Source organism: Oncorhynchus masou, unplaced genomic scaffold (assembly GCF_036934945.1).
Source record: "Oncorhynchus masou masou isolate Uvic2021 unplaced genomic scaffold, UVic_Omas_1.1 unplaced_scaffold_1448, whole genome shotgun sequence".
Lineage (NCBI taxonomy): Eukaryota > Metazoa > Chordata > Actinopteri > Salmoniformes > Salmonidae > Oncorhynchus > Oncorhynchus masou.
This window is the reverse complement of record NW_027004454.1, coordinates 23,131-151,194: the sequence shown is the minus strand read 5'-3', so window position 1 is coordinate 151,194 and position 128,064 is coordinate 23,131. Positions and strand designations below refer to the sequence as shown.

The window sequence follows — 128,064 nt, the reverse complement described above, 5'->3', positions numbered from 1 at the left end:
ACAACACCTATCATACTTGACTGACCCTGTACAACAACACCTATCACACTACTGGGACTGACCCTGTACAACAACACCTATCATACTACTATGACTGACCCTGTACAACAACACCTATCATACTACTGGGACTGACCCTGTAAAACAACACCTATCACACTACTGGGACTGACCCTGTAAAACAACACCTATCACACTACTGGACTGACCCTGACCACCTATCATACTACTGGGACCGACCCTGTAAAACAACACCTATCACACTACTGGGACTGACCCTGTAAAACAACACCCATCACACTACTGGGACTGACCCTGTACAACAACACCAATCACACTACTATGACTGACCCTGTAAAACAAAACCTATCACACTACTGGGACTGACCCTGTAAAACAACACCTATCACACTACCCTGGGACTGACCCTGTAAAACAACACCTATCACACTACTATGACTGACCCTGTACAACAACACCTATCACACTACTGGGACTGACCCTGTAAAACAACACCTATCATACTACTATGACTGACCCTGTACAACAACACCTATCATACTACTGGGACTGACCCTGTAAAACAACACCTATCATACTACTGGACTGACCCTGTAAAACAACACCTATCATGAAACTATGACTGACCCTGTAAAACAACACCTATCACACTACTATGACTGACCCTGTACAACAACACCTATCACACTACTATGACTGACCCTGTAAAACAACACCTATCACACTACTATGACTGACCCTGTAAAACAACACCTATCACACTACTATGACTGACCCTGTAAAACAACACCTATCACACTACTATGACTGACCCTGTACAACAACACCTATCACACTACTGACTGACCCTGTAAAACAACACCTATCACACTACTATGACTGACCCTGTACAACAACACCTATCATACTACTATGACTGACCCTGTAAACAACACCTATCACACTACTGGGACTGACCCTGTAAAACAACACCTATCATACTACTACTGGGACTGACTGACCCTGTAAAACAACACCTATCACACTACTGGGACTGACCCTGTACAAAACACCTATCACTATCACTACTGGGACTGACCCTGTACTATGACTGACCCTGTAAAACAACACCTATCACACTACTATGACTGACCCTGTACAACAACACCTATCACACTACTATGACTGACCCTGTAAAACAACACCTATCACACTACTATGACTGACCCTGTACAACAACACCTATCACACTACTATGACTGACCCTGTAAAACAACACCTATCTACACTACTACTGACCCTGTACAACAACACCTATCACACTACTATGACTGACCCTGTACAACAACACCTATCACACTACTGGGACTGACCCTGTAAACAACACCTATCATACTACTATGACTGACCCTGTACAACAACACCTATCATACTACTATGACTGACCCTGTAAAACAACACCTATCATACTACTATGACTGACCCTGTACAACAACACCTATCACTACTGGGACTGACCCTGTACAACAACACCTATCATACTACTATGACTGACCCTGTAAACAACACCTATCATACTACTATGACTGACCCTGTACAACAACACCTATCACACTACTATGACTGACCCTGTACAACAACACCTATCACACTACTATGACTGACCCTGTACAACACCTACACTACTGGACTGACCCTGTAAAACAACACCTATCATACTACTATGACTGACCCTGTGACCCTGTAAACAACACCTATCATACTACTATGACTGACCCTGTACAACAACACCTATCACACTACTGGGACTGACCCTGTAAAACAACACCTATCACACTACTATGACTGACCCTGTACAACAACACCTATCACACTACTGGGACTGACCCTGTAAAACAACACCTATCACACTACTATGACTGACCCTGTACAACAACACCTATCATACTACTGGGACTGACCCTGTACAACAACACCTATCACACTACTATGACTGACCCTGTACAACAACACCTATCACACTACTATGACTGACCCTGTACAACACCTATCACACTACTGGGACTGACCCTGTAAAACAACACCTATCATACTACTATGACTGACCCTGTACAACAACACCTATCATACTGGGACTGACCCTGTAAAACAACACCTATCATACTACTATGACTGACCCTGTAAAACAACACCTATCACACTACTATGACTGACCCTGTAAAACAACACCTATCACACCTACTGACCCTGTAAAACAACACACCTATCACACTACTATGACTGACCCTGTAAACAACACCTATCACACTACTATGACTGACCCTGTAAAACAACACCTATCACACTACTATGACTGACCCTGTAAAACAACACCTATCACACTACTATGACTGACCCTGTAAAACAACACCTATCACACTACTGGGACTGACCCTGTAAAACAACACCTATCACACTACTGGGACTGACCCTGTAAACAACACCTATCACACTACTATGACTGACCCTGTAAAACAACACCTATCACACTACTGGACTGACCCTGTACAACAACACCTAACACTACTATGACTGACCCTGTACAACAACACCTATCATACTACTATGACTGACCCTGTAAAACAACACCTATCATACTACTATGACTGACCCTGTAAAACAACACCTATCACACTACTGGGACTGACCCTGTAAAACAACACCTATCATACTACTGGGACTGACCCTGTAAAACAACACCTATCACACTACTATGACTGACCCTGTAAAACAACAACTATCACACTACTATGACTGACCCTGTAAAACAACACCTATCACACTACTGGGACTGACCCTGTACAACAACACCTATCACACTACTATGACTGACCCTGTAAAACAACACCTATCACACTACTATGACTGACCCTGTAAAAACACCTATCACCTACTCTGACCCTGTAAAACAACACCTATCACACTACTATGACTGACCCTGTAAAACAACACCTATCACACTACTGGGACTGACCCTGTAAAACAACAACACCTATCACACTACTGGGACTGACCCTGTACAACAACACCTATCATACTACTATGACTGACCCTGTAAAACAACACCTATCATACTGACTGGACTGACCCTGTAAAACAACACCTATCATACTACTATGACTGACCCTGTAAAACAACACCTATCACACTACTATGACTGACCCTGTACAACAACACCTATCACACTACTATGACTGACCCTGTAAAACAACACCTATCACACTACTATGACTGACCCTGTACAACAACACCTATCACACTACTATGACTGACCCTGTAAAACAACACCTATCACACTACTGGGACTGACCCTGTACAACAACACCTATCACACTACTATGACTGACCCTGTAAAACAACACCTATCACACTACTATGACTGACCCTGTACAACAACACCTATCATACTACTATGACTGACCCTGTACAACAACACCTATCATACTACTGGGACTGACCCTGTAAAACAACACCTATCATACTACTGGGACTGACCCTGTAAAACAACACCTATCACACTACTGGGACTGACCCTGTAAAACAACACCAATCACACTACTATGACTGACCCTGTAAAACAACACCTATCACACTACTATGACTGACCCTGTACAACAACACCTATCACTGACTACTATGACTGACCCTGTAAAACAACACCTATCACACTACTATGACTGACCCTGTAAAACAACACCTATCACACTACTGGGACTGACCCTGTAAAACAACACCTATCACACTACTATGACTGACCCTGTACAACAACACCTATCACACTACTGGGACTGACCCTGTACAACAACACCTATCATACTACTATGACTGACCCTGTAAAACAACACCTATCATACTACTATGACTGACCCTGTAAAACAACACCTATCACACTACTATGACTGACCCTGTAAAACAACACCTATCATACTACTGGGACTGACCCTGTAAACAACACCTATCATACTACTATGACTGACCCTGTAAAACAACACCTTTCATACTACTATGACTGACCCTGTAAAACAACACCTATCACACTACTATGACTGACCCTGTAAAACAACACCTATCATACTACTATGACTGACCCTGTAAAACAACACCTATCACACTACTATGACTGACCCTGTAAAACAACACCTATCATACTACTATGACTGACCCTGTAAAACAACACCTATCATACTACTGACTGACCCTGTAAAACAACACCTATCATACTACTATGACTGACCCTGTAAAACACCTACACCTATCATACTATCACACTACTGACTGACCCTGTAAAACAACACCTATCATACTACTATGACTGACCCTGTACAACAACACCTATCATACTACTATGACTGACCCTGTAAAACAACACCTATCATACTACTATGACTGACCCTGTATAACAACACCTATCACACTACTGGGACTGACCCTGTAAAACAACACCTATCATACTACTATGACTGACCCTGTACAACAACACCTATCATACTACTATGACTGACCCTGTAAAACAACACCTATCAACTACTATGACTGACCCTGTAAAACAACACCTATCACACTACTGGGACTGACCCTGTAAAACAACACCTATCACACTACTGGGACTGACCCTGTAAAACAACACCTATCACACTACTGGGACTGACCCTGTACAACAACACCTATCACACTACTGGGACTGACCCTGTAAAACAACACCTATCATACTACTATGACTGACCCTGTACAACAACACCTATCATACTACTGGGACTGACCCTGTAAAACAACACCTATCATACTACTGGGACTGACCCTGTAAAACAAAACCAATCACACTACTATGACTGACCCTGTAAAACAACACCTATCACACTACTATGACTGACCCTGTACAACAACACCTATCACACTACTATGACTGACCCTGTAAAAACAACACCTATCACACTACTATGACTGACCCTGTAAAACAACACCTATCACACTACTATGACTGACCCTGTAAAACAACACCTATCACACTACTATGACTGACCCTGTACAACAACACCTATCACACTACTATGACTGACCCTGTAAAACAACACCTATCACACTACTATGACTGACCCTGTACAACAACACCTATCATACTACTGGGACTGACCCTGTACAACAACACCTATCATACTACTGGGACTGACCCTGTAAAACAACACCTATCATACTACTGGGACTGACCCTGTAAAACAACACCTATCACACTACTGGGACTGACCCTGTAAAACAACACCTATCACACTACTATGACTGACCCTGTAAAACAACACCTATCACACTACTATGACTGACCCTGTACAACAACACCTATCACACTACTATGACTGACCCTGTAAAACAACACCTATCACACTACTATGACTGACCCTGTACAACAACACCTATCACACTACTTGGACTGACCCTGTAAAACAACACCTATCACACTACTATGACTGACCCTGTACAACAACACCTATCACACTACTATGACTGACCCTGTACAACAACACCTATCACACTACTGGGACTGACCCTGTAAAACAACACCTATCATACTACTATGACTGACCCTGTACAACAACACCTATCATACTACTATGACTGACCCTGTAAAACAACACCTATCATACTACTATGACTGACCCTGTAAAACAACACCTATCATACTACTATGACTGACCCTGTACAACAACATCTATCATACTACTATGACTGACCCTGTACAACAACACCTATCACACTACTATGACTGACCCTGTACAACAACACCTATCACACTACTATGACTAACCCTGTACAACAACACCTATCACACTACTATGACTGACCCTGTACAACAACACCTGGGACTGACCCTGTAAAACAATACCTATCATACTACTACTATGACTGACCCTGTACAACAACACCTGGGACTGACCCTGTAAAACAATACCTATCATACTACTAATATGACTGACCCTGTACAACAACACCTATCACACTACTGGGACTGACTCTGTAAAACAACACCTATCACACTACTATGACTGACCCTGTACAACAACACCTATCATACTACTATGACTGACCCTGTAAAACAACACCTATCATACTACTATGACTGACCCTGTACAACAACACCTATCATACTACTATGACTGACCCTGTACAACAACACCTATCACACTACTATGACTGACCCTGTACAACAACACCTATCACACTACTATGACTGACCCTGTACAACAACACCTGGGACTGACCCTGTAAAACAATACCTATCATACTACTATGACTGACCCTGTACAACAACACCTATCATACTACTGGGACTGACCCTGTAAAACAACACCTATCACACTATTATGACTGACCCTGTACAACAACACCTGGGACTGACCCTGTAAAACAACACCTATCATACTACTGGGACTGACCCTGTAAAACAACACCTGGGACTGACCCTGTAAAACAACACCTATCACACTACTATGACTGACCCTGTACAACAACACCTATCACACTACTATGACTGACCCTGTAAAATAACACCTATCACACTACTATGACTGACCCTGTAAAACAACACCTATCACACTACTGGGACTGACCCTGTAAAACAACACCTATCACACTACTGGGACTGACCCTGTAAAACAACACCTATCACACTACTGGGACTGACCCTGTAAAACAACACCTATCACACTACTATGACTGACCCTGTAAAACAACACCTATCACACTACTATGACTGACCCTGTACAACAACACCTATCATACTACTATGACTGACCCTGTAAAACAACACCTATCATACTACTATGACTGACCCTGTAAAACAACACCTATCACACTACTGGGACTGACCCTGTAAAACAACACCTATCACACTACTGGGACTGACCCTGTACAACAACACCTATCACACTACTGGGACTGACCCTGTACAACAACACCTATCACACTACTGGGACTGACCCTGTACAACAACACCTATCACACTACTGGGACTAACCCTGTACAACAACACCTATCACACTACTATGACTGACCCTGTACAACAACACCTATCACACTACTATGACTGACCCTGTAAAAACAACACCTATCACACTACTATGACTGACCCTGTAAAACAACACCTATCACACTACTGGGACTGACCCTGTAAAACAAAACCAATCACACTACTATGACTGACCCTGTACAACAACACCTATCACACTACTGGGACTGACCCTGTACAACAACACCTATCATACTACTATGACTGACCCTGTAAAACAACACCTATCATACTACTGGGACTGACCCTGTAAAACAAAACCAATCACACTACTATGACTGACCCTGTAAAACAACACCTATCACACTACTATGACTGACCCTGTACAACAACACCTATCACACTACTATGACTGACCCTGTAAAAACAACACCTATCACACTACTATGACTGACCCTGTAAAACAACACCTATCACACTACTATGACTGACCCTGTAAAACGACACCTATCACACTACTATGACTGACCCTGTACAACAACACCTATCACACTACTATGACTGACCCTGTAAAACAACACCTATCACACTACTATGACTGACCCTGTACAACAACACCTATCATACTACTATGACTGACCCTGTACAACAACACCTATCATACTACTGGGACTGACCCTGTAAAACAACACCTATCATACTACTGGGACTGACCCTGTAAAACAACACCTATCACACTACTGGGACTGACCATGTAAAACAACGCCAATCACACTACTATGACTGACCCTGTAAAACAACACCTATCACACTACTATGACTGACCCTGTACAACAACACCTATCACACTACTATGACTGACCCTGTAAAACAACACCTATCACACTACTATGACTGACCCTGTACAACAACACCTATCACACTACTTGGACTGACCCTGTAAAACAACACCTATCACACTACTATGACTGACCCTGTACAACAACACCTAACACTACTGGGACTGACCCTGTACAACAACACCTATCATACTACTATGACTGACCCTGTAAAACAACACCTTTCATACTACTATGACTGACCCTGTAAAACAACACCTATCACACTACTATGACTGACCCTGTACAACCACACCTATCATACTACTGGGACTGACCCTGTAAAACAACACCTATCATACTACTATGACTGACCCTGTAAAACAACACCTTTCATACTACTATGACTGACCCTGTAAAACAACACCTATCACACTACTATGACTGACCCTGTACAACCACACCTATCATACTACTATGACTGACCCTGTAAAACAACACCTATCACACTACTATGACTGACCCTGTAAAACAACACCTTTCATACTACTATGACTGACCCTGTAAAACAACACCTATCATACTACTATGACTGACCCTGTAAAACAACACCTATCATACTACTATGACTGACCCTGCAAAACAACACCTATCATACTACTATGACTGACCCTGTAAAACAACACCTATCATACTACTATGACTGACCCTGTACAACAACACCTATCATACTACTATGACTGACCCTGTAAAACAACACCTATCATACTACTATGACTGACCCTGTAAAACAACACCTATCACACTACTGGGACTGACCCTGTAAAACAACACCTATCACACTACTATGACTGACCCTGTACAACAACACCTATCATACTACTATGACTGACCCTGTAAAACAACACCTATCATACTACTGACCCTGTAAAACAACACCTATCACACTACTGGGACTGACCCTGTAAAACAACACCTATCACACTACTGGGATTGACCCTGTAAAACAACACCTATCACACTACTGGGACTGACCCTGTACAACAACACCTATCACACTACTGGGACTGACCCTGTACAACAACACCTATCACACTACTGGGACTGACCCTGTACAACAACACCTATCACACTACTGGGACTGACCCTGTAAAACAACACCAATCAGGTGGATGTGACTATTTTGTCTAGTTTTTCTGGCTCATGTGGTGGACATCTTGGTTACTGGCAGAGTGTTGTGTTGATGTCTGTCTGGTTGATGTCATGTGACCGTTTGTCTCTTGAAAAGAACATCTGTTTTCATCTCAACGAGACCAACCTGGTTGAATGAAGGTTCAATCCAATCAAAAAGCACTGACCTGTTCAGGAAGTTGACCATGGCGCTGCCAGACAGAGATCCGGTGATGCTGGCCCCAGCCAGGGCCATAGTGGAGGCGTTCTCACTCAGGTTGTCTCTCATGGCCCATCCGGTCCACGTGGCTCCCGCTGGCACTCAGACTGCCCGTCATGCCCCCCACGCTACCTTCTCCGATGCTGGGGTTGTTCCTGGTGTCCGCCACAGAGGTCGTGTCTGAGGAGACAGGGGAGAGAGCAGGAGTTCATCAGAGCCACTCTATAAACTAAAAGACTAAGGTCTTTCTCTTGTTGGTTTTCTACGGCCTCGTCTTTTCTAGGTCTGTAAACAAGGTCTTTCTCTTGTTGGTTCTCTACGGCCTCGTCTTTTCTAGAAGGTCTGTAACAAGGTCTTTCTCTTGTTGGTTCTCTACGGCCTCGTCTTTTCTAGAAGGTCTGTAACAAGGTCTTTCTCTTGTTGGTTCTCTACGGCCTCGTCTTTTCTAGAAGGTCTGTAACAAGGTCTTTCTCTCGTTGGTTCTCTACGGCCTCGTCTTTTCTAGAAGGTCTGTAAACAAGGTCTTTCTCTTGTTGGTTCTCTACGGCCTCGTCTTTTCTAGAAGGTCTGTAAACAAGGTCTTTCTCTCGTTGGTTCTCTACGGCCTCGTCTTTTCTAGAAGGTTTGTAAACAAGGTTTTTCTCTCGTTGGTTCTCTACGGCCTCATCTTTTCTAGAAGGTCTGTAAACAAGGTCTTTCTCTTGTTGGTTCTCTACGGCCTCGTCTTTTCTAGAAGCTCTGTAAACAAGGTCTTTCTCTTGTTGGTTCTCTACGGCCTCGTCTTTTCTAGAAGGTCTGTAACAAGGTCTTTCTCTCGTTGGTTCTCTACGGCCTCGTCTTTTCTAGAAGGTCTGTAAACAAGGTCTTTCTCTCGTTGGTTCTCTACGGCCTCGTCTTTTCTAGAAGGTCTGTAAACAAGGTCTTTCTCTTGTTGGTTCTCTACGGCTTCGTCTTTTCTAGAAGCTCTGTAAACAAGGTCTTTCTCTTGTTGGTTCTCTACGGCCTCGTCTTTTCTAGAAGGTCTGTAACAAGGTCTTTCTCTCGTTGGTTCTCTACGGCCTCGTCTTTTCTAGAAGGTCTGTAAACAAGGTCTTTCTCTCGTTGGTTCTCTACGGCCTCGTCTTTTCTAGAAGGTCTGTAAACAAGGTCTTTCTCTTGTTGGTTCTCTACGGCCTCGTCTTTTCTAGAAGGTCTGTAAACAAGGTGTTTCTCTTGTTGGTTCTCTACGGCCTCGTCTTTTCTAGAAGGTCTGTAACAAGGTCTTTCTCTCGTTGGTTCTCTACGGCCTTGTCTTTTCTAGAAGGTCTGTAAACAAGGTCTTTCTCTCGTTGGTTCTCTACGGCCTCGTCTTTTCTAGAAGGTCTGTAACAAGGTCTTTCTCTCGTTGGTTCTCTACGGCCTCGTCTTTTCTAGAAGGTCTGTAAACAAGGTCTTTCTCTCGTTGGTTCTCTACGGCCTCGTCTTTTCTAGAAGGTCTGTAAACAAGGTCTTTCTCTCGTTGGTTCTCTACGGCCTCGTCTTTTCTAGAAGGTCTGTAACAAGGTCTTTCTCTTGTTGGTTCTCTACGGCCTCGTCTTTTCTAGAAGGTCTGTAACAAGGTCTTTCTCTTGTTGGTTCTCTACGGCCTCGTCTTTTCTAGAAGGTCTGTAAACAAGGTCTTTCTCTTGTTGGTTCTCTACGGCCTCGTCTTTTCTAGAAGGTCTGTAACAAGGTCTTTCTCTTGTTGGTTCTCTACGGCCTCGTCTTTTCTAGAAGGTCTGTAACAAGGTCTTTCTCTTGTTGGTTCTCTACGGCCTTGTCTTTTCTAGAAGGTCTGTAGTCAAACCTCACCTCTAACATTCTCCTTCTCTAGGAGGGTCAGAAGTCATCAGAGTCCAGTCACAACGAGTCAGTTAACACAACTCATTCAGACTAAACACCAGGTTACTCACAGTGTGTGTGTGTGTGTGTGTGTGTGTGTGTGTGTGTGAGAGAGAGACGTACCAGTAGCTTGCGCTCCGCTCCCTGCGGTCATCTGGTTCTCGTCATCAAACTCGATGCGGACTCCTTTGCCGTTGCCAGTGGAGACCCCACAGCCCCCGCTGCGACACAGAGAGATGGGCACCACACCGTACACGTACGCCAGCATGATGGGCACGCCGATGCCTGGACACACAGACAGAGGGACAGTTAACCACCTCACACCCTGGGGAGGGACACCAGACAACCAGCTCATGTAATCAACCAGAGACCCCTGTGTCTACCGGACAGAGTACAGTACACTGACCACGGGGGACATGATGACAGACTACAGTACACTGACCACAGGGGACATGATGACAGACAGACTACAGTACACTGACCACGGGGGACATGATGACAGACAGACTACAGTATACTGACCACAGGGGACATGATGACAGACAGACTACAGTACACTGACCACAGGGGACATGATGACAGACAGAGTACAGTACACTGACCACAGGGGACATGATGACAGACAGAGTACAGTACACTGACCACAGGGGACATGATGACAGACAGACTACAGTATACTGACCACAGGGGACATGATGACAGACAGACTACAGTATACTGACCACAGGGGACATGATGACAGTACAGTACACTGACCACAGGGGACATGATGACAGACAGAGTACAGTACACTGACCACAGGGGACATGATGACAGACAGACTACAGTATACTGACCACAGGGGACATGATGACAGACAGAGTACAGTACACTGACCACAGGGGACATGATGACAGACAGAGTACAGTACACTGACCACAGGGGACATGATGACAGACAGAGTACAGTACACTGACAACAGGGGACATGATGACAGACAGACTACAGTACACTGACCACAGGGGACATGATGACAGACAGAGTACAGTACACTGACCACAGGGGACATGATGACAGACAGTACACTGACCACAGGGGACATGATGACAGACAGACTACAGTACACTGACCACAGGGGACATGATGACAGACAGACTACAGTATACTGACCACGGGGGACATGATGACAGACTACAGTACACTGACCACAGGGGACATGATGACAGACAGACTACAGTACACTGACCACGGGGGACATGATGACAGACAGACTACAGTATACTGACCACAGGGGACATGATGACAGACAGACTACAGTACACTGACCACAGGGGACATGATGACAGACAGAGTACAGTACACTGACCACAGGGGACATGATGACAGACAGACTACAGTATACTGACCACAGGGGACATGATGACAGTACAGTACACTGACCACAGGGGACATGATGACAGACAGAGTACAGTACACTGACCACAGGGGACATGATGACAGACAGACTACAGTATACTGACCACAGGGGACATGATGACAGACAGTACACTGACCACAGGGGACATGATGACAGACAGAGTACAGTACACTGACCACGGGGGACATGATGACAGACAGTACACTGACCAACAGGGGACATGATGACAGACAGTACACTGACCACAGGGGACATGATGACAGACAGTACAGTACACTGACCACAGGGGACATGATGACAGACAGTACACTGACCACGGGGGACATGATGACAGACAGTACACTGACCACAGGGGACATGATGACAGACAGAGTACAGTACACTGACCACGGGGAACATGATGACAGACAGTACACTGACCACGGGGGACATGATGACAGACAGTACACTGACCAACAGGGGACATGATGACAGACAGTACACTGACCACAGGGGACATGATGACAGACAGTACACTGACCACAGGGGACATGATGACAGACAGATTACAGTACACTGACCACGGGGGACATGATGACAGACAGTACACTGACCACAGGGGACATGATGACAGACAGTACACTGACCACAGGGGACATGATGACAGACAGTACACTGACCACAGGGGACATGATGACAGACAGTACACTGACCACAGGGGACATGATGACAGACAGACTACAGTACACTGACCACAGGGGACATGATGACAGACAGACTACAGTACACTGACCACAGGGGACATGATGACAGACAGACTACAGTACACTGACCACAGGGGACATGATGACAGACAGACTACAGTACACTGACCACAGGGGACATGATGACAGACAGAGTACAGTACACTGACCACAGGGGACATGATGACAGACAGACTACAGTACACTGACCACAGGGGACATGATGACAGACAGTACACTGACCACAGGGGACATGATGACAGACAGTACACTGACCACAGGGGACATGATGACAGACAGACTACAGTACACTGACCACAGGGGACATGATGACAGACAGACTACAGTACACTGACCACAGGGGACATGATGACAGACAGACTACAGTACACTGACCACAGGGGACATGATGACAGACAGAGTACAGTACACTGACCACAGGGGACATGATGACAGACAGAGTACAGTACACTGACCACAGGGGACATGATGACAGACAGAGTACAGTACACTGACCACAGGGGACATGATGACAGACAGAGTACAGTACACTGACCACATGGGACATGATGACAGACAGACTACAGTACACTGACCACAGGGGACATGATGACAGACAGAGTACAGTACACTGACCACAGGGGACATGATGACAGACAGAGTACAGTACACTGACCACATGGGACATGATGACAGACTACAGTATACTGACCACAGGGGACATGATGACAGACTACAGTACACTGACCACAGGGGACATGATGACAGACAGAGTACAGTACACTGACCACAGGGGCCATGATGACAGACAGAGTACAGTACACTGACCACAGGGGACATGATGACAGACAGACTACAGTACACTGACCACAGGGGACATGATGACAGACAGACTACAGTACACTGACCACAGGGGACATGATGACAGACAGTACACTGACCACAGGGGACATGATGACAGACAGACTACAGTATACTGACCAACAGAGACGGCTGCCACCACAGGAGACATGATGACAGACAGAGTGACTCCTCCTGCTATCACCAGGTTCCTCCGGTGAGGAGAGGTGTCCTTCCCCTCATAGCGGTTATAGATCTAACAGACAGACAGACGGGTTAGAGGTCAGAGGTTATAGATCTAACAGACAGACAGACGGGTTAGAGGTCAGAGGTTATAGATCAGACAGAGTGACTCCTCCTGCTATCACCAGGTTCCTCCGGTGAGGAGAGGTGTCCTTCCCCTCATAGCGGTTATAGATCTAACAGACAGACGGGTTAGAGGTCAGAGGTTATAGATCAGACAGAGTGACTCCTCCTGCTACCACCAGGTTCCTCCGGTGAGGAGAGGTGTCCTTCCCCTCATAGCGGTTATAGATCTAACAGACAGACAGACGGGTTAGAGGTCAGAGGTTATAGATCTAACAGACAGACGGGTTAGAGGTCAGAGGTTAAAGATCAGACAGAGTGACTCCTCCTGCTATCACCAGGTTCCTCCGGTGAGGAGAGGTGTCCTTCCCCTCATAGCGGTTATAGATCTAACAGACAGACAGACGGGTTAGAGGTCAGAGGTTATAGATCAGACAGAGTGACTCCTCCTGCTACCACCAGGTTCCTCCGGTGAGGAGAGGTGTCCTTCCCCTCATAGCGGTTATAGATCTAACAGACAGACAGACGGGTTAGAGGTCAGAGGTTATAGATCAGACAGAGTGACTCCTCCTGCTATCACCAGGTTCCTCCGGTGAGGAGAGGTGTCCTTCCCCTCATAGCGGTTATAGATCTAACAGACAGACAGACGGGTTAGAGGTCAGAGGTTATAGATCAGACAGAGTGACTCCTCCTGCTATCACCAGGTTCCTCCGGTGAGGAGAGGTGTCCTTCCCCTCATAGCGGCTATAGATCTAACAGACAGACAGACGGGTTAGAGGTCAGAGGTTATAGATCAGACAGACAGACAGACAGACGGGTTAGAGGTCAGAGGTTATAGATCAGACAGACAGGGGTTAAAGGTCAGGGGTTATAGATCAGACAGACAGACCAACAGACAGACGGGTTAGAGGTCAGAGGTTATAGATCAAACAGACAGACATACAGGGGTTAAAGGTCAGGGGTTATAGATCAGACAGACCGACATACAGACGGGTTAGGGGTCAGAGGTTATAGTTCAGACAGACATACAGGAGTTAAAGGTCAGGGGTTATAGATCAGACAGACTGGGTTAGAGGTCAGAGGTTATAGATCAGACAGACGGACATACAGGGGTTAAAGGTCAGGGGTTATGGATCTGACAGACATACAGGGGTTATAGATCAGACAGACTGGGTTAAAGGTCAGGGGTCATGGATTTGACAGATGGGGGTTAAAGGTCAGGGGTCATGGATCTGACAGATGGGGGTTACAGGTCAGGGGTCATGGATCTGACAGATGGAGGTTAGAGGTCATGGATCTGACCGGGGTTAAGTCAGGGGTCACCGTACTGTGAGGAGAACCATGACTCTCGACTTACTGAAAACACATCACATGAGTGATGCAGTGGTTCCATCTATTGGCTAACGTTATTATTCTGTCTGTGTTCATATAAAACAACTGTATTATTCTGTCTGTGTTCATATAAAACAACTGTATTATTCTGTCTGTGTTCATATAAAACAACCGTATTATTCTGTCTGTGTTCATATAAAACAACTGTATTATTCTGTGTTCATATAAAACAACTGTATTATTCTGTGTTCATATAAAACTGTATTATTCTGTCTGTGTTCATATAAAACAACTGTATTATTCTGTGTTCATATAAAACAACTGTATTATTCTGTGTTCATATAAAACAACTGTATTATTCTGTCTGTGTTCATATAAAACAACCGTATTATTCTGTGTTCATATAAAACAACTGTATTATTCTGTCTGTGTTCATATAAAACAACTGTATTATTCTGTCTGTGTTCATATAAAACTGTATTATTCTGTGTTCATATAAAACAACTGTATTATTCTGTGTTCATATAAAACAACTGTATTATTCTGTCTGTGTTCAAATAAAACAACTGCATTATTCAGTCTGTTTTCATATAAAACTGTATTATTCTGTCTGTGTTCATATAAAACTGTATTATTCTGTCTGTGTTCATATAAAACAACTGTATTATTCTGTCTGTGTTCATATAAAACAACTGTATTATTCTGTCTGTGTTCATATAAAACTGTATTATTCTGTCTGTGTTCATATAAAACTGTATTATTCTGTGTTCATATAAAACAACTGTATTATTCTGTCTGTGTTCATATAAAACAACTGTATTATTCTGTCTGTGTTCATATAAAACAACTGTATTAGTCTGTGTTCATATAAAACTGTATTATTCTGTGTTCATATAAAACAACTGTATTATTCTGTCTGTGTTCATATAAAACAACTGTATTAGTCTGTGTTCATATAAACTATATTATTCTGTGTTCATATAAAACAACTGTATTATTCTGTGTTCATATAAAACAACTGTATTATTCTGTCTGTGTTCATATAAAACAACTGTATTATTCTGTCTGTGTTCATATAAAACAACTGTATTAGTCTGTGTTCATATAAAACTGTATTATTCTGTGTTCATATAAAACAACTGTATTATTCTGTCTGTGTTCATATAAAACAACTGTATTAGTCTGTGTTCATATAAACTATATTATTCTGTGTTCATATAAAACAACTGTATTATTCTGTGTTCATATAAAACAACTGTATTATTCTGTCTGTGTTCATATAAAACAACTGTATTATTCTGTCTGTGTTCATATAAAACTATATTATTCTGTGTTCATATAAAACAAGCCTGTGTAATCATTGACTCGTACACAGTAGTTGTTGGGAACAACGCTACAGGTTAAGTTCTCCAGTACATTCCTCCATCTTTAGTCCACGAGCTTATTATCATCTTTCTGGATGACCAGACACCCAGACTTCCACCTGATCACCCCGTTTACAGCACAGGCCCATTACTGATGAACGGCGTCTCTGTTGTCTGGTCACGCATCTGTCAACACGACGGCTGACGTCATCTGATGACCTCAGTCTGCCGTGTGTCAGGGTCAAGCTCACCTTCCTCCCCACGTACACAGGGATGCCTATGATCATGGCGGGGACGGCGATGCCAGCGATCAGAGCGATGCCCACCGGAGCGCCCACCAGCGTGCCCAGCTGCCACAGGATCTTCTTCTTCCTGCTCCACGGCTTCCTGCCCCAGAAGGTACATCCTGACGGGCTGGGGGACGGAGAGAGATGATTACAACCCAACCCTGACTGGCTGGGGGACGGAGAGAGATGATTACAACCCAACCCTGACTGGCTGGGGGACGGAGAGAGATGATTACAACCCAACCCTGACGGGCTGGAGAGAGATGATTACAACCCAACCCTGACTGGCTGGGGACGGAGAGATGATTACAACCCAACCCTGACAGGCTGGGGGGGGGCGGAGAGAGATGATTACAACCCAACCCTGACAGGCTGGGGGGGCGGAGAGAGATGATTACAACCCAACCCTGACAGGCTGGGGGGCGGAGAGAGATGATTACAACCCAACCCTGACAGGCTGGGGGCGGAGAGAGATGATTACAACCCAACCCTGACAGGCTGGGGGGGCGGAGAGAGATGATTACAACCCAACCCTGACTGGCTGGGGACGGAGAGAGATGACTACAACCCAACCCTGACGGGCTGGGGGACGGAGAGAGATGATAACAACCCAACCCTGACAGGCTGGGGGACGGAGAGAGATGATTACAACCCAACCCTGACTGGCTGGGGGACGGAGAGAGATGACTACAACCCAACCCTGACTGGCTGGGGGACGGACAGAGATGATTACAACCCAACCCTGACAGGCTGGGGGGGGACGGAGAGAGATGATTACAACCCAACCCTGACGGGCTGGGGGGAGATGACTACAACCCAACCCTGACGGGCTGGGGGAGACGACTACAACCCAACCCTGACAGGCTGGGGGGACGGAGAGAGATGATTACAACCCAACCCTGACGGGCTGGGGGAGATGACTACAACCCAACCCTGACGGGCTGGAGGGAGACGACTACAACCCAACCCTGACAGGCTGGGGGGGGACGGAGAGAGATGATTACAACCCAACCCTGACAGGCTGGGGGACGGAGAGAGATGATTACAACCCAACCCTGACTGGCTGGGGGACGGACAGAGATGATTACAACCCATCCCTGACTGGCTGGGGGATGGAGAGAGATGATTACAACCCAACCCTGACTGGCTGGGGGACGGAGAGAGATGATTACAACCCAACCCTGACTGGCTGGGGGACGGAGAGAGATGACTACAACCCAACCCTGACTGGCTGGGGGATGGAGAGAGATGACTACAACCCAACCCTGACTGGCTGGGGGACGGAGAGAGATGATTACAACCCAACCCTGACAGGCTGGGGGGCGGAGAGAGATGATTACAACCCAACCCTGACTGGCTGACCAGGGGAGAGAGATGATTACAACCCAACCCTGACTGGCTGGGGGACGGAGAGAGATGATTACAACCCAACCCTGACTGGCTGGGGGATGGAGAGAGATGATTACAACCCAACCCTGACTGGCTGGGGGATGGAGAGAGATGATTACAACCCAACCCTGACTGGCTGGGGGATGGAGAGAGATGACTACAACCCAACCCTGACTGGCTGGGGGATGGAGAGAGATGATTACAACCCAACCCTGACTGGCTGGGGGACGGAGAGAGATGATTACAACCCAACCCTGACTGGCTGGACAGAGATGATAACAACCCAACCCTGACAGGCTGGACAGAGATGATAACAACCCAACCCTGACTGGCTGGGGGGAGATGATTACAACCCAACCCTGACTGGCTGGGGGGAGATGATTACAACCCAACCCAGACAGGCTGGACAGAGATGATAACAACCCAACCCTGACTGGCTGGGGGATGGAGAGAGATGACTACAACCCAACCCTGACAGGCTGGGGGACGGAGAGAGATGATTACAACCCAACCCTGACTGGCTGGGGGATGGAGAGAGATGACTACAACCCAACCCTGACAGGCTGGGGGACGGAGAGAGATGATTACAACCCAACCCTGACAGGCTGGACAGAGATGATTACAACCCAACCCTGACTGGCTGGGGGGAGATGATTACAACCCAACCCTGACTGGCTGGGGGACGGAGAGAGATGATTACAACCCAACCCTGACTGGCTGGGGGACGGAGAGAGATGATTACAACCCAACCCTGACAGGCTGGGGGATGGAGAGAGATGATTACAACCCAACCCTGACAGGCTGGGGGATGGAGAGAGATGATTACAACCCAACCCTGACAGGCTGGGGGACGGAGAGAGATGATTACAACCCAACCCTGACAGGCTGACCAGGGGACAGAGATGATTACAACCCAACCCTGACAGGCTGGGGGATGGAGAGAGATGATTACAACCCAACCCTGACTGGCTGGGGGACGGAGAGAGATGATTACAACCCAACCCTGACTGGCTGGGGACGGAGAGAGATGATTACAACCCAACCCTGACTGGCTGGGGGACGGAGAGAGATGATTACAACCCAACCCTGACAGGCTGGGGACGGAGAGAGATGATTACAACCCAACCCTGACTGGCTGGGGGCGGAGAGAGATGATTACAACCCAACCCTGACTGGCTGGGGGACGGAGAGAGATGATTACAACCCAACCCTGACAGGCTGGGGGACGGAGAGAGATGATTACAACCCAACCCTGACTGGCTGGGGGCGGAGAGATGATTACAACCCAACCCTGACTGGCTGGGGGACGGAGAGAGATGATTACAACCCAACCCTGACTGGCTGGGGAGAGATGATTACAACCCAACCCTGACAGGCTGGGGGATGGAGAGAGATGATTACAACCCAACCCTGACTGGCTGGGGGACGGAGAGAGATGACTACAACCCAACCCTGACTGGCTGGGGGACGGAGAGAGATGATTACAACCCAACCCTGACAGGCTGGGGGGCGGAGAGAGATGATTACAACCCAACCCTGACGGGCTGGGGGGGACGGAGAGATGATTACAACCCAACCCTGACAGGCTGGGGGACGGAGAGAGATGATTACAACCCAACCCTGACTGGCTGGGGGACGGAGAGAGATGATTACAACCCAACCCTGACTGGCTGGGGGATGGAGAGAGATGATTACAACCCAACCCTGACTGGCTGGGGGATGGAGAGAGATGATTACAACCCAACCCTGACGGGCTGACCAGGGGACAGAGATGATAACAACCCAACCCTGACAGGCTGGACAGAGATGATAACAACCCAACCCTGACAGGCTGACCAGGGGACAGAGATGATAACAACCCAACCCTGACAGGCTGACCAGGGGACAGAGATGATTACAACCCAACCCTGACAGGCTGACCAGGGGACAGAGATGATAACAACCCAACCCTGACAGGCTGACCAGGGGACAGAGATGATAACAACCCAACCCTGACAGGCTGACCAGGGGACAGAGATGATAACAACCCAACCCTGACAGGCTGACCAGGGGACAGAGATGATAACAACCCAACCCTGACAGGCTGACCAGGGGACAGAGATGATAACAACCCAACCCTGACAGGCTGACCAGGGGACAGAGATGATAACAACCCAACCCTGACAGGCTGACCAGGGGACAGTCTAGGGCATATAGCCTAGCAGAACTCTGGCTATTCAGAGGCATAACACTGTGGTTACTGTATAGATAGTGATGCACGACTCCCTGAGTGTTGACAGACTCCTCACCCCTCGGCCTCTCACCTCAGGTAGTGCAGGTCAGAGATCTCCTTCATGCAGAGCCAGCAGAACTCACAGCCGCACACGGCGCAGGTCATGTGGTTGCAGCTGCCGTCGTTCATCTTGATGATGTAAGCAGCGCAGCGCGGACACGGCTTGATGTCATCGGCTGGGGATGAAGGAATAGAAACGCCGTGTTTGTTGTTAAAACAAAAACAGTGGACCACACCTCCCCTTAAATCCCAGACAGCACATACACCCTCTTGTTCATCGAGAACATTCCCAACCTACCTACCTCCTATTGCCAGAGGCAGTATTCCCGGTTCCCATCTGGCCACACGAGGACCGCGGTGGTAAAGGAGGGAAAAACCGTGTCATCTATTTTAGGACAAGGCCGTAACGTAACAAAATGTGAAAAACGTCAAGGGGTCTGAATACTTTCTGAATGAATGTATCCCAGTTGAAAACCTTTCGTTTGTTCTTCTCTGACATAGAAGAAGGCTCCATAAAACCTAAATATAACAACATAATATAAAACAATCATTTCACCAGCGTCTTATTTCACAGGGCTTCATTCTATGTTTCCTTCCACAGGAGACAGGAGAGATAGAAACGTCCTCTCACTGTCAACTACGTTTATTTTCAGCAAACTTAACATGTGTAAATATTTGTATAGGCCCTTCTCCACAGATTGCTCAGTTTGGCTGGGCGGCCCGCTCTTGTCTTGGTGGTTCCAAACTTCTTCCATTTAAGAATGATGGAGGAAACTGTTCTTGGGGACCTTCAATGCTGCAGAAATGTTTTGGTACCCTTCCCCAGATCTGTGCCTCGAACACAATCCTGTCTCGGAGCTCTACGGACAATTTCTTCGACCTCATGGCTTGGTTTTTGCTCTGACATGCACTGTCAACTGTGGGACCTTAAATAAAGTATTTCTGTTTTTTAATTTTTTAATACATTTGCTAAAATTTCTAAAAACCTGTTTTGCTTTGTCATGAAGTATTGTGTGTAGATTGACGAGGGGAAAAAAAACTAATTTAATCAATTTTAGAGCACTTTTTGCCAGTCCTGTCTGGTCCAGCGACGGTGGGTTTGTGCCCATAGGTGATGTCTGGTGAGGACCTGCCTTTACAACAGGCCTACAAGCCCTCAGTCCAGCCTCTCTCAGCCTATTGAGGACATTCTGAGCACTGATGGAGGGATTGTGCGTTCCTAATGTAACTCGGGCAGTTGTTGTTGCCATCCTGTACCTGTCCCACAGGTGTGATGTTTGGATGTACCGATCCTGTGCAGGTGTTGTTACACGTGGTCTGCCACTGAGAGGACGGTCAGCTGTCCGTCCTGTCTCCCTGAAGCGCTGTCTTTGGCGTCTCACAGTTCAGACATTGCAATTTATTGCCCTGGCCACGTCTGCAGTCCTCATGCCTCCTTGCAGCATGCCTAAGGCACGTTCATGTAGATGAGCAGGGACCCTGGGCATTTTTCTTCTGGTGTTTATCTTAATGTAATGGCATGAAAAAAATGGCTGATTATTATCAATGACAAGTTGTCCAGTACAGGAAATCCTGACTTGTACCCTAGTTTCTAGAAAGACCCAGAGACATCAGTGTCCAGAAGACACCTGCACCAGGTGAGTCCCCTCCCCTTGTAGAACCCTCCCAGTGGTAGATCAGTGTCCAGAAGACACCTGCACCAGGTGAGTCCCCCCTTTTAGAACCCTCCCAGTGGTAGATCAGTGTCCAGAATACACCTGCACCAGGTGAGTCCCCTCCCCTTGTAGAACCCTCCCAGTGGTAGATCGGTGTCCAGAAGACACCTGCACCAGGTGAGACCCCTCCCCTTGTAGAACCCTCCCAGTGGTAGATCAGTGTCCAGAAGACACCTGCACCAGGTGAGACCCCTCCCCTTGTAGAACCCTCCCAGTGGTAGATCAGTGTCCAGAAGACACCTGCACGAGGTGAGTCAGGTCCCCTTGTAGAACCCTCCCAGTGGTAGATCAGTGTCCAGAAGACACCTGCACCAGGTGAGTCCCCTCCCCTTGTAGAACCCTCCCAGTGGTAGATCGGTGTCCAGAATACACCTGCACCAGGTGAGTCCCCTCCCCTTGTAGAACCCTCCCAGTGGTAGATCAGTGTCCAGAAGACACCTGCACCAGGTGAGTCCCTCCCCTTGTAGAACCCTCCCAGTGGTAGATCAGTGTCCAGAAGACACCTGCACCAGGTGAGTCAGGTCCCCTTGTAGAAACCTCCCAGTGGTAGATCAGTGTCCAGAAGACACCTGCACCAGGTGAGTCCCCTCCCCTTGTAGAACCCTCCCAGTGGTAGATCAGTGTCCAGAAGACACCTGTACCAGGTGAGTCCCCTCCCCTTGTAGAACCCTCCCAGTGGTAGATCAGTGTCCAGAAGACACCTGCACCAGGTGAGTCCCCTCCCCTTGTAGAACCCTCCCAGTGGTAGATCAGTGTCCAGAAGACACCTGCACCAGGTGAGTCAGGTCCCCTTGTAAAACCCTCCAGTGGTAGATCAGTGTCCAGAAGACACCTGCACCAGGTGAGTCCCCTCCCCTTGTAAAACCCTCCAGTGGTAGATCAGTGTCCAGAAGACACCTGCACCAGGTGAGTCAGGTCCCCTTGTAGAACCCTCCCAGTGGTAGATCAGTGTCCAGAAGACACCTGCACCAGGTGAGTCAGGTCCCCTTGTAAGACCCTCCAGTGGTAGATCACAAGATAAATTGTTGCAACACATTGTGTTCAAATCTTACACCAATTATTCCATCCATTGACTGGTCCACAATGTTTACTCTATATTGTTCCAATCATTTGTTCCGAACAAGAAATCTGACGCCACCTGAAGCTTTAGGGCCTCTCATATGAACGTTGTGTCCAAACCAAGAATCACCATCCAAGTCAACAGTGGAGTTTCATTCAAATAAATAAGGCCTGGGTTTGCGGCCTGGGTTTGCGGCCTGGGTTTGCGGCCTGGGTTTGCGGCCTGGGTTTGCGGCCTGGGTTTAAGGCCTGGGTTTAAGGCTTGCAGTAGTAATGTTGTTAGTGTACCGTTTGTGGTCGTCCATCCATTAACGTTCCTGTGAATTCAAGAAATTCGTTTAGCACTTACGGACTGACTGGGCAGATGGTTCCCAGCCTGCAGGTCCAGCTCCCCCGGCCCCCTGTGTTCGCCCCTCGGGATCAGGAGATCGTTTAATCATCCTCCCATTCCCCGAAATGTAGACATCTCTCCCAGCCGGGATCTCTGGTAGGAGTGTTCTGAAGTGGCGTTATGACTCAACCTGTGTGGGACTTTGGCCGATCTGATAAACACCCTCTCAAAATGTTTGGCTGCTCTTCAGATGTTGCTTCAGCTGGGAGGACATCCACTTTATCGTCGACCCCCCCCCTGAAATGTAACCTTCACGACTCCTGGGTCCCGGCCTCTCTTCTCTCATCCTTTCGGTGGCCAGAATCCTGGGTCCCGGGCCTCTCTTTTCTCATCCTTTCGGTGGCCAGACTCCTGGGTCCCGGCCTCTCTTCTCTCATCCTTTCGGTGGCTCTGACACCAGCTCTCAGCACAGCCCCTTGGTGAGCAGCTCTGACACCAGCTCACAGCACAGCCCCTTGGTGAGCAGCTCTGACACCAGCTCACAGCACAGCCCCTTGGTGAGCAGCTCTGACACCAGCTCACAGCACAGCCCCTTGGTGAGCAGCTCTGACACCAGCTCACAGCACAGCCCCTTGGTGAGCAGCTCTGACACCAGCTCACAGCCCGTTGGTGAGCAGCTCTGACACCAGCTCACAGCCCGTTGGTGAGCAGCTCTGACACCAGCTCACAGCACAACCCCTTGGTGAGCAGCTCTGACACCAGCTCACAGCACAGCCCCTTGGTGAGCAGGTCTGACAGCAGCTCACAGCACAGTCCCTTGGTGAGCAGCTCTGACAGCAGCTCACAGCACAGCCCCTTGGTGAGCAGGTCTGACAGCAGCTCACAGCACAGCCCCTTGGTGAGCAGCTCTGACAGCAGCTCACAGCCCCTTGGTGAGCAGCTCTGACAGCAGCTCACAGCACAGCCCCTTGGTGAGCAGGTCTGACAGCAGCTCACAGCACAGCCCCTTGGTGAGCAGCTCTGACAGCAGCTCACAGCACAGCCCCTTGGTGAGCAGCTCTGACACCAGCTCACAGCACAGCCCCTTGGTGAGCAGCTCTGACAGCAGCTCACAGCACAGCCCCTTGGTGAGCAGCTCTGACAGCAGCTCACAGCACAGCCCCTTGGTGAGCAGCTCTGACAGCAGCTCACAGCACAGCCCCTTGGTGAGCAGCTCTGACAGCAGCTCACAGCACAGCCCCTTGGTGAGCAGCTCTGACAGCAGCTCACAGCACAGCCCCTTGGTGAGCAGCTCTGACACCAGCTCACAGCACAGCCCCTTGGTGAGCAGCTCTGACACCAGCTCACAGCCCCTTGGTGAGCAGCTCTGACAGCAGCTCACAGCACAGCCCCTTGGTGAGCAGCTCTGACACCAGCTCACAGCCCGTTGGCCAGCAGCTCTGACACCAGCTCACAGCACAGCCCCTTGGTGAGCAGGTCTGACACCAGCTCACAGCCCCTTGGTGAGCAGCTCTGACAGCAGCTCACAGCACAGCCCGTTGGTGAGCAGCTCTGACACCAGCTCACAGCACAGCCCCTTGGTGAGCAGCTCTGACACCAGCTCACAGCACAGCCCCTTGGTGAGCAGCTCTGACACCAGCTCACAGCACAGTCCCTTGGTGAGCAGGTCTGACAGCAGCTCACAGCACAGCCCCTTGGTGAGCAGGTCTGACAGCAGCTCACAGCACAGCCCCTTGGTGAGCAGGTCTGACAGCAGCTCACAGCCCCTTGGTGAGCAGGTCTGACACCAGCTCACAGCACAGCCCCTTGGTGAGCAGGTCTGACAGCAGCTCACAGCCCCTTGGTGAGCAGCTCTGACACCAGCTCACAGCACAGCCCCTTGGTGAGCAGCTCTGACAGCAGCTCACAGCACAGCCCCTTGGTGAGCAGCTCTGACAGCAGCTCACAGCACAGCCCCTTGGTGAGCAGCTCTGACAGCAGCTCACAGCACAGCCCCTTGGTGAGCAGGTCTGACAGCAGCTCACAGCACAGCCCCTTGGTGAGCAGCTCTGACAGCAGCTCACAGCCCCTTGGTGAGCAGGTCTGACAGCAGCTCACAGCCCCTTGGTGAGCAGGTCTGACAGCAGCTCACAGCCCCTTGGTGAGCAGGTCTGACAGCAGCTCACAGCCCCTTGGTGAGCAGGTCTGACAGCAGCTCACAGCCCCTTGGTGAGCAGGTCTGACAGCAGCTCACAGCCCCTTGGTGAGCAGCTCTGACACCAGCTCACAGCACAGCCCCTTGGTGAGCAGGTCTGACAGCAGCTCACAGCCCCTTGGTGAGCAGCTCTGACACCAGCTCACAGCACAGCCCCTTGGTGAGCAGCTCTGACAGCAGCTCACAGCACAGCCCCTTGGTGAGCAGCTCTGACAGCAGCTCACAGCACAGCCCCTTGGTGAGCAGCTCTGACAGCAGCTCACAGCACAGCCCCTTGGTGAGCAGGTCTGACAGCAGCTCACAGCACAGCCCCTTGGTGAGCAGCTCTGACAGCAGCTCACAGCACAGCCCCTGGTGAGCAGCTCTGACACCAGCTCACAGCACAGCCCCTTGGTGAGCAGCTCTGACAGCAGCTCACAGCACAGCCCCTTGGTGAGCAGCTCTGACAGCAGCTCACAGCACAGCCCCTTGGTGAGCAGCTCTGACACCAGCTCACAGCCCCTTGGTGAGCAGCTCTGACAGCAGCTCACAGCCCCTTGGTGAGCAGGTCTGACAGCAGCTCACAGCCCCTTGGTGAGCAGCTCTGACACCAGCTCACAGCACAGCCCCTTGGTGAGCAGCTCTGACAGCAGCTCCCTCATCTTTTCTGCTGTGTCTTCGTTGTCCTCATCAGACAGGACTATTATAGACACTGTACGTCTGGGTACAACCGGTTCGTTGGGTTCTACTTTGGGGTCGTTTTTCCACAATACTATCCATTCTTGGACCCCCCGGGTCAATACCAATCACAGATTTCTTCAGTTTTCTGCTCCAAATCGAGGTTCTATGAGCAGCTTCTCCAGGTAGTCATGGAGACCGCTCACCTTCCTGTTTATTTGCTTGTCCATTGAACAACTTCCTATCGTTCACTATACCAGCGGCGTGGTTTTCACCGAAGAGAGTCTCCGCTTGGTTACTTTCCGTCAGACCTTCAGCAGCAGACTGCTCACGTACGGTTAAACATAGACGACTGGTTTTAAAGTCATTCAACTAACTTTAGGCAGTTTACGTGTTTACCATCTTGCGCGCGCGCGTTTACCATCTTGCGCGCGCGCGTTTACCATCTTGCGCGCGCGCGTTTACCATCTTGCGCGCGCGTTTACCATCTTGCGCGCGCGCGTTTACCATCTTGCGCGCGCGCGTTTACCATCTTGCGCGCGCGCGTTTACCATCTTGCGCGCGCGCGTTTACCATCTTGCGCGCGTGTTTACCATCTTGTGTGTGTGTTACCTGCAGCACCACTCTCCTGGCTGTAGCTCAGAGACGAGGAGCTGAAGGTACGTAGCCTCAGGCTCTGGGCTCTCTGCTGCCGGGCGGCATCACACGTCTGGTTGGGGTGCCACAGCTGCTTACAGTGGTAACAGAACTCCGTGCCACACCCCTCACGTCCACACGTGATCTTAGGACAGCTGGCACAGCCAAAGGCAATGACTGCATACCTACAAAACCAGAGGGAGAAACAGGTCAGGGTTCCATCTTCCAGGACAGAAGGGGACACAACGCTCTCTGTGCTCAATGTCTAGGAGTCTCTGCCTGAGTCGTCAGAACACCCCCTGTTTCTAGCGATGTTCATTCATTCAGCTTCCAAAAAAATCTAGCTTGTACTAATTCAGCCCAGACAGTTGTCCCCTGCCTGTCTCTCTCTCTCTCTCTCTCTCTCTTTCCCTGAGAACCCTCAGACAGAACCCTCAGACAGAACCCTCAGACAGAACCCTCAGACAGAACCCTCAGACAGAACCCTCAGACAGAACCCTCAGACAGGACCCTCAGACAGGACCCTCAGACAGGACCCTCAGACAGGACCCTCAGACAGAACCCTCAGACAGAACCCTCAGACAGAACCCTCAGACAGAACCCTCAGACAGAACCCTCAGACAGAACCCTCAGACAGAACCCTCAGACAGAACCCTCAGACAGAACCCTCAGACAGAACCCTCAGACAGAACCCTCAGACAGAACCCTCAGACAGAACCCTCAGACAGAACCCTCAGACAGAACCCTCAGACAGAACCCTCAGACAGAACCCTCAGACAGAACCCTCAGACAGAACCCTCAGACAGAACCCTCAGACAGTTGTCCCCTGCCTGTCTCTCTCTCTCTCTTTCCCTGAGAACCCTCAGACAGAACCCTCAGACAGAACCCTCAGACAGAACCCTCAGACAGAACCCTCAGACAGAACCCTCAGACAGAACCCTCAGACAGAACCCTCAGACAGAACGCTCAGACAGAACGCTCAGACAGAACGCTCAGACAGAACGCTCAGACAGAACGCTCAGACAGAACCCTCAGACAGAACCCTCAGACAGAACCCTCAGACAGAACCCTCAGACAGAACCCTCAGACAGAACCCTCAGACAGAACCCTCAGACAGAACCCTCAGACAGAACCCTCAGACAGAACCCTCAGACAGAACCCTCAGACAGAACCCTCAGACAGTTGTCCCCTGCCTGTCTCTCCCTCTCTCTCCAGGGTACTGCAGGCTAGCTCAGTGCTGCCCCCCTCTCATTGAATAACTCCGGTTGAAGGCCGACCAGGGTACTGCAGGCTGCCACTAGCTACTAAATTATCCTTAGAACTTCTGTGTGCAATTTTGAAAACAATCAATGCAAGGACATACATCTGGTGTATTAGAAGCAGTTATTGGCACAATGATTGTCTTTGAAATGTGTATTTATTCACACAAAAGATTGACCATGAAGATGGCCATTTTCTTCTTCACTATAATGGGGGGGGATCCTGTTTTCTGCTCACAAAGCCTGCAGTACCACGGTCGACCTTCAACTGGAGTTATTCAATGAGAGGGGGGCAGCACTGAGCTAGCCTGCAGTACCACGGTCAACCTTCAACTGGAGTTATTCAATGAGAGGGAGCAGCACTGAGCTAGCCTGCAGTACCCTGGTCGGCCTTCAACTGGAGTTATTCAATGAGAGGGGGGCAGCACTGAGCTAGCCTGCAGTACCCTGGTCGGCCTTCAACTGGAGTTATTCAATGAGAGGGGGGCAGCACTGAGCTAGCCTGCAGTACCACGGTCGGGCTTCAACTGGAGTTATTCAATGAGAGGGGGGCAGCACTGAGCTAGCCTGCAGTACCACAGTCGACCTTCAACTAGAGTAATTCAATGAGAGGGGGGCAGCACTGAGCTAGCCTGCAGTACCACGGTCAACCTTCAACTGGAGTTATTCAATGAGAGGGGGGCAGCACTGAGCTAGCCTGCAGTACCCTGGTCGGCCTTCAACTGGAGTTATTCAATGAGAGGGGGCAGCACTGAGCTAGCCTGCAGTACCACGGTCGGCCTTGAACTTTGTGGCTTCGATGAGAACGGATCAGTCGTTCTCACCTGGCCAGAAAGACAACAGCCGGTCAGAAAGTCTCCAGGCTGGATCAGAGGCAGGTCATAACGTTTAACACCCGTCAAATACGGGTCAGTTTAGTGACTGGCCGTTAAGACTGTCTGTTTCACCAGCCACGTTTAGCGACTGGCCGTTAAGACTGTCTGTTTCACCAGCCACGTTTAGCTGTTGGCCGTTAAGACTGTCTGTTCCACCAGCCACGTTTAGCTGTTGGCCGTTAAGAGTCTGTTTCACCAGCCACGTTTTGCTGTTGGCCGTTAAGACTCTGTTTCACCAGCCACGTTTAGCTGTTGGCCGTTAAGACTGTCTGTTTCACCAGCCACGTTTAGCTGTTGGCCGTTAAGACTGTCTGTTTCACCAGCCACGTTTAGCGACTGGCCGTTAAGACTGTCTGTTTCACCAGCCACGTTTAGCTGTTGGCCGTTAAGACTGTCTGTTTCACCAGCCACGTTTAGCGACTGGCCGTTAAGACTGTCTGTTTCACCAGCCACGTTTAGCTGTTGGCCGTTAAGACTCTGTTTCACCAGCCACGTTTAGCTGTTGGCCGTTAAGACTGTCTGTTTCACCAGCCACGTTTAGCTGTTGGCCGTTAAGACTGTCTGTTCCACCAGCCACGTTTAGCTGTTGGCCGTTAAGAGTCTGTTTCACCAGCCACGTTTAGCTGTTGGCCGTTAAGACTGTCTGTTTCACCAGCCACGTTTAGCGACTGGCCGTTAAGACTGTCTGTTTCACCAGCCACGTTTAGCTGTTGGCCGTTAAGACTCTGTTTCACCAGCCACGTTTAGCTGTTGGCCGTTAAGACTCTGTTTCACCAGCCATGTTTAGCTGTTGGCCGTTAAGACTCTGTTTCACCAGCCACGTTTAGCTGTTGGCCGTTAAGACTCTGTTTCACCAGCCACGTTTAGCGACTGGCCGTTAAGACTCTGTTTCACCAGCCACGTTGGCAGGGGGTCAATTTTCAAGGCACTGCGAATAAAAACAGTCCAAAAATAATGTATGAACAAACGTGGGTCAGGTCAGAATGCTGTATCTTTCTGCCGTTTTGTTTCATAGATGCTAATTTCACATAGAAATACAGATCCTAGATCCCCACCTCACACAGCAACACTGCCTGACAGGGGAGCTGTGGGCAACGATAGATTCATTTTTGGAGGCGCTGCACACACACACAGGTCTTAAATGTTGGTCTAATTTACTGGAAAGTTTACAAAGTGAGAGACTTGGTCCTCGTATTTCTTGGCTATTTACATTTGTTTTGTACACAAGCTCGGGTTGTTTTTCCACGTTAGTTTGAGTCTGCTGCTTCAACTGATTGTGAACGCGACGCCTCAGTTCCCTAATCTCGCTCTCACACACACACACACACACACGCGTGACATGCCTCGACCTCGAGCGGTCCCGTTACCTCTGGGCAGCTAAACATTGTCTCCAATATTTTTATTAAAAGACAAAGAGAGTAATTAAGTGGAGTAATATACCACATTACTTCTTACTCATACATTTATTGTTTTTTTGTTGTAAAGTTTGTTGTTTTTTGATGTGATTATGGGCGAACAGATATTTAGGCTGGTAAAAAAAAATGTGAGTGGCTGGGAGATTTTGTAAGTAGGATTCAACACTAAGAGCCAGACTGACTGTAACAAACAGCAGTAGGATTCAACACTAAGAGCCAGATGAATGTCTGAGTAGCTCTAACAAACAGCAGTAGGATTCAACACTCAGAGCCAGACGGACTGTAACAAACAGCAGTAGGATTCAACACTAAGAGCCAGGCTGACTGTAACAAACAGCAGTAGGATTCAACACTAAGAGCCAGATGAATGTCTGAGTAGCTCTAACTGCTCTGCTGAGGGAAGGGGAAGTTCCAAAGGAAATGTGGCTGCCAACAACTTAACAGCCAAGCAAGGAGGACTGAACGGCGTGCGACCAAGCACCAGACCAACGGCTTTAGAGACAGAGGAGAGAGACTGGGGGAACTATAGAGACAGAGGAGAGAGACTGGAGGAACTATAGAGACAGAGGAGAGAGACTGGAGGAACTATAGAGACAGGAGAGAGACTGGAGGAACTATAGAGACAGAGGAGAGAGACTGGAGGAACTATAGAGACAGAGGAGAGAGACTGGGGGAACTATAGAGACAGAGGAGAGAGACTGGAGGAACTATAGAGACAGAGGAGAGAGACTGGAGGAACTATAGAGACAGAGGAGAGAGACTGGAGGAACTATAGAGACAGAGGAGAGAGACTGGGGGAACTATAGAGACAGAGGAGAGAGACTGGATGAACTATAGAGACAGAGGAGAGAGACTGGATGAACTATAGAGACAGAGGAGAGAGACTGGATGAACTATAGAGACAGAGGAGAGAGACTGGGGGAACTATAGAGACAGAGGAGAGAGACTGGGGGAACTATAGAGACCAACGGCTATAGAGACAGAGGAGAGAGACTGGATGAACTATAGAGACAGAGGAGAGAGACTGGGGGAACTATAGAGACAGAGGAGAGAGACTGGAGGAACTATAGAGACAGAGGAGAGAGACTGGAGGAACTATAGAGACAGAGGAGAGAGACTGGAGGAACTATAGAGACAGAGGAGAGAGACTGGAGGAACTATAGAGACAGAGGAGAGAGACTGGAGGAACTATAGAGACAGAGGAGAGAGACTGGAGGAACTATAGAGACAGAGGAGAGACTGGGGGAACTATAGAGACAGAGGAGAGAGACTGGAGGAACTATAGAGACAGAGGAGAGAGACTGGATGAACTATAGAGACAGAGGAGAGAGACTGGATGAACTATAGAGACAGAGGAGAGAGACTGGATGAACTATAGAGACAGAGGAGAGAGACTGGGGGAACTATAGAGACAGAGGAGAGAGACTGGATGAACTATAGAGACAGAGGAGAGAGACTGGGGGAACTATAGAGACAGAGGAGAGAGACTGGAGGAACTATAGAGACAGAGGAGAGAGACTGGGGGAACTATAGAGACAGAGGAGAGAGACTGGATGAACTATAGAGACAGAGGAGAGAGACTGGATGAACTATAGAGACAGAGGAGAGAGACTGGGGGAACTATAGAGACAGAGGAGAGAGACTGGATGAACTATAGAGACAGAGGAGAGAGACTGGATGAACTATAGAGACAGAGGAGAGAGACTGGATGAACTATAGAGACAGAGGAGAGAGACTGGGGGAACTATAGAGACAGAGGAGAGAGACTGGAGGAACTATAGAGACAGAGGAGAGAGACTGGATGAACTATAGAGACAGAGGAGAGAGACTGGGGGAACTATAGAGACAGAGGAGAGAGACTGGATGAACTATAGAGACAGAGGAGAGAGACTGGATGAACTATAGAGACAGAGGAGAGAGACTGGATGAACTATAGAGACAGAGGAGAGAGACTGGATGAACTATAGAGACAGAGGAGAGAGACTGGGGGAACTATAGAGACAGAGGAGAGAGACTGGAGGAACTATAGAGACAGAGGAGAGAGACTGGATGAACTATAGAGACAGAGGAGAGAGACTGGAGTAACTATAGAGACAGAGGAGAGAGACTGGGGGAACTATAGAGACAGAGGAGAGAGACTGGGGGAACTATAGAGACAGAGGAGAGAGACTGGAGGAACTATAGAGACAGAGGAGAGAGACTGGGGAACTATAGAGACAGAGGAGAGAGACTGGATGAACTATAGAGGAGAGACTGGAGGAATTATAGAGACAGGGGAGAGAGACTGGAGGAACTATAGAGACAGAGGAGAGAGACTGGAGGAACTATAGAGACAGAGGAGAGAGACTGGATGAACTATAGAGACAGAGGAGAGAGACTGGGGGAACTATAGACAGAGGAGAGAGACTGGAGGAACTATAGAGACAGAGGAGAGAGACTGGGGAACTATAGAGACAGAGGAGAGAGACTGGATGAACTATAGAGACAGAGGAGAGAGACTGGATGAACTATAGAGGAGAGACTGGAGGAATTATAGAGACAGGGGAGAGAGACTGGAGGAACTATAGAGACAGAGGAGAGAGACTGGATGAACTATAGAGACAGAGGAGAGAGACTGGAGGAATTATAGAGACAGAGGAGAGAGACTGGGGAACTATAGAGACAGAGGAGAGAGACTGGATGAACTATAGAGGAGAGACTGGAGGAATTATAGAGACAGGGGAGAGAGACTGGAGGAACTATAGAGACAGAGGAGAGAGACTGGAGTAACTATAGAGACAGAGGAGAGAGACTGGGGGAACTATAGAGACAGAGGAGAGAGACTGGGGGAACTATAGAGACAGAGGAGAGAGACTGGAGGAACTATAGAGACAGAGGAGAGAGACTGGGGAACTATAGAGACAGAGGAGAGAGACTGGATGAACTATAGAGGAGAGACTGGAGGAATTATAGAGACAGGGGAGAGAGACTGGAGGAACTATAGAGACAGAGGAGAGAGACTGGAGGAACTATAGAGACAGAGGAGAGAGACTGGATGAACTATAGAGACAGAGGAGAGAGACTGGGGGAACTATAGACAGAGGAGAGAGACTGGAGGAACTATAGAGACAGAGGAGAGAGACTGGGGAACTATAGAGACAGAGGAGAGAGACTGGATGAACTATAGAGACAGAGGAGAGAGACTGGATGAACTATAGAGGAGAGACTGGAGGAATTATAGAGACAGGGGAGAGAGACTGGAGGAACTATAGAGACAGAGGAGAGAGACTGGAGGAATTATAGAGACAGAGGAGAGAGACTGGGGAACTATAGAGACAGAGGAGAGAGACTGGATGAACTATAGAGGAGAGACTGGAGGAATTATAGAGACAGGGGAGAGAGACTGGAGGAACTATAGAGACAGAGGAGAGAGACTGGATGAACTATAGAGACAGAGGAGAGAGACTGGAGGAATTATAGAGACAGAGGAGAGAGACTGGATGAACTATAGAGACAGAGGAGAGAGACTGGAGGAACTATAGAGACAAACGGCTATAGAGACAGAGGAGAGAGACTGGGGGAACTATAGAGACAGAGGAGAGAGACTGGATGAACTATAGAGACAGAGGAGAGAGACTGGGGGAACTATAGAGACAGAGGAGAGAGACTGGAGGAATTATAGAGACAGAGGAGAGAGACTGGAGGAACTATAGAGACAGAGGAGAGAGACTGGGGGAACTATAGAGACCAACGACTATAAAGACAGAGGAGAGAGACTGGGGGAACTACACTGATGTAATATATAGGAGCCGGGCCAGTCTGCAGCATCACACTGATGTAATATATAGGAGCCGGGCCAGTCTGCAGCATCACACTGATGTAATATATAGGAGCCGGGCCAGTCTGCAGCATCACACTGATGTAATATATAGGAGCCAGGCCAGTCTGCAGCATCACGCTGATGTAATATATAGGAGCCGGGCCAGCCTGCAGCATCACACTGATGTAATATATAGGAGCCGGGCCAGTCTGCAGCATCACGCTGATGTAATATATAGGAGCCAGGCCAGCCTGCAGCATCACACTGATGTAATATATAGGAGCCAGGCCAGCCTGCAGCATCACATTGACAATGATGTAATATATAGGAGCCGGGCCAGCCTGCAGCATCACACTGATGTAATATATAGGAGCCAGGCCAGCCCGCAGCATCACGCTGATGTAATATATAGGAGCCGGGCCAGCCTGCAGCATCACACTGATGTAATATATAGGAGCCGGGCCAGCCTGCAGCATCACACTGATGTAATATATAGGAGCCAGGCCAGCCTGCAGCATCACACTGATGTAATATATAGGAGCCAGGCCAGCATCACACTGATGTAATATATAGGAGCCGGGCCAGCCTGCAGCATCACACTGATGTAATATATAGGAGCCAGGCCAGCCTGCAGCATCACACTGATGTAATATATAGGAGCCGGGGCAGCCTGCAGCATCACACTGATGTAATATATAGGAGCCGGGGCAGCCTGCAGCATCACACTGATGTAATATATAGGAGCCAGGCCAGCCTGCAGCATCACACTGATGTAATATATTGGAGCCAGTCCAGCCTGCAGCATCACGCTGACGATGTAATATATAGGAGCCGGGCCAGCCTGCAGCATCACACTGACGATGTAATATATAGGAGCCAGGCCAGCCTGCAGCATCACACTGATGTAATATATAGGAGCCAGGCCAGCCTGCAGCATCACGCTGATGTAATATATAGGAGCCGGGCCAGCCTGCAGCATCACACTGATGTAATATATAGGAGCCAGGCCAGCCTGCAGCATCACACTAATGTAATATATAGGAGCCGGGCCAGCCTGCAGCATCACACTGATGTAATATATAGGAGCCGGGCCAGCCTGCAGCATCACACTGATGTAATATATAGGAGCCAGGCCAGCCTGCAGCATCACGCTGATGATGTAATATATAGGAGCCGGGCCAGCCTGCAGCATCACACTGATGTAATATATAGGAGCCAGGCCAGCCTGCAGCATCACGTTGACGATGTAATATATAGGAGCCAGGCCAGCCTGCAGCATCACACTGATGTAATATATAGGAGCCAGGCCAGCCTGCAGCATCACACTGATGATGTAATATATAGGAGCCAGGCCAGCCTGCAGCATCACACTGATGTAATATATAGGAGCCGGGCCAGCCTGCAGCATCACACTGATGTAATATATCGGAGCCAGGCCAGCCTGCAGCATCACACTGATGATGTAATAATATAGGACGGTAGGTAGTTTAGTGGATAAGAGCGTTGGGCCAGTAACCAAAAGGTTGCTGGTTCGAATCCACGAGCAGACTAGGTGAACAAAAATGTATTGATGTGCCCTTGAGCAAGGCACCCTAATTACTTCAGTACGTCGCTCTGGATAAGAGCATCTGCTGAATGACAACAAAAAATGTCAAAATGTAAATGTCATGTGATGGATTTAGAGACAGTCGGCTAATGGAAGGACCATCTGCCCTCTCACACCACTGAGTGAGGCCTTGTCTCTCCTTCCTCTCCTCTCCAGCAGGTCAATGACAGAGAGACAGCAGCCACGGCTCCAGCCAAAGTCCATTCTTACTCAGTCAGCAGGTTTAGGGGGGAAATGTGTGTTTAAAAAGGCCTGCCAGAACTGGATGTTAATGTCTCCTCTTAATTATGAAGCTTGTGTGAGACAGGGAGGGTTGAGTGTGGGGGGTTTGGTCCCATAGGGAGACAGGGAGGGTTGAGTGTGGGGGGTTTGGTCCATAGGGAGACAGGGAGGGTGGAGTGTGGGGGGTTTGGTCCATAGGGAGACAGGGAGGGTTGAGTGTGGGGGGGTTTGGTCGACAGGGAGGGTTGAGTGTGGGGGGTTTGGTCCATAGGGAGACAGGGAGACAGGGAGGGTTGAGTGTGGGGGTTTGGTCCATAGGGAGACAGGGAGGGTTGAGTGTGGGGGGTTTGGTCCATAGGGAGACAGGGAGGGTTGAGTGTGGGGGGTTTGGTCCATAGGGAGACAGGGAGGGATGAGTGTGGGGGGTTTGGTCCATAGGAGACAGGGAGACAGGGAGGGTTGAGTGTGGGGGGTTTGGTCCATAGGGAGACAGGGAGGGTTGAGTGTGGGGGGTTTGGTCCATAGGGAGACAGGGAGGGTTGAGTGGGGGGGGGTTTGGTCCATAGGGAGACAGGGAGGGTTGAGTGTGGGGGGTTTGGTCCATAGGGAGACAGGGAGGGATGAGTGTGGGGGGTTTGGTCCATAGGGAGACAGGGAGACAGGGAGGGTTGAGTGTGGGGGGTTTGGTGCATAGGGAGACAGGGAGGGTTGAGTGTGGGGGTTTGGTCCATAGGGAGGGTTGAGTGTGGGAGGTTTGGTCCCATAGGGAGACAGGGAGGGTTGAGTGTGGGGGTTTGGTCCATAGGGAGACAGGGAGGGTTGAGTGTGGGGGGTTTGGTCCCATAGGGAGACATGGAGGCTTGAGTGTGGGGGTTTGGTCCATAGGGAAACAGAGAGGGTTGAGTGTGGGGGGGGTTTGGTCCATAGGGAGACAGGGAGGGTTGAGTGTGGGGGTTTGGTCCATAGGGAGACAGGGAGACAGGGAGGGTTGAGTGTGGGGGTGTTTGGTCCATAGGGAGACAGGGAGGGTTGAGTGTGGGGGGTTTGGTCCATAGGGAGACAGGGAGGGTTGAGTGTGGGGGTTTGGTCCATAGGGAGACAGGGAGGGTTGAGTGTGGGAGGGTTTGGTCCATAGGGAGACAGGGAGGGTTGAGTGTGGGTGGTTTGGTCCATAGGGAGACAGGGAGGGTTGAGTGTGGGGGTTTGGTCCATAGGGAGACAGGGAGGGTTGAGTGTGGGGGTTTGGTCCATAGGGAGACAGGGAGGGTTGAGTGTGGGGGGGTTGGTCCATAAGGAGACAGGGAGGGTTGAGTGTGGGGGGTTTGGTCCATAGGGAGACAGGGAGGGTTGAGTGTGGGGGGTTTGGTCCATAGGGAGACAGGGAGGGTTGAGTGTGGGGGGTTTGGTCCATAGGGAGGGTTGAGTGTGGGGGTTTGGTCCATAGGGAGACAGGGAGGGTTGAGTGTGGGGGGTTTGGTCCATAGGGAGACGGGGAGGGTTGAGTGTGGGGGGGTTTGGTCCATAGGGAGACAGGGAGGGTTGAGTGTTGGGGGGTTTGGTCCATAGGGAGACAGGGAGGGTTGAGTGTGGGGGTTTGGTCCCATAGGGAGACATGGAGGCTTGAGTGTGGGGGGTTTGGTCCATAGGGAAACAGAGAGGGTTGAGTGTGGGGGGTTTGGTCCATAGGGAGACAGGGAGGGTTGAGTGTGGGGGGGTTTGGTCCATAGGGAGACAGGGAGACAGGGAGGGTTGAGTGTGGGGGTGTTTGGTCCATAGGGAGACAGGGAGGGTTGAGTGTGGGGGGTTTGGTCCATAGGGAGACAGGGAGGGTTGAGTGTGGGGGGTTGGTCCATAGGGAGACAGGGAGGGTTGAGTGTGGGAGGGTTTGGTCCATAGGGAGACAGGGAGGGTTGAGTGTGGGGGGTTTGGTCCATAGGGAGACAGAGAGGGTTGAGTGTGGGGGTTTGGTCCATAGGGAGACAGGGAGGGTTGAGTGTGGGGGTTGGTCCATAAGGAGACAGGGAGGGTTGAGTGTGGGGGTTTGGTCCATAGGGAGACAGGGAGGGTTGAGTGTGGGGGGTTTGGTCCATAGGGAGACAGGGAGGGTTGAGTGTGGGGGTTTGGTCCATAGGGAGACAGGGAGGGTTGAGTGGAGGGGGGGATTTGGTCCATAGGGAGACGGAGGGTTGAGTGTGGGGGGGGGTTTGGTCCATAGGGAGACGGGGAGGGTTGAGTGTGGGGGGGGTTTGGTCCATAGGGAGACAGGGAGGGTTGAGTGTGGGGGGGTTTGGTCCATAGGGAGACAGGGAGGTTTGAGTGTGGGGGTGTTTGGTCCATAGGGAGACAGGGAGGGTTGAGTGTGGGGGTTTGGTCCATAAGGAGACAGGGAGGGTTGAGTGTGGGGGTTTGGTCCATAGGGAGACAGAGAGGGTTGAGTGTGGGGGGTTTGGTCCATAGGGAGACAGGGAGGGTTGAGTGTGGGGGTTTGGTCCATAGGGAGACAGGGAGGGTTGAGTGTGGGAGGGTTTGGTCCATAGGGAGACAGGGAGGGTTGAGTGTGGGTGGTTTGGTCCATAGGGAGACAGGGAGGGTTGAGTGTGGGGGTTTGGTCCATAGGGAGACAGAGAGGGTTGAGTGTGGGGGGTTTGGTCCATAGGGAGACAGGGAGGGTTGAGTGTGGGGGGTTGGTCCATAAGGAGACAGGGAGGGTTGAGTGTGGGGGTTTGGTCCATAGGGAGACAGGGAGGGTTGAGTGTGGGGGTTTGGTCCATAGGGAGACAGGGAGGGTTGAGTGTGGGGGGTTTGGTCCATAGGGAGACAGGGAGGGTTGAGTGGAGGGGGGATTTGGTCCATAGGGAGACGGAGGGTTGAGTGTGGGGGGGGGTTTGGTCCATAGGGAGACGGGAGGGTTGAGTGTGGGGGGTTTGGTCCATAGGGAGACAGGGAGGGTTGAGTGTGGGGGGGGGGTTTGGTCCATAGGGAGACAGGGAGGGTTGAGTGTGGGGGTGTTTGGTCCATAGGGAGACAGGGAGGGTTGAGTGTGGGGGGTTTGGTCCATAAGGAGACAGGGAGGGTTGAGTGTGGGGGTTTGGTCCATAGGGAGACAGGGAGGGTTGAGTTGGGGGGTTTGGTCCATAGGGAGACAGGGAGATGTGTGTGTGTGTGTGTGTGTGTGTGTGTGTGTGTGTGTGTGTGTGTGTGTGTGTGTGTGTGGGGGGTTTGGCCCATAGTGAGACAGGGAAGGTTGAGTGTGTGGGTTTGGCCCATAGTGGAGTCAGTCTCTCTCCTGCTCCAGCCCTCTACTCTTGACTCACAGCCCCACCCAGCCCAGCTGGAACCATTGGCCCCCTCCCTCCCAGAGCGGTCTGCTCCAACATGTGTGTGTTCTCCTCTCAGTCAGTCCCTCTCCTCTTGACTCACAGACCCCACCCAGCCCAGCAGGGCTAAAGTTCAGCTGGAACCATTGGCCCCCTCCCTCCCAGAGCTGGCTACTCCAACATGTGTGTGTTCTCCTCTCAGTCCCTCTCCACAGGCTGGACTCTGAACTGACGTTCCCAAATCCCCTCTGACCAGCAGTGCGTTCAACTGCACGGTGTAACAGGACAGTAATACAGAACAGTCTCACTACAGAGCTGTTGTCAGTAGTAGACATTACAGGAAACCTTGTCCAATACTTGAGAAATGTTCAGCGAGTCAGAGGCAGCAGGTTGTCGTGGCAGACACCAAGCAGCCTGAGCCGTGGGGCGCCACCTCATCAACACAAATAATGTCCTAATACTCAGAGAGCAACCTTAATGATCATTATGGCAACAAAACAATGGCGTCAGCCAACTGTGAACATGTTCTCTCTTTATCTGGCATCTGAACACCCCTAAAACTGTCCTTATCGATATGAAGTGTCATAACACCCCTAAAACTATCCTTATTGATATGAAGTGTCATAACACCCCTAACACTATCCTTATTGATATGAAGTGTCATAACCCCTAACACTATCCTTATCGATATGAAGTGTCATAACACCCCTAACACTATCCTTATCGATATGAAGTGTCATAACACCCCTAAAACTATCCTTATCGATATGAAGTGTCATAACACCCCTAAAACTATCCTTATTGATATGAAGTGTCATAACACCCCTAAAACTATCCTTATTGATATGAAGTGTCATAACACCCCTAAAACTATCCTTATCGATATGAAGTGTCATAACACCCCTAAAACTATCCTTATTGATATGAAGTGTCATAACACCCCTAAAACTATCCTTATCGATATGAAGTGTCATAACACCCCTAACACTATCCTTATCGATATGAAGTGTCATAACACCCCTAACACTATCCTTATCGATATGAAGTGTCATAACACCCCTAAAACTATCCTTATCGATATGAAGTGTCATAACACCCCTAAAACTATCCTTATCGATATGAAGTGTCATAACACCCCTAAAACTATCCTTATCGATATGAAGTGTCATAACACCCCTAACACTATCCTTATTGATATGAAGTCTGCCCAGTGTGTGTCTGAGCTGAGGTTCAGTCTGCCCTGTGTGTCTGGGCGGAGGTTCAGTCTGCCCTGTGTGTGTCTGAGCTGAGGTTCAGTCTGCCCTGTGTGTCTGGGCGGAGGTTCAGTCTGCCCTGTGTGTGTCTGAGCTGAGGTTCAGTCTGCCCTGTGTGTCTGGGCTGAGGTTCAGTCTGCCCTGTGTGTGTCTGAGCTGAGGTTCAGTCTGCCCTGTGTGTCTGGGCGGAGGTTCAGTCTGCCCTGTGTGTGTCTGAGCTGAGGTTCAGTCTGCCCTGTGTGTGTCTGAGCTGAGGTTCAGTCTGCCCTGCGTGTGTCTGAGCTGAGGTTCTCAGTCTGCCCTGTGTGTGTCTGAGCTGAGGTTCAGTCTGCCCTGTGTGTGTCTGAGGTTCAGTCTGCCCTGTGTGTGTCTGAAGTTCAGTCTGCCCAGTGTGTGCGGAGGTTCTTACCCACAGTCTGGGGCAGGGCACCAGCGACAGTCAGGGTCGGCCACCAGCCATCGTCTCAACATGAACTCCTCGTACTTCTCCATGAGGGGCTGGTCTCCCAGGATGATGCGGATGTCGTGGGGGTTGAACCGCTCGGAGCACTCTGGACAGCTGATGTTGACGCGCGACTCACTGATCTCTATTCGCAAGTACTGGCGCAGGCAATCCGCACAGGAGCGGTGGTGGCAGGTCATGATGTCCGGGAAACTGTCCCGAGAGTGACGTAGAAGGCACAGAGGGCACTCCAGCAGCTCTCGACCCCGGGAGGAAGAGGAGGAGGAGGCCCCGAGGGAGGAGGTGCAGGCAGCTCCGGCCACTGAGAAGGCAGAGTTCTTATCGTTCAGCATGAGGTCTGAGTGGATGCTGTCTATGCTGGCGATACCATCCACCCCTCCTCCTCCGTGGAGCTCCATGGACTTCCTCTTGGGGTCCCGGCGCCGTCTGAACAGGTTCCCCATGGACAGACGTCTCTTCTTGGGGGCCTTCTTGACGGAGGGCAGGCTGACTGAGGAGGAGGACTGAAGGTCCCGGTCAGAGCCCATGGTTTGGTGCTTCTGGAGGTTCATCATGGCTCCAGTGGGATTCGGGGAGGGGGGGCTGCCCAACCCCTTACATGGACGGGGTTAGGGAGGCCGGGGAGAGACTGGGGTTGGGGACAGGGGAGGGGGGGGGGGGGTCAGGGGTCTAGTGGGAACACAGGGTTTAAGCCATGGTGGTTCTCGTCCTGGGTCTTCGGGATCAGAGGGGCTCCTTGTTCTGTCCGTCTGAGGAGAGAAGGAACAAGCTGTTAACAAGTATTCAAACACAATCTCCCCCCCCCACTACCATCTAGTGTCCCCCCCCACACTACCGTCTAGTGTCCCCCCCCACACTACCGTCTAGTGTACCCCCCCACACTACCATCTGGTGCCCCCCACACTACCATCTAGTGTACCCCCCACACTACCGTCTAGTGTACCCCCCCCACACTACCGTCTAGTGTACCCCCACACTACCGTCTAGTGTCCCCCCCACACTACCGTCTAGTGTTCCCCCCCCCACACTACCGTCTAGTGTCCCCCCCCCCACACTACCGTCTAGTGTTCCCCCCCCACACTACCGTCTAGTGTTCCCCCCCCACACTACCGTCTAGTGTTCCCCCCCCCCACACTACCGTCTAGTGTTCCCCCCCCCCCACACTACCGTCTAGTGTTCCCCCCCCCCACACTACCGTCTAGTGTACCCCCCACACTACCGTCTAGTCCCCCCCCACACTACCGTCTAGTCCCCCCCCACACTACCGTCTAGTGTTCCCCCCCCACACTACCGTCTAGTGTACCCCCCCACACTACCGTCTAGTGTACCCCCCACACTACCGTCTAGTGTCCCCCCACACTACCGTCTAGTGTCCCCCCACACTACCGTCTAGTGTCCCCCCCACACTACCGTCTAGTGTCCCCCCCCACACTACCGTCTAGTGTCCCCCCCCACACTACCGTCTAGTGTCCCCCCCACACTACCGTCTAGTGTCCCCCCCCCCACACTACCGTCTAGTGTCCCCCCCCACACTACCGTCTAGTGTCCCCCCCCCACACTACCGTCTAGTGTCCCCCCCACACTACCGTCTAGTGTCCCCCCCCCCCACACTACCGTCTAGTGTCCCCCCCCACACTACCGTCTAGTGTCCCCCCCCCCACTACCGTCTAGTGTACCCCCACACTACCATCTAGTGTCCCCCCACACTACCGTCTAGTGTCCCCCCCACACTATCGTCTAGTGTCCCCCCCCACACTATCGTCTAGTGTACCCCCCACACTACCGTCTAGTGTACCCCCCCACACTACCGTCTAGTGTACCCCCCCACACTACCGTCTAGTGTCCCCCCCACACTACCGTCTAGTGTCCCCCCACACTACCGTCTAGTGTCCCCCCCCCACACTACCGGCTAGTGTACTCCCCCACACTACCGGCTAGTGTGCCACCCCCACACTACCGTCTAGTGTTCCCCCCACACTACCGTCTAGTGTCCCCCCCACACTACCGTCTAGTGTACCACCCCCACACTACCGTCTGGTGCCACCCCCCACACTACCGTCCCTCTAAACTCCAGTGTAATATACACACACACACTACATACACCTTAGCCAAATACATTTAAACTAAGTTTCACAATTCCTGACATTTAATCCTAGTAAAAATTCCATCTTAGGTCAGTTAGGATCACCACTTTATTTTAAGAATGTGAAATAATAGTAGAGAGAAGGATTTCTTTCATCACATTCTCAGTGGGTCAGAAGTTTACATACACTCAATTAGTATTTGGTAGCATTGCCTTTAAACTGTTTAACTTGGGTCTAACATTTCTGGTAGACTTCCACACGCTTCCCACAATCAGTTGAGTGAATTTTGGCCCATTCCTCCTGACAGAGCTGGTGTAACAGAGTCAGGTTTGTAGGCCTCCTTGCTCTCACACGCTTTTTCAGTTCTGCCCAAAACACTTCTATAGAATTGGAGGTCAGGGCTTTGTGACGGCCACTCCAATACCTTGACTTTGTTGTCCTTAAGCCATTTTGCCACAACTTTGGAAGTATGCTTGGGGTCATTGTCCATTTGGAAGACCCATTTCCGACCAAGCTTAAACGTCCCTGACTGATGTCTTGAGATGTTGCTTCAAAATATCCACAATTTTCCTTCCTCATGAAGCCATCTATTTTATGAAGTGCACCAGTCCCCCAGCAGCAAAGCACCCCTACAACATGATGCTGCCACCCTCATGTTTCACTGTTGGGATGGTGTTCTTGGGCTTGCAAGCCTCCCCCTTTTTCCTCCAAACATAACGATGGTAATTTGTTTCATCAGACCAGAGGACATTTCTTCAAAAAGTATGATCTTTGTCCCCATGTGCAGTTGCATACCGTAGTCTGGCTTTTTTAATGACGGTTTTAGAGCAGTGGCTTCTTCCTTGCTGAGCAGCCTTTCAGGTTATGTTGATATAGGACTTGTTTTACTGTGGATCAAGATACTTTTGTACCCGTTTCCTCCAGCATCTTCACAACCTCCTTTGCTGTTGTTCTGGGATTGATTTGCACTTTTCCCACCAACGTACGTTGATCTCTCGGAGACAGAACGGGTCTCCTTCCTGAGTGGTATGACGGCTGTGTGGTCCCATGGTGTTTATACTTGTGTACTATTGTTTGTACAGATGATCGTGGTACCTTCAGGCGTTTGGAAATTGCTCCCAAGGAACCAGACTTGTGGAGGTCTACAATTGTTTTTCTGAAATCTTGGCTGATTTATTTTGATTTTCTCATGATGTCAAGCAGAGGCACTGAGTTTGAAGGTAGGCCATGAAATACACTTCCAATTGACTGAAACTATATAAATGAGCCTATCAGAAGCTTCTAAAGTCATGACATCATTTTTCTGGAATTTCCCAAGCTGTTTAAAGGCACAGTCAACTTGTGTATGTAAACTTCTGACCCACTGGGATTGTGATAGTGAAAAATGACTTGTGTCCTGTACAGTAGACGTCCTCACCGACTTGCCAAAACTAGAGTTTGTTAACTTCTTCGATATAGGGGGCGCTCTTTTAACTTTTTTGATAAAAAAAAAACGTTCCCGTTTTAAACAAGATATTTTGTCACGAAAAGATGCTTGACTATACATATAATTGACAGCTTTGGAAAGAAAACACTGACGTTTCCAAAACTGCAAAGATATTGTTTGCGAGTGCCACAGAACTAATGCTACAGGGGAAACCAAGATGAAATTTCATACAGGAAATGGCCCAGATTTTGAATGCGCTGTGTTCCAATGTCTCCTTATATGGCTGTGAATGCGCCAGGAATGAGCCTACACTTTCTGTCGTTTCCCCAAGGTGTCTGCAGCATTGTGACGTATTTGTAGGCATATCATTGGAAGATTGACCATAAGAGACTACATTGACCAGGTGTCCGCTTGGTGTCCTCCATCGAAATTATTGCGCAATCTCCAGCTGCGTGCATTTTTCCATTTGGTTCAGAGGAGAAAGGCAACTGCCATGAATGATTTATCATCGAATAGATAGGCGAAAAACACCTTGAGGATTGATTCTAAACAACGTTTGCCATGTTTCTGTCGATATTATGGAGTTAATTTGGAAGAAAGTTCGGCGTTGTAATGACTGAATTTTCGGGTTTTCTTCTTAGCCAAACGTGAACAAAACGGAGCGATTACTCCTACACAAATAATATTTTTGGAAAAACTGAACATTTGCTAGCTTACTGAGAGAGTCTCCTCATTGAAAACATCCGAAGTTCTTCAAAGGTAAATGATTTTATTTGAATGCTTTTCTTGTTTTTGTGAAAATGTTGCCTGCTGAATGCTAGGCTTAATGCTATGCTAGCTGTCAATACTCTTACACAAATGCTTGTTTTGCTATGGTTGAATAGCATATTTTGAAAATCTGAGACGACAGTGTTGTTAACAAAAGGCTAAGCTTGTGAGCCAATATATTTATTTCATTTGCGATTTTCATGAATAATTAACGTTGCGTTATGGTAATGAGCTTGAGGCTATGATTACGCTCCCGGATATGGGATTGCTCGACGCTAGAGGTTAACAAGAAATATGTGGAGTGGTTGAAAAACGAGTTTTAATGACTCCAACTTAAGTGTATGTAAACTTCCTACTTCAACTGTACCAGAACAAGGTAACAGAACCACATCTGAACTACATCGGAACATAGAAAACCATTCACCAGAACCACATCAGAACTACATCGGAACATAGAAAACCATTCACCAGAACCACATCAGAACTACATCGGAACATAGAAAACCATTCACCAGAACCACACCAGAACCACATCGGAACTACATCGGAACATAGAAAACCATTCACCAGAACCACATCAGAACTACATCGGAACATAGAAAACCATTCACCAGAACCACATCAGAACTACATCGGAACATAGAAAACCATTCACCAGAACCACACCAGAACCACATCGGAACATAGAAAACCATTCACCAGAACCACATCGGAACTACATCGGAACATAGAAAACCATTCACCAGAACCACATCGGAACATAGAAAACCATTCATCAGAACATAGTATCAGAACCACGTCAGAATATAGAAAACCATTCACCAGAACCACCGTTTTAAAGACCTGTTAACTAATATCATCACTTCTATTTAGTTGGAGAAATGTCTCTGCCTTCTACAAGTTGAAGAAATATCGCCTCGTGCCTTGAAATCCCGTTACCAAAAACACACATTCCTTTAAAGACAGACTGTACAACAACATCTCATGACAGACTGACCAGGTGAATCCAGGTGAAGGCTGTGATCCGTTATCGACGTCACTTGTTAAATCCACTTTAAAATCAGTGTAGAGGAAGAGGAAGAGACAGGTTAAAGTCAGTGTAGAGGAAGAGACAGGTTAAAGTCAGTGTAGAGGAAGAGACAGGTTAAAGTCAGTGTAGAGGAAGAGGAAGAGACAGGTTAAAATCAGTGTAGAGGAAGAGACAGGTTAAAATCAGTGTAGAGGAAGAGGAAGAGACAGGTTAAAATCAGTGTAGAGGAAGAGACAGGTTAAAGTCAGTGTAGAGGAAGAGACGGGTTAAAGTCAGTGTAGAGGAAGAGACGGGTTAAAGTCAGTGTAGAGGAAGAGGAAGAGACAGGTTAAAGTCAGTGTAGAGGAAGAGGAAGAGACGGGTTAAAGTCAGTGTAGAGGAAGAGACGGGTTAAAGTCAGTGTAGAGGAAGAGACGGGTTAAAGTCAGTGTAGAGGAAGAGACGGGTTAAAATCAGTGTAGAGGAAGAGACGGGTTAAAGTCAGTGTAGAGGAAGAGACGGGTTAAAGTCAGTGTAGAGGAAGAGACGGGTTAAAGTCAGTGTAGAGGAAGAGACGGGTTAAAGTCAGTGTAGAGGAAGAGACGGGTTAAAGTCAGTGTAGAGGAAGAGACGGGTTAAAGTCAGTGTAGAGGAAGAGACGGGTTAAAGTCAGTGTAGAGGAAGAGACGGGTTAAAGTCAGTGTAGAGGAAGAGACGGGTTAAAGTCAGTGTAGAGGAAGAGACGGGTTAAAGTCAGTGTAGAGGAAGAGACGGGTTAAAGTCAGTGTAGAGGAAGAGACGGGTTAAAGTCAGTGTAGAGGAAGAGACGGGTTAAAGTCAGTGTAGAGGAAGAGACGGGTTAAAGTCAGTGTAGAGGAAGAGACGGGTTAAAGTCAGTGTAGAGGAAGAGACGGGTTAACGTCAGTGTAGAGGAAGAGACGGGTTAAAGTCAGTGTAGAGGAAGAGACGGGTTAAAGTCAGTGTAGAGGAAGAGACGGGTTAAAGTCAGTGTAGAGGAAGAGACGGGTTAAAGTCAGTGTAGAGGAAGAGACGGGTTAAAGTCAGTGTAGAGGAAGAGACGGGTTAAAGTCAGTGTAGAGGAAGAGGAAGAGACGGGTTAAAGTCAGTGAAGAGGAAGAGACAGGTTAAAGTCAGTGTAGAGGAAGAGGAAGAGACAGGTTAAAGTCAGTGTAGAGGAAGAGGAAGAGACAGGTTAAAGTCAGTGTAGATGAAGAGGAGACAGGTTAAAGTCAGTGTAGATGAAGAGGAAGAGACAGGTTAAAGTCAGTGTAGATGAAGAGGAAGAGACAGGTTAAAGTCAGTGTAGATGAAGAGACAGGTTAAAGAAGGATTTATAAGCCTCAATGCATTTGGGTTGTGTGTGTGTACCATTCAGAAGGCGACTGGATAAGTTCCAATATGTAAGAGCCTTTGAACAGTAGTGTGGTCCAACCAAAGTTGGTCTTGTTTGGGGGCAGAGCTCCTTAAAGTAACTGCGAGTGTGGAGAACAATACCCAAATATGCAAAGGAGGATATTTAGGATCCATTACCATTTATTTTATTTCAAAAAATGTATCAAGGCAAGTCAGTTAAGAACAAATTCGTATTTACAATGACGGCCTAGGAACAGTGGGTTAACTGGTCTAGGAACAGTGGGTTAACTGGTCTAGGAACAGTGGGTTAACTGGTCTAGGAACAGTGGGTTAACTGGTCTAGGAACAGGGGGTTAACTGCCTGCTCAGGGGCAGAACGACTGACTTTTACCTTGTCAGCTCTGGGATTAGATCTACCAACCACCAGGCTACCTGCCTCGCCCCCTCTAACCACCAGGCTACCTGCCTCGCCCCCTCTAACCACCAGGCTACCTGCCTCGCCCCCTCTAACCACCAGGCTACCTGCCTCCCCCCTCTAACCACCAGGCTACCTGCCTCCCCCCTCTAACCACCAGGCTACCTGCCTCGCCCCCTCTAACCACCAGGCTACCTGCCTCCCCCCTCTAACCACCAGGCTACCTGCCTCCCCCTCTAACCACCAGGCTACCTGCCGTATAAACGTATAGATAATCATTGTACCGTCTAAATTCGCTGTGAAATATATTTTCCATCACCACTGTATTCTCAGCTGGTGTGCAGAGCCGAAAGTAAAAGACGCAAAAAATGTACTTAAGAACAGGAAGTATAGAAATAGCGCACATAGAAGAGATTTACGGCTTCTTAGACTAGCTTTCAATGAGAATGACAGATCTATAAACACAAATGTCTATGTGAATTTGGTTGGGTCGCCCAAAAAGTGACACATTGCAGCTTTAAGTGACACATCTGATCCTCAGAGCGATTCCTTTACTGTGGAATTACCCTGTAGTCCTCTACTGTGGAATTACCCTATAGCCCTTTACTGTGGAATTACCCTATAGTCCTCTACTGTGGAATTACCCTACAGTCCTCTACTGTGGAATTACCCTACAGTCCTCTACTGTGGAATTACCCTACAGCCCTCTACTGTGGAATTACCCTACAGCCCTCTACTGTGGAATTACCCTACAGCCCTCTACTGTGGAATTACCCTATAGCCCTCTACTGTGGAATTACCCTACAGCCCTCTACTGTGGAATTACCCTACAGTCCTCTACTGTGAAATTACCCTACAGTCCTCTACTGTGAAATTACCCTACAGTCCTCTACTGTGAAATTACCCTACAGCCCTCTACTGTGAAATTACCCTATAGCCCTCTACTGTGAAATTACCCTACAGCCCTTTACTGTGGAATTACCCTACAGCCCTTTACTGTGGAATTACCCTACAGTCCTCTACTGTGAAATTACCCTACAGTCCTTTACTGTGGAATTACCCTACAGTCCTTTACTGTGGAATTACCCTACAGCCCTTTACTGTGGAATTACCCTACAGTCCTCTTCGGAACAGCCTTCTGACAAGAAGAGCCCTCAGCTCTTCCTCCAGGATATTACTTCCTATCCCACTTCAAAAGACCATGGTGCACTTCCTCCTTTAGGGCTGCTCTGACCCCTAACTACTAGCACAATGGCACAAGAGGATTGGCACAAGAGGATTCTCTTAAAACGAGGAGTGAGAAGGACAGCGCTTTCCAAAAGGAGGGAGAATAGAGGATATTGCATTTCAGTCAGAATATCCTGACAGCTGTTCTGGTATGTGTTCTTCACCAGGAGCAGATGTAGAGTTGTACTGTGTTATTCTGATGGGGGTTTGGGACAGGTCAACTAGCTCGTCCGTCTCCAGACTGTTTCAGAAGCCTCGCAGAATGAAACACTCAGCTCATCTGGACAAGAACGGAAGTCAGCAGAGAGGAGTTATTCAAACTCCTCACACAGCTTTATTAAGACGATAAACTGGAACCAGCTGGGCACTGGCCTGAGAAAAAGTGCCTGAGAGGTTTAAGGAGGGAGAGAGAGGTCCAACCCATACTGCTCCAGTCTTCTCCCTCAGCTCTAGTTCTGTGGTCCAACCCATACTGCCCCAGTCTTCTCCCTCAGCTCTAGTTCTGTGGTCCAACCCATTCTGCTCTCTCAGCTCTAGTTCTGTGGTCCAACCCAGTCTGCTCTCTCAGCTCTAGTTCTGTGGTCCAACCCAGTCTGCTCTCTCAGCTCTAGTCCTGTGGTCCAACCCATTCTGCTCTCAGCTCTAGTCCTGTGGTCCAACCCATTCTGCTCTCAGCTCTAGATAACACAAACACAAGGTAGGTGACGAGCCTGCTGTGTTAAAGGGTTCCCACTAGATAACACAGCCACAAGGAGGAACCGGGGCCGGCTGTGTTAAAGGGTTCCCACTAGATAACACAGCCACAAGGAGGAACCAGAGCCTGCTGCCTACCTGTTCCTGGTTTACATCACACTTCCTGTAAATGGTAGGACTGTCGCTCACCACCGCCAACACTTGGTCTGGAATGCAAATAGTTAGCCAGCGTGAGCTAGCTACCGAGCTAGCATACAAACTCTGTAGCACAGACGAGATCCTCCATATGACGTTGAGAAAAAAAGTGCATTGTGGGTAGTTTAGAAAACTTCCAGATTATAAATTGATGTAATAACCCGAAAACACAACTATGTTTGTACTTCTAGGTAACCAGATGGCGACTACAACTAACTCCTGCTTCCTGCCGTTACTCTCCAGACGGCTCTGCTGCATGTATGTTCCTGGAATCCAGTCTTAATCTGCCGCTTAAATAAACACAGGAAAATATGGACGCGTGACGCAGGAACAGCAACTAATAATGAAGCCCAGCGTGCCTCGGGAGAATGATGACCATACTACCGCAGGACAATAAGATCTAGCATCAACACCCTTCAACAAGCGGAGAGCTCATCCCGTCCACCTGCCCCCCCAGACCCTCCCGTCCACCTGCCCCCCAGACCCTCCCGTCCACCTGCCCCCAGACCTCCCGTCCACCTGCCCCCCAGACCCTCCCGTCCACCTGCCCCCCAGGCCTCCCGTCCACCTGCCCCCCCAGACCTCCCGTCCACCTGCCCCCCAGACCTCCCGTCCACCTGCCCCCAGACCTCCCGTCCACCTGTCCCCCCAGACCTCCCGTCCACCTGCCCCCCAGACCTCCCGTCCACCCCTCCCCCCAGACCCCAGACCCTCCCGTCCACCTGCCCCCCAGACCTCCCGTCCACCTGCCCCCCAGGCCTCCCGTCCACCTGCCCCCAGACCCTCCCGTCCATCCCCCCAGACCCCCCCCCAGGCCTCCCGTCCCATCATGTGATCTCAAATGCCCTGAGACTCAGACCGTTAAGTTCTCTCCATAGCTCTTAAATTCTCTAGAAGAGCTCTTGATTTCTCTCCATAAACACTTGAGAAGTCAAAAGAGCCTTCCCTGTGAAAGAATGATGTGAGGGACTGGAGTCCTGACAGAGAGAACATGTAGTTCTGAGTAGGAAGTGAATTTGTTGACAGTGGCCCACAGACATTGACTCACATACAAAACCACACAGTGGATTACTGGACATTTAGAACGCCCAGAGAGACATGTCCCAAACCTGTTACTGCTGGATAAATATTTACTGACCGACCGACCGACCCACCCGCCCACCCAACAGGCAGGGTCGTCTCCTGGCCGGCCGACCGACCCAACAGGCAGGGTCGTCTCCTGGCCGGCCGACCGACCCAACAGGCAGGGTCGTCTCCTGGCCGACCGACCGACCCAACAGGCAGGGTCGTCTCCTGGCCGACCGACCGACCCAACAGGCAGGGTCGTCTCCTGGCCGACCGACCGACCCAACAGGCAGGGTCGTCTCCTGGCCGACCGACCGACCCAACAGGCAGGGTCGTCTCCTGGCCGACCGACCGACCCAACAGGCAGGGTCGTCTCCTGGCCGACCGACCGACCCAACAGGCAGGGTCGTCTCCTGGCCGACCGACCGACCCAACAGGGAGGGTCGTCTCCTGGCCGACCGACCGACCCAACAGGGAGGGTCGTCTCCTGGCCGACCGACCGACCCAACAGGGAGGGTCGTCTCCTGGCCGACCGACCGACCCAACAGGGAGGGTCGTCTCCTGGCCGACCGACCGACCCAACAGGGAGGGTCGTCTCCTGACCGACCGACCCAACAGGGAGGGTTGTCTCCTGACCGACCGACCCAATAGGGAGGGTTGTCTCCAGACCGACCGACCCTCAGATACAACAGGGAGGGTTGTCTCCTGACCGACCGACCGACCCTCAGATACAACAGGGAGGGTTGTCTCCTGACCGACCGACTGACCCACCCAACAGGGAGGGTTGTCTCCTGACCGACCAACCCTCAGATACAACAGGGAGGGTTGTCTCCTGCCCGACCGACCCTCAGATAACCCTCCCTGTTGTGTCTCCTGACTGAGCCTCAGATACAGAGATATCACCACCCACAACCAGAACGTCATGCCTATAGCTCAGAGGCAAGTCTCTCTCACTGACCTCTCAGTAATAATGACCATTTAGTCATCTTCTATGGTTTCTGGCAGCGTGAGACGAGGTCCAGGCCGCGACGAACACAGACCTCCTCCACCTTCAGATAAATCCCTTCTAAATGAGGAGCAGAGACACTCCAGCAGCCAGAGACATCGATGGACATCGATGGACTGAAAGGCCCAGTCCAGAACCACAACGATACGGCCAGGGAGACGTAATGAAACCAGACAGACAGGCCCAGTCCAGAACCACAACGATTCGGCCGGTGTCATAATGAAACCAGACTGACAGGCCCAGTCCAGAACCACAACGATACGGGCTAGGAAGACATAATGAAACCAGACTGACAGGCCCAGTCCAGAACGATACGGCCAGGGAGACATAATGAAACCAGACTGACAGGCCCAGTCCAGAACGATACGGCCAGGGAGACATAATGAAACCAGACTGACAGGCCCAGTCCAGAAGCACAACGATACGGCCAGTGAGACATAATGAAACCAGACTGACAGGCCCAGTCCAGAACCACAACGATTCGGCCGGTGTCATAATGAAACCAGACTGACAGGCCCAGTCCAGAACCACAACGATTTGGCCGGGGAGACATAATGAAACCAGACTGACAGGCCCAGTCCAGAACCACAACGATACGGCCAGGGAGACATAATGAAACCAGACTGACAGGCCCAGTCCAGAACCACAACGATACGGCCAGGGAGACATAATGAAACCAGACAGACAGGCCCAGTCCAGAACCACAACGATACGGCCGGGGAGACATAATGAAACCAGACTGACAGGCCCAGTCCAGAACGATACGGCCAGGGAGACATAATGAAACCAGACTGACAGGCCCAGTCCAGAACCACAACGATACGGCCAGGGAGACATGAAACCAGACTGACAGGCCCAGTCCAGAACCACAACGATACGGCCAGGGAGACATAATGAAACCAGACTGACAGGCCCAGTCCAGAACCACAACGATTCGGCCGGTGTCATAATGAAAGTACCAACATATCCCTATCAAACAGGAGAGATTCCAGTGTAAATAGATGTAGTGTCTGTCACGATAGTCCAGGGTTATGGACCAGCAGCCCCAGCCAGGCTCAGCAACACTAAACCCTCAGAACAAACAGCAGACCACAGTCGTAACCTAACTGGAGCGAGCCAAGTGGCCACATTCTTATCATGCTCTGGTCAATTCAGCCCTTCTGCACATTCCTGTGCTGCTGTGGGGAAAGGAGTGGCACGTGGCCAGGGTATTAGTGGGAAGTGGGGGCAGACAGGACAGGGTATTAGTGGGAAGTGGGGGCAGACAGGCCAGGGTATTAGTGGGAAGTGGGGACAGACAGGCCTGGGCATTAGTGGGAAGTGGGGACAGACAGGCCATGGCATTAGGGTTTTAGTGGGGACAGGCAGGCCAGGGTATTAGTGGGAAGTGGGGACAGACAGGACAGGCAGGCCTGGGCATTAGTGGGAAGTGGGGACAGACAGGCCATGGCATTAGGGTTTTAGTGGGGACAGGCAGGCCAGGGTATTAGTGGGAAGTGGGGACAGACAGGACAGGCAGGCCTGGGCATTAGTGGGAAGTGGGGACAGACAGGCCATGGCATTAGGGTTTTAGTGGGGACAGGCAGGCCAGGGTATTAGTGGGAAGTGGGGACAGACAGGCCATGGCATTAGGGTTTTAGTGGGGACAGGCAGGCCATGGAATTAGGGCTTTAGTGGGGGACAGACAGGACAGCCAGGCCTGGGCATTAGGGCTTTAGTGGGGGACAGACAGGACAGCCAGGCCTGGGCATTAGGGTTTTAGTGGGGACAGACAGGACAGCCAGGCCATGGCATTAGGGTTTTAGTGGGGACAGGCAGGACAGGTAGGCCATGGCATTAGGGATTTAGTGGGGGACAGACAGGCCAGGGAATTAGGGTTTTAGTGGGGGACAGACAGGCCAGGGAATTAGGGTTTTAGTGAGGGACAGACAGGCCAGGGAATTAGGGTTTTAGTGAGGGACAGACAGGCCAGGGAATTAGGGTTTTAGTGGGGACAGACAGGCCAGGGAATTAGGGTTTTAGTGGGGGACAGACAGGCCAGGGAATTAGGGTTTTAGTGGGGACAGACAGGACAGGCAGGCCTGGGCATTAGGGTTTTAGTGGGGACAGACAGGACAGGCAGGCCATGGCATTAGGGTTTTAGTGGGGACAGACCGGCCAGGCCATTAGGGCTTTAGTGAGGACAGACCGGCCTGTTTGGGATAGGGGGCAGCATTTTCATGTTCGGATGAAAAGCATGCCCAGAGTAAACTGCCTAAGGCTTCCACTAGATGCCAACAGTCTTTAGAACCTTGTTTGAGGCTTCTACTGTGAGGTGGGGGCGAATGAGAGCTGTTTGACTAAGGGGTCTGGCAGAAGGCCATGAGCTGGCCACGTGCATGGCCGAGAGTGTGACCTGCGTTCCATTGCATTTCTAAAGACAAAGGAATTCTCCCGTTGAAACATTATTGAAGATTTATGATAAAAACATCCTAAAGATTGATTCTATACATCGTTTGACATGTTTCTACGAACTGTAATATAACTTTTTGTACTTTGAACTTTCGCCTTGACTTTGGAGTTTGGATTTGTGAACTAAACGCACTAACAAAAGGAGGTATTTGGACATAAATGATGGACATTATCGAACAAAATAAACATTTGTGGAACTGGGATTCCTGGGAGTGCATTCTGATGAAGATCATCAAAGGTAAGTGAATATTTATAACGCTATTTCTGACTTTTACTGACTCCACAACATGGGGGGAATCTGCATGGCTTGTTTTTGTGTCTGAGCGCCGTACTCAGATTATTGCATGGTGTGCTTTTTCCATAAAGCTTTTTTGAAATCTGACACAGTGGTTGCATTAAGAAGTAGATCTTTAATTCTTTGCATAAACGTATCGTTCATTAACATTTATGATGAGTATTTCTGTAAATTGATGTGGCTCTGAAAATTCGACGGATGTTTTCGAGGCACAACATTACTGAACATAACACGCCAATGTAAACTGAGATTTTTGGATATAAATATGATCTTTATCAAACAAAACACACACGTATTGTGTAACATGAAGTCCTATGAGTGTCATCTGATGAAGATCAAAGGTTAGTGATTAATTCTCTATTTCTGCTTTTTGTGACTCCTCTCTTTGGCTGGAAAATGGCTGTTGTGTTTTTGTGACGAGGCTCTGACCTAACAAATCATATGGTGTGCTTTCGCTGTAAATCCTTTTTCAAAATCAGACACGATGGGTAGATTAACAAGTTAAGATTTAAGTTAAATATTTCAAAAATATATTTTTGAATTTCACGCTCTGCCTTTACAGCGGATGTTGTCGAGCCTAGCCGTAAGATGATAACAGTAGACTGACTGATGTGGTCTAGGGAGGGAGTTGATCAGTCCCTCTCAGCTCCACGACTCACTGACCAAGCGTGGAGCAAGGCCAGCTACCAGGCACTCCGGGTTACCCTAGTTACAGGTACAGCAGGTTAACCATGCACATCTACCTACATGTACATATTACCTCAACTAAACGGTGCCCCCACACATCGACTCTGTACCGGTACCTCCTGTATATAGCCTCCTCATTGACTCTGTACCGGTACCCCCTGTATATAGCCTCCACATTGACTCTGTACCGGTACCCCCTGTATATAGCCTCCTCATTGACTCTGTACCGGTACCCCCTGTATATAGCCTCCTCATTGACTCTGTACCGTAACACTCTGTATATAGCCTCCACATTGACTCTGTACCGGTACCCCCTGTATATAGCCTCCTCATTGACTCTGTACCGTAACACTCTGTATATAGCCTCCACATTGACTCTGTCTGGCTAAGTAAGCATTTCACTGTAAGGTGTAATATTCGGCACATGAGACTAATAAAATGTGATTTGATCTGGGGTCTCAGCAATCAGTAGAAACACTGAAATACAGTGCATTCGGAAAGCAACTTTGGCAGCGATTCCAGAACCCAGTCTTCTTGGGTATGGCGCTACAAGCTCGGCACACCTGTATTTGGGGAGTTTCTCCCATTCTTCTCTGCAGATCCTCAAGCTCTGTCAGGTTGGATGGAGAGCATCGCTGCACAGCTATTTTCAGGTCTCTCCAGAGATATTCGATAGGGTTCAAATCCGGGCTCTGGCTGGGCCACTCAATGACATTCAGAGATTTGTCCCGAAGCCACTCCTGCGTTGTCTTGGCTGTGTGCTTAGGGTCATTGTCCTGTTGGAAGGTGAACCTTCAACCCAGCTGGAGGTCCTGAACGCTCTGGAGCAGGTCTTCATCAAGGATCTCTCTGCTCACAGTCCCTGCCGCTGAAAAACACCCCCACAGCATGATGCTACCACCAGGCTTCACCGTAGGGATGGTGCCAGGTTTCCTCCAGATGTGACGCAAGGCATTCAGGCCAAAGAGTTCAATCTTGGTTTCATCAGACCAGAGAATCTTGTTTCTCATAGTCTCAGAGTCCTTTTGGTGCATTTTGGCAAACTCAAAGCGGGCTGTCATGTGCCTTTTACTGAAGTGGCTTCCGTCTGGCCTCTCTACCTTAAAGACCTGATTGGTGGAGTGCTGGAGAGATGGTTGTCCTTCTGGAAGGTTCTCCCATCTCCATAGAGGAACTCTGGAGCTCTTCTCCCTCTATTGCTTAGTTTGTCCAAGCGGCCAGCTCTAGGAAGTCTTGGTGGTTCCAAACTGATGGAGGCCACTGTGTTCTTGGGGACCTAAAATGCTGCAGAAATGTTTTGGTACCCTTCCCCAGATCTGTGCCTCGACACAATCCTGTCTCGGAGCTCTAAGGACAATTCCTTCGACCTCATGGCTTGGTTTTTGCTCTGACATGCACTGTCAACTGTGGGGCCTTATATAGACAGGTGTGGGCCTTTCCAAATCATGTCCAATCAATTGAATTTACCACAGGTGGACTCCAATCAAGTTGTAGAAACATCTCAAGGATGATCAATGGAAAACGGGATGCATCGGAGCTCAATTGAGTCTCATAGCAAAGGGTCTGAAAACTTATGTAGATAAGGTACTTTGGTTTATGTTTTATACGTCGGCAAAAATGTCTTAACCTGTTTTTGCTTTGTCGTCATGGGGTATTGTGATGTCATCATGGGGTATTGTGATGTCATCATGGGGTATTGTGATGTCATCATGGGGTATTGTGATGTCATCATGGGGTATTGTGATGTCATCATGGGGTATTGTGATGTCATCATGGGGTATTGTGTGTAAATTTATGAGTTGTATTTTATTTAATCCATTTTAGAATAAGGCTGTAACATAACAAAATGTGGAAAAGGGGGAGGGGTCTGAATACTTTCGGAACGGACTGTATTATCAGAATTACTGAAGGACGTGGACACCTGCCAAGTAGTCTATCGCTTGTTACGTACCGTATAACTCAGATATACTGTCTGACTGTCAGTCATGTACAGGGTTAGTGTTCTCTATATGTACAGATATACTGTCAGTCATGTACAGGGTTATAGCGTCAGTATAATGGGCTAATAGCATAGTCTTATTTGGAGTGTCGTGTGATATACACACACACAAATATTACTGCCCAATTCATGTACAATACAAACATATGTGCAGCAAAGACAAATGAAAACATCCACATCCATTGTTCTGTTGTTAAAGCCACTATGACAGACAACAGAAAAGGAATGTTTTCCAACCCCAAAGACAGCAGTCTCACTCCCTCCTCTCCTCACTGGCTGTAAAGGAGAGGAAATGAGGTAAGCACCCAGGCATCCCTGGCCCTGCTCCGCTGGGGAAGAATGGAAGAGGGGGAGAAACAGAGGGTTGAGGAGAGGAACGGAGGAGTGAGAGGTAAACTTGACTGATCCCGCAAAGAAACGCTCCTCCCGCAAAGAACCGCTCCTCCCGCAAAGAACCGCTCCTCCCGCAAAGAAAACGCTCCTTCTGTAAAGTCAGGGACAGCCAGAGAAGCAGGAGAAACACACAGCTAACAGCTACTATAAATTGTGTGGTGCAGATCAGGTCAGTGGGAACCCCCCCTACTCAACCCCACCAAGCTGTTAAAAATATCCCTCAGTAAAAGACAGATAAGTCAATGTGGGAAAAGTAACCTCCCCCCCCAAAAAAAACAAAACACAGACCAGCAGCTCAAATGCCCACACATTGAGAACTCCTATCACAGACAGTAGGCCTCATCTTTACACTGACGCACATTTGAGCAGGCGTGCGTTGACGTGACAAGGCCTTTAGGTTATCCCTTGAAGCTGACACTTGTTCCAGAGAATCTGTAAGGCCGGAGGAAGAGAGCCTTCAGAAGTACCATGAGTTGGACCACAGAGTGAAGGAAAAGCAGCCAACAAGTGCTCAGCATATGTGGAAAAGCATTCCAGGTGAAGCTGGTTGAGAGAATGCCAAGAGTGTGCAAAGCTGTCATCAAGGCAAAGGGTGGCTACTTTGAAGAATATAAAATAAATTTTGATTTGTGTAACACTTTTCTGGTTACTACATGATTCCACGTGTTATTTAATAGGTTTGATGTCTTCATTATTATTCTACAATCTAGAAAATAGTTAAAAAAATTAGAAAACCCCTTGAATGAGTAGGTGTGTCCATAACTATACAAAATAAAAATCTGATTTTTGGCCTAAATCACCCAGCCCTAGATTAGGTTCTGTTTGGCCCAGGCTACATCACCCAGCCCTCTGTTTGGCCCACCATCAGCCCTAGATTAGGTTCTGTTTGGCCCAGGCTACATCACCCAGCCCTAGATTAGGTTCTGTTTGGCCCAGGCTACATCACCCAGCCCTAGATTAGGTTCTGTTTGGCCCAGGCTACATCACCCAGCCCTAGATTAGGTTCTGTTTGGCCCAGGCTACATCACCCAGCCCTAGATTAGGTTCTGTTTGGCCCAGGCTATATCACCCAGCCCTAGATTAGGTTCTGTTTGGCCCAGGCTATATCACCCAGCCCTAGATTAGGTTCTGTTTGGCCCAGGCTACATCACCCAGCCCTAGATTAGGTTCTGTTTGGCCCAGGCTATATCACCCAGCCCTAGATTAGGTTCTGTTTGGCCCAGGCTATATCACCCAGCCCTAGATTAGGTTCTGTTTGGCCCAGGCTATATCACCCAGCCCTAGATTAGGTTCTGTTTGGCCCAGGCTATATCACCCAGCCCTAGATTAGGTTCTGTTTGGCCCAGGCTATATCACCCAGCCCTAGATTAGGTTCTGTTTGGCCCAGGCTATATCACCCAGCCCTAGATTAGGTTCTGTTTGGCCCAGGCTATATCACCCAGCCTGTTTGGCCCAGGCTATATCACCCAGCCCCTAGATTAGGTTCTGTTTGGCCCAGGCTATATCACCCAGCCCTAGATTAGGTTGTGTTTGGCCCAGGCTATATCACCCAGCCCTAGATTAGGTTGTGTTTGGCCCAGGCTATATCACCCAGCCCTAGATTAGGTTGTGTTTGGCCCAGGCTATATCACCCAGCCCTAGATTAGGTTCTGTTTGGCCCAGGCTATATCACCCAGCCCTAGATTAGGTTCTGTTTGCCTGCCCTTTAGGCATAGTCCTGAAAATAGAGACCCTAAACCCTTCCAGAACCATCTTCAACCCTTAGTCTCTCTGCCAGTTGTTAAATAGCTCAAAATAGGCTCAATGTTGTTGCTTCTGTAGTGAGAGAGAGCCACGATATGGAGGTAATATGGTCCTCTGTAAACAGCCGCCTGAATCCCCATCATTACCATATGCCTGTCCAGGAATATCAATTCAATTCAAGGGGCTTTATTGGCATGGGAAACATAAATGTTAACATTGCCAAAGCAAGTAAGGTATATAATATATAAAGTGAAATAAACAATAAAATATCTCTGCCTTCCAGGTCACAACACTTTCAAGGTGGCCCAAAGTCACAGATTTAAAAAGGAGAGCACTTCTCGGGCCAACTTGGACTCTATAATAAGATTTGGTAATATTTCCCAGAAACCACCACTCTCATCCTGCTCTCAGCAGGCCCACAGCTGCACACTGATAGCTGCTTGGATGGCTCACTATACAGTTCAGTGGAACACCCACCTTGAAATCCACTACAAACAATCTGTCAACAATGATACATTAGCCTGGGAAACAGAGCACTGTGAGGTCCACGGTTTAGGTTAGGACAAGACAAGGGCTGGAGTATGTCAATTCGGGAAATAAAAGTCAACAGGAAATTGAATTTCAAATGATTTCCTGAATTGTATTCAAATGAAATGGGACCAGGGTTGAGAAACAGTGGATGAAGCTTGTGTCTCAGAGTAACATTGTGTTCTGCGGGGCAGTAATATAGCGGAATCAGAACATGGAAACCACTAGGTAACACACAGATCTCTGCTCAACATAGCACCACAAGGTTATCGGTCTCTCTGGGAGAACTGAACAGAACAATGTGGCCTACAGAATACAAAGTGGGCAGTGTGTCTTCGCCAAGCAACGTATAAAAAGGATGGTTGAAATGAAAACTGAGATGATTATTTGCATTAAAATATAAATCCAGTAGGCGAGAGGCCTATTTCACAAATCACACTATAACTGATTCCAGAGGTCGACCCAAAACAACGCCGTCGAAAGAGGGTGCCGGGGAAGGAGGGACCTCTACTAGACCTGTTAAAAAACGTCACCGTGCCGGGGAAGGGAGGGACCTCTGTAGACCGCGTCACCGTGCCGGGGAAGGGAGGGACCTCTACTAGACCGCGTCACCGTGCCGGGGAAGGGAGGGACCTCTACTAGACCGCGTCACCGTGCCGGGGAAGGGAGGGACCTCTACTAGACCGCGTCACCGTGCCGGGGAAGGGAGGGACCTCTACTAGACCGCGTCACCGTGCCGGGGAGGGACCTCTACTAGACCGCGTCACCGTGCCGGGGAGGGACCTCTACTAGACCGCGTCACCGTGCCGGGGAGGGACCTCTACTAGACCGCGTCACCGTGCCGGGGAGGGACCTCTACTAGACCGCGTCACCGTGCTGGGGAGGGACCTCTACTACAGAACAGGACCTGGTGCTGAGAGAGTGGACTTAAGCTATACAATATGAGAAAGGTAGTAATATTTGGGTGAATGTCGTGGCTTCAATTCAAATCATTTCATTCTCTTTCCTTCATTTGTTATTTTGACAGGATGCCATCTCTGCCCCTTTAAAAGCTAGGCAACCAGCTTGCCTTTCACAACAACAAACAAATGTTTCATTCTAATTTAGCTCCAGTGCCACCAGCCAGCCAGCCAGTCAGCCAGTCAGCCAGCCAGTCAGTCAGCTGCCAAACTAACACATGGTGGATGTTTTCGTCCACAGCCTAAGTGAAGCAGGCAGGGCGACTCTGAACCACACCGACAGACAGGGGTCGAGGGTCGGGGCAGGCCGCGTTATCACCCGGTACTTCCTGTATACAGCGCGTTATCACCCGGTACTTCCTGTATACAGCCGCGTTATCACCCGGTACTTCCTGTATACAGCCGCGTTATCACCCGGTACTTCCTGTATACAGCCGCGTTATCACCCGGTACTTCCTGTATACAGCCGCGTTATCACCCGGTACTTCCTGTATACAGCCGCGTTATCACCCGGTACTTCCTGTATACAGCGCGTTATCACCCGGTACTTCCTGTATACAGCCGTTATCACCCGGTACTTCCTGTATACAGCGGCGTTATCACCGGTACTTCCTGTATACAGCCGCGTTATCACCGGTACTTCCTGTATACAGCCGCGTTATCACCCGGTACTTCCTGTATACAGCCGGCGTTATCACCGGTACTTCCTGTATACAGCCGCGTTATCACCCGGTACTTCCTGTATACAGACCCGGTACTTCCTGTATACAGCCGCGTTATCACCCGGTACTTCCTGTATACAGCCGCGTTATCACCCGGTACTTCCTGTATACAGTCCAGCGTTATCACCCGGTACTCCCTGTATACAGCCACGTTATCACCCGGTACTCCCTGCATATAGCCACGTTATTACCCGGTACTCCCTGCATATAACCATGTTATTACCTGGTACTTCCTGTATATAGCCATGTTATTACCTGGTACTTCCTGTATATAACCATGTTATTACCTGGTACTCCCTGTATATAACCATGTTATTACCTGGTACTCCCTGTATATAACCATGTTATTACCCGGTACTTCCTGTATATAGCCATGTTATTACCTGGTACTTCCTGTATATAGCCATGTTATTACCTGGTACTCCTGTATATAGCCACGTTATTTTTACTCTTTATTTTTATTTGTTATTCACGGTGTCACTATTTCCATTTTCTCTTGATGGAAATGGACCCTGTAAGCGTTCACTTAATCTTCACCTGTTGTTTACACCTGTTGTTTACACCTGTTGTTTACAGGTGAAGCATGTGAAAAATACAATGGGATTTGATTAGAAATAGCAGCCATGTAACCAGGCAGGCAGTGCTGTGCCTGGACACATTTAGAGCGGTTTAACAACAGACAGATAAACTAGCAGCAGCTTGGCCCCTAGCAGGCCTATATAAAGAACCTGTTTAATCTCAACACATCCCAGGTTGGAGATGGAGGATTTTTACACACTGGGCCTCTGATGTCCTGCCCTGCCCTCTGACGCCCGCGCCCTCTGTGACCTTTAATTGCCTACAGTCTGTAAGCTGTTAGTGTCTTAATGACCATTCCACAGGTGCATGTTCATTCATTGTCTATGGTTCGTTGAACAAGTATGGGAAACCGTGTTTAAACCCTTTACAATGAAGATCTGTGAAGTTTAGATTTTTACGAATTATCTTTGACAGACAGGGTCCTGAAAAAGGGACGTTTCTTTTTTTTTGCCGAGTTTACTTTTTGAAGCTCATCTCCTGAAGAACGTCTCCTTTCCTTCTGTCACCACACTACCGAGGCTGTGGGACAGCCAAGAAATCATCATGTAGTGGAACAGGCTCGAACCCTCAGCCTTCTGGTCCCAAGCCCAGCGAGCCATCAACTGTGACACGAAAAAAAAAAACATTTATAAGAAAGAGAGTGGATATCCACACTTATAAACCTGGGTTGTTACACAACTCCCTCCTTCCGCAACGACAGTTTTACAACGCCTCTTAAGGGCTCTCCACAGTGATGGACAAGGTCACACAAGCTCACAGAAGGGGTCCGCAGAGTGGTAGGCCACACAAGCTCACACAAGCTCACAGAAGGGGACCGCAGAGTGGTAGGCCACACAAGCTCACAGAAGGGGACCGCAGAGCGGTAGGCCACACAAGCTCACAGAAGGGGACCGCAGAGCGGTAGGCCACACAAGCTCACAGAAGGGGACCGCAGAGCGGTAGGCCACACAAGCTCACAGAAGGGGACCGCAGAGCGGTAGGCCACACAAGCTCACAGAAGGGGACCGCAGAGCGGTAGGCCACACAAGCTCACAGAACGGGACCGCAGGGTGGTAGGCCACACAAGCTCACAGAAGGGGACCGCAGAGCGGTGGTAGGCCACACAAGCTCACAGAAGGGGACCGCAGAGCGGTAGGCCACACAAGCTCACAGAAGGGGACCGCAGAGCGGTAGGCCACACAAGCTCACAGAAGGGGACCGCAGAGTGGTAGGCCACACAAGCTCACAGAACGGGACCGCAGGGTGCGGAAGCCTGTAAAGTGTGTCCTCAGTTGCAACATTCCCTACAGAGTTCCAAACCATTTCTGGAAGCAAAGTCGGAACAATAACTATTTGTCGGGAGCTTCAGTAAATGGCTTCCATGGCGAAGCAACTTAAGATCACCATGCGACGCCAAGCGTCGGCTGGATTGGTGTAAAACTCACCGTCATTGGACTCTGGAGAAGTGGAAACGCGTTCTCTGGAGCGATGAATCACGCTTCACCATCTGGCAGTCCGACGAACAAAATCGGGGTTTGACAGATGCCAGTAGAACGCTACCTGCCCCAATGCATAGTGCCAACTGTAAAGTTTGGTGGAGGAGGAATAATGGTCTGGGGCTGTTTTTCATGGTTCAGGCCCCTTAGTTCCAGTGAAGGGAAATCACCACTACAGCAAACAATGACATTCTAGATGATTCTGTGCTTCCAACTTTGTGGCAACAGTTTGGGGAAAGCCCTTCCCGGTTTCAGCATGACAATGCCCCCGTCTTCAAAGCGAGGCCCATACAGAAATGGTTTAACGAGAACAGTGTGGAAGAACTTGACTGGCCTGCACAGAGCCCTGACCTCAACCAACACCTTTGAGATTAATTGTAACGCAGACTGCGAGCCAGGAGGCCTAATCGCCCAACATCAGTGCCCAACCTCACTAATGCTCTTGTGGCTTAATGGAAACAAGACCCTGCAGCACACAGCAATGTTCCAACATCTAGTGGAAAGCAACTCCAAATGAATGCCCATGATTTTGGAATATGATGTTCGACGAGCATGTGTCCACATACTTTTGGCTGTGTAGTTTAGTTAGCCTCTATGAATGGGTTAGATCCCACCCACATGAGGGCTAAAGCGAGCATAGTGGAATAGAAGTACTAGTTAAAACATGCTGTTACAGGGACGCGCTCACCGGCCAAAAAAAACACACGGTAGTTAGTTGATGCAACCGTCCGTTCACGTCCGACACCGAAGTAATGAAACAGGCAGGTTTGTGAGGCTCGAACCCTCAACCTTCTGGTCCTGAGCCCAGCGCGTCATCAACAGTACCACAAAAAAAACATGCTGGCACTTAAAGTCGATACAATTAAAACAACTATTACCTGGGCGCTGGACACAGTTTCTCCCAAATAAAAATTCCAGATAGCACAGCAAAATATTTAGGAGCATATGCCCCCTCAAAATGGTAGCACAGTAGTCATGTCAATAGCTTGTTGGATAACAATTTAAATTCACCGTCTGACCAAACAAACATGGATATAACTAACCCCAATTAAGATACAAATAGGGTATTGATTGTGTTACATATCTGTAAAATGGAAACAGTGTCGCTACAAGAGGCAGACAGAGCAGAATCGGCCAGATAGATGTTTAGCTACCTAGCTAGCTAACAACTGACTGGTCAGAAAGACAGGAAAAATCACCTTCAAGTGTTGTTAAACGTACCGTTTAACAACTGTAATTCCGTCTGTCCTGGTCAAATGTCAACAAAACATTATTTCTCTTCAACATGCCCACCCCCTGGAGAAATCCTTCTTTAATCTCCTTTTCCGTCGCGTCCCACCTTCTTCCGTTCTGAGCTGATCAAAAGACGGGTCGAGTTCTCGTCCAAACAGAAAGTTCACACCTTCTCGCGAGATCTCGACCAAGTCATCGTAAAAGTCTGGAGTTTGGCTCGACATTATGTTTACTTTCATATGAAAAAATTAGTAATACCCTTACATCAATCATGAAAAGTCCTATAGAGAGCAAACTTTGAAATAGTCATGGTCATTTTTAAATACATACAGTGATACTTTAATTTACACAGAACGATCATCAAGAACTACTGTATGTTACTGTTACAGGCCACAAAAGAGTAATTTCATTGCACCTACCATCATGATTTACACTATTCACATGCTTCTCATAATTGTCAAGAGTTGAGAGGGACTTTCGGAAAACTTTCAAGGAATTCAAGGAATTTGGTTGTCCATGTTACAGACATATATCTGACAGGTCTGTCTATCAGAAGGGCCAAAATATCCAGGAGTTAAAACTGGAGAATAGAGAGGGACGCCCCCTGGTGTTAACTTGCAGCACAGTCAGTCTTTATAATAACTGACCTGGAATAAACAGAGTTCTGTTGATGAGTTTTCTAGCTGAAAGTAAAAGTTTAGTATTTTATTAGGATCCACATTCGCTAAAATATCAATACACGCTTTTTATACATTTACGCCTTCATGCGTTCCATGTATCAAGTACTCATTATAACGGCAACACTGCAGCCATTCGTTTCTTCTCATATATTACGACCCTTTGCTCTACTGTTACAATTGCTTTGTCTTAACAGGTCCTGACATCCTGACCTCACAGCACCAGTTGTTCTGTAAACACCAGAAAGAATATCAATCTCACGTTTGATCCATAAAAACTTGAATACTCACAAAGCAGAGACGTATCTTTAAGCAATAAGGCCCAAGGAGGTGTGGTAACGCGGGGTGCCTGGACACAGCCTTTAGCCGTGGTATATTGGCCATATATCACAAACCCCTCCTGGATGCTGATTGGCTGAAACCCATAGTATATCAGACAATATAGCCTTTAGCCGTGGTATATGATGGCCATATATCACCAACCCCCCCGAGGTGGGCGCCGATGACGTAGATGTCGATTAAGGCAGCCCCCGCACCTCCCGATTCAGAGGGGTTGGGTTAAATGTGGAAGACACATTTCAGTTGAACAATTGACTAGGTATCTCTTATTCCCTTATTGCTGTTGTAAACTGGTTACCAACGTAATTAGAGCAGTAAATATAAATGTTTTGTCATACCCATGTTATACGGTCTGATATACCATTGCTGTCAGCCAATCAATATTCAGGGCTCGAACCACCCAGTTTATAATTAAGGGCTGTGTCCAGGCACTCCGCGATGTGTCGTGCCTAAGAACAGCCCTTAGCCGTGGTATATTGGCAATATACCACACCCCCTTGTGCCTTATTGCTTAATTATAAACCATCTAGTTTGGGTCCTGGATGCTGATTGGCTGAAACCCGTAGTATATCAGACAATATAGCACGGGTATGACTCAAAACTACCTGTTTACTGTTCTATTTATGTTGGGAACCAGTTTATAAATAGCAATAAGGTTCCTCAGGGGTTTGTAGTACATGGCCAATATACCACGGCTAAGGCCTGTATCCAAGCACTCAGCGTTGCGTGGTGCCTAAGAACAGCCCTCATCCGTGGTATATTGTCAATATGGAAAACAGGAAGGAAAACACTGCACACTGCTGCTCACGCTCCCAGCTGATATTTATGTAGAACAACGTTTCCACCCTCAGGTCTTCATCAGGCATCCATATCCCATTGGCCTCGTTGCTTAAATATACGGGTGTACAAAACATTAGGAACACCTGCTCTTTCCATGACACAAACTGACCAGGTGACTCCAGGTGAAAGCTATGATCCCTTATTCATGTCACTTGTTAAATCAAATCGAATCAAATTAATTTATACATCAGCTAATATCTCAAAGTGCTGTACAGAAACCCAGCCTAAAACACCCAAACAGGAAGCAATGCAGGTGTAGAAGCACAGTGGCTAAAACTCCCTAGAAAGGCCAAAACCTAGGAAGAAACTAGAGAGGAACCAGGCTATGAGGGGTGGCCAGTCCTCTTCTGGCTGTGTCGGGTGGAGATTATAAACCTAGAGAGGAACCAGGCTATGAGGGTGGCCAGTCCTCTTCTGGCTGTGCCGGGTGGAGATTACAGAACATGACCAAGATGTTCAAATGTTCATAAATGACCAGCAGGGTCAAATAATAGTAATCACAGTGGTTGTCGAGGGTGAAACAGGTCAGCATGGCCCGGTGGACTGGGGACAGCAAGGAATCATCATGCCAGGTAGTCCTGAGGCAAGGTCACAGGGCTCAGGTCCTCTGAGAGAGAGAAACAAAGAAAGAGAGAATTAGAGAGAGCATACTTATATTCACACAGGACACCTGATAAGACAGGAGAAATACCCCAGATATAACAGACTAACCCTAGCCCTCCGGCACATAAACTACTGTTGGTGTTCTTAGAACCTGGGCGATAGGTCAGCGTGAAGTCAAACCTTGTGAATAAAAGGGCCCACCTTTTTTTTTAACATCGACGGGGTTGTAGCGGAGCGGGTCGTGAGCTTCAAGTTCCTTGGTGTCCACATCACCAACAAACCATCATGGTCCAAACATACCAAGAAGGTTGTGAAGAGGTCACGACCACGCCTTTCCCCCTCAGGAAACTGAAAAGATTTGGCATGGGTCCCCAGATCCTCAAACAGTTCTACAGCTGCACCATCGAGAGCATCCTGACCGGTTGCATCACCGCGTGGTATGGTAACTGCTCGGCATACCACCGCAAGTCGCTACAGAGGGTAGTGCGTACGGCCCAGTACATCACTGGGGCCAACCTTCCTGCCATCCAGGACCTCAACCCAGGCGTTGTCAGAGGAAGGCCCAAAATATTGTCAAAGACTCCAGTCACCCAAGTCAAAGACTGTTCTCTCTACTACCGCCATAAGACTGAAGTAACTATTAACAAATGTTTTTACACTGCTGCCACTCGCTGTTTATTATCTATGAATAGTCACTTTAGCCCTACCTACATGTACAAATCGCTTCCATTAACCTGTACCCCCGCACATCGACTCGGTACCTGTACCCCCGCACATCGGCTCGGTACCTGTACCCCCACGCATCGACTCGGTACCCGTACCCCCGCACATTGACTCGGTACCCGTACCCCCGCGCATCGACCTCGGTCGACCCGTACCCCCGCGCATCGACTCGGTACCTGTGCCCCCGCGCATCGACTCGGTACCTGTGCCCCCGCGCATCGACTCGGTACCCGTACCCCGCGCATCGACTCGGTACCTGTACCCCCGCGCATCGACTCGGTACCTGTACCCCACGCATCGACTCGGTACCCGTACCCCAGCGCATCGACTCGGTACCCGTACCCCGCGCATCGACTCGGTACCTGTACTCCCAAGCATCGACTCGGTACCCCGTACCCCCGCGCATCGACTCGGTACCGTACCCCCCAGCGCATCGACTCGGTACCCGTACCCCCGCGCATCGACTCGGTACCCGTACCCCCGCGCATCGACTCGGTACCTGTACCCCGCGCATCGACTCGGTACCTGTACCCCCGCGCATCGACTCGGTACCTGTACCCCCGCGCATCGACTCGGTACCTGTACCCCCGCGCATCGACTCGGTACCTGTGCCCCGCGCATCGACTCGGTACCTGTGCCCCGACGCATCAACTCGGTACCTGTACCCCCGCGCATCGACTCGGTACCTGTGCCCCCTGTATGTTGCCTCATTATTGTGTTACTTTTCTAAACTTTAGCTTATTCAGTAAATATTTGCTTCACTATTTTCTTAACTGCAATGTTGGTTAAGGGCTTGTAAGGAAGCATTTCACTGTAAGGTCTGTGTACCACCTCTACCTTGTCACAACACAACTGATTGGTTCAAACACATTCAAACGCATTAAGAAGGATATAAATTCCACAAATTAACTTTTAACAAGGCACACCTGTCAATTGAAATGCATTCCAGGTGACTACCTCATGAAGCTGGTTGAGAGAATGCCAAGAGTGTGCAAAGCTGTCATCAAGGCAAAGGGTGGCTACTTTGAAGAATCTCAAATATAAAATATTTATTTACAACTTTTTTGTTGTTGGTCACTACATGATTCTATATGTGTTCTTTCATAGTTGTGATGTCATCCATATTATTCTACAATGTAGAAAATAGTAAAAATGAAGAAAAACCCTTGAATGAGTAGTTGTGTCCAAACTTTTGATAGGTACTGTATGTAACCCCACAATTTCAACATTAGTGACAAGGAAGTCATTTTTCTGAAGTATTTGCACAATATTTCATTTGTTGCATTTGTGTGTGGTGGAGGACTGTTATCACGTTTCATCATTGTCTCAACATATTGGTTTTAAGTCTGATGGACCTAGACATTGCGACTGACCTATAAAAGTGGAATGGTGGAATATCACTAGTCACTTGTTTTATTCTCAAGTAGCTGCCTGTACTCCAGCACATCAAGTCTGTGAATATAAAACTGACAGCTTCTTCACCCAAAAAGGTGTATGCGTTTGGGAGGTCGACCGACTAATCGGAAGGGCCGATTAATTAGGGCCGATTTCAAGTTTTCATTTATACCTTTATTTAACCAGGCAAGTCAGTTAAGAAAACATTCTTATTTTCAATGACGGCCTAGGAACAGTGGGTTAACTGCCTCGTTCAGGGGCAGAATGACAGATTTTCACCTTGTCAGCTCGGGGATCCAATCTTGCAACCTTACAGTTAACTTGTCCAACGCAATAACGACCTGCCTCTCTCTCGTTGCACTCCACACGGAGACTGCCTGTTACACGAATGCAGTAAAACAAGGTAAGTTGCTAGCTAGCATTATCTTATAAAAAACAATCAATCATAATCACTAGTTAACTACACATGGTTGATGATATTACTAGATATTATCTAGCGTGTCCTGTTGCATATAATCTGACTGAGCATACAAGCGTACAAGTATCTAAGTATTTGACTGAGCAGTGATAGGAAGTGGCAGGCCCGTAAACACTCATTCAAACAGCACTTTCGTGCGTTTTGCCAGCAGCTCTTCCTTGTGCGTCAAGTATTGCGCTGTTTATGACTTTAAGCCTATCAACTCCCGAGATGAGTTGATAGGCTTAAACCGAAGTGAAATGGCTAGCGAGATAGCGCACGCTAATTGTCGTTGTGTTGCTGGTTCGAGCCCAGAGAGGAGCGAGGAGCGGGATGGAAGCTATACTGTTACACTGGCAATACTAAAGTGCCTATAAGAACATCCAATAGTCAAAGGTATATGAAATACAAATGGTAGAGAGAAATAGTCCTATAATTCCTATAATAACTATAACCTAAAACTTCTTACCTGGGAATATTGAAGACTCATGTTAAAAGGAACCACCAGCTTTCATATCTTCTCATGTTCTGAGCAAGGAACTGAAACATTAGCTTTCTTACATAGCACATATTGCACTTTTACTTTCTTCTCCAACACTCTGTTTTTACATTATTTAAACCAAATTGAACATGTTTCATTATTTATTTGAGGCTAAATTGATTTTATTGATGTATAATATTAAGTAAGGGAACACCCCCATGAAATGGACAAAAATGAATGGGAAGTCATTGGCACTGGACAAACCATATACACGGTGTCCAATACCACTCAATTCGGTGTCGTTTCGTTCAAAGTTGATTGCAAATGCCAGGTGTAACACTTTAAAATTCCAACAGGTGGCGAGTGCGCTCCACCATGGTTTTTCATATTGCAAATGTAACACAAGTCAACATCCAAAAGTAAAATTTTGAAAAAGTGAAAAAAAATTAAATAACTTATCACCCCCTAAAAAAGTGCTTTCTGGACCGTTTTTTGAGATTTGTTCGATTTTTTTTGTCAATTACACGTGTAAGAACTGTATGAATATACTTTTGTCCAATTTTATTATCATTTTTTTTATACTTGTGCATAAGGAATATGATTTCATAGGAAGTCAAAAGTCAAAAATAGCAAAAATTTGGAAAAAACTTCACACCCTTAAAAAGTGCTTTCTGGACCGTTTTTTTCGAAATTCTTCCAAATTTTGTGTCAATTACACATGTATGAGAACTGTATCAACATACTTTAGTCATATTTTATTATCATAATTTTTTACCTTTTTTATTTAACTTGTGCATAAGGCATATGTTTTGTCCATTTGCAATATGTTTCAATGGGCATTTACCATCACCAATTTGTCATTCTCAAAAATCCTGCAGAAATGCAAAAGTGACTGGCCTGATGAACACAGGATGGCCGGGCAGTGATAGTTGTTCCTTTCATCGCTCGTTGTGTTGATTTCATCATGTCCATCTGGTGATGTTTTTTTCACTGTTGAATAAAATTGCAAATGCACGTGCAATTGCAATATGTTTCAATGGGCATTTACCATCACAAATTTGGCATGCTTAAAAATCCTGCAGGAATGCGAAATTGACTGGCCCGATAAACTCGGGATGGCTGGGCAGTGATTCTGGTTCCTCTCCATCACTCGTTAGGGTTGATTTCAGAATGTCACTTTGGTGATGGAACCTCACTGTTTAAACATATTGCAAATGGACAAAAGTCACCAGCAAGTCAGCGTCCATCAGTCAATTAGATATCATTCTGACACCAAACTGATACAAACTGACACCAAACCCACTTTTTCCAACTCGTTTAGAAGCCAACTATCACATACTTCAGAGCTGGCCCAATTTTCACAACGCCTTCTGTTCAAACCATAATAAAAATGTAAAACACCTAGTTACGTTCGAGCTGCGGGTCCAGTTCTGACATCTACTTGTAGGCCTATGTGAGGCGACCCCGAACCCCAAGTTTCAGCTCGATAGGTCATTTGGTGTCCGAGCAAGAACCTAATTGGTGCTGAAAATCCACTTTTTTCCATGCCTTGCTACGGGGTCCTTGAATGAGCCATCGGACAGAAGTGTTGGGGTCCGTCTATATGGGCCAAAACATTTCTAAATGTCGTCATTTTCGTGATGCAAAAATGAATTGAAGTTATTGCAAATGTACGAGGCTGTTTCTCGGTCCGAGAACCTTCTAGAGCCACGTAACTCACCACGCACTATCGACCTGAGGTCTGGAACAGGTTTCTAAAGTTTCAGAACTCTAGGTCTGACGGTTCTTTAAAGGTTCCAACAACTAATGCAGGCAGTGTATGTCTGATGGTTCTTTAACTTCTTGCAACTATCAAACCCGGATCCGGGATCATAATCATAGCCTCAAACTAATTAGCTTAACGCAGCGGACATAAATCTTCCTACAAAATCTTCCTATTCATGAAATTCACAAATGAAATATATTGAGACACAATCGCAGCATGCAACATTTTCACGAAAATAAGAAAAGCAATCAAATTAAATAATTTTCCTTTGAAGAACTTCGGATGTTTTCACTCAGGAGACTCCCAGTTAGAAAGCAAATGTTCCTTTTTCCAAAAAGATTATTTTTGTAGGCGAAATAGCTCCGTTTTTTCGTCACGTTTGGCTGAGAAATCGACAACGCCACTACAACGCCAAACTTTTTTCCAAATTAGCTCCATAATATCGACAGAAACATGGCAAACGTTGTTTAGAATCAATCCGCAAGGTGTTTTTCATATAACAATTCGATAATATATCCGTCGGGACAATTGGTTTCTCATAAGAGCGATTGGAATAATGGCTACTTGTGTACTTTACGCAAGATTTTCTGCGGGAGCCATCATGTGACCACTTGCTAAATGTGGTCCCTTACAGCTATTCTTCAACATAAATGCGGAAAAGACGTCACAATGCTGTAGACACCTAGGGAATACGTAGAAAACGTAAGCTCATTCGTAGCTCATTCACAGCCATATAAGGAGTCATTGGCATGAGGCGGTTTCAAAAAATGCAGCACTTCCTGATTGGATTTTTATCTGGGTTTCGCCTGTAACATAAGTTTTGTTGCACTCACAGACAATATCTCTGCAGTTTTGGAAACGTCAGAGTGTTTTCTATCCAAAGCTTATTATATGCATAGTCAAGCATCTGTTCGTGCTAAAATATCTTGTTTAAAACGGGAATGTTTTTTATCCAAAAGTGAAAATACTGCCCCTAGTTACAAAAGGTTAATAGTTCGAACAAGGTTAACTAATGCAGGCAGTGTATGTCTCTACGCACCCCGATGTGTCCCTCCTTCCAAGCTGTGTGTGTGTGTGTGATTTAATTTTTCTTTTAAATTTTATGGGAGAAATGACTGACTTACAGTTCATGGGGGTTGCCTAATCACACATATGAAGTTTTGAAAAGATCTGACCTTTTTAAACCTTCAAACAGCACCTATGACATCATTTTAAGGCACTTCCGGTTTACACAGGAAGCTGAAAGCGGCCTCTCATGCATATTATAAGAGGTGTGCGTGAAGTGTATTATGTTACACGTCAGAAACTTAGTGTGGAATGGATCAGGTCCGGGATCAGATGTCACATTCCTGTTGTCACTCTGAAATACATCGAAGTAGAAACTTAGTGTGGAATGGATCAGGTCTGGGATCAGATGTCACATTCCTGTTGTCACTCTGAAATACATCGAAGTAGAAACTTAGTGTGGAATGGATCAGGTCTGGGATCAGATGTCACATTCCTGTTGTCACTCTGAAATACATCGAAGTAGAAACTTAGTGTGGAATGGATCAGGTCTGGGATCAGATGTCACATTCCTGTTGTCACTCTGAAATACATCGAAGTAGAAACTTAGTATGGAATGGATCAGGTCTGGGATCAGATGTCACATTCCTGTTGTCACTCTGAAATACATCGAAGTAGAAACTTAGTGTGGAATGGATCAGGTCTGGGATCAGATGTCACATTCCTGTTGTCACTCTGAAATACATCGAAGTAGAAACTTAGTGTGGAATGGATCAGGTCTGGGATCAGATGTCACATTCCTGTTGTCACTCTGAAATACATCGAAGTAGAAACTTAGTGTGGAATGGATCAGGTCTGGGATCAGATGTCACGTTCCTGTTGTCACTCTGAAATACATCGAAGTAGAAACTTAGTGTGGAATGGATCAGGTCTGGGATCAGATGTCACATTCCTGTTGTCACTCTGAAATACATCGAAGTAGAAACTTAGTGTGGAATGGATCAGGTCTGGGATCAGATGTCACATTCCTGTTGTCACTCTGAAATACATCCTTAGTGTGGAATGGATCAGGTCCGGGATCAGATGTCACATTCCTGTTGTCACTCTGAAATACATCGAAGTAGAAACTTAGTGTGGAATGGATCAGGTCTGGGATCAGATGTCACATTCCTGTTGTCACTCTGAAATACATCGAAGTAGAAACTTAGTGTGGAATGGATCATGTCTGGGATCAGATGTCACATTCCTGTTGTCACTCTGAAATACATCGAAGTAGAAACTTAGTGTGGAATGGATCAGGTCTGGGATCAGATGTCACGTTCCTGTTGTCACTCTGAAATACATCGAAGTAGAAACTTAGTGTGGAATGGATCAGGTCTGGGATCAGATGTCACGTTCCTGTTGTCACTCTGAAATACATCGAAGTAGAAACTTAGTGTGGAATGGATCAGGTCTGGGATCAGATGTCACGTTCCTGTTGTCACTCTGAAATACATCGAAGTAGAAACTTAGTGTGGAATGGATCAGGTCTGGGATCAGATGTCACGTTCCTGTTGTCACTCTGAAATACATCGAAGTAGAAACTTAGTGTGGAATGGATCAGGTCTGGGATCAGATGTCACGTTCCTGTTGTCACTCTGAAATACATCAGTAGAAACTTGGTGTGGAATGGATCAGGTCTGGGATCAGATGTCACGTTCCTGTTGTCACTCTGAAATACATCGAAGTAGAAACTTAGTGTGGAATGGATCAGGTCTGGAATCAGATGTCACGTTCCTGTTGTCACTCTGAAATACATCGAAGTAGAAACTTAGTGTGGAATGGATCAGGTCTGGGATCAGATGTCACATTCCTGTTGTCACTCTGAAATACATCGAAGTAGAAACTTAGTGTGGAATGGATCAGGTCTGGGATCTTTTAACCACTGGTAGTGATGTCATATGATCTCCCTGACCAATCAGCTATCGAAGACTGACAAATGCTACAGTAACACAAATTGTGCAATGAATTTTGACATCCTGGAGTATTGGACTTCCTGTCTCACAGTATTTAAGGCTCAGACGTACATGCTGTATTGTCACTGGGTGTGCACCGTGAGTATCTGTGAGTATCTGTGCTGTATCTGTATCTGTGAGTATCTGTGCGTATCTGTGAGTATCTGTGAGTATCTGTGCTGTATCTGTATCTGTGAGTATCTGTGCTGTATCTGTGAGTATCTGTGCTGAATCTGTATCTGTGAGTATCTGTGCTGTATCTGTGAGTATCTGTGCTGTATCTGTGAGTATCTGTGCTGTATCTGTATCTGTGAGTATATGTGCTGTATCTGTGAGTATCTGTGAGTATCTGTATCTGTGCTGTAAAACAAAATGTAATGTTTCTAACTTGCATTTACACCTCCTGATAATTAGTTGAGTTGATAGGCTACAAGACCAACGCTGAGTTGATAGGCTACAAGACCAACGCTGAGTTGATAGGCTACAAGACCAACGCTGAGTTGATAGGCTACAAGACCAACGCTGAGTTGATAGGCTACAAGACCAACGCTGAGTTGATAGGCTACAAGACCAACGCTGAGTTGATAGGCTACAAGACCAGCTGAGTTGATAGGCTACAAGACCAATGCTGAATTGATAGGCTACAAGACAACGTGAGTTGATAGGCTACAAGACCAACGCTGAGTTGATAGGCTACAAGACCAACGCTGAGTTGATAGGCTACAAGACCAACGCTGAGTTGATAGGCTACAAGACCAACGCTGAGTTGATAGGCTACAAGACCAACGCTGAGTTGATAGGCTACAAGACCAACGCTGAGTTGATAGGCTACAAGACCAACGCTGAGTTGATAGGCTACAAGACCAACGCTGAGTTGATAGGCTACAAGACCAACGCTGAGTTGATAGGCTACAAGACCAACGCTGAGTTGATAGGCTACAAGACCAACGCTGAGTTGATAGGCTACAAGACCAACGCTGAGTTGATAGGCTACAAGACCAACGCTGAGTTGATAGGCTACAAGACCAACGCTGAGTTGATAGGCTACAAGACCAACGCCTGTTAATCTAATTGAACCACCAGGTGAGACAATACTGTAGATTCCACATGGTTGCTCAATGGCTATTTGAACTGCTCTTGTGCTTCACGTGTTAAACACTGAAATACACAGTGATGACTTAGTTTTTTTCTATCATATGATATTCATTTAAAAAATGTGGTAACGGCTCAATTGATGAGTTAATTGCATAAAAAGAGATGTTTTAAGGTATCCTGACATTTACACAAAGTAAGAATGTTAATGTCTATAGACATTGCACTTTGACAGGTCGTTGTTGTATTACATGTTCAGTTTCACTAAAAATATGCACAACGTAGACCTATATTGAGCATACTTCCTGTTTCTTTAGAAGGAAGGGAAATGCTTTTAGATTTAGAGTAAAGATGCATTAATTGAGCTCAAAACTAGACCTGTTTTAAAGAATCATGACTGGGATCTTAGATGTTATAGAGTAAAACACCAGCTATTTCACTCCCCCCCCACCGTGTGTAGGCGCACAGGAAGATATTAAGGACCTTGGAATCTGGAATCTGAAGAACCCTGCCATTCGCTAGTTCCTGCAACAACAAGCACCATCAAGGATGGCTGGAGCAAACCTCTACAATGTCACGGACGACATCCCGTCCAATTGGAGCGTCATTGAAACCGTCGTACAGTGGACAACATTCTCCATCGGTTTTCCTCTGATCTGTCTGTCCATTTATGCCATGTACTTCCTGATCAGAGCTGATCACATCGCTCCAGTCTATGTTATCAACCTTCTTATTGCAGATCTCATTCAGATCTGCACGAGGCCATTCAACCTGTCTGGTACCTGGAATATGATTGTAATATTTATTGAATTCTTTGGTATCAGTGCGAGCATTGGTTTCATGGTATGTGTTGCTCTGGAGAGATATCTTGTGATTGCATTTCCTCTCTGGTACCGTTTTCGTCGTAACATCAAATACTCGCTCATAATGTCCTCCGTTATCTGGGTTATCCCTTTCATCCAAATCTCCATGTTGTACCTCACGCCGACTTTCGGGACGAAACTGATTCTGTTTGCAGTTACCCTCCTCATACCCTTCCCATTGCTCATATTCTTCCTCGTGGGCACGTTGAAAGCTCTGTCCGTCTCCCTCTCTGTGCCAGCTGTCGAACAGAGACGGATTATTGGTACCCTGGCCCTTGTGCTGGGCAATTACACAGTCCTGTTCCTACCCCTCATCATACAATATCTGATAGCAGGGGTAACAGGCCATAACAATGTAGAGATTGGGACGCTCTTTGAGAGATTCAGCCCCCTTGTGGATCCCCTACTCTATGTGTTCATGAGAAAGGGAGCGAAGGACACTCTGGCCTTCCCTGCGTCAACAAGCTCATGGGTGCCGAGGAGCAGAGTCAGGTCACCAACACTATGACCATGACTGACAGTGTAGTAGAAGGCTCCAGGTAGGACAGATGCAGGGAAAAGAACTGTATCTGTATTTTTTATTTTTACCTTTATTTAACCAGGCAAGTCAGTTAAGAACAAATTCTTATTTTCAATGACGGCCTGGGAACAGTGGGTTAACTGCCTGTTCAGGGGCAGAACAACAGATTTGTACCTTGTCAGCTCGGGGGATTTGAACATGAAACCTTTCGGTTACTAGTCCAACGCTCTAACCATTAGGCTACCCTGCCGCCCCTACACTCTAACCACTATGCTACCCTGCCGCCCCTACACTCTAACCACTATGCTACCCTGCCCCCTCTACACTCTAACCACTAGGCTACCCTGCCCCCTCTACACTCTAACCACTAGGCTACCCTGCCGCCCCTACACTCTAACCACTAGGCTACCCTGCCTCCTCTACACTCTAACCACTAGGGTACCTACCACCTCTACACTCTAACCACTAGGCTACCCTGCCCCCTCTACACTCTAACCACTAGGCTACCCTGCCCCCTCTACACTCTAACCACTAGGCTACCCTGCCCCCTCTACACTCTAACCACTAGGGTACCTACCACCTCTACACTCTAACCACTAATCTTCCCTGCACTATGTATAACTCCTATCAACTCCTGGTTAAAATTATCGTATCGAAACATTGTTGGGAGCTTTAACAGTGTGCGGCCTTGTTCTTTTCTTTGTTAAAAAAGATGCCATCACGGGCCTCCCGAGTGGCGCAGTGGTCGTCACTACAGACCCGGGTTTGATTCCAGGCTGTGCCATAACCGGCCGCGACAAACAATTTTCCCAGCATTGTCCGGGTTAAGGGAGGGTTTGACCAAGGGGGATTTACTTGGCTCATCACGCTCTAGCGACTCCTTGCGGCCCAGGCGCCTGCAAGCTGACCGGTTCCAGTGGACGGCGTTTCCTCCGACACGTTGGGGCAGCTAGCTTCCGGGTTAAGCTTGCGGGTGTTAAGGAGTGCGGTTTGGCTGGTCATGTTTCGGAGGAGCCTTTGATGCAACTCCCCAACAGGCTCGGGAGAGGCAACGAGACAAGATCGCAATTGGATATCACAAAATTGGGGAGGAAAAAGGGGGTTAAAAAATGTATTGTTAAGTGTTGTAGTTAAAATGTGAAGAGTACATGCCTTGCTTTTTTTATATACAATACATGACATACTGTGTTGTACACAGCCCTATTCTGCATTGCGCTGTGTGTGTTGGGCTTGTATTGCAGCTTTATTATAATATATATATATAATAACATGGACTTCTTTCCTTCAATAAATTGATCATGTGGATATTTGAGATCGCTCTTTCTCCTCTTTTGTTCCCATTCTCTCCCAGAGTCCCTTTAAAAAGAGGAGACTGAAAGTGGTCAGAGATAGAGCCAGTTTATTCAGATCCCAATAGGAGTACAAGTACATTCACAATACAACCTACAAGCCCATGTCTGTAGTACCTAATGAAATTTGAGTTCAGTTTGAGTAATATAACATGTCATTACATAGGAGGGTGATGTCATTACATAGGAGGGTGTAATATAACATGTCATTACATAGGAGGGTGATGTCATTACATAGGAGGGTGTAATATAACATGTCATTACATAGGAGGGTGATGTCATTACATAGGAGGGTGATGTCATTACATAGGAGGGTGTAATATAACATGTCATTACATAGGAGGGTGATGTCATTACATAGGAGGGTGTAATATAACATGTCATTACATAGGAGGGTGATGTCATTACATAGGAGGGTGTAATATAACATGTCATTACATAGGAGGGTGATGTCATTACATAGGAGGGTGATGTCATTACATAGGAGGGTGTAATATAACATGTCATTACATAGGAGGGTGTAATATAACATGTCATTACATAGGAGGGTGTAATATAACATGTCATTACATAGGAGGGTGATGTCATTTGTAAGTCGCTCTGGATAAGAGCGTCTGCTAAATGACTTAAATGTAATGTATGTAATGTCATTACACAGGAGGGTGTAATATAACATATCATTACATAGGAGGGTGATGTCATTACATAGGAGGGTGATGTCATTACATAGGAGGGTGATGTCATTACATAGGAGGGTGTAATATAACATGTCATTACATAGGAGGGTGATGTCATTACATAGGAGGGTGATGTCGTTACATAGGAGGGTGATGTCATTACATAGGAGGGTGTAATATAACATGTCATTACATAGGAGGGTGTAATATAACATGTCATTACATAGGAGGGTGTAATATAACATGTCATTACATAGGAGGGTGTAATATAACATATCATTACATAGGAGGGTGATGTCATTACATAGGAGGGTGATATCATTACATGGGAGGGTGATGTCATTACATGGGAGGGTGATGTCATTACATAGGAGGGTGATGTCATTACATAGGAGGGTGTAATATAACATGTCATTACATAGGAGGGTGATGTCATTACATAGGAGGGTGTAATATAACATGTCATTACATAGGAGGGTGATGTCATTACATAGGAGGGTGTAATATAACATGTCATTACATGGGAGGGTGATGTCGTTACATGGGAGGGTGATGTCGTTACATGGGAGGGTGATGTCGTTACATGGGAGGGTGATGTCGTTACATGGGAGGGTGATGTCGTTACATGGGAGGGTGATGTCGTTACATGGGAGGGTGATGTCGTTACATGGGAGGGTGATGTCGTTACATAGGAGGGTGATGTCGTTACATAGGAGGGTGATGTCGTTACATAGGAGGGTGATGTCGTTACATAGGAGGGTGATGTCGTTACATAGGAGGGTGATGTCGTTACATAGGAGGGTGATGTCGTTACATAGGAGGGTGATGTCGTTACATAGGAGGGTGATGTCGTTACATAGGAGGGTGATGTCGTTACATAGGAGGGTGATGTCGTTACATAGGAGTGTGATGTATAGCACATTCAGATGATACTAACCCACTGTATAGCACATTCAGATGATACTAACCCACTGTATAGCACATTCAGATGATACTAACCCACTGTATAGCACATTCAGATGATACTAACCCACTGTATAGCACATTCAGATGATACTAACCCACTGTATAGCACATTCAGATGATACTAACCCACTGTATAGCACATTCAGATGATACTAACCCACTGTATAGCACATTCAGATGATACTAACCCACTGTATAGCACATTCAGATGATACTAACCCACTGTATAGCACATTCAGATGATACTAACCCACTGTATAGCACATTCAGATGATACTAACCCACTGTATAGCACATTCAGATGATACTAACCCACTGTATAGCACATTCAGATGATACTAACCCACTGTATAGCACATTCAGATGATACTAACCCACTGTATAGCACATTCAGATGATACTAACCCACTGTATAGCACATTCAGATGATACTAACCCACTGTATAGCACATTCAGATGATACTAACCCACTGTATAGCACATTCAGATGATACTAACCCACTGTATAGCACATTCAGATGATACTAACCCACTGTATAGCACATTCAGATGATACTAACCCACTGTATAGCACATTCAGATGATACTAAACCACTGTATAGCACATTCAGATGATACTAAACCACTGTATAGCACATTCAGATGATACTAACCCACTGTATAGCACATTCAGATGATACTAACCCACTGTATAACACATTCAGATGATACTAACCCACTGTATAGCACATTCAGATGATACTAACCCACTGTATAGCACATTCAGATGATACTAACCCACTGTATAGCACATTCAGATGATACTAACCCACTGTATAGCACATTCAGATGATACTAAACCACTGTATAGCACATTCAGATGATACTAAACCACTGTATAGCACATTCAGATGATACTAAACCACTGTATAGCACATTCAGATGATACTAACCCACTGTATAGCACATTCAGATGATACTAACCCACTGTATAGCACATTCAGATGATACTAACCCACTGTATAGCACATTCAGATGATACTAAATCACTGTATAGTACCAGATGATACTAACCCACTGTATAGCACATTCAGATGATACTAACCCACTGTATAGCACATTCAGATGATACTAAACCACTGTGTTCATTGTACCATGGTGACGCAGTGGCCAGGGCAGATAGGGGTTTGAATGACTAGGCACGTTGGGCAGCCTTCCTTCTCCAGAGACACAGTGTGGTTGATGAGCTGACAGGGCTGCGTGTCCTGATGGGCAGTGTGTTTGGGCATTTAAACAGTGGAGGAGGCTGCTATTCAGGGTTGGACGCTCTCTGTTCACAACAACCTTGAATAGAGTCCCATGTTGGTAACAGAATGGATGAGGCCTACATGAACAGGTTACCATTGATTAGGCCTACACGAACAGGTTACCATTGATTAGGCCTACACGAACAGGTTACCATTGATTAGGCCTACACGAACAGATTACCATTGATTAGGCCTACACGAACAGATTACCATTGATTAGGCCTACACGAACAGGTTACCATTGATTAGGCCTACACGAATTAGGCCACTGTATAGCACATTCAGATGAGACTAACCCACTGTATAGCACATTCAGATGAGACTAACCCACTGTATAGCACATTCAGATGATACTAACCCACTGTATAGCACATTCAGATGAGACTAACCCACTGTATAGCTCATTCAGATACTAACCCACTGTATAGCACATTCAGATGATACTAACCCACTGTATAGCACCAGATGATACTAAACCACTGTATAGCACATTCAGATGATACTAAACCACTGTATAGCACATTCAGATGATACTAAACCACTGTATAGTCCCAGATGATACTAACCCATTGTATAGCACATTCAGATGATACTAACCCACTGTATAGCACATTCAGATGATACTAAACCACTGTATAGCACATTCAGATGATACTAAACCACTGTATAGCACATTCAGATGATACTAAACCACTGTATAGTACCAGATGATACTAAACCACTGTATAGTACCAGATGATACTAAACCACTGTATAGTACCAGATGATACTAAATCACTGTATAGTACCAGATGATACTAACCCACTGTATAGCACATTCAGATGATACTAACCCACTGTATAGCACATTCAGATGATACTAAACCACTGTATAGCACATTCAGATGATACTAAACCACTGTATAGCACATTCAGATGATACTAAACCACTGTATAGCACATTCAGATGATACTAAACCACTGTATAGTCCCAGATGATACTAACCCACTGTATAGCACATTCAGATGATACTAACCCACTGTATAGCACATTCAGATGATACTAAACCACTGTATAGCACATTCAGATGATACTAAACCACTGTATAGCACATTCAGATGATACTAAACCACTGTATAGTACCAGATGATACTAAACCACTGTATAGTACCAGATGATACTAAACCACTGTATAGTACCAGATGATACTAAATCACTGTATAGTACCAGATGATACTAACCCACTGTATAGCACATTCAGATGATACTAACCCACTGTATAGCACATTCAGATGATACTAACCCACTGTATAGCACATTCAGATGATACTAACCCACTGTATAGCACATTCAGATGATACTAACCCACTGTATAGCACATTCAGATGATACTAACCCACTGTATAGCACATTCAGATGATACTAACCCACTGTATAGCACATTCAGATGATACTAACCCACTGTATAGCACATTCAGATGATACTAACCCACTGTATAGCACATTCAGATGATACTAACCCACTGTATAGCACATTCAGATGATACTAACCCACTGTATAGCACATTCAGATGATACTAACCCACTGTATAGCACATTCAGATGATACTAACCCACTGTATAGTACCAGATGATACTAACCCACTGTATAGTACCAGATGATACTAAACCACTGTATAGTACCAGATGATACTAAACCACTGTATAGTACCAGATGATACTAAACCACTGTTTAGCACATTCAGATGATACTAAACCACTGTATAGCACATTCAGATGATACTAACCCCCTGTATAGCACATTCAGATGATACTAACCCACTGTATAGCACATTCAGATGATACTAACCCACTGTATAGTACCAGATGATACTAAACCACTGTATAGCACATTCAGATGATACTAACCCACTGTATAGTACCAGATGATACTAACCCACTGTATAGTACCAGATGATACTAACCCACTGTATAGTACCAGATGATACTAACCCACTGTATAGCACATTCAGATGATACTAACCCACTGTATAGTACCAGATGATACTAACCCACTGTATAGTACCAGATGATACTAACCCACTGTATAGTACCAGATGATACTAACCCACTGTATAGTACCAGATGATACTAACCCACTGTGTAGTACCAGATGATACTAAACCACTGTATAGTACATTCAGATGATACTAACCCACTGTGTAGTACCAGATGATACTAACCCACTGTGTAGTACCAGATGATACTAACCCACTGTGTAGTACCAGATGATACTAACCCACTGTGTAGTACCAGATGATACTAACCCACTGTATAGTACCAGATGATACTAAACCACTGTATAGTACCAGATGATACTAACCCACTGTGTAGAACCAGATGATACTAAACCACTGTGTAGTACCAGATGATACTAAACCACTGTGTTCATTGTACCATGGTGACGCAGTGGCCAGGGCAGATAGGGGTTTGAACGACTAGGCACGTTGGGCAGCCTTCCTTCTCCAGAGACACAGTGTGGTTGATGAGCTGACAGGGCTGCGTGTCCTGATGGGCAGTGTGTTTGGGCATTTAAACAGTGGAGGAGGCTGCTATTCAGGGTTGGACGATCTCTGTTCACAACAACCTTGAATAGAGTCCCATGTTGGTAACAGAATGGATGAGGCCTACATGAATAGATTACAATTGATTAGGCCTACATGAACAGGTTACCATTGATTAGGCCTACATGAACAGGTTACCATTGATTAGGCCTACATGAACAGGTTACCATTGATTAGGCCTACATGAACAGGTTACCATTGATTAGGCCTACATGAACACGTTACCATTGATTAGGCCTACATGAACAGGTTACCATTGATTAGGCCTACATGAACAGGTTACCATTGATTAGGCCTACATGAACAGGTTACCATTGATTAGGCCTACATGAACAGGTTACCATTGATTAGGCCTACATGAACAGGTTACCATTGCTTAGGCCTACATGAACAGGTTACCATTGATTAGGCCTACATGAACAGGTTACCATTGATTAGGCCTACATGAACAGGTTACCATTGATTAGGCCTACATGAACAGGTTACCATTGATTAGGCCTACATGAACAGGTTACCATTGATTAGGCCTACATGAACAGGTTACCATTGATTAGGCCTACATGAACAGGTTACCATTGATTAGGCCTACATGAACAGGTTACCATTGATTAGGCCTACATGAACAGGTTACCATTGATTAGGCCTACATGAACAGATTACCATTGATTAGGCCTACATGAACAGATTACCATTGATTAGGCCTTAGTTGATGACAAACTGACCTTTGTTTTTAGCCTGAAAAGTCAGGACCCCAGAAATGGGGCAGGTAGCCTACACTCACACAGCAGAGGCAATATTACACGCATGAACACAAGTAGAACAGGTAGCCTACACTCACACAGCAGAGGCAATATTACACGCATGAACACAAGTAGAACAGGTAGCCTACACTCACACAGCAGAGGCAATATTACACGCATGAACACAAGTAGAACAGGTAGCCTACACTCACACAGCAGAGGCAATATTACACGCATGAACACAAGTAGAACAGGTAGCTTACACTCACACAGCAGAGGCAATATTACACGCATGAACACAAGTAGAACAGGTAGCCTACATTCAGTATAATACAGGAGTTGAATCAAAACATGTTTTACACCCTAGTTCATGAGTTGTCCATAATTCATGAGTTAATGCTTGGAGTCTTCGCAGATCATGACATAAAAAACACAATTTTCCTTACGGAATCAGTGTTTTGTCATTATGAAGCATTTAACAATTGAATTAGAAAATTGAACTTAAAAGCCTGTATGAATCCTGGATATGTCTGGAAATGGCCTGTCAGTGTTACTATGGCTACGTAACATGTTTCTGTTTCTCCATTGAAAACAGTTCTCATGGGAACAACAAACCCTCAATAATGTAGGCCAATGTCACTGCAAAATCAAATGCCTCTAAACAAAAAAGTTGCCTTATAGACCTACTGTCATTACATATGACCTACTGTCATTACATATTGGATGCGCATTGGTGTCTAGCTGTAGGCTAGTTGTCTAGTGATATTGGTGTCTAGCTGTTGGCTAGATGTCTAGTGATGTTGGTGTCTAGCTGTAGGCTACTTGTCTAGTGATATTGGTGTCTAGCTGTTGGCTAGTTGTCTAGTGATATTGGTGTCCAGCTGTAGGCTAGTTGTCTAGTGATATTGGTGTCTAGCTGTAGGCTACTTGTCTAGTGATGGTGTCTAGCTGTAGGCTAGTTGTCTAGTGATGTTGGTGTCTAGCTGTAGGCTAGTTTTCTAGTGATATTGGTGTCTAGTGATATTGGTGTCTAGCTGTAGGCTAGTTGTCTAGTGATATTGGTGTCCAGCTGTAGGCTAGTTGTCTAGTGATATTGGTGTCCAGCTGTAGGCTAGTTGTCTAGTGATATTGGTTTCTAGCTGTAGGCTAGTTGTCTAGTGATATTGGTGTCTAGCTGTTGGCTAGTTGTCTAGTGATATTGGTGTCTAGCTGTAGGCTAGTTGTCTAGTGATATTGGTGTCTAGCTGTAGGCTAGTTGTCTAGTGATATTGGTGTCTAGCTGTAGGCTAGTTGTCTAGTGATATTGGTGTCTAGCTGTAGGCTAGTTGTCTAGTGATATTGGTGTCTAGCTGTAGGCTAGTTGTCTAGTGATATTGGTGTCTAGCTGTAGGCTAGTTGTCTAGTGATATTGGTGTCTAGCTGTAGACTAGTTGTCCAGTGATATTGGTGTCTAGCTGTAGGCTAGTTGTCCAGTGATATTGGTGTCTAGCTGTAGGCTAGTTGTCTAGTGATATTGGTGTCTAGCTGTAGGCTAGTTGTCTAGTGATATTGGTGTCTAGCTTCTTATGGCTTAGGGGCAGTATTGAGTAGCTTGGATGAATAAGATGCCCAGAGTAAACTGCCTGCTTCTCAGGCCCAGAAGCTAAGATTTGCATATTATTAGTAGTAATGGATAGAAAACACTGACGTTTCTAAAACTGTTTGAATGATGTCTGTGAGTATAACAGAACTCATATGGCAGGCGAAAACCTGAGAACAAATCCAACCAGGAAGTGGGAAATCTGAGGCTTGTAGGTTTTCAACTCTTTGCCTATCCAAGATAGTGTAAATTTGGTCTGATTGCACTTCCTAAGGCTTGTATTAGATGTCAACAGTCTTTAGAACCTTGTTTGAGGCTTCTACTGTGAGGTGGGGCGAATGAGAGCTGTTTGACTAAGGGGTCTGGCAGAAGGCCATGAGCTGGTCACGTGCATGGCCGAGAGATCGACCTGCGTTCCACTGCATTTCTAAAGACAAAGGAATTCTCCGGTTGGAACATTATTGAAGATTTATGTTAAAAACATCCTGAAGATTGATTCTATACATCGTTTGACATGTTTCTACGGACTGTAACGGAACTTTTTTGACTTTGTCTGGACCTAGTGATCGCGCCTCATGAATTTGGATTTGTGAACTAAACGCGCAAACAAAAAGGAGGTATTTGGACATAAATTATGGACTTTATCGAACAAAACAAACATTTATTGTGGAACTGGGATTCCTGGGAGTGCATTCTGTTGAAGATCATCAAAGGTAAGTGAATATTTATAACGCTATGACTTTTACTGACTCCACAACATGGCGGGAATCTGTATGGCTTGTTTTGGTGTCTGAGCACCGTACCCAGATTATTGCATGGTGTGCTTTTTCCATAAAGTCTTTCTGAAATCTGACACAGCGGTTGCATTAAGGAGAAGTGGATCTAAAATTCCACGTTTAACACTTGTATCTTTTATCAATGTTTATTATGATTATTTCTGTAAATTGATGTGGCTCTCTGCAAAATCACTGGATGTTTTGGAAGCAAAACAATACTGAACGTAACACGCCAATGTAAACTGAGCTTTTTGGATATAAATATGCACTTTATCGGACTAAACATACATGTATTGTGTAACATGAAGTACTATGAGTGTCAACTGATGAAGATCATCAAAGGCTAGTGATTAATTTTCTCTTTCTGCTTTTTGTGACTCCTCTCTTTGGCTGGAAAAATGGCTGTATTTTTCTGTGACTTGGTGGTGATGTAACAATTGTTTGGTGTGCTTTCGCTGTAAAGCCTTTTTTGAAATCGGACACTGTGCTGGGATTAACAACAAGTTCATCTTTAAAACGGTGTAAAATACTTGCATGTTTGAGTAATTTTAACTTTGAGATTTCTGTTTGAATTTGGCGCCCTGCACTGTCACTGGCCGTTGTCATATCAGCCTTAAGAAGCCAGCTGTAGGCTAGTTGTCTAGGGAAATTGGTGTCTAGCTGTAGGCTAGTTGTCTAGGGAAATTGGTGTCTAGCTGTAGGCTAGTTGTCTAGTGATATTGGTGTCTAGCTGTAGGCTAGTTGTCTAGGGAAATTGGTGTCTAGCTGGAGGCTAGTTGTCTAGGGAAATTGGTGTCTAGCTGTAGGCTAGTTGTCTAGGGAAATTGGTGTCTAGCTGTAGGCTAGTTGTCTAGGGAAATTGGTGTCTAGCTGTAGGCTAGTTGTCTAGGGAAATTGGTGTCTAGCTGTCGGCTAGTGATATTGGTGTCTAGCACGGCCCGGCGGTCGGATGGTTAAGTTAAGGACAGCCAGCACAGCCCAGAGGTTGGATGGTTAAGGTAAGGACAGCCAGCACAGCATGGACCGAAGGTTGGATGGTTAAGGTAAGGACAGCCAGCACAGCATGGACCGAAGGTTGGATGGTTAAGGTAAGGACAGCCAGCACAGCATGGACCGACAGTTGGATGGTTAAGGTAAGGACAGCCAGCATGGACCGACGGTTGGATGGTTAAGGTAAGGACAGCCAGCATGGACCGACGGTTGGATGGTTAAGGTAAGGACAGCCAGCACAGCATGGACCGAAGGTTGGATGGTTAAGGTAAGGACAGCCAGCATGGACCGACGGTTGGATGGTTAAGGTAAGGACAGCCAGCACAGCATGGACCGAAGGTTGGATGGTTAAGGTAAGGACAGCCAGCACAGCATGGACCGACGATTGGATGGTTAAGGTAAGGACAGCCAGTACAGCATGGACCGGCGGTTGGATGGTTAAGGTAAGGACAGCCAGCATGGCCCAGAGGTTGGATGGTTAAGGTAAGGACAGCCAGCATGGACCGACGGTTGGATGGTTAAGGTAAGGACAGCCAGTACAGCATGGACCGGCGGTTGGATGGTTAAGGTAAGGACAGCCAGCACAGCATGGACCGACGGTTGGATGGTTAAGGTAAGGACAGCCAGCATGGCCCAGAGGTTGGATGGTTAAGGTAAGGACAGCCAGCATGGCCCAGAGGTTGGATGGTTAAGGTAAGGACAGCCAGCATGGCCCAGAGGTTGGATGGTTAAGGTAAGGACAGCCAGCATGGCCCAGAGGTTGGATGGTTAAGGTAAGGACAGCCAGCACAGCATGGACCGACAGTTGGATGGTTAAGGTAAGGACAGCCAGCATGGACCGACGGTTGGATGGTTAAGGTAAGGACAGCCAGCATGGACCGACGGTTGGATGGTTAAGGTAAGGACAGCCAGCATGGACCGACGGTTGGATGGTTAAGGTAAGGACAGCCAGCATGGCCCAGAGGTTGGATGGTTAAGGTAAGGACAGCCAGCATGGACCGGCAGCAACTAATGGTAACACAGGGAAGAAGCAGGATAATATAAGGGAGAGATATTTGTATGACTATTATACTGTCTGGCAGTATGACAGAGATATGTCACGGGCATTATGGTTGACTGGAATACTGTGGCAGAGACAGAACTAATATTAGGGTCATGGGCTTTGACAAAACTAATATCAGGGTCATGGGCCTTGGCAGAACTAATATCAGGGTCATGGGCCTTGGCAGAACTAATATTAGGGTCATGGACCTTGGCAGAACTAATATTAGGGTCATGGACCTTGACAGAACTAATATTAGGGTCACGGACCTTGTTATATGTATACACGTATCACAGGTTGACCAGTCAGAGTACTGGAGGGTCACAGATGTTAGATCACAGGTTGACCAGTCACATCTGCCTTTAACATTGCTGGTGTAACAGTATAACGTTAGACCGTCCCTCGCCCGTACCGGGCGCGAACCAGGGACCATCTGCACAAATCAACAACAGTCACCCACGAAGCATCGTTACCCTTCGCTCCACAGAAGCCGCGGCCCTTGCAGAGCAAGGGGAACTACAACTTCAAGGTCTCAGAGCAAGTGACGTCATCGATTGAAACGCTATTTAGCGCGAACCACTGGTAACCAAGCTAGCCGTTTCACATCCGCTACACTGGTCACCTCAGAAGAAAACTCTCATTGGTTTACTAAGAGAGACCATATCTGGGAGGTTGTAAAGACAACTGGTGATCAGCTGGAGCCGTACATCACATTCACGAGTCACCTCCAGTATTACTGTAAACTACAGCGCCACCTAGTGGCAGACCACAGCTCCTGCTACGCCAGCGCTCTGCAGTACCCATCACCTCAACAGCGCCACCCCACAGCTCCTGCTACGCCACTGCTCTACAGTACTCATCACCTCAACAGCGCCACCCAGTGGCAGACCACAGCTCCTGCTACGTCACGCCAGCGCTCTGCAGTACCCATCACCTCAACAGCGCCACCCAGTGGCAGACCACAGCTCCTGCTACACCACGCCAGTGCTCTGCAGTACTCATCACCTCAACAGTACAGGTCAGCGTTTCCATTAGCAACTACAGTGCACTAAAAAGTGTGTGTGTGGGGGGGGGGGGACCCATAGCTCGTCGTCGTAATAATTCTGCCTTTTGGACCGACTATAATGTGAATGCCATCTACAATGAGGTTAGACGAGCCTTCGTGCACCAGCTCAAAGTGGGTTAACTGCCGGTTCAGGGGCAGAACGACAGATTAACCACACTAACCACTAGGCTACCCTGCCATGAGACGAACCTTCGTGCACCAGCTCAAAGGAAAAGACGAACCTTCGTGCACCAGCTCAAAGGAAACAGGCGGCCATTTTAGGTGTTTGATATCTTTATTCAGCAGTTTTCAATCCAAATGACTTTTCAAAGTACTCAGCTATCTCTGAACACAACAGCGGATATTCTGAGTATTGACACAGGAAGAGGAAATAAAAGAATGGAATGTTTGTCTTTTATGGTCACATTTGTCAAACATTTTTCAATAATTAAGATAGTTTTTGCTATTTTTTTGTTGTTGTTTGTCCACTTTTGTAACTTTTAATAACAAGGACTAGATTAATCTTCTCTAGACCCGGCAGATGTTGTATTCATTTTTTGTAAAGAAAAACTTTATTCATTTTTGCAATGTTTTCAGAGTTTTCAGGTTTTTTTCCATGTTTAAATTTTTTCTACCATTTTCTTCGGTGAAGCAAGTTAAAGGATTACCGTCTCTGAAACAAACAAACACATGTTAACATTAGTAGCATGCCAACATCGAGGTAACACCTTAAAAAAAACAACAGATTAAATAAAACATTTACATTCTAACTATAGTTCCTACCGGCTCTTAGCTGGGGACTCCGGCGGGGTTGGTGGGCTTCTGGGCGGACTCCTTGGCCTGGTGGGCCTGCAGCACAGCAACAGCCTCGTCCACCTTGGAGCGGAGAGACTCGGGAGACTCCAGCATGTGGAGCAACTCGGAGTTGTCTATCTCCAACAGCATGCCGGTGATCTTTCCAGCCAGACTGGGGTGCATGTTTTGGATGAGAGGGAACAGACGCTCGCCTGGAGAACGAGGAGGGGAGGGTTCAGCATCAGTAACGGACCCAGAAAAAAGGCTCAGCAGGGCCGGCAGTACAGAACAACAGATGCTCCTTCTTCAGTGGTTCGTGACGGATAGGTTGGGCTCTTTGTCTCAGTTTAAAATAAATAAGAATCACTGACATTCATAAGTTCAGACATTTTTACAGATTACATCATTGACAAAGAGCACATGAAAATGTTGATCGTCCAAAAAAAAAAAAAAAAAAAAAAAGCTTCAAAATGGTGTGTAACTTTTTGGACGACCAGACCAAATTCACATAGAAATGGGCGTTATAGATCTGGCATTCTCATTGAAAGCAAGTCTAAGAAGAGGTAGATATGATCTACGTTGCTATTTCTATACTTCCCGTTCCTCAAGTTGTTGTTTTTTGTGTGTTTTACTTTTGTGTTTTTTTGCGCCAGCTTCAAATAACCGAAAAGACAATATTTTATTATTGAAAAGATATTTCACAGCGCTTTTAGACGGAACAAATGATTCTCTACACAATGACCGATTATTTTATCACATAAAACTAAAGTTACCCAAAATATTTGAATTTTAGCAACCGGGAAATGACCGGGAGAAATCAACAGGCGAAAATCAGCCAATTCACAACACCGCCGGGTTAAGCAACATTATGAAACTATCATTTCACTATTACTACAGACATTTTCCTGACCTTCCACTGCAGAGAAAACACCTTTAGCACTATTACTACAGACATATTACGGCCATTTTCCTGACCTTCCACTGCAGAGAAAGCACCTTTAACTGTAGGAGACGGGAAGGTCAGTAAAAATAGACTCACCCAACATCTGCTTCTGTTCCTGAGGAGGAGCAGCCGCCAGCATGGAGGCCGTCAGAGGCTCCTGTCCCTGGACGTGGACAGCCGGCTGCTGCATGGTCACCTGGGGCTGGCTGGCCATGTGCTGCTGGGGGTTCCTCACGCCCGCTGCATACTTGTACTGAGGCATCCTCACCGGGGCTGCAGCTGCCGCCGCACCGGCAGGACGCTGGCCCAGGGCCTGGGTGGCTGGAGAAGGAGGAAGAGGAGGAGGGGAGAGAGGAGGAAGAGGGGAGAAAGAGGGAGAGGGTCAACATCCAAGAGACAAGATTCATATATTTCGAGGCCTGGTGAGCGTACAAAACATTAAGAACACCTTCCTAATATTGAGTTGCACCCCCCCCCTCCCCATGCCCTCAGAACAGCCTCAATTTGTCAGGGCATGGACTCTACAAGGTGTTGAAAGCGTTCCACAGAGATGCTGGCCCATGTTGACTCCAGTGCTTCCCCACAGCTGTGTCAAGTTGGCTGGATGTCCTTTGGGTGGTGGACCATTCTTGATGCACACAGGAAACTGTTGAGCGTGAAAACCCCAGCAGCGTTGCAGTTCTTGACACAAACCGGTGCGCCTGGCACCTACTACCATACCCCCGTTCAAAGGCTCTCTGAATGACACACACACACCCCATGTCTCAAGGCTTAAATCCTTCAACCGACGGTATAAATCGAGTAAATAGTAGCAAGATGAAAACCATAACGGAACATGCAGGGCTGGGATAACCAGGTAAACTCACCCATTCTCTGGCCGGCCATCATTCGTGGCACCTGGGAGGACGAGGGCCTCATGGCACCGAAGGTCTGCGGCCGGGGCGGACGGACGCATGGCGTTGGGCATGTTCTGGAAGTCTGGAAGCAGAACGGACAATTAAAACATCAAACAACTTCCTGGATAGAGCTATTGGGTTCTAGTCTGGAGTGAAACTGTTGACTAAAATAAAATAAAAAATGTAGCTCATTACGTTGTGGTCTGACGCCCTGGGTGGCCCAGCGTGGGCCTGGTCTCAGCTGAGCCAGCTGATTGGTGGAATAGTAGGCAGCGCGGTTCTGAGTCTGGGGGATGGCAGCCATGAAGTACCCAGAGGGAGGGGCAGGCTGGTAGGGGTTGAGGACTGGGTTGGGTACGGGCCGGACGGTGGCCATCCTCTGCATGTACTGGTTGGTGAGGTGAGCCTGGCGCTCCTCTTTCCTCTGAGCCAGCGCCACGTACAGCGGCTTGGTGGCCACGATGCGCCCGTTCATCTCCGTCACGGCCTTGGTGGCCTCCTCCGGGGAGGAGAAGCATACGAAGCCGAAGCCCTTGCTGCGACCACCTTCCATCATCACCTAGAGGCACATTAAATAAAAGGGGTTTCTGAACCAGAAAGACAGGGGCCTATAGACCACACCGCTATATAGAGACAGGCAACAAGCGTACCACCACACTACCGTAATGGCTCAATCAAAGGGTGATGTTGACTTAGGAAGGTGTAGAAGGTGGTAGGAAGCGTGTAGGAAGGTGTAGAAGGTTGTAGGATGGTATAGAAGGTTGTAGGAAGGACTTAGGAAGGTGTAGAAGGTTGTAAGAAGCGTGTAGGAAGGTGTAGAAGGTTGTAGGAAGGTGTAGAAGGTTGTAGGAAGGTGTAGAAGGTTGTAGGAAGGATTTAGGAAGGTGTAGAATGTTGTAGGAAGCGTGTAGGAAGGTGTAGAAGGTTGCAGGAAGGTGTAGAAGGTTGTAGGTAGGTGTAGAAGGTTGTAGGAAGGTGTAGAAGGTTGTAGGTAGGGTGTAGAAGGTTGTAGGTAGGGTGTAGAAGGTTGTAGGTAGGGTGTAGAAGGTTGTAGGTAGGGTGTAGAAGGTTGTAGGTAGGGTGTAGAAGGTTGTAGGTAGGGTGTAGAAGGTTGTAGGAAGGTATAGAAGGTTGTAGGAAGGTTACCTTGGCGCTGGTGATGGTACCGAAAGGAGAGAACTCCTTCCTCAGACGCTCGTCGTCGAGGCCGTCGTCCAGATTCTTGACGTACAGGTTGACCCCCTGGTAGCGGGTCATACGGTCCTGTTTCATCTGCTCAAACTTGCGTTTTAACTCCGTCTGGCGCTCTCCCTTCTTCTGGGCCCGGCCCACGTAGACCTGCCGGCCGTTAAAATCCTTCCCGTTCATCTCATCTACAGCCTGAGAACGTAACGGATACAGGTGGTCCCGTTGAGGTTAAAAATCCCTGTCTTGTACAGGACACGCAGCCCTATTTAACCTCCAGATAAACGATAATAAGGAAATGTACGGTACAACTCACCCTCTGAGCATCCTCGTGCCTCTCAAAGCTGACGAAGCCGAACCCCCGGGACTTCCCGCTGTCGTCCGTCATCACCCTGATGCTCAGGGCCGGTCCTGGAACAGTAGAACCCAACACAAAAACGCCATCAAATTCTAACTCTACGGAACCGACATTTACAACACGAGGAACAAATCCGACAATCTGGGCTCGATTCCATTATAGTGCCGTGACAAAACATTTAGTTATTGGACACGAATTAGGTCGGTCCCTCCTCGCTTGGTGCCGTCTGCGTCCTAATGAAGACATCCCCGGGTGTGGAACAACAACATGTGTAAGACACTTACCATATTTCCCGAACAGCTCCCTCAGCTTCTCGTCGTCCATGTCTTCTCCGAAGTTCTTGATGTACACGTTGGTGAACTCTCTGGCTCTGGCTCCAAGCTCGGCCTCGCGCTCTTTGCGGGATTTGAAGCGTCCGACGAACCTATGGTATGTTAATAAAATAATATTGTGAGTTGAATAGTGTGTTGAAAGGGCTACCTGTTCTGTAGAGGGGGGGTGAGCTTGGTAGTGTTTGTTTGTACCACCATTTTGACTAAACCCCCCCAGGGAAGAGGATTGAGTTTGATAAAGCTGTGAGTAGAGAAGCACAAGGCTACAGAGCAACAGTTCTATATTAGTTGACACTTGAAACAAACAAAAAAAAACCTTGAGTTAGTAAGATTAAAGTTAAGACTCACACGAAAACAAAATCCTGCTTTAAAAATCAAACCATTCTTTTGAATCCAGTTGAAATTGAAAACCAGTTCGCGTTTACAACTCAGTTACATTTCTGTACGGTTCAAGTTATAGTTGCATTTTAACTGTGGACAGCTGACCAGCCCCCCCATCTATTATTGATTATGTCTCTGAGTTCACGAGGACTGATCACACTTACACTTTTCTGTCATTGAGCAGCATGCCGTTCATTTTCTCAATGGCCCTTTCAGCAGCCTCCTGGGTCTCAAAATGCACAAAGCCATAGCCCTTTGAGCCATTCTCATCACAAACCACCTGGGAGAAGGGACACCGGAGAGCACAGGCAGTGGGTTTTAAAACCATCAGGCGTACCGAAACAACACTCAAAATTCAACACACATTTCAACCAACACTGCTGAAGGGGGGTTGAATAACACAGCACATGGCAGCCACACACAGCCAGAAAGCGTCTCTCTCATCCTACCTTGCACGATAGGATGTTTCCGAACGCTGAGAAGGTGTCATAGAGGGCCTTGTTGTCAATGGACTTGTCCAGGTTCTTGATGAAGATGTTGCCCACCCCACTCTTCCTCAGGGAAGGGTCACGCTGAGACCACATGATACGCAGGGGTCTCCCTTTGATGACGTCGAAGTTCATGGTGTCCAGGGCACGTTCAGCTAGAAACACATATCGGGAGCAGTACCATTAGAATGCGGTTGAAGGAAACCGCTCCATTGCAGACCATATGCGGCCGATACTCCCAATGTAACGCTACAGCAAATTAGGACGGTGAAAGACTCGTTAGCCTACATAGCTTGCTGAACTGAAACCATGTTAATCAAATGTTGACGCGTGATTATGTACTAGACCTAATGTTATTCATCACACCGGATTGACATATTTTTTGGTGCAACGTGAACGTGTGAGCCACGTCACGTTATTTTTTTTACTGGTGATTCCATTACCATGACGATTAAATACGATGTATTATTATTTAAAAAAATAAAATAAAATCATCAATAGTTACCATCGGCTGGTTGTTGAAAGTTAACGTAGGCATATCCGAGGGATCGACGAGTGATCATGTCCCTGCAGACCCGAATGGAGAGGATAGGCCCGGCGGGGCTGAACTTCTCGTACAGCATGGCCTCGGTGATATCCTGGTGCAGGTCGCCCACGTAGAGGGAGGCCATCGGGTAACTGGGGGCGCTTGGATTCATGTCTACCGGATCGGGGTTTTGGTTTTTTTAAATAATACGAGAGGGTAAACACGTTACGTTGTCAGGCTAACGTCTGTGAAATGGTGTCTTGTGACACCGAAGATTTGTTGCTTGCTAAAAAATAAAAAAATGTTTTGGACGTTAACTACTTCGCACTTAGGCCCCAAAAAAGCAATGCGGGCCGGCTGGCTAATTCTGCTACCTGGTGTCTAGCGAGCTAACGTTACCTTCTGGAGGAAATAAATTACAAAAGTTACTAGTAGCTACAATATGTATTAAACTACGACTAGTTAACGTTACAATAATAACAGATGCGATATCGACAACAAAAAAACCCTGCTACGTTAGCAAATAAAAAATACTAATAAAATGTCTCGGTTAACTATTAATATGAAATCACCCCACGCCTTTCCAACAATGTTATCAAATGGAACAAAATGACCTTCTCTTCCGAAATCTCGTCCTATTTTCGACGGGTTACTTGTTAGTCCTGCTTCACCGAGTTTTTCTTTTTCTTACAAAAAAATAATCTTCCCTTGTGTTTATTTATTTTATATATTTTTTTTGTGTTTTTTTTTTGATAATAAAATGTGTGCCGAGGCTCCGGAACACACTCTAGCGTAGCTACGCAGAAGGGAATGAACATGTGGTCATGTGCTGTTGAACCCCCTTAAAACACAGATCTCGCAGATTCTCTCGTTGGTTTGCGTCATCTGATCCTAACAACGCGAGATCTTATTAATCAAGACCTCTGATCAATACACGTATTGTTTTTTGTTTTATTTTCTTCTTCAATTCTTCCAAATAATATTCCTTGATTTGACCGCTATTGCTGCTCTAAAATTTCTGGTATTAGCAAATGCAACATAGCCATTGGTCTTTGAGGTAAAACAAGTTCACGCATGGTTGTGTATCTATAACAGGGGGAAATAACGGGGGGAAGCAGCATTCACTGGTTCCTGTCTTCAGGTTCAAGACACAGACAGTAACTCATGAGCAGGGTGGCTGGTGGATGCCCACATTTTCTTCCCGAAAATAATGACGCTAATACATAGAAAACGCATGTAATGTTATAACACACAGATACGTTGTTTTGCATGTGGGTTTTGGATTGAACTGAGTGACAAACCGCCACTATATACATTCTATCAGTCAATGCCAAACTCTACCAGCATTCGGCTGGTGTTAATTTCCTCCCCGCTGATGAGGGTGTCAGTCTGGTAAATATGCAGATGCTGTACTTTTGAGTCATAAAGACATTCGCAGTATGCGTGCAGTAGCTGTTTTAGCTAATATTTGTTATAACGAACCCAAGATAGACCAAAGCTTGTCGTTCCAAATGGGAGCAAAATTAATCATAGTGGGGCAGAACAAGCAAGGAGGTGGGCAGAGCCAAGCAAGAGCTATTGAGATTCTATTGGTGCATTCAAGCATTTATTTGCATGTTTCCGTTAGGGAACGCCTACTCGGCGAAGTGCGCATGTGTAAAAACTCATTTCTCGTTTGCATTCCTGAACAACACCATTCAACAACAACAAAAACGTTGGCAAAGGCTAAAGTCTACAAAACGCAGTCCTCTCTGTTTGATATTGATTCTACTTTTGGAAACAGAAAACTGTATGGAGATGAAATGTTTCATAGATGAGAAAATGAGCAGAATGTTGGCATAAATTAATTTCGTTCCATCTTCTCCCACTGCTGACCACTGGACTTCTTCTTATGACCATATTTGGTAGTGAGTGGAACCGCCAACCAGATGCTTCACATTTATACTTCTGGCAAAATATATGGCTCATTGTTCTGTGGTTTCAGTTGTAATGTTTCCCCCCCAATGTACACCTTCAGCCTGCTCTTTCCTCTCACAACCACCAGGGGAAGCAGTCAGTAGGAGAACATCATCGAAAACATTAACCACACCTGTCTGAGCCCAGACCTGGGCCTGCTTCAGGGTGAAATGAGTCCGTGGCCTGGTGTATTTAGGACGAACCTCTGTCTAGAATACCTGTCCCCCCCCCCTAAATCCTCATCCTGAATATATCAGACCACAAACCCAGGTGTGTGTGCTAACCACATGTACGACTCCTGCTGTGGTGCATTGGGGCACCAATTGTTTTCAGTCTCTCCTGATAGACGGGTTTCGGTTCCGGGTGTTGAAATGACTATTGTTTTACCCCAGTAGGAGGTGTGGCTGGGTTCAGGATCTATACATATGTTAATTAAACCCCAGAGCTTCTCTCACACGTCTCCAGTCTCTCCAGTCTCACTGATAAGGAGTGGTTATGTCAACAATAGTCTGTTTCACTCTCGGTATGCATGAGCGGAATGTAACAAGGTCAGTTACCAGAGAGACGAGACAGATGGTTAAGTTACCAGAGAGACGACAGAATGTTAGTTACTAGATAGACGACAGAAGGTTAGTAACCAGAGAGACGACAGAAGGTTAGTTACCAGAGAGACGACAGAAGGTTAGTTACCAGAGAGACGACAGAAGGTTTGTTACCAGAGAGACGACAGAAGGTTTGTTACCAGAGAGACGACAGAAGGTTAGTTACCAGAGAGACGACACATGGTTAGTTACCAGACAGACGACAGTAGGTTAGTTACCAGACAGACGACAGTAGGTTAGTTACCAGAGAGACGACAGATGGTAAGTTACCTGAGAGACGACAGAAGGTTCGTTACCAGAGAGACGACAGAAGGTTAGTAACCAGAGAGACGACGGAAGGTTAGTTACCAGAGAGACACGACAGAAGGTTAGTTACCAAAGAGACACGACAGAAGGTTAGTTACCAGAGAGACGACAGAAGGTTAGTTACCTGAGAGACGACAGAAGGTTAGTTACCAGAGAGACGACACAAGGTTAGGTACCAGAGAGACGACAGAAGGTTAGTTACCAGAGAGACGACAGAAGGTTATTTACCAGAGGGACGACAGAAGGTTAGTTACCAGAGAGACGACAGAAGGTTAGTTACCAGAGAGACGACATAACTTTAGTTACCAGAGAGACGACAGAAGGTTCGTTACCAGAGATTTGACAGAAGGTTAGTTACCAGAGAGACACGACAGAAGGTTAGTTACCAGAGAGACGACATAACTTTAGTTACCAGAGAGACGACAGAAGGTTCGTTACCAGAGATTTGACAGAAGGTTAGTTACCAGAGAGACACGACAGAAGGTTAGTTACCAGAGAGACGACAGAAGATTAGTTACCAGAGAGACGACAGAAGGTTAGTTACCAGAGAGACGACAGAACGTTAGTTACCAGAGAGACGACACAAGGTTAGTTACCAGACAGACGACAGTAGGTTAGTTACCAGACAGACGACAGAAGGTTAGTTACCTGAGAGACAACAGGTTAGTTACCAGAGAGACGACAGAAGGTTAGTTACCAGAGAGACGCGACAGTAGGTTAGGTACCAGAGAGACACGACAGAATGTTAGTTACCAGAGAGACGACAGAAGGTTAGTTACCAGAGAGACGCGACAGTAGGTTAGTTACCAGAGAGACGCGACAGAACGTTAGTTACCAGAGAGACGACAGAATGTTAGTTACCAGAGAGGCGACAGAAGGTATTTACCAGAGAGACGAGACAGAAGGTTAGTTACCAGAGACGCGACAGAAGGTTAGTTACCAGAGAGACGCGACAGAAGGTTAGTTACCAGAAAGACGCGACAGAAGGTTAGTTACCAAAGAGACACGACAGAAGGTTAGTTACCAGAGAGACGACAGAAGGTTAGTTACCTGAGAGACGACAGAAGGTTAGTTACCAGAGAGACGACACAAGGTTAGGTACCAGAGAGACGACAGAAGGTTAGTTACCAGAGAGACGACAGAAGGTTATTTACCAGAGGGACGACAGAAGGTTAGTTACCAGAGAGACGACAGAAGGTTAGTTACCAGAGAGACGACATAACTTTAGTTACCAGAGAGACGACAGAAGGTTCGTTACCAGAGATTTGACAGAAGGTTAGTTACCAGAGAGACACGACAGAAGGTTAGTTACCAGAGAGACGACATAACTTTAGTTACCAGAGAGACGACAGAAGGTTATTTACCAGAGGGACGACAGAAGGTTAGTTACCAGAGAGACGACAGAAGGTTAGTTACCAGAGAGACGACATAACTTTAGTTACCAGAGAGACGACAGAAGGTTCGTTACCAGAGATTTGACAGAAGGTTAGTTACCAGAGAGACACGACAGAAGGTTAGTTACCAGAGAGACGACATAACTTTAGTTACCAGAGAGACGACAGAAGGTTCGTTACCAGAGATTTGACAGAAGGTTAGTTACCAGAGAGACACGACAGAAGGTTAGTTACCAGAGAGACGACAGAAGATTAGTTACCAGAGAGACGACAGAAGGTTAGTTACCAGAGAGACGACAGAACGTTAGTTACCAGAGAGACGACACAAGGTTAGTTACCAGACAGACGACAGTAGGTTAGTTACCAGACAGACGACAGAAGGTTAGTTACCTGAGAGACAACAGGTTAGTTACCAGAGAGACGACAGAAGGTTAGTTACCAGAGAGACGCGACAGTAGGTTAGGTACCAGAGAGACACGACAGAATGTTAGTTACCAGAGAGACGACAGAAGGTTAGTTACCAGAGAGACGCGACAGTAGGTTAGTTACCAGAGAGACGCGACAGAACGTTAGTTACCAGAGAGACGACAGAATGTTAGTTACCAGAGAGGCGACAGAAGGTATTTACCAGAGAGACGAGACAGAAGGTTAGTTACCAGAGACGCGACAGAAGGTTAGTTACCAGAGAGACGCGACAGAAGGTTAGTTACCAGAAAGACGCGACAGAAGGTTAGTTACCAGAGAGACGACAGAAGGTTAGTTACCAGAGAGACGACAGAAGGTTAGTTACCAGAGAGACGACAGAAGGTTAGTTACCAGAGAGATGACAGAAGGTTAGTTACCTGAGAGACAACAGGTTAGTTACCAGAGAGACGACAGAAGGTTTGTTACCAGAGAGACGACAGAAGGTTAGTTACCAGAGAGACGACACATGGTTAGTTACCAGACAGACGACAGTAGGTTAGTTACCAGACAGACGACAGTAGGTTAGTTACCAGAGAGACGACAGATGGTAAGTTACCTGAGAGACGACAGAAGGTTAGTTACCAGAGAGACGACAGAAGGTTAGTAACCAGAGAGACGACGGAAGGTTAGTTACCAGAGAGACACGACAGAAGGTTAGTTACCAAAGAGACACGACAGAAGGTTAGTTACCAGAGAGACGACAGAAGGTTAGTTACCTGAGAGACGACAGAAGGTTAGTTACCAGAGAGACGACACAAGGTTAGGTACCAGAGAGACGACAGAAGGTTAGTTACCAGAGAGACGACAGAAGGTTATTTACCAGAGGGACGACAGAAGGTTAGTTACCAGAGAGACGACAGAAGGTTAGTTACCAGAGAGACGACATAACTTTAGTTACCAGAGAGACGACAGAAGGTTCGTTACCAGAGATTTGACAGAAGGTTAGTTACCAGAGAGACACGACAGAAGGTTAGTTACCAGAGAGACGACATAACTTTAGTTACCAGAGAGACGACAGAAGGTTCGTTACCAGAGATTTGACAGAAGGTTAGTTACCAGAGAGACACGACAGAAGGTTAGTTACCAGAGAGACGACAGAAGATTAGTTACCAGAGAGACGACAGAAGGTTAGTTACCAGAGAGACGACAGAACGTTAGTTACCAGAGAGACCACACAAGGTTAGTTACCAGACAGACGACAGTAGGTTAGTTACCAGACAGACGACAGAAGGTTAGTTACCTGAGAGACAACAGGTTAGTTACCAGAGAGACGACAGAAGGTTAGTTACCAGAGAGACGCGACAGTAGGTTAGGTACCAGAGAGACACGACAGAATGTTAGTTACCAGAGAGACGACAGAAGGTTAGTTACCAGAGAGACGCGACAGTAGGTTAGTTACCAGAGAGACGCGACAGAACGTTAGTTACCAGAGAGACGACAGAATGTTAGTTACCAGAGAGGCGACAGAAGGTATTTACCAGAGAGACGAGACAGAAGGTTAGTTACCAGAGACGCGACAGAAGGTTAGTTACCAGAGAGACGCGACAGAAGGTTAGTTACCAGAAAGACGCGACAGAAGGTTAGTTACCAGAGAGACGACAGAAGGTTAGTTACCAGAGAGACGACAGAAGGTTAGTTACCAGAGAGACGACAGAAGGTTAGTTACCAGAGAGATGACAGAAGGTTAGTTACCAGAGAGATGACACAAGGTTAGTTACCAGACAGACAACAGTAGGTTAGTTACCAGACAGACGACAGTAGGTTAGTTACCAGACAGACGACAGTAGGTTAGTTACCAGAGAGACGACAGATGGTTAGTTACCAGAGAGACGACAGAAGGTTAATTACCAGAGAGACGCGACAGAAGGCTAGTTACCAGAGAGACGAGACAGATGGTTAAGTTACCAGATAGACGACAGAATGTTAGTTACCAGAGAGACGACAGAAGGTTAGTTACCAGAGAGACGACTGAAGGTTAGTTACCAGAGAGACGAAAGAAGGTTAGTTACCTGAGAGACAACAGGTTAGTTACCAGAGAGACGACAGAAGGTTCGTTACCAGAGAGACGACAGAAGGTTAGTTACCAGAGAGACGCGACAGAAGGTTAGTTACCAGAGAGACGACAGAAGGTTAGTTACCAGAGAGACGACAGATGGTAAGTTACCTGAGAGACGACAGAAGGTTCGTTACCAGAGAGACGACAGAAGGTTAGTAACCAGAGAGACGACGGAAGGTTAGTTACCAGAGAGACACGACAGAAGGTTAGTTACCAAAGAGACACGACAGAAGGTTAGTTACCAGAGAGACGACAGAAGGTTAGTTACCTGAGAGACGACAGAAGGTTAGTTACCAGAGAGACGACACAAGGTTAGGTACCAGAGAGACGACAGAAGGTTAGTTACCAGAGAGACGACAGAAGGTTATTTACCAGAGGGACGACAGAAGGTTAGTTACCAGAGAGACGACAGAAGGTTAGTTACCAGAGAGACGACATAACTTTAGTTACCAGAGAGACGACAGAAGGTTCAATACCAGAGATTTGACAGAAGGTTAGTTACCAGAGAGACACGGCAGAAGGTTAGTTACCAGAGAGACGACATAACTTTAGTTACCAGAGACGACAGAAGGTTCGTTACCAGAGATTTGACAGAAGGTTAGTTACCAGAGAGACACGACAGAAGGTTAGTTACCAGAGAGACGACAGAAGATTAGTTACCAGAGAGACGACAGAAGGTTAGTTACCAGAGAGACGACAGAACGTTAGTTACCAGAGAGACGACACAAGGTTAGTTACCAGACAGACGACAGTAGGTTAGTTACCAGACAGACGACAGAAGGTTAGTTACCTGAGAGACAACAGGTTAGTTACCAGAGAGACGACAGAAGGTTAGTTACCAGAGAGACGCGACAGTAGGTTAGGTACCAGAGAGACACGACAGAATGTTAGTTACCAGAGAGACGACAGAAGGTTAGTTACCAGAGAGACGCGACAGTAGGTTAGTTACCAGAGAGACGCGACAGAACGTTAGTTACCAGAGAGACGACAGAATGTTAGTTACCAGAGAGGCGACAGAAGGTATTTACCAGAGAGACGAGACAGAAGGTTAGTTACCAGAGACGCGACAGAAGGTTAGTTACCAGAGAGACGCGACAGAAGGTTAGTTACCAGAAAGACGCGACAGAAGGTTAGTTACCAGAGAGACGACAGAAGGTTAGTTACCAGAGAGACGACAGAAGGTTAGTTACCAGAGAGACGACAGAAGGTTAGTTACCAGAGAGATGACAGAAGGTTAGTTACCTGAGAGACAACAGGTTAGTTACCAGAGAGACGACAGAAGGTTTGTTACCAGAGAGACGACAGAAGGTTAGTTACCAGAGAGACGACACATGGTTAGTTACCAGACAGACGACAGTAGGTTAGTTACCAGACAGACGACAGTAGGTTAGTTACCAGAGAGACGACAGATGGTAAGTTACCTGAGAGACGACAGAAGGTTAGTTACCAGAGAGACGACAGAAGGTTAGTAACCAGAGAGACGACGGAAGGTTAGTTACCAGAGAGACACGACAGAAGGTTAGTTACCAAAGAGACACGACAGAAGGTTAGTTACCAGAGAGACGACAGAAGGTTAGTTACCTGAGAGACGACAGAAGGTTAGTTACCAGAGAGACGACACAAGGTTAGGTACCAGAGAGACGACAGAAGGTTAGTTACCAGAGAGACGACAGAAGGTTATTTACCAGAGGGACGACAGAAGGTTAGTTACCAGAGAGACGACAGAAGGTTAGTTACCAGAGAGACGACATAACTTTAGTTACCAGAGAGACGACAGAAGGTTCGTTACCAGAGATTTGACAGAAGGTTAGTTACCAGAGAGACACGACAGAAGGTTAGTTACCAGAGAGACGACATAACTTTAGTTACCAGAGAGACGACAGAAGGTTAGTTACCAGAGATTTGACAGAAGGTTAGTTACCAGAGAGACACGACAGAAGGTTAGTTACCAGAGAGACGACAGAAGATTAGTTACCAGAGAGACGACAGAAGGTTAGTTACCAGAGAGACGACAGAACGTTAGTTACCAGAGAGACGACACAAGGTTAGTTACCAGACAGACGACAGTAGGTTAGTTACCAGACAGACGACAGAAGGTTAGTTACCTGAGAGACAACAGGTTAGTTACCAGAGAGACGACAGAAGGTTAGTTACCAGAGAGACGCGACAGTAGGTTAGGTACCAGAGAGACACGAAAGAATGTTAGTTACCAGAGAGACGACAGAAGGTTAGTTACCAGAGAGACGCGACAGTAGGTTAGTTACCAGAGAGACGCGACAGAACGTTAGTTACCAGAGAGACGACAGAATGTTAGTTACCAGAGAGGCGACAGAAGGTATTTACCAGAGAGACGAGACAGAAGGTTAGTTACCAGAGACGCGACAGAAGGTTAGTTACCAGAGAGACGCGACAGAAGGTTAGTTACCAGAAAGACGCGACAGAAGGTTAGTTACCAGAGAGACGACAGAAGGTTAGTTACCAGAGAGACGACAGAAGGTTAGTTACCAGAGAGACGACAGAAGGTTAGTTACCAGAGAGATGACAGAAGGTTAGTTACCAGAGAGATGACACAAGGTTAGTTACCAGACAGACAACAGTAGGTTAGTTACCAGACAGATGACAGTAGGTTAGTTACCAGAGAGACGACAGTAGGTTAGTTACCAGAGAGACGACAGAAGGTTCGTTACCAGAGATTTGACAGAAGGTTAGTTACCAGAGAGACACGACAGAAGGTTAGTTACCAGAGAGACGACATAACTTTAGTTACCAGAGAGACGACAGAAGGTTCGTTACCAGAGATTTGACAGAAGGTTAGTTACCAGAGAGACACGACAGAAGGTTAGTTACCAGAGAGACGACAGAAGATTAGTTACCAGAGAGACGACAGAAGGTTAGTTACCAGAGAGACGACAGAACGTTAGTTACCAGAGAGACGACACAAGGTTAGTTACCAGACAGACGACAGTAGGTTAGTTACCAGACAGACGACAGAAGGTTAGTTACCTGAGAGACAACAGGTTAGTTACCAGAGAGACGACAGAAGGTTAGTTACCAGAGAGACGCGACAGTAGGTTAGGTACCAGAGAGACACGACAGAATGTTAGTTACCAGAGAGACGACAGAAGGTTAGTTACCAGAGAGACGCGACAGTAGGTTAGTTACCAGAGAGACGCGACAGAACGTTAGTTACCAGAGAGACGACAGAATGTTAGTTACCAGAGAGGCGACAGAAGGTATTTACCAGAGAGACGAGACAGAAGGTTAGTTACCAGAGACGCGACAGAAGGTTAGTTACCAGAGAGACGCGACAGAAGGTTAGTTACCAGAAAGACGCGACAGAAGGTTAGTTACCAGAGAGACGACAGAAGGTTAGTTACCAGAGAGACGACAGAAGGTTAGTTACCAGAGAGACGACAGAAGGTTAGTTACCAGAGAGATGACAGAAGGTTAGTTACCAGAGAGATGACACAAGGTTAGTTACCAGACAGACAACAGTAGGTTAGTTACCAGACAGATGACAGTAGGTTAGTTACCAGAGAGACGACAGTAGGTTAGTTACCAGAGAGACGACAGATGGTTAGTTACCAGAGAGACGACAGAAGGTTAATTACCAGAGAGACGCGACAGAAGGCTAGTTACCAGAGAGACGAGACAGATGGTTAAGTTACCAGATAGACGACAGAATGTTAGTTACCAGAGAGACGACAGAAGGTTAGTTACCAGAGAGACGACTGAAGGTTAGTTACCAGAGAGACGAAAGAAGGTTAGTTACCTGAGAGACAACAGGTTAGTTACCAGAGAGACGACAGAAGGTTCGTTACCAGAGAGACGACAGAAGGTTAGTTACCAGAGAGACGCGACAGAAGGTTAGTTACCAGAGAGACGACAGAAGGTTAGTTACCAGAGACACGACAGAAGGTTAGTTACCAGAGAAATGACAGAAGGTAAGTTACCAGAGAGACGACAGAAGGTTAGTTACCAGAGAGACGACAGAAGGTTAGTTACCAGAGAGACGACAGAAGGTTAGTTACCAGAGAGACGACAGAAGGTTAGTTACCAGAGAGACGTGAAAGAAGGTTTGTTACCTGAGAGACGACAGAAGGTTAGTTACCAGAGAGACAACAGGTTAGTTACCAGAGAGACAAGAGAAGGTTAGTTACCAGAGAGACGACAGAAGGTTAGTTACCAGAGAGACGACACAAGGTTAGTTACCAGAGAGACGACAGAATGTTAGTTACCAGAGACACGACAGAAGGTTAGTAACCAAAGAGACGACAGAAGGTTAGTTACCAGAGAGACGACAGAAGGTTAGTTACCAGAGAGACGACAGAAGGTTAGTTACCAGAGAGACGACGGAAGGTTAGTTACCAGAGAGACGACAGAAGGTTAGTTACCAGAGAGATGACAGAAGGTTAGTTACCAGAGAGATGACACTAGGTTAGTTACCAGACAGACAACATTAGGTTAGTTATCAGACAGACGACAGTAGGTTAGTTACCAGACAGACGACAGTAAGTTAGTTACCAGAGAGACGACAGATGGTTAGTTACCAGAGAGACGACAGATGGTTAATTACCAGAGAGACGCGACAGAAGGCTAGTTACCAGAGAGACGAGACAGATGGTTAAGTTACCAGAGAGACGACAGAATGTTAGTTACCAGAGAGACGACAGAAGGTTAGTTACCAGAGAGACGACTGAAGGTTAGTTACCAGAGAGACGACAGAAGGTTAGTTACCTGAGAGACAACAGGTTAGTTACCAGAGAGACGACAGAAGGTTAGTTACCAGAGAGACGACAGAAGGTTAGTTACCAGAGAGACTCGACAGAAGGTTAGTTACCAGAGAGACGACAGAAGGTTAGTTACCAGAGACACGACAGAAGGTTAGTTACCAGAGAAATGAAAGAAGGTTAGTTACCAGAGAGACGACAGAACGTTAGTTACCAGAGAGACGACAGAAGGTTAGTTACCAGAGAGACGACAGAAGGTTAGTTACCAGAGAGACGACAGAAGGTTAGTTACCAGAGAGACGTGAAAGAAGGTTTGTTACCAGAGAGACGCGACAGAAGGTTAGTTACCAGAGAGACAACAGGTTAGTTACCAGAGAGACGACAGAAGGTTCGTGACCAGAGAGACGACAGAAGGTTAGTTACCAGAGAGACGCGACAGAAGGTTAGTTACCAGAGAGACGACAGAATGTTAGTTACCAGAGACACGACAGAAGGTTAGTAACCAAAGAGACGACAGAAGGTTAGTTACCAGAGAGACGACAGAAGGTTAGTTACCAGAGAGACGACAGAAGGTTAGTTACCAGAGAGACGACGGAAGGTTAGTTACCAGAGAGACGACAGAAGGTTAGTTACCAGAGAGACGAGACAGAAGGTTAGTTACCAGAGAGACAACAGGTTAGTTACCAGAGAGACACGACAGAATGTTAGTTACCAGAGAGATGACAGAAGGTTAGTTACCAGAGAGACGACAGAAGGTTAGTTACCAGAGAGATGAGACAGAAGGTTAGTTATCAGAGAGATGACAGAAGGTTAGTTACCAGAGAGACGACAGAAGGTTAGTTACCAGAGAGACGACAGAAGGTTAGTTACCAGAGAGACACGACAGAAGGTTAGTTATCAGAGAGACGACAGAAGGTTAGTTACCAGAGAGACGAGACAGAAGGTTAGTTAACAGAGAGACAACAGGTTAGTTACCAGAGAGACACGACAGAATGTTAGTTACCAGAGAGATGACAGAAGGTTAGTTACCAGAGAGACGACAGAAGGTTAGTTACCAGAGAGACGACAGAAGGTTAGTTACCAGAGAAACGACAGAAGGTTAGTTACCAGAGACGACAGAAGGTTAGTTACCAGAGACACGACAGAAGGCTAGTTACCAGAGAAATGACAGAAGGTAAGTTACCAGAGAGACGACAGAAGGTTAGTTACCAGAGAGACGACAGAAGGTTAGTTACCAGAGATACGACAGAAGGTTAGTTACCAGAGAGACGACAGAAGGTTAGTTACCAGAGAGACGTGACAGAAGGTTTGTTACCAGAGAGACGACAGATTGTTAGTTACCTGAGAGACAACAGGTTAGTTACCAGAGAGACGAGAGAAGGTTAGTTACCAGAGAGACACGAGACGACAGAAGGTTAGTTACCAGAGAGACGACACAAGGTTAGTTACCAGACAGACGAAGGTAGGTTAGTTACCAGACAGACGACAGAAGGTTAGTTACCAGACAGACGACAGTAGGTAAATTACCAGAGAGACGAGAGATGGTTAAGTTACCAGAGAGACGACAGAAGGTTAGTTACCAGAGAGACGCGACAGAAGGCCAGTTACCAAAGAGACGAGACAGATGGTTAAGTTACCAGAGAGACGACAGAATGTTAGTTACTAGAGAGACGACAGAAGGTTAGTTACCAGAGAGACGACAGAAGGTTAGTTACCTGAGAGACAACAGGTTAGTTACCAGAGAGACGACAGAAGGTTTGTTACCATAGAGACGACAGAAGGTTAGTTACCAGAGAGACGACAGAATGGTTAGTTACCAGACAGACGACAGGTTAGTTACCAGAGAGACGAGACAGAAGGTTAGTTACCAGAGAGACGACAGAAGGTTAGTTACCAGAGAGACGACAGAAGGTTAGTTACCAGAGAGACGACAGAAGGTTAGTTACCAGAGACACGACAGAAGGTTAGTTACCAGAGAAATGACAGAAGGTTAGTTACCAGAGACGTGACAGAAGGTTTGTTACCAGAGAGACGACAGAAGGTTAGTTACCTGAGAGACAACAGGTTAGTTACCAGAGAGACGAGAGAAGGTTAGTTACCAGAGAGACGACAGAAGGTTAGTTACCAGAGAGACGACACAAGGTTAGTTACCAGACAGACGAAGGTAGGTTAGTTACCAGACAGACGACAGATGGTTAGTTACCAGAGAGACGACAGATGGTTAAGTTACCAGAGAGACGACAGAAGGTTAGTTACCAGAGAGACGCGACAGAAGGCCAGTTACCAGAGAGACGACAGAATGTTAGTTACTACAGAGACGACGGAAGGTTAGTTACCTGAGAGACAACAGGTTAGTTACCAGAGAGACGACAGAAGGTTTGTTACCAGAGAGACGACAGAAGGTTAGTTACCAGAGAGACGACACATGGTTAGTTACCAGACAGACGACAGTAGGTTAGTGACCAGACAGACGACAGTAGGTTAGTTACCAGAGAGACGACAGATGGTTAGTTACCTGAGAGACGACAGAAGGTTAGTTACCAGAGAGACGACAGAATGTTAGTTACCAGAGAGACAACAGGTTAGTTACCAGAGAGACGACAGAAGGTTAGTTACCAGAGAGACGGCAGAAGGTTATTTACCAGAGAGACGACAGAAGGTTAGTTACCAGAGAGACGAGACAGAAGGTTAGTTACTAGAGAGACGACAGAAGGTTAGTTACCAGAGAGATGACACCAGGTTAGTTACCAGAGAGACGACGGAAGGTTAGTTACCAGAGAGATGACAGAAGGTTAGTTACCAGAGAGACAACAGGTTAGTTACCAGAGAGACACGACAGAATGTTAGTTACCAGAGAGACACGACAGAAGGTTAGTTATCAGAGAGACGACAGAAGGTTAGTTACCAGAGAGACGAGACAGAAGGTTAGTTAACAGAGAGACAACAGGTTAGTTACCAGAGAGACACGACAGAATGTTAGTTACCAGAGAGATGACAGAAGGTTAGTTACCAGAGAGACGACAGAAGGTCAGTTACCAGAGAGACGAGACAGAAGGTTAGTTACCAGAGAGACGACAGAAGGTTAGTTACCAGAGAGACGACAGAAGGTTAGTTACCAGAGACACGACAGAAGGTTAGTTACCAGAGAAATGACAGAAGGTAAGTTACCAGAGAGACGACAGAAGGTTAGTTACCAGAGTGACGACAGAAGGTTAGTTACCAGAGAGACGACAGAAGGTTAGTTACCAGAGAGACGACAGAAGGTTAGTTACCAGAGAGACGTGACAGAAGGTTTGTTACCAGAGAGACGACAGAATGTTAGTTACCTGAGAGACAACAGGTTAGTTACCAGAGAGACGAGAGAAGGTTAGTTACCAGAGAGACGACAGAAGGTTAGTTACCAGAGAGACGACACAAGGTTAGTTACCAGACAGACGAAGGTAGGTTAGTTACCAGACAGACGACAGTAGGTTAGTTACCAGACAGACGACAGAAGGTTAATTACCAGAGAGACGACAGAAGGTTAAGTTACCAGAGAGACGACAGAAGGTTAGTTACCAGAGAGACGCGAAAGAAGGCCAGTTACCAAAGAGACGAGACAGATGGTTAAGTTACCAGAGAGACGACAGAATGTTAGTTACTAGAGAGACGACAGAAGGTTAGTTACCAGAGAGACGACAGAAGGTTAGTTACCTGAGAGACAACAGGTTAGTTACCAGAGAGACGACAGAAGGTTTGTTACCATAGAGACGACAGAAGGTTAGTTACCAGAGAGACGACACATGGTTAGTTACCAGACAGACGACAGGTTAGTTACCAGAGAGACGAGACAGAAGGTTAGTTACCAGAGAGACGACAGAAGGTTAGTTACCAGAGAGACGACAGAAGGTTAGTTACCAGAGAGACGACAGAAGGTTAGTTACCAGAGACACGACAGAAGGTTATTTACCAGAGAAATGACAGAAGGTTAGTTACCAGAGAGACGACAGAAGGTTAGTTACCAGAGAGACGACAGAAGGTTAGTTACCTGAGAGACAACAGGTTAGTTACCAGAGAGACGAGAGAAGGTTAGTTACCAGAGAGACGACAGAAGGTTAGTTACCAGAGAGACGACACAAGGTTAGTTACCAGACAGACGAAGGTTAGGTTAGTTACCAGACAGACGACAGATGGTTAGTTACCAGAGAGACGACAGATGGTTAAGTTACCAGAGAGACGACAGAAGGTTAGTTACCAGAGAGACGACAGAAGGTTAGTTACCAGAGAGACGACAGAATGTTAGTTACTACAGAGACGACAGAAGGTTAGTTACCTGAGAGACAACAGGTTAGTTACCAGAGAGACGACAGAAGGTTTGTTACCAGAGAGACGACAGAAGGTTAGTTACCAGAGAGACGACACATGGTTAGTTACCAGACAGACGACAGTAGGTTAGTTACCAGACAGACGACAGAAGGTTAGTTACCAGAGAGACGACAGATGGTTAGTTACCTGAGAGACGACAGAAGGTTAGTTACCAGAGAGACGACAGAATGTTAGTTACCAGAGAGACAACAGGTTAGTTACCAGAGAGACGACAGAAGGTTAGTTACCAGAGAGACGGCAGAAGGTTATTTACCAGAGAGACGACAGAAGGTTAGTTACCAGAGAGACGAGACAGAAGGTTAGTTACTAGAGAGACGACAGAAGGTTAGTTACCAGAGAGACGACAGAAGATTAGTTACCAGAGAGATGACACCAGGTTAGTTACCAGAGAGACGACAGAAGGTTAGTTACCAGAGAGATGACAGAAGGTTAGTTACCAGAGAGACAACAGGTTAGTTACCAGAGAGACACGACAGAATGTTAGTTACCAGAGAGATGACAGAAGGTTAGTTACCAGAGAGACGACAGAAGGTTAGTTACCAGAGAGACGAGACAGAAGGTTAGTTATCAGAGAGATGACAGAAGGTTAGTTACCAGAGAGACGACAGAAGGTTAGTTACCAGAGAGACACGACATAATGTTAGTTACCAGAGAGATGACAGAAGGTTAGTTACCAGAGAGACGACAGAAGGTTAGTTACCAGAGAGACGACAGAAGGTTAGTTACCAGAGAGACGACAGAAGGTTAGTTACCAGAGAGACGACAGAAGGTTAGTTACCAGAGAGACGACAGAAGGTTAGTTACCAGACAGACGACAGTAGGTTAGTTACCAGAGAGACGACAGATGGTTAGTTACAGAGAGCCGACAGAAGGTTAGTTACCAGAGAGATGACAGAAGGTTAGTTACCAGAGAGACGACAGAAAGTTAGTTACCAGAGAGACGACATAACTTTAGTTACCAGATAGACGACAGAAGGTTAGTTACCAGAGAGATGACAGAAGGTTAGTTACCAGAGAGACGCGACGACAGAAGGCTAGTTACCAGAGAGACGACAGAAGGTTAGTTCCCAGAGAGACGACACAATGTTAGCTACCAGAGAGACTACAGAAGGTTAGTTACCAGAGAGACGATAGAAGGTTAGTTACCTGAGAGACAACAGGTTAGTTACCAGAGAGATATGACAGAATGTCAGTTACCAGAGAGACGAGACAGAAGGTTAGTTACCAGAGAGACGACAGAAGGTTAGTTACCAGAGAGACGACAGATAGTTAGTTACCAGAGAGACACGAGAGAGATGACAGAAGGTTAGTTACCAGAGAGACGACAGAAGATTAGTTACCAGAGAGACGACAGATGGTTAGTTACCAGAGAGACGACAGAAGGTTAGTTACCAGAGAGACGACAGAAGGTTAGTTACCAGAGAGTCTGCAGAAGGTTAGTTACCGGAGAGACGACAGAAGGTTAGTTACCTGAGAGACAACAGGTTAGTTACCAGAGAGACGACAGAAGGTTAGTTACCAGAGAGACGCGACAGTAGGTTAGTTACCAGAGAGACGCGACAGAATGTTAGTTACCAGAGAGACGCGACAGAATGTTAGTTACCAGAGAGACGCGACAGAAGGTTAGTTACCAGAGACGCGACAGAAGGTTTGTTTCCAGAGAGACGCGACAGAAGGTTAGTTACCAGAAAGACGCGACAGAAGGTTAGTTACCAGAGAGACGACAGAATGTTAGTTACCAGAGAGACGACAGAAGGTTAGTTACCAGAGAGACGACAGAAGGTTAGTTACCTGAGAGACAACAGGTTAGTTACCAGAGAGACGACAGAAGGTTAGTTACCAGAGAGACGACAGAAGGTTAGTTACCAGAGAGATGACAGAAGGTTAGTTACCAGAGAGAGACACGACATTAGGTTAGTTACCAGAGAGACGCGACAGAAGGTTAGTTACCAGAGAGACGCGACAGAATGTTATTCACCAGAGAGACGACAGAAGGTTAGTTACCAGACAGACGACAGAAGGTTAGTTACCAGAGAGACGACAGATGGTTAAGTTACCAGAGAGACGACAGAAGGTTAGTTTTCCAGAGAGACGCGACAGAAGGCAGTTACCAGAGAGACGAGACAGATGGTTAGTTACCAGAGAGACGACAGAATGTTAGTTACTAGAGAGACGACGGAAGGTTAGTTACCAGAGAGACAACAGGTTAGTTACCAGAGAGACGACAGAAGGTTTGTTACCAGAGAGACGACAGAAGGTTAGTTACCAGAGATACGACAGATGGTTAGTTACCAGAAGATGGACAGAAGGCTGGAGGATGAGGATGGCGAGGAGGAAGAGGAGGGTGAGCAGACCGTGATGAAAAGGAACCGGGCCAACATCATAACCTTCACAGAGGAGCAGGCGGAGGAGCTGGCCAAAAATGACCCTGGTGACGAGGCATCAGTGTCAGAGAAGGTGCTGGCCCAGTCGGCCGGAGAGCGACCGCATCAGCGAGATCAAGGACAAGGCGGTGGAGCTGGAGACAGAGAAAGTTCGCCAACTGCTGTAACTTCTGCCCCAAGAGCTTCAAGAAGCCCAGCGATCTCGTCAGGTGAGCTGAGTGTTGGAGAACTGTTCCCTCTGTCCTGTACTCTCTTATATGCTCCTTCTCACTCTCTCTTCATCTACTTTCTCTGTCCTATTCAGGGCCTGAAACTAAGGTTTTGTTACCAGAGCCATTCTGTGGCAGGTAGATTTAAAAGACCAGCCACCCATTTTAACTAGCCAAAATGTTTTTTTTTCTCCATAATTACACCAAAACCTTCCCCCAAAACAGAGGACCATGCCTTAAAATAAGAAATGTTTTACTAGTAAGAATTGGTTATATTGCCAATGCTATTTCATGTTCTGTGACCTTAGAGACAATCAAAATATCACAGATGAGACAAAAAAATTCAGCTGCTCCTTTAAAGGAAAGATTCACCCATTTTGAGCGATGTTCTATCGATTCCCTGGGTCATTTCATGTTTTCATGTGTATCTGAGCTATCGCTGTTCAAGCAGGCAGAAATGTGGCTGGTATGAAGCATCTCACTACACTGGAAGTTAATAGGAATATGACTTTTAGATCACAAAAACATCTGTCATACATGTCAGATTTAAATACTGTCCGATGTCATAACGCGAGAGATTGTCTTCGATTGAGCCATTGATCATGTTTTTGCGATATTCCTACCTGGAGAAATGTGTTATTGAAGAGGGGTCTAGCACATTTCTCCTGTTTGTTACCTCTTCAGTACAGGGTGCATTGCATGGTGCTGTTGTCAATGTCAGACTGCAGGTTGAACATGGTAAGATTGTTAGACTTCTAAATTGATAGCTGTAAAATTGCCAAAACAAACTGCACCAACTAGCTACTTCACATGCTGAACAGATTTCCATGTTTCCACATCCATTTTCACATGTTGGTACCAACCTTATTATAACGATAAAATAAAACATTTGTTCACGAAAATATGGATGGATGTCATAAGGTGAATTACCAATTTGTAAGTTAGCTACTGGATAAGAGCGTTGCCAAATGACTTAAATGTAATGTAAATGTAGACAGACGACAGTAGGTTAGTTACCAGAGAGACGACAGATGGTTAGTTACCTGAGAGACGACAGAAGGTTAGTTACCAGAGAGACGACAGAAAGTTAGTTACCAGAGAGACAACAGGTTAGTTACCAGAGAGACGACAGAAGGTTAGTTACCAGAGAGACGACAGAAGGTTAGTTACCAGAGAGACGACAGAAGGTTAGTTACCAGAGAGACGTGACAGAAGGTTTGTTACCAGAGAGACGACAGAATGTTAGTTACCTGAGAGACAACAAGGTTAGTTACCAGAGAGACGAGAGAAGGTTAGTTACCAGAGAGACGACAGAAGGTTAGTTACCAGAGAGACGACACAAGGTTAGTTACCAGACAGACGAAGGTAGGTTAGTTACCAGACAGACGACAGTAGGTTAGTTAACAGACAGACGACAGTAGGTAAATTACCAGAGAGACGAGAGATGGTTAAGTTACCAGAGAGACGACAGAAGGTTAGTTACCAGAGAGACGCGACAGAAGGCCAGTTACCAAAGAGACGAGACAGAAGGTTAGTTACCAGAGAGACGACAGAATGTTAGTTACTAGAGAGACGACAGAAGGTTAGTTACCAGAGAGACGACAGAAGGTTAGTTACCTGAGAGACAACAGGTTAGTTACCAGAGAGACGACAGAAGGTTTGTTACCAGAGAGACGACAGAAGGTTAGTTACCAGAGAGACGACACATGGTTAGTTACCAGACAGACGACAGAAGGTTAGTTACCAGAGAGACGACAGAATGTTAGTTACTAGAGAGACGACAGAAGGTTAGTTACCAGAGAGACGACAGAAGGTTAGTTACCAGAGAGACGTGAAAGAAGGTTTGTTACCAGAGAGACGACAGAAGGTTAGTTACCAGAGAGACAACAGGTTAGTTACCAGAGAGACAAGAGAAGGTTAGTTACCAGAGAGACGACAGAAGGTTAGTTACCAGAGAGACGACACAAGGTTAGTTACCAGAGAGACGACAGAATGTTAGTTACCAGAGACACGACAGAAGGTTAGTAACCAAAGAGACGACAGAAGGTTAGTTACCAGAGAGACGACAGAAGGTTAGTTACCAGAGAGACGACAGAAGGTTAGTTACCAGAGAGACGACAGAAGGTTAGTTACCAGAGAGACGACAGAAGGTTAGTTACCAGAGAGATGACAGAAGGTTAGTTACCAGAGAGATGACACAAGGTTAGTTACCAGACAGACAACAGTAGGTTAGTTATCAGACAGACGACAGTAGGTTAGTTACCAGACAGACGACAGAAGGTTAGTTACCAGAGAGACGACAGATGGTTAGTTACCAGAGAGACGACAGAAGGTTAATTACCAGAGAGACGCGACAGAAGGCTAGTTACCAGAGAGACGAGACAGATGGTTAAGTTACCAGAGAGACAACAGAATGTTAGTTACCAGAGAGACGACAGAAGGTTAGTTACCAGAGAGACGACAGAAGGTTAGTTACCAGAGAGACGACAGAAGGTTAGTTACCAGAGAGACAACAGGTTAGTTACCAGAGAGACGACAGAAGGTTAGTGACCAGAGAGACGACAGAAGGTTAGTTACCAGAGAGACGCGACAGAAGGTTAGTTACCAGAGAGACGACAGAAGGTTAGTTACCAGAGACACGACAGAAGGTTAGTTACCAGAGAAATGAAAGAAGGTTAATTACCAGAGAGACGACAGAAGGTTAGTTACCAGAGAGACGACAGAAGGTTAGTTACCAGAGAGACGACAGAAGGTTAGTTACCAGAGAGACGACAGAAGGTTAGTTACCAGAGAGACGTGAAAGAAGGTTTGTTACCAGAGAGACGACAGAAGGTTAGTTACCAGAGAGACAACAGGTTAGTTACCAGAGAGACGAGAGAAGGTTAGTTACCAGAGAGACGACAGAAGGTTAGTTACCAGAGAGACGACACAAGGTTAGTTACCAGAGAGACGACAGAATGTTAGTTACCAGAGACACGACAGAAGGTTAGTTACCAAAGAGACGACAGAAGGTTAGTTACCAGAGAGACGACAGAAGGTTAGTTACCAGAGAGACGACAGAAGGTTAGTTACCAGAGAGACGACAGAAGGTTAGTTACCAGAGAGACGACAGAAGGTTAGTTACCAGAGAGACGAGACAGAAGGTTAGTTACCAGAGAGACAACAGGTTAGTTACCAGAGAGACACGACAGAATGTTAGTTACCAGAGAGATGACAGAAGGTTAGTTACCAGAGAGACGACAGAAGGTTAGTTACCAGAGAGATGAGACAGAAGGTTAGTTATCAGAGAGATGACAGAAGGTTAGTTACCAGAGAGACGACAGAAGGTTAGTTACCAGAGAGACGACAGAAGGTTAGTTACCAGAGAGACACGACAGAAGGTTAGTTACCAGAGAGACGACAGAAGGTTAGTTACCAGAGAGAGAGACAGACAGAAGGTTAGTTAACAGAGAGACAACAGGTTAGTTACCAGAGAGACACGACAGAATGTTAGTTACCAGAGAGATGACAGAAGGTTAGTTACCAGAGAGACGACAGAAGGTTAGTTACCAGAGAGACGAGACAGAAGGTTAGTTACCAGAGAGACGACAGAAGGTTAGTTACCAGAGAGACGACAGAAGGTTAGTTACCAGAGACACGACAGAAGGTTAGTTACCAGAGAAATGACAGAAGGTAAGTTACCAGAGAGACGACAGAAGGTTAGTTACCAGAGTGACGACAGAAGGTTAGTTACCAGAGAGACGACAGAAGGTTAGTTACCAGAGAGACGACAGAAGGTTAGTTACCAGAGAGACGACAGAAGGTTTGTTACCAGAGAGACGACAGAATGTTAGTTACCTGAGAGACAACAGGTTAGTTACCAGAGAGACGACAGAAGGTTAGTTACCAGAGAGACGACAGAAGGTTAGTTACCAGAGAGACGACACAAGGTTAGTTACCAGAGACGACAGGTAGGTTACCAGACAGACGACAGAAGGTTAGTTACCAGACAGACGACAGAAGGTTAGTTACCAGAGAGACGACAGATGGTTAAGTTACCAGAGAGACGACAGAAGGTTAGTTACCAGAGAGACGACAGAAGGCCAGTTACCAAAGAGACGAGACAGATGGTTAAGTTACCAGAGAGACGACAGAATGTTAGTTACTAGAGAGACGACAGAAGGTTAGTTACCAGAGAGACGACAGAAGGTTAGTTACCAGAGAGACAACAGGGTTAGTTACCAGAGAGACGACAGAAGGTTTGTTACCAGAGAGACGACAGAAGGTTAGTTACCAGAGAGACGACACATGGTTAGTTACCAGACAGACGACAGGGTTAGTTACCAGAGAGACGACAGAAGGTTAGTTACCAGAGAGACGACAGAAGGTTAGTTACCAGAGAGACGACAGAAGGTTAGTTACCAGAGAGACGAGACAGAAGGTTAGTTACCAGAGAGACAACAGGTTAGTTACCAGAGAGACACGACAGAATGTTAGTTACCAGAGAGATGACAGAAGGTTAGTTACCAGAGAGACGACAGAAGGTTAGTTACCAGAGAGACGACAGAAGGTTAGTTACCAGAGAGACGACAGAAGGTTAGTTACCAGAGAGACAAAGGTTAGTTACCAGAGAGACACGACAGAATGTTAGTTACCAGAGAGATGACAGAAGGTTAGTTACCAGAGAGACGACAGAAGGTTAGTTACCAGAGAGATGAGACAGAAGGTTAGTTACCAGAGAGATGACAGAAGGTTAGTTACCAGAGAGACAAAGGTTAGTTACAGAAGGTTTAGTTACCAGAGAGACGACAGAAGGTTAGTTACCAGAGAGACACGACAGAAGGTTAGTTACCAGAGAGACGACAGAAGGTTAGTTACCAGAGAGACGACAGAAGGTTAGTTACCAGAGAGACAACAGAAGTTAGTTACCAGAGAGACACGACAGAATGTTAGTTACCAGAGAGATGACAGAAGGTTAGTTACCAGAGAGACGACAGAAGGTTAGTTACCAGAGAGACGAGACAGAAGGTTAGTTACCAGAGAGACGACAGAAGGTTAGTTACCAGAGAGACGACAGAAGGTTAGTTACCAGAGAGACGACAGAAGGTTAGTTACCAGAGAGAATTAGACAGAAGGTAAGTTACCAGAGAGACGACAGAAGGTTAGTTACCAGAGAGACGACAGAAGGTTAGTTACCAGAGAGACGACAGAAGGTTAGTTACCAGAGAGACGACAGAAGGTTAGTTACCAGAGAGACGTGACAGAAGGTTTGTTACCAGAGAGACGACAGAAGGTTAGTTACCAGAGAGACACAGGTTCGTTACCAGAGAGACGACAGAAGGTTAGTTACCAGAGAGACGACAGAAGGTTAGTTACCAGAGAGACGACAGAAGGTTAGTTACCAGAGAGACGACAGAAGGTTAGTTACCAGAGAGACGAGACAGAAGGTTAGTTACCAGAGAGACGACAGAAGGTTAGTTACCAGAGAGACGAGACAGAAGGTTAGTTACCAGAGAGATGACAGAAGGTTAGTTACCAGAGAGACGACAGAAGGTTAGTTACCAGAGAAATGACAGAATGTTAGTTACCAGAGAGACGTGACAGAAGGTTTGTTACCAGAGAGACGACAGAAGGTTAGTTACCTGAGAGACAACAGGTTAGTTACCAGAGAGACGAGAGAAGGTTAGTTACCAGAGAGACGACAGAAGGTTAGTTACCAGAGAGACGACAGTAGGTTAGTTACCAGACAGACGAAGACGACAGTAGGTTAGTTACCAGACAGACGACAGATGGTTAGTTACCAGACAGACGACAGAGGTTAGTTACCAGAGAGACGACAGATGGTTAAGTTACCAGAGAGACGACAGAAGGTTAGTTACCAGAGAGACGCGACAGAAGGCCAGTTACCAGAGAGACGAGACAGATGGTTAAGTTACCAGAGAGACGACAGAATGTTAGTTACTAGAGAGACGACGGAAGGTTAGTTACCTGAGAGACAACAGGTTAGTTACCAGAGAGACGACAGAAGGTTTGTTACCAGAGAGACGACAGAAGGTTAGTTACCAGAGAGACGACACATGGTTAGTTACCAGACAGACGACAGTAGGTTAGTTACCAGACAGACGACAGTAGGTTAGTTACCAGAGAGACGACAGATGGTTAGTTACCTGAGAGACGACAGAAGGTTAGTTACCAGAGAGACGACAGAAAGTTAGTTACCAGAGAGACAACAGGTTAGTTACCAGAGAGACGACAGAAGGTTAGTTACCAGAGAGACGGCAGAAGGTTATTTACCAGAGAGACGACAGAAGGTTAGTTACCAGAGAGACGAGACAGAAGGTTAGTTACTAGAGAGACGACAGAAGGTTAGTTACCAGAGAGACGACAGAAGATTAGTTACCAGAGAGATGACACCAGGTTAGTTACCAGACAGACGAAGTTAGGTTAGTTACCAGACAGACGACAGAAGGTTAGTTACCAGAGAGACGACGGAAGGTTAGTTACCAGAGAGATGACAGAATGTTAGTTACCAGAGAGACAACAGGTTAGTTACCAGAGAGACACGACAGAATGTTAGTTACCAGAGAGATGACAGAAGGTTAGTTACCAGAGAGACGACAGAAGGTTAGTTACCAGAGAGACGAGACAGAAGGTTAGTTATCAGAGAGATGACAGAAGGTTAGTTACCAGAGAGACGACAGAAGGTTAGTTACCAGAGAGACACGCGACATAATGTTAGTTACCAGAGAGATGACAGAAGGTTAGTTACCAGAGAGACGACAGAAGGTTAGTTACCAGGGAGACGAGACAGAAGGTTAGTTACCAGAGAGACGACAGAAGGTTAGTTACCAGAGAGAAGACAGAAGGTTAGTTACCAGAGAGACGACAGAAGGTTAGTTACCAGAGAGACGACAGAAGGTTAGTTACCAGAGAGATGACAGATGGTTAGTTACCATAGAGCGACAGAAGGTTAGTTACCAGAGAGATGACAGAAGGTTAGTTACCAGAGAGACGACAGAAAGTTAGTTACCAGAGAGACGACATAAGGTTAGTTACCAGATAGACGACAGAAGGTTAAGTTACCAGAGAGATGACAGAAGGTTAGTTACCAGAGAGACGACAGAAGGCTAGTTACCAGAGAGACGAGACAGATGGTTAAGTTACTAGAGAGACGACAGAAGTTTAGTTACCAGAGAGACGAGACTGAAGGTTAGTTACCAGAGAGACGACAGAAGGTTAGTTACCAGAGAGACGACAGATAGTTAGTTACCAGAGAGACGACAGAAGGTTAGTTACCAGAGAGACAGAAGGTTAGTTACCAGAGAGATATGACAGAATGGTTAGTTACCAGAGAGACGACAGAAGGTTAGTTACCAGAGAGACGACAGAAGGTTAGTTACCAGAGAGACGACAGATAGTTAGTTACCAGAGAGACACGAGAGAGACGACAGAAGGTTAGTTACCAGAGAGACGACAGAAGGTTAGTTACCAGAGAGACGACAGAAGGTTAGTTACCAGAGAGACGACAGAAGGTTAGTTACCAGAGAGACGACAGAAGGTTAGTTACCAGAGAGACACAGAAGGTTAGTTACCAGAGAGACGACAGAAGGTTAGTTACCAGAGAGACGACAGAAGGTTAGTTACCAGAGAGTCTGACAGAAGGTTAGTTACCAGAGAGACGACAGAAGGTTAGTTACCAGAGAGACAACAGGTTAGTTATCAGAGAGATGACAGAAGGTTAGTTACCAGAGAGACGACAGAAGGTTAGTTACCAGAGAGACGACAGAATGTTAGTTACCAGAGAGACGCGACAGAAGGTTAGTTACCAGAGAGACGCGACAGAAGGTTAGTTACCAGAGACGCGACAGAAGGTTAGTTACCAGAGAGACGCGACAGAAGGTTAGTTACCAGAGAGACGCGACAGAAGGTTAGTTACCAGAGAGACGACAGAATGTTAGTTACCAGAGAGACGACAGAAGGTTAGTTACCAGAGAGACGACAGAAGGTTAGTTACCTGAGAGACAACAGGTTAGTTACCAGAGAGACGACAGAAGGTTAGTTACCAGAGAGATGACAGAAGGTTAGTTACCAGAGAGAGACACGACATTAGGTTAGTTACCAGAGAGACGCGACAGTAGGTTAGTTACCAGAGAGACGCGACAGAATGTTATTCACCAGAGAGACGACAGAAGGTTAGTTACCAGACAGACGACAGTAGGTTAGTTACCAGAGAGACGACAGAAGGTTAGTTACCAGAGAGACGACAGAAGGTTAGTTACCAGAGAGACGCGACAGAAGGTTAGTTACCAGAGAGACGAGACAGATGGTTAAGTTACCAGAGAGACGACAGAATGTTAGTTACTAGAGAGACGACAGAAGGTTAGTTACCAGAGAGACAACAGGTTAGTTACCAGAGAGACGACAGAAGGTTTGTTACCAGAGAGACGACAGAAGGTTAGTTACCAGAGATACGACAGATGGTTAGTTACCAGACAGACGACAGTAGGTTAGTTACCAGACAGACGACAGAAGGTTAGTTACCAGAGAGACGACAGATGGTTAGTTACCTGAGAGACGACAGAAGGTTAGTTACCAGAGAGACGACAGAAAGTTAGTTACCAGAGAGACAACAGGTTAGTTACCAGAGAGACGACAGAAGGTTAGTTACCAGAGAGACGACAGAAGGTTAGTTCCCAGAGAGACGACACAATGTTAGCTACCAGAGAGACTACAGAAGGTTAGTTACCAGAGAGACGATAGAAGGTTAGTTACCTGAGAGACAACAGGTTAGTTACCAGAGAGATATGACAGAATGTTTACCAGAGAGACGACAGAAGTTTAGTTACCAGAGAGGTTAGTTACCAGAGAGACGACAGAAGGTTAGTTACCAGAGAGACACGAGAGAGACGACAGAAGGTTAGTTACCAGAGAGACGACAGAAGATTAGTTACCAGAGAGACGACAGAAGGTTAGTTACCAGAGAGACGACAGAAGGTTAGTTACCAGACAGACGACAGTAGGTTTAGTTACCAGAGAGACGACAGATGGTTAGTTACCAGAGAGACGACAGAAGGTTAGTTACCAGAGAGACGACAGAAGGTTAGTTACCAGAGAGTCTGACAGAAGGTTAGTTACCAGAGAGACGACAGAAGGTTAGTTACCTGAGAGACAACAGGTTAGTTACCAGAGAGACGACAGAAGGTTAGTTACCAGAGAGACGACAGTAGTTTAGTTACCAGAGAGACGACAGAATGTTAGTTACCAGAGAGACGACAGAAGGTTAGTTACCAGAGAGACGCGACAGAAGGTTAGTTACCAGAGAGGCGACAGAAGGTTTGTTACCAGAGAGACGCGACAGAAGGTTAGTTACCAGAAAGACGACAGAAGGTTAGTTACCAGAGAGACGACAGAATGTTAGTTACCAGAGAGAAGACAGAAGGTTAGTTACCAGAGAGATGACAGAAGGTTAGTTACCAGAGAGACAACAGGTTAGTTACCAGAGAGACGACAGAAGGTTAGTTACCAGAGAGACGACAGAAGGTTAGTTACCAGAGAGATGACAGAAGGTTAGTTACCAGAGAGAGACACGACATTAGGTTAGTTACCAGAGAGACGCGACAGAAGGTTAGTTACCAGAGAGACGACAGAATGTTATTCACCAGAGAGACGACAGAAGGTTAGTTACCAGACAGACGACAGTAGGTTAGTTACCAGAGAGACGACAGATGGTTAAGTTACCAGAGAGACGACAGAAGGTTAGTTACCAGAGAGACACGACAGAAGGTTAGTTACCAGAGAGACGAGACAGATGGTTAAGTTACCAGAGAGACGACAGAATGTTAGTTACTAGAGAGACGACAGAAGGTTAGTTACCAGAGAGACAACAGGTTAGTTACCAGAGAGACGACAGAAGGTTTGTTACCAGAGAGACGACAGAAGGTTAGTTACCAGAGATACGACACATGGTTAGTTACCAGACAGACGACAGTAGGTTAGTTACCAGACAGACGACAGTAGGTTAGTTACCAGAGAGACGACAGATGGTTAGTTACCTGAGAGACGACAGAAGGTTAGTTACCAGAGAGACGACAGAAAGTTAGTTACCAGAGAGACAACAGGTTAGTTACCAGAGAGACGACAGAAGGTTAGAAGGTTAGTTACCAGAGAGACGACAGAAGGTTAGTTACCAGAGAGACGACAGAAGGTTAGTTACCAGAGACGACAGACAGGTTAGTTACCTGAGAGACAACAGGTTAGTTACCAGAGAGACGACACAAGGTTAGTTACCAGACAGACGACAGTAGGTTAGTTACCAGAGAGACGACAGAAGGTTAGTTACCAGAGATACGCGACAGTAGGTTAGTTACCAGAGAGACGCGACAGAACGTTAGTTACCAGAGAGACGACAGAAAGTTAGTTACCAGAGAGACGACATAACTTTAGTTACCAGATAGACGACAGAAGGTTAGTTACCAGAGAGATGACAGAAGGTTAGTTACCAGAGAGACGATACAGAAGGCTAGTTACCAGAGAGACGAGACAGATGGTTAAGTTACCAGAGAGACGACATATGGTTAGTTACCAGAGAGACGACAGAAGGTTAGTTACTAGAGAGACGACAGAAGGTTAGTAACCAAAGAGACGACAGAAGTGTAGTTACCAGAGAGACGACAGAAGGTTAGTTACCAGAGAGACAACAGAAGGTTAGTTACCAGAGAGATATGACAGAAGGTTAGTTACCAAAGAGACGAGACAGAAGGTTAGTTACCAGAGAGACGACAGAAGGTTAGTTACCAGAGAGACGACAGATAGGTTAGTTACCAGAGAGACACAGAAGGTTAGTTACCAGAGACGACAGAAGGTTAGTTACCAGAGAGACGACAGAAAGGTTAGTTACCAGAGAGACGACAGAAGGTTAGTTACCAGAGAGACGACAGAAGGTTAGTTACCAGACAGACGACAGTAGGTTAGTTACCAGAGAGACGACAGATGGTTAGTTACCTGAGAGACGACAGAATGTTAGTTACCAGAGAGAAGACAGAAGGTTAGTTACCAGAGAGACGACAGGTTAGTTACCAGAGAGACGACAGAAGGTTAGTTACCTGAGAGACAACAGGTTAGTTACCAGAGAGACGACAGAAGGTTAGTTACCAGAGAGACGTTAGTTACCAGAGAGACGACAGAATGTTAGTTACCAGAGAGACGCGACAGAATGGTTAGTTACCAGAGAGACAGACAGAAGGTTAGTTACCAGAGACGCGACAGAAGGTTAGTTACCAGAGAGACGACAGAAGGTTAGTTACCAGAGAGACGACAGAAGGTTAGTTACCAGAGAGACGACAGAATGTTAGTTACCAGAGAGACGACAGAAGGTTAGTTACCAGAGAGACGACAGAAGGTTAGTTACCTGAGAGACAACAGGTTAGTTACCAGAGAGACGACAGAAGGTTAGTTACCAGAGAGACGACAGAAGGTTAGTTACCAGAGAGATGACAGAAGGTTAGTTACCAGAGAGAGACACGACATTAGGTTAGTTACCAGAGAGACGCGACAGAAGGTTAGTCACCAGAGAGACGACAGAAGGTTAGTTACCAGAGAGACGACAGAAGGTTAGTTACCAGACAGACGACAGTAGGTTAGTTACCAGAGAGACGACAGATGGTTAAGTTACCAGAGAGACGACAGAAGGTTAGTTACCAGAGAGACGCGACAGAAGGCAGTTACCAGAGAGACGAGACAGATGGTTAAGTTACCAGAGAGACGACAGAATGTTAGTTACTAGAGAGAC

The 128,064-nt window shown here is 46.9% G+C and overlaps 3 protein-coding genes and 1 non-coding gene across 4 annotated transcripts; 1 reads left to right on the top strand and 3 right to left on the bottom strand.

Annotated features, from left to right (window-relative positions):
• Positions 1-8,725: 8,725 nt before the first annotated feature.
• On the bottom strand, positions 8,726-66,274 carry LOC135530879 (E3 ubiquitin-protein ligase RNF19A-like). The gene is given in 9 exon segments (XM_064959050.1): positions 8,726-9,314; positions 9,316-9,424; positions 11,228-11,389; positions 14,204-14,318; positions 17,316-17,478; positions 21,044-21,188; positions 27,581-27,789; positions 41,760-42,562; positions 66,128-66,274. Coding segments are annotated over 8 exon segments (1,710 nt in total). The 5' UTR covers positions 42,368-42,562; positions 66,128-66,274; the 3' UTR covers positions 8,726-9,115.
• Positions 66,275-77,981: 11,707 nt separating this feature from the next.
• LOC135530877 (G-protein coupled receptor 4-like) lies at positions 77,982-78,953 on the top strand. Its single transcript, XM_064959048.1, has one exon. The coding sequence runs from the start codon at positions 78,060-78,062 to the stop codon at positions 78,879-78,881; it is 822 nt and encodes a 273-aa protein (XP_064815120.1). The 5' UTR covers positions 77,982-78,059; the 3' UTR covers positions 78,882-78,953.
• A 13,249-nt stretch (positions 78,954-92,202) lies between these two features.
• LOC135530878 (polyadenylate-binding protein 1A-like) lies at positions 92,203-98,660 on the bottom strand. The gene is given in 12 exon segments (XM_064959049.1): positions 92,203-92,599; positions 92,710-92,933; positions 93,761-93,985; positions 94,531-94,607; positions 94,609-94,642; positions 94,756-95,119; positions 95,707-95,940; positions 96,062-96,156; positions 96,388-96,527; positions 96,981-97,096; positions 97,266-97,459; positions 97,810-98,660. Coding segments are annotated over 11 exon segments (1,890 nt in total). The 5' UTR covers positions 98,003-98,660; the 3' UTR covers positions 92,203-92,599; positions 92,710-92,715.
• Positions 93,056-93,137, bottom strand: LOC135530880 (small nucleolar RNA SNORD72). The gene has a single exon (XR_010453916.1). It is a non-coding gene; the product is annotated as a small nucleolar RNA SNORD72 (small nucleolar RNA).
• Positions 98,661-128,064: the final 29,404 nt, after the last annotated feature.

Bases quoted from the DNA above. Each gene is read 5' to 3' on its own strand.
- LOC135530877 (XM_064959048.1), top strand. From the start codon at position 78,060: ATGGCTGGAGCAAACCTCTACAATGTCACGGACGACATCCCGTCCAAT.